The sequence below is a fragment of the Vicia villosa genome, unplaced genomic scaffold (assembly GCF_029867415.1).
Source record: "Vicia villosa cultivar HV-30 ecotype Madison, WI unplaced genomic scaffold, Vvil1.0 ctg.000621F_1_1, whole genome shotgun sequence".
Classification (NCBI taxonomy): Eukaryota; Viridiplantae; Streptophyta; class Magnoliopsida; order Fabales; family Fabaceae; genus Vicia; species Vicia villosa.
Genome location: NW_026705279.1, coordinates 379,188 through 523,366, shown reverse-complemented (window position 1 = coordinate 523,366; position 144,179 = coordinate 379,188). Strand labels below are relative to the sequence as shown.

General features: G+C 34.1%; 6 protein-coding genes and 1 long non-coding RNA gene across 9 annotated transcripts in view; 3 read left to right on the top strand and 4 right to left on the bottom strand.

The window, feature by feature from the left end:
• Nucleotides 1-2,197, top strand: part of LOC131629864 (calcium-transporting ATPase 4, endoplasmic reticulum-type-like) — a 6,721-nt gene extending 4,524 nt beyond the window's left edge. The window contains exons 7-8 of the mRNA XM_058900667.1: nt 1,016-1,244; nt 1,362-2,197. Coding sequence (XP_058756650.1) covers nt 1,016-1,244; nt 1,362-1,931 — 799 coding nt within the window. The 3' untranslated portion in view covers nt 1,932-2,197. The remainder of the gene's footprint in view (nt 1-1,015; nt 1,245-1,361) is intronic.
• Nucleotides 2,198-3,565: 1,368 nt separating this feature from the next.
• LOC131629842 (uncharacterized) lies at nt 3,566-7,696 on the bottom strand. Its single transcript, XM_058900642.1, has one exon. The coding sequence runs from the start codon at nt 7,694-7,696 to the stop codon at nt 3,566-3,568; it is 4,131 nt and encodes a 1,376-aa protein (XP_058756625.1).
• A 29,446-nt stretch (nt 7,697-37,142) lies between these two features.
• LOC131629862 (ABC transporter G family member 20-like) lies at nt 37,143-39,811 on the top strand. The gene has a single exon (XM_058900666.1). It carries the CDS (start codon nt 37,301-37,303, stop codon nt 39,560-39,562), a length of 2,262 nt encoding a protein of 753 aa, XP_058756649.1. The 5' UTR covers nt 37,143-37,300; the 3' UTR covers nt 39,563-39,811.
• A 3,024-nt stretch (nt 39,812-42,835) lies between these two features.
• On the bottom strand, nt 42,836-54,600 carry LOC131629863 (uncharacterized). Its single transcript, XR_009292138.1, has 2 exons — nt 44,823-54,600; nt 42,836-44,300 (listed from the first exon to the last, which is right to left on the bottom strand). It is a non-coding gene; the product is annotated as an uncharacterized LOC131629863 (long non-coding RNA).
• Nucleotides 54,601-64,840: 10,240 nt separating this feature from the next.
• LOC131629861 (serine/arginine-rich splicing factor RS2Z32-like) lies at nt 64,841-68,169 on the top strand. 3 transcript variants are annotated; one of them, XM_058900665.1, is made up of 7 exons: nt 64,841-64,987; nt 65,281-65,421; nt 66,115-66,154; nt 66,321-66,416; nt 67,090-67,295; nt 67,422-67,520; nt 67,623-68,169. In XM_058900665.1, the coding sequence occupies exons 2-7, from the start codon at nt 65,315-65,317 to the stop codon at nt 68,008-68,010; spliced, it is 936 nt and encodes a 311-aa protein (XP_058756648.1). In that variant the 5' UTR covers nt 64,841-64,987; nt 65,281-65,314; the 3' UTR covers nt 68,011-68,169. The 3 variants fall into 3 exon arrangements, with proteins under 3 accessions (XP_058756648.1, XP_058756646.1, XP_058756647.1); XM_058900663.1 differs by having other exon boundaries at nt 67,419-67,520; XM_058900664.1 differs by having other exon boundaries at nt 64,862-64,987; nt 65,299-65,421; nt 67,419-67,520.
• Nucleotides 68,170-79,241: 11,072 nt separating this feature from the next.
• LOC131629895 (uncharacterized) lies at nt 79,242-81,900 on the bottom strand. The gene is made up of 4 exons (XM_058900698.1): nt 81,600-81,900; nt 81,341-81,516; nt 80,312-80,513; nt 79,242-79,652 (listed from the first exon to the last, which is right to left on the bottom strand). The coding sequence occupies exons 1-4, from the start codon at nt 81,679-81,681 to the stop codon at nt 79,429-79,431; spliced, it is 684 nt and encodes a 227-aa protein (XP_058756681.1). The 5' UTR covers nt 81,682-81,900; the 3' UTR covers nt 79,242-79,428.
• Nucleotides 81,901-137,306: 55,406 nt separating this feature from the next.
• Nucleotides 137,307-140,069, bottom strand: LOC131629860 (uncharacterized). Its single transcript, XM_058900662.1, has 2 exons — nt 138,117-140,069; nt 137,307-138,043 (listed from the first exon to the last, which is right to left on the bottom strand). Exon 1 carries the CDS (start codon nt 139,364-139,366, stop codon nt 138,410-138,412), a length of 957 nt encoding a protein of 318 aa, XP_058756645.1. The 5' UTR covers nt 139,367-140,069; the 3' UTR covers nt 137,307-138,043; nt 138,117-138,409.
• Nucleotides 140,070-144,179: the final 4,110 nt, after the last annotated feature.

Sequence of the window (144,179 nt, the reverse complement as noted above, 5' to 3'; positions counted from 1 at the left end):
CTTACTATGTTTATGCTCGCTGTATAATTATTTCTTCAGAAATATTAAGGCAATGACATGTGCTTTCATGATGTTTGTGTTGGTGTAATGTTTTGTGTTTGTGTGCTTAAGAATTTCAAACAAACAACATAAAGGAAAGTGTTAGGAACCCAAAAATTGAATTCTAAAGAAATTACAATTTTTTGAGAAATAGGATAGAATAGAGAGGGAATCTCTCCTCAAGGGTTTCCCCTTCACAATAGAGAGTACTCTATTCACAAATACAATATTCAAAGATGCTCTGTAAACTTGGTGGTCTCCTATTTATAGACATACTTTCTAACTCATCCGATAACTAACTAGTTAACTATAAATAACAACTCTTACTACATTAACCATTCTAATAATTCATTATTCTATATCCTAACAATAGTAATACACCCCTACTCAAAAAACCTTGTCCTCGAGGTTGATAATTCATTATTCTATATCTAACAATAGTAGGTGTAATACTCGATAACAAGCCTCGACTTCCCTTTTCCCCTCATCATATTCTTTAAAGTTGAAGTGTTCGCACTCCCTGCAGCATGCACCCAATTGAGGGCATTATTCTATTTCCTAATAGAAAGGGTGGTGAATAAGATAGTTATGAGTTGTAAATTGTAATTAGTTTGGTTTAATTTGAATTCTGGAGAAGTCTAAATCTCTTGACCCAGTTTCTTCATTATTAACAGAGATTTTATTGTATGGATGGAGCTGGTCCAGATTTGCTACATTTGATGTACAATTTACAAATATTTTTCTGCCAATATCTTCTTTTAACAATTCTAAAGTGCATACTTGAGAATTTTAGTCAACTGTACTGCACTCAATCTGAGGGGCATGGCTTCCCATTTACATGTTAATGTTTGTACTATATATCTAGCTATATTCTTCAATTAATTAATTAATTAAGTATGCTGTTACTTTAAGAATAATATCTAATGAGGAATCTTAAACTTAAGAATATCTTACAACTGTAAACTAATTTTCGCAGGTACATGATCTCTTCCAACATTGGCGAGGTTGCTTCCATATTTCTCACAGCTGCACTGGGTATTCCTGAAGGGCTGATACCCGTCCAGCTTCTGTGGGTCAATCTTGTCACTGATGGACCCCCTGCAACAGCTTTGGGATTTAATCCTCCAGATAAGGATATAATGAAGAAGCCTCCTCGTCGCAGTGATGACTCACTAATTAACCTGTGGATTTTATTCCGCTATCTGGTAATTTGCCTTCTCTTTCTTTCTGGTTATATCTTTATTGGGCTGTATCTGTTTTATGTTTTGAATGCCGAAAATGTGACTTATCTCTAATTTTCTCCCTATTGTGATACTTCACAGGTTATTGGGATTTATGTTGGATTAGCTACTGTTGGCGTCTTCATTATATGGTATACTCACGGTTCCTTTTTGGGAATTGACCTCAGTGGGGATGGACATACTCTTGTGACTTACTCTCAGCTGGCCAACTGGGGTCAATGCTCCTCTTGGAATAACTTCACTGCAGCTCCCTTCACCGCTGGTTCTAGAGTCATCTCTTTTGACGACAACCCATGTGACTACTTCCAGACCGGTAAAGTCAAAGCTATGACATTGTCCCTCTCTGTGTTGGTAGCTATTGAAATGTTCAATTCTCTCAATGCTTTGTCTGAAGATGGAAGCCTTTTAACAATGCCTCCGTGGGTGAACCCTTGGCTTCTTTTGGCAATGTCCATTTCATTTGGGCTGCACTTTTTGATCTTGTATGTGCCATTCTTAGCACAAGTATTTGGCATTGTTCCCCTGAGCTTCAACGAGTGGCTTTTGGTTTTGGCGGTTGCATTGCCAGTTATTCTAATTGACGAGGTTCTGAAATTCGTTGGGAGATGTACTAGCGGGTCTGCAAGAAGATCAAAGCAAAAATCAGAGTAGACAACTTACAGTAGTCTTAGAAATTGATCAGTCCTTAAATAGTTTGAAAGTTGTTATCCTTAAACTGAAGGGTGACCTCAACACCAATTAATTTTATAAGTACTATTTTAGGCCTCTCTGTAGTCATCATCCCATTTTATAATGAGGGATGATTTGCATTGGGTGCACTATATGTTTTTTTTGTTTATTTATTATCTTTTTTGCTTTGTTCTTTGAACCTTTCAGGAATTTCAAAAGGAAGGAAAAAACCTTTTATTAATTTTTCACATTTGTCTTCCTGAAAAAGCAGAAGCAGTTTCTGGTTTTTTTTGTTTGGTTTATTTTCTGATGCGTAGGTAGTCCTCATGAACTCTAGAAATCGTAAGATAAAAGATTTTGTTTGGTTTTATATTATGTTTGAATTTCAGTTTGAAAGTCTTAACATACGTAGAGTGATGGATTGATTGAAACATTTGTTTGAGTCCGTGCAATGTTGGTTGTTCAAAACTTAAATTCAAACAGATTACTAGACCTTCGTTATGCCTCCTATGAATTTAAAGGTTGACAAATACTTTTTAAAATTTGTATACGGTTGAGGTAAGCTATAGGGGTGGCAAATGGAATTTCTGTCTCGTAATAACCAGAAAAAAATGGAGCAAATTAAGGGTGGGGAACTAAAATTTTAGTTTGCTACGTTAGAAAAATGTGGGTGGGACAGACAAACAGGCAATATATTTTTTAAGTATAAAAAGTGTGGATAAAACTGCCGATGGATTAGACCCGTTTTATCAACCCGTTTTATCAACCTAGTAAACGTTGATTTTTTCAATATTTGATTCCAAATTTTTTTACTCCATTGCCCAAATTTATCCTCTTACCTAGGGGTGTTCGCGAACGGTTTTGATGTTAAAAGTCATCCAAACTGCAAGGTAAAATAACACGTAGATTGGTTTGTTACTAAATCAATGCAGTTAAGTTTTGTTCGGTTGGTTTAATTTTTTAGCCATACACACATAGATGACAATTTTTTTATTTATTTAATCATTTATACACTATCAAATAACAAAAACTCATAATATTTAGACAATAACTTTCTATTTAATATGTAAAAAATCATAATAGATAAAAGTGGAATAATAAACCTAAAATAATAATATAAAACAATACCTAAAACATTAAAATGAAAAAAAAGAAAAGTTGGGAGATTAGTGAGTCTGTTTTTGACAGGTACAATAGATGGTCCTGCTAAGTTTTCTTCTCTGTATGAGTCACCATAACAGGGAGAAAATACACCTTCAAGTGTGTCAGGTCACTGAATTTTTTCTTACATTCTTTCATTCTGGATAACATAGCTACTAACACAATCGCTACTCCTTATACCATGTAATTCTTGAAGTGATTTCTTACAGCTATCAATCCATATTACAAACTTATTATTGTGTGGGCTACTAGAATTGGGGACTATGAGATCATCATTCTCAATCTCATCAAATTCATTCCACACGTTATCTTCCAAGGCTCTCGAACCCCTGGAGGAGAGGGAGTCCGAGTTGTATATTTCACGTGTAATTTTTTATTTTTTAAACCAAAAGAAAAATATATTAAAACAAAAAGAGGGGATTACAAGAACACAAGGGGGACCAAACCAAAACCCCTTAGTGAAGAAGTCTAAGTCTAGGGGTACCATCCTTGTCAAGCAAGAAATCCCTACGAATATCCGGAACAATATGAGAGAACCAACAAAAATTCCTAAGTTTGAGACCTAAACTAGCCAGGATATCGACACAAAAATTGGCTTCTCTATAAATATGTGTGATCATGAAATCTATTGAAAGCGTGTAAGACCGACGCTTAAGCCAACGAGACTTGATAATCCAAGGCACTAAGTTAGAGTTAGAAAACGCGTTAACAACAATGATGCAATCCGATTCAAGCCATAGCTTCTGCCAACCACAATCTTGAGCTTTCTCAATGGCCACCATAACAGCACTATATTCCGCCAACTCCGCTATCCCTTCCCCCAAGAAATTGCAAAAGCTCCCAATATGATCACCCATGTGGTCTCTAAATATACCACCACAAGAGCTAATAGAGGGGGAACCAGAAGCCACCCCATCAATGTTTCCTTTTATCCAACCCACCGGCGGAGGAGACCATAACACGTCAATGTGACGGATCGATCTAGTCGGATTTATCCTGATATCAAATCTTTTGAGAAGAGAGAAATTTATCATAGAAGAGTTAGAGGATTTCTTCGTATTATTACCAACCATCTTGGCCATCGCACTGATATTAGTAATACAGGTTTTCCAATGAGTGACCTTATTTTCAAACCTGGCCAAGTTTCTTGCTTTCCAAACTTGCACGAAAACATTAATAAAACAAGCCGTAAGGACCACCCCTGCCTGAGGAGAGCTGCTGGCAGAGATCAAAGCATAGCAATCCTTAATAGAATGGATCTGCAAATGAGTGTCAATAACGCCATAAAGCCAATCCCAGATTTTCCGAACATAAACGCAATCAAAGAATAAATGTTGGGAAGTTTCTTGATTCGAATTACAGAGATTGCAGATAGAGGGAAAAGCAAAACCACGAATCGACATGTTCTCATCCGTCGGTATTTTGTTATTGATAAGGCGCCACACAATCATAGAATGAGAGGGAGGAACATTCGGACTCCAAAGAAAAGTTTTCCACGAAGCTGCCGGCGTTGAGGCATGAAAGAACCTGTAAGCAGATTTAAGATTTAAATGGCCATTATCAAGCTCCTTCCAAATCAAATCGTCCTCTTCCGCAATAAGGGGAAGATGGATAATCTTTTTTATCCTCTCAAGGAGACTGGGAAAAGCTGTGTAAACATTGTCATGAAAGCTCCAATTGTTATTGTCAACATAGTCGCAGATTTTTGAGGTGAGGTGTCGGTGGAAGACCTTCGGAATATGTAAAATGTTCACCAACGAGTCTCCGAGCCAATTATCCAGCCAAAATAACGTGGATTTTCCGTTACCGATAACCCACTGGGAGTTCTCTAACACAGTGTTAACCGAGCCTTTGATGCTACTCCAAATGGAGGAGCTGATGGAATAATTGATGAAATTGTTGTTTCTTCTAACTCTGGCAGCCAACAACATAGCCCAGTCTTGTTTGTTTCTCAAGAAATTCCAGCAGAGCAGTGCATTAGAAGCTGAGTTAAAGTTCCTAAGAGATTTGATACCCAATCCTCCCTCTTTAAGATCTTTGCAGCAAATCTTCCAAGATACCGTGACTAACTTTTTCTTATCCAAATTACCACTCCATATGAAATTGCGCATCCATTTCTCGATATTTTTGATAATGCTAGCCGGCCAATTATAAACAGTCATATAATGAATCATCATACTGTGAATGACGGATTTCACCAATTGGACTCTTCCCGCCATGGATAACAAACTAGCTTTCCAAGCCGCCAACTTTATATGAATTCTGTCCGCCACAAACTGAAAATGGGAAGCTTTCGGACGACCAACGAAGATAGGAGCCCCGAGATATATGAACGGAGGAAAGGCAGTCGAGAATCCCAGAAGATCCGCTAAGCTTTGATGTCTAGCCGTGGACATCCCACCTGCAAAAATAAGGGATTTAGCAAAGTTACAAAACTGGCCAGAATAAGAAGCATATTCATGTAAGAATGCAGCAATGGCGGTAAGAGATTTATGGTCCCCTCGACAAAAAATCATAATGTCGTCCGCATAAAGGGTGTGAGAGGGGACAAAATAATTCCTAGAAGCCTTGATGAGATTAATTTTATTCTCATTAACCAACTTTTTAATCCCCCTACTAAGGACCTCCTCGGCTAAACAAAAAAGGAGAGGAGATAGGGGGTCTCCTTGTCTAACGCCATTAGAGCATTTGAAATAACCGACGAGTTTGCCGTTAAAGCCAATAGACAAATGAGCAGAATTAAGAATGACTTTAATCCAATTACAAAATTTCTCATTGAAACCAAAACACTCAAGGGTTTTAATGATAAACGGCCAACTGAGCGTGTCGAACGCTTTAGAGATGTCGATCTTTAGAGCGACATTGCCACTAAAGCTTCTGTTATTAAGGAGGTTAATGGCCTCCGAGGTGAGGCAAATGCAATCCTTAATATTTCTACCATGGATGAATCCTTTTTGTTCAGGAGAAATTAAGGAAGGAAGGATGGAAGAAAGCCTGTCAGCGAGAATCTTGGAGATGATCTTGTATTTAAAATTCGCCAGCGCAATAGGCCTAAACTGATTCAAAGAATAGGCTGAGTTGGTCTTGGGATTAAGAACAATAGTGTTCGTATTGTAGTTTGAAGGAATCCAGCTCTGCAAAAAGAATGAACAAACAACATTAATGACATCAAGTTTTATAACATCCCAATATTTCTGGAAGAAATAAGCCCCAAAACCATCCGGGCCCGGAGCCGAATCCGCATTGAGCGAGAAGATGGCATTGTGAATCTCTTCGGCAGAAGGAGTCAATGTGAGAAGATCATTGGTTTTGGCATCCACCATAGAAGGAATAATGCCCTGAATCATACCATTATCCTGCAAAACAACCCTACTGTTAAACAAGTTAGCAAAGTGAGATTCAATATGGTTTTCTAAAATATCATTATCAGTGATAAGATCTTCCCTAATTCTAAGAGCAGAAATGACTTTGATCTTCCTGCGAATTTTAGCATACTGGTGAAAAAACCGAGTGTTACGGTCCCCATCCACAAGCCAATTGAGCCTAGTTTTTTCTTTCCAAAACTCTTCCTCAACATTAAGCGCCATCTCAAGGTCATTTTGAGCTTTAATCTCATTAGCATGCCGAAGCTCATCATAACCATGACTGGAGATGTCAGCCTGTATCTCCTTGAGAATAGTTTCAGCTTCCTCAACCTTATTTATAACGTTACCGAAAACATTGTTATTCCAAGTTTTAAGGTTTTTTTTAAGAATCCTTAACTTTCTGTCCAAGATGAACATCGGGCAACCTGTAACATTAACATTCCAGGAACTTTGAATAATATTAATGCAGTCATTATGAGAAGACCACATTCTAAGAAACTTAAATTGGGATTTAAAAGAAATTTTATCAACCTCAAAAGTAAGTAAGATAGGAAAGTGATCCGATTTAAATCTAGGAAGAGTACTACAAACCAAAGTGCAGCAGGCGTCCAGGAAATCAGTATTACAAATGGCTCTATCCAGCCGTTTTTCAGTCAAATTCCTACCTTTGCGACCATTCGACCAAGTCAGAAAATTGCCAACCGTAGGGAGATGAATGTAATGATTATCATTAGACCAATTGAAGAAGTCAGTCATGGGGATTTTGGAGGGAGAATGATTTCCCCGGTATTCATCAGAGCTGATAATTGCATTGAAATCTCCGATAAAACACCAAGGCACATTAGGAAGAACATTGCTCAACTTATGCCACAGACTCCTCCTACAAATATAACTCGTCGAAGCATAAATAGCAGAGAAACAAAGAGTGGTATTGTTAAGTTTAATAGTAAAAGAAACATGTTGGTCGTCAACGGAAATAATATCGGGATTAAGATTTGTTTTGCAAAAACACCACAGGTTTGGCAAAAGGTCACCTCTCTGATTAAGGGCAAACAACTTCAGATCCAAGTTATGCAGCCAAGCCTTAGGGAGCTTATTGTAGTCCATCCAAGGTTCAGCCACAAAAACCAAATCTGGTTTATTAGAACTAATTAATCTCTTTAGAGCAAGCCTAGAGGAGCTATTGGCCAGGCCTCTCACATTCCAAAAGAGGCTCTTCATAAGGTATTAATGGAGACACCAGACTTTCGTCTAGTAATATCATTGGATTTGGATTTTCTATTCCTCTTTTTCTTTGCTGCAACCAATTGAAAATCTTTATCCGGGAAATAATCAATGTCATCCTCATTCTTTTCCAGAGCAGACATATTATCCCAAGAATCAAGAAGGAAATTTGTTACCTATTTTTTGTGATTGTCGTCCAGTTGAGATTCCGGAACAATTTCATCCATATGAGTAGCATCAATATATTCGCTATCCGTAGCTGTGTCTGATTCTCTCAATTGTGTAGCACCTTGAGGATTTACCATGACAAGGCTGATTTCCTTATCTTTGTGAACCAGAACTGATTGATCAGGAATATTAACATCTGGGATTATGCCAATCCGTTCTTCGACATGAGTCGTTGCCTTCACACCTATTTCTTCCAAAATAGGTTGATTGCCCCGATCCTCTAACTGATGGGAGACCTCTCCTATTGTAGATTTAGAACCTGCTTGAACATACTTTGCTTTTTCTAGTTTCTGAACCACAGCCACTTTTTCCTTCCCTTGCTGCAAATTGTTCTTTTTACAATTTGTTAGAGTGTGTCCAATACAAGAGCAAGAGGAACAGAAGTCTGGAATTCTTTCATATTCGATGTCAACGAAAAAGGCAAAACCCACTCGTTCAACCAAAATCTTAAAGCTAAGCTCTTTTGTAAGATCCAGGTCCACCAACACCCTCACAAAATGCCCAAACGGTCTTTCGAAGGATGATTTGTTGGAAGCAGAATCAATACATATAGGAGTTCCCACACTGCTTGCAATAGCAAACAAAATGCGGGGTCTCCAATACTCTTGAGATAAACCATGTATACGAATCCATACCTGTGCCGACGTTTGTTTGAGAGTGGAGGGAACAAAATCTTTAGTCCAGGGAAACAGTTTGAGCACTCCTTAAGGGAGATTCCAAGCACTGACAGATCTAACTTTCTGCACATCTTCTAGAGAGGAAAAGGCAAACTCAAAGAAACCCTTACCCAGAGATGTAATACCCCACAAGCCCAAAGAGGGCCACAAAGTCATAAGCTTAGTTTTGAGATTCACCACCGTAAGCGGTGTGGCTCCTTTGGTCCAGACAACCCTTCCATGGAGATGATGTTTGCATTCCTCCATCCCCAAATTATACTCATCTTCCGGAATGGTGATGGCCAGCCTGTCACCTTTAAGACAGGGAATTGGAAGTTGACTGAGCGGAATATTGCATACATTGTTAGATACCACTACACGTGTAATTTCAATTATGTGCAAGTGTGTTTGTTTGTATTGTCTCTGATTTGGGAACCTTTTCCCAGACAAGTATTCAATAAATCAGATCTTATATAAATATAAAATGATTGAATCAAACATCGCAAACAAGTAAGTCTCAATATCTTGACCAAGTTTAGTCGGAGTCCCTTTACCACTATTGACATCAACAATCAATTAGTATAATATCTTACATTCCACCATTCTCAATTGTGGCTCTAGCTCCACCTGCAGATGGCTATTCACTCTCAGACATAACTAATAACTATTCATGGCTAAGAAGTTAGTTAGTAAGTTAATCTGTTAATGAGTTTTAGAATAAAGCTATAACTAATCCTATGTTTATTCAAATCTACCCAGTTGAAACTATAAAGTTAAAACTATTCTTTGACGAAAATTCAACCAAGTTGGACAATTTGCAATCTACAATCAGCCAAGATGTTAGGAATGCAGGTGCAGGAAGTGTCATATGTGGCTGTTGGTTGGTTTTATTTTTCATTGAAGTCCAATATTGATTTTTCAACAAATAGGAATAATGTTTATATAACTCATTCATAAAAAAATTAATTCATTTTGTTTAATGGACTCTTGTTGTAACAAAATGGGCTGTATGTTTAGAAATAGCTTTTTATAAAATTTTAATTAATTAATTTTTAATAATACTTAATTTAACTTATTGATCATTTATAAAAAATATTACTTAATAAAATATCCTAGTCAAAATTGCCACGTCGTTGAAAATAATTTTTTATCTTAAACGTCCTTTGCCACGTTTGCAAAAATAGAGGGGAACCAACAAAATCCCAAGAGCAGTAGTAAAGTTGAGGAAGAAAAAAACTGAGTTTTAAAATGCGGGGACTAAAAATTAAAAACATTAAAATAGAGGAATCAAAATACATTTAAACTTTTATAATATATACTTTAAATTGTTTTCAGGAGAGAGGCCCGAAGAAAGAACCGAAGGTTGCTAGACACAGGAGCAAGCTTATAGGATGAGTTCCACATTGTCCCGCCCCTGAGATGCATAGGTGGTTGACTGACTCTGGTCTATCTTCATTCCAAAGAACTAATTTGTCGATGATAGACCTAAATTTGGTATCAACATTTACAGAGAGATAACATCCATAGATATCATCATTTCACATGTCATTTGGTGAAATGAGCATTACACCAGACAACATGTTTCTACCTTGCTTCATTGTTATCTCCAACTTCTGAGGAGGAAGACCCAAAGTTTGCTGAGCTATTTGAAGCATTGCACATTTGTCGTAGTAGTTAATTTATGATTTTACCTTCGATATGTATTAATTTGAGACTTATTTGTTAACTTGAGACGTATGTATTAAAACCCAATGACATAATTTAAAATCAATTACAGAGAATTATGCTAAGCTAACAATATATGGTACTACATGCATAAATTGTTGTCAATGTTGTAGCCGTCCTATAAATTCTAACATCCATGATGTTGCTATTGGGGAACGAAACTTCTTCCAATCTAATGTGACTTTTGGCAACATAAACCATTCTTTCATATTTCCCTAATTATAAATTTAATGCAAATATTAATAAATATAAATAAAGTAAGTCATAAATTTATTAAACATGAATAACGTAAGTACCCGAATCCAAAGATTTTGGTTTATAAAACCTGTGTGATAAATGGAGACATTTGGTGATTGTGAATTTGTCATAGGAAAGAAAGTCACACACAGATTTTTTAATCCGACAAGAACGACATTATAGCGATTCACTATAAAATAACTCATATTTGGTAGCGTCATCCATTTCTCTCGTGGTTGAAGACCTAAAGTTGATATCATCAAAGATTCTCTCACTTCCGTTAACCGACCTCCAAATAACTTCTCATATAAACTTGATCTTTCTAAGTCTCGACGAACCATTGACCAACCATCCTCACTATATCCATGCAATGATGCAGTAACTCTAAATCCACAATTTCTATCTTATGCAACATTAGCTACATCTTCGAACAAGAGTTATCGGACCACTTGTTCTAGAGAGAAGGAGGTCTCTCTCTCTCTCTAAGAACTCAAAGTGTCTATTTCCACTCTTTCCCCTAGGGTTTGTGGTGGCTGCTTTCTCCAGATCCTTCTGGCTATCTTCTTCACTTCGTGTGACTACTCACAGTCTTCTATCCTCGGTGTTTGAAGGCTTCGGCGGTGAATCTCGGTTGCTGTTACCATGGCGATTCTCTCCCAGCTCTTTCTTCCTCCAACCTCCACCAAGTTTGTCCTCTTCTACACCATCAACCACCAAACGTTTGCTTTTTCTGAATCAGCCCCGTCACGCCGTGGTCCAAGGTGTTTCGTTCATGGAAAGCGGCCTCCACCAAAGCCTCCACCACCGGTAGTATTGGATCTCCTGATTTCATGTGTGTGTTTTCCTGTTTTGTGTTCTATTATTATGTTTTTGTTTTTGTGGTTGCTGTTGTGCCTTGTTTGGTTTGTACCAGTGTGGTTTTTGTTCTTAGATTTAGGCTGCAGTAGGTTAGTTCTCAAGATGTTTGTGGTTTTGCCTCAAAGAAGCTTGGATGTAGGAGTTTTGCTTTTGGGGAAGATTTTGTTTAGGGATGGTGCAAATCAACCTCATCCTTTCGGTCAACATTTGATTCCACCACAAATCATGAGTTTTTTCAAGATTGGAAGCCCGTATAATCGATTTGCACGTGATAAAGTTAAAAATATGATCCTTAATTGGATAGATTCAAAGATTGTGGCTCCACAACTCATTTGGCGGAAGAACTTTGCTTGGTTGCTTGGATCTGGATTTTGGATTGGTACCTCTCCCTTAATTTCTAATCTCTTAAAGGTGTTTGAAGTCAATAGCTTATTTGGTTTAATTATTAGTATTAGTGTTATCTTGTGTTTGGGGAATGTCCTAACACAATTTCTTTATCTATGGTTGTACTGTCATTTCTTTATCTATTGAATGAAATCTTTCCTATCAAAAAAAAAAAAGCTACATCTTCAACATATGACCGAATATGATTAGAAAATTGATGAATGAACTGGTTCTTTGAAGTTGGTTGCTTCTTTGATTGAGACTAACATATGACCGAATATGATTAGAAACTTGATGAATGAACTAGTTCTTTGAAGTTGGTTGCTTCTATGATTGAGACTAACATATGACCGAATATGAATCAAAAAATGATGAATGAACCGGTTATTTGAAGTTGATTGTTTCTTTGATTGAGACTGCATTTTAGAAGTCTAAAATCATTGAGATAGATATGTGTACATATAAACATCATAATGTGTCTACACTATATCCATCTATAATGTGTCTATTGTCTTTTACATGTCACTTCACCGAATAACTTAACATATATATAGAATTTTTCTTTACCCACCTCCCTATGGGGGTCACCCCCTGCGAAAACCCAATTTTACCCCGCTTCGGAAATGCATTTCCGAAATATTTTTTTTTCAAATTTTTTTTCAGAATTCGGAAGTGCATTTCCGAAAAAATCCCAAAAATTGGAATTTTGACAAATTCGGAGATGCATCTCCGAAACAAAAAAAAATTTAAAAAAATCCCAAAAATTAATTTTATGATATTAATTAATTCATATATCATAAATTTGATATAATTTATGAGTAATGAATAATAATAATTATATATTTTGATATAATTTATGAGTTATGAATAATAATAATTATATATTTCTATTCTGATTCATATTTTAAAATTTAAAATAATTTTAATTAAAATAATTAAAATAATTTCACTTACAAAATGAGTTATAATTTTTTATTTATATATTTATAATAATTATTATATATTTACAAAAAAAATTAAAAAAATGAGTGTTTTAATTTATATATTTATATATTTATAAAAATTATTATATATTTAAATATTTATATAATAATTATTATATATTAATTATAAATATATTTATATATTTATATAATAATTAAAAAAATTAAAAAAATAGTGTTTTAATTTATAATAATTATTATATTATTATATATTTATATAATAATTATTATATATTTTTATATTTCACTTTTAAAATTAATAAATATTATTATATATTTATATATTTCTATTCTGATTCATAATTAAAAATGAGTTATAAATTTTTATTTAGTTTAAAAAAATTAAAAAAAGATTTTGTCTTAATTTTATTTAAAGAATAAATTTTATATTTAATTCTAAATAATCAAAATTTAATTATGAAATTAAAATGTTTTTGATTTATATAAGGTAGTAAAATAATTTTTAACTTTAAAATTGTTTAGGAAATTTTGATTCACCTTGATTTTATACCTATTAATTGTATTGATTCACTTTGATTTTAATTTTTTAATAATTATTGAATTCTTTCGGAATATATCCGAAACATTCCAAGACCAATTTGGTCTTGGAATATTTCGGATATGCATCTCCAAACACACCCCCTTCTCAAAAAGGGGATTTTTCGGAAATGCATCTCCGAAAACTCAAAAAAGGGTGTTTTCGGAAATGCATCTCCGAAAACACCTTTTCTTTTGGTGTTTTCGGAAGTGCATTTCCGAAATCACCCTTTTTTTCAGAAAAAAGTGATTTCGGAGATTCATTTCCGAAATATAAGGGCATTCTGGGTGGACAAGAAGGTTAGGATGTCTGTTAAGAAATTTCCTATATATATACTGGTACACAAATGAAATACACCGGATAATATTTTATTTTGGAACAATTAATTTTTTTTTAACAAATGAATAACTACTCAGTTAATTCTCTAGTAAAAACAAAATACAAATCAATAATATAAAATTATCTGATAAACAGAAAAAATTTATTAGATAACATTTTTAAAAGTTATCCGATAAATATTTGTGGGGTATAAATTTCTTCAACATTTTAAATTTTTGAATAAATAGTAAAAAGTAAAATCATAAATTAGTTAATAAACTAAAATTAAAATATTTTGCAAAATATAGGGATATTGAAGATAAATGTAAGAATATGGGATAAAGTTTTTCTAATTTTAAGTTTGTTTTAATTTTGTTTACTTACATGTAAATTTGTAATGATCTACAAATTACTTGAATTTATTTGAATTTTATTAACTTAATGGTGCAGTTACATAAACGTCAAATACCATAATCAGATTGAACATGGGTCTGATTTCTAAAACAGTTCGAATTTAGAATTATACAAAATTAATTTTGTATAAACTAATATCAATTTTGATTATAAATTGAGTACAAACATTAAATTTTTATTATTTTTTGCAGAATTATTTATGTTGGAATATAAAATCATGTTTAACTAAAAAAGTTATAAATATGAATATAAAATTAGAATAATTTAAAAAACTTAATTATACTCAATAACAAATAATCATATTAAAATTAATTATTTATTTGTTTTAAAATAATTTCCTACTTTATATTTTTTTCCAATTGTACAAAAAAAAAAGTGTGTTAGAATGTTTAGGTGTTGTTATTTTTGTTCCAATTGTATAAAAGAATTGTGTGTTAGAATGTTTAGGTGTTGTTATTTTTGTTCCAAGCAAATGTAAACTATTATTTTTTTTGACAAAATTTAAACTATTAATTAAATTCCGATATTACTATTTTTAGGTTTAGGTCTTCATCTTCTCGTTTTTTAAAGATTTTTTTAATAATAAATCAATAATTATTAATATTATATTTATTTTTTCTCTTTTTCTTGACCCTCCAACTTTTTTAACTTTTAACTCAATTGATTTAAGTTAATTGAAATTCTCACCCTATAATCTATCTTTGATTTTTATGTTTTAACGTATATTTTATAAAAATAATCATTAAATTATTATTTTATTTTGATATTTTGTAAATCATTTTATATTTAAGTTAAAAAATTTATTTAAAGAGATAATATATTATTATATCATTTTGTATAATTAAAAACTAAATTCATATAAAGATAAAGAGTAATATAATTATTTAATTATAAACTAAACTTATTTTTTAAGTTTATCGAATAGTTTGTATATATATATATATATATATATATATATATATATATATATATATATATATATATATATATATATATATATATATATATATATATATATATATATATATATATATATATATATATATATATATATATATATATATATATATATATTAGTTATTAAGTGTTATTAAGTGAATTAAAAAAATATAATTTTATTTTATAATTTATTATAGTGACTAGAGTGGTATTTTATCATGTCACTATTTAACGTTAATCATGCTAGGTTGAATTGAGCCGAAGAGATTCCATTATAGACAAACTCAAAAAGATTAGTATGGAGCAAAAAGTTCATGATGGGTCGAACGAACTAACAATACTACCATGCACCCTATGTGTCTGGCACTTAAACAATTTCAGCTTCCTGTCTCAATATCTTTAGAGGGGAGGGGAATGGATGGGAAGAGAGGGGAGGGAATTTAACTAAATATATGTTTGGTTTAAAGAAGGGGATGAGAGGGGAGGGGAGGGGTTTTTAACAAAATGTATGTTTGGTTCACAAGGGGAGGTGAGGGATTTTAAAATGAAATTACATTTTTATCCTTATAAATATTGTTATTTGTACTCCGTAAAAATAATTTTAAATAACAATTGATTAAATTTTTTCAAATAAAAACTTGTTCGTTCATAAATCATACTATAACAGTAAACAACGGCACGCATTAGTTGAATTATAGATCTTCAACGCAAATCAAACCATTATCTAATCTTGAAGATTCATCTAACCCAATAAAACAATTTCTATAATTAAAAATACATAAAATAATGTTAGAATGTTAAGAAAAATTGGACAAATAATATTAAACTTAAAATCTTTATTTATAACATAAATATAATATATTTGTATATTGTTATTATTATTAATAGTATAATAAAAAATCTTATTACTATTATATATTATAAATAAGAATTAATATAAGGATGTTATTATTATTAAAAAACAACAGAATATCAAAAATGAATATTCAACAAAATAAAAAGGAAAAAAATCTCCAGAGAGCAACAAGGCACAAATACCACCGCACAATAGAAAAAAAATGAAACGTGAAATAACTCAGAAAAATTTAGTCTTTAATAATTCAATAAGGACAATCTTAGAATTAAAAAAAAAAATTGAGGATAAAATAGGGAAAATAAGAAAATTTTGATTAATGAATCTTCCCTCCCCTCCAAATCTCCCAATTTGGAGGGGAGCAAAAAAAGGAGTCTATGAGGGAATTTGCTCTCCTCCCCTCATAAAAAATGAACCAAACACATTTATTTATAAATATCACCTCCCCTCCATCTACTTCCAACCAAACGGACCCTAATAGAAAAGTGATGATCTCAACATGAGATTTTGCAAAAGGCGTACATTATTATTAGTCATTGCTAGATAATCATCATAAACATTTTTTTTTAAATATAAAATATTTGAACTAGTTATTCTCTAGAGATAAACTTTTTAGGCTCTGTTTGGTAAGACATGTTTTCTACCTTATAGCTTATGTCTTATGTCTTATAAGCTTATATGATAATTTAGACCCATTTGATAACGGTCTTTTCATCACGAACTTATAGTTTATTTTATTAGTTTATAGCTTATTTTTCAGACGATGTTTCAAATAGCGTTTTAGCTTATGTCTTATAGCTTATTATATTTTCTTTCTTTTTTTATCCTTATTATTTTAATTAAAATCCATTTTTAACCCTTATAATTTATTTTAATTTAAAATAAAATAATTATGTATTAAATATCTTTTATGTCATTTTACATTTATAAGTTAATTGAACCGTTAATTTTACCAAACACTTGAATGAGCTTATAAGCCAGGGCCGGCCCAATAAATTAATAGGCCCAGTTCTAATAGGCCCAGTTCTAATTTAAAAAAAAAAGCCTAAAACTAAAAAAACAATTTTAAAAATTAAAATTGACGCATTAAAATTAAAATTATATACTAACCAAATAAATCATAAAAAATTTAAAGTATTAAACTAATAATATTATTTATACGACTTAAATTTTTTAATTACTTAAAAAAGTCTTTCTCCAAACACTTATAAAATCAAATTCATTCATCAACTAAATCTTTATATTTTATTGTCTTAAGAATATTATTTTCAATTCCTATAAATATTAATTCATTAAGTATTTTTATCAAAAAATTCAGTCTCATTGTAAAATTGTGTTCTTATATCAAATTATTATATTAATAACCAAAAAAATCAATTTCATTAAAAAGAGAAAATTAAGAATTATAATTTCACGAATAAAACTAAACTGAACAAAAATATAACTCAATAACATTAACTCAAGAGTATAAAAAACAAAACATTAAAATTATTCTAATATAATATCCACACTGTATTTTCAATATATAATATATATTCTGAAATATGTACACAAAAAATTTAGCAATTTTTTTTAAAGGCAAAGATAAATTCTAAAAGCTTCACGGGAACACCGCTTGCCATTTTCTGTGTCTGCGCCTATGGCTATATTAACTAGCTTATATATAATATTATTTTACTTTTAAAAATTGTAGATAAAATTGCAAGAAACTTTCTCATTTTATTTTTCTTTTTGTTTTTTTAATATTTTTTATTTGATAATAATAATAAAATTGGGGCCCCTAGAATTCTGGGGCCCAGTTCCATAGCACACTTTGCACCGGTAAAAGACCGGGCCTGTTATAAGCTATCAGTCTCAACCATCTGCTATGAGCTATAAGTTATTAGTCATCAGCCATCAGTCATAAGCTATAAGCTATCAGTTAGCTTATCAGTCAACCGCTATTTTTACCAAACAGACCCTTAATGTTATGAAAAATCGCGACATAGTGATGACAAATACTATTAGGTTCTAAGATAAGTTTGATAGCAACGTTAAGGAGATAATAACACATCAGATCTTTGATGCCAAGTTCATATGCCATACACAAACTATGATATAATTCCATCAGCTCAATATGAAGAATGTAGGAATAACCAATATTACCTCCAAAATCGTGAACCCAAGCACCACCAGCATTTCGAATCAATCCACCAAAACCCGAGACGTCGGGATTACGGAGGCTACTACCACCAACATTCAAAATCATATCATTATATTTGTGCGAATTCCACATGATCATTTTCATTGGATGAGACAAATTATGCTTGAGAAAATATTTATCTAACAGATTAACATAATTCACTATGATGAGTTTCAAAGTATAAGAAGATACAACTTCATCTATAAGACATAGTTTGTTCCTAACGCACCATAACCACCAATAAACAGTCAAAAAGATAGAGCCACCATCGATGTCATGTTTAATCCAATCATATAAACTATCCTCTTGAAAGAATAATGGGTCCAAGCAGCCAATAATGTTCCAAAAGCGGATAGCAAATTCACAGTATCTGAGGATGTATAGAGTCGTATCAGCTTCCTGATTGCATCTAAGACAAAGATTCGTCTAGAGAATACCACAATGACACAACATCAATCTCGTAGGAAGGGACTTATGTAAAGTCGTCCAAATGAAGAATTCCACCTTCTTAGGAGCAGGAATATGCCACACTAACTTCCAATAGTTATTGTCTATTGTATTCTAAACAAATTCAAGCTTGTTAAGCAAATTATAACCATCTCGAACAGTATATATACCATATAAAATACATTTTCAGGTTAACCGATCAGGCACCAGAGAATTCTAACAAATGGGGAGCACTTTCAGAAAGTCAGAGACAACCAAAAGAGTATTAGTATATAATGATTTGAAGTTCCAATTCTCATTTAAGTAAACATCATTCACTCACATTTCCAGATCATGGATATCCATATAGAGAACCTGCTATACTAATTTCCCTACCCATACCAATTAGAAAACCAGAAAGAGGAGTTATCATCACCCGATCTAAATTCAAACTCATCTTTAGGAGAAGAGAGTGCTTTCATAAATGCATTCCAAGTAACTGATCTCAATTTCTTTTTCATGTTAAGGAATGTTTTCTCACTGATGTATTTATGCTTTAAAACCTGGACCCATAGAGAATCACAATCCTAATGGAGGCCCCAAACCAACTTACCCAACATAGAAGTATTGACCTCTATTGCTTTCCAAATCCTAAGACAACCCATCTTTTTGGACTTAGTGATTTTATTCCAGCCAACAAGATGTACACCGGAGATTGAATTAACTTTTCACAAAAAATCCTAGCCATCCTATCAATAAAATCACAAGTTGGTTGAGGTAGCCAAAACATTTGCATATAATAATTTAGGATGGAGTTCAATGTTGGGCAAGTTACTTCAAGCAGAAGAGGGGGTGAATTGTGGTATTTAAAATTCGTTATTACTTTTTTGATTTTCTCAAAAACACTTAAGATTGTGCTAGTAGTTTATAGCCGCAGAAAATAAAAACAGTAATTAAGTAGCGGAAATTAAAGAGAGAGATTGTATTAAAGATTTACCCATGATCAATCAAACATTAACCTACTCTTGTCCCAAAGATATATTCTTGAGATTTTGAAACTAAACTTTGATCTTTTACAAGTTATATCCATAAAACTTAATACAATCTAATCTTGAGATTTTGCAGGCTTATCCCCAACCAAAGATAGCTTTTACCCCATGTTAAGCTAACAAACTATTTAGTGATTTTTAGGCTTATCTCAATAACCAAATAGAGCTTTTTTTTGAAAAAGCTTAAAAAACCAGGACAGAGATTTTATGACAAGTTTATCTCACGAACCCAAATCTCCCAAGAGTATCACTCTCTCCTGAATTAAATAAACAACACGACCACTTACAAGCTCTTCCTCACAAGTAAAGTTTCACTCGAAAGTACTAAGGCAACTTAAATGACTATGAAATATTTCTAGAGAAATAAAGAGAGAAAATATAGAGATAAATTCCAATGAAAAAAGCAAATCTTTTGAAAGTGGTGTAAGATAAAGGGAGGGTGACCCTTCTTTATATAGGAGAAGGAAAAACTAGAAAAAGAAATGATCCATGGGCAAATTTGATGAGCCAATCGATTGACATTAATCGATTATATGAGTTGTTTTTAATCGATTGCTTGCCCAATATGGAAATATTTGGTAGAGAGCTGTTGCAAATTATTAAGATGTTGTCTTAATCGTCTGGTTAATCGTTTAGAACATCTCCAATTGATTGGCTTAACGTTCCAATCAATTGGCAGGTTCAAAAATGTTTTCCTAATCGTTTGGCTCAATGCTTTAATCTATTTCTTGGTTCAAAAATGTTTTTCCAATTATTTGGCTCAATGCTCTAATCTATTGGTTGGTTCAAAAAAAAGTTTTTTTAATCGTAGTTAAAAACATTTTAATAGATAGTGGACAATTTATTAATCACTTGGTTTAGTCTTGAAAACATTTTAAAGATGTAAACGGGTTAGAAAATGACTTTTTAAGTATGTGTGTGAGTTTCACTAGAACTTAGGAGCTACTTCCTTCGTTTTACAAATCTTTGGCCACTTTGACAGACACAGCCTGGGGAGCTTTCACACTTCCTATCTTTCATATCTCTTTGCCGAATGCAACAATCATATAAACACTTCAATCTTGGGTCTCTTTTCTTGATGAGGCTTGAGATGTCTTTCTAGATAGGTCACCATCACCAGAGAGTAGAAAGTTATTGTCACTGAACTCATCACAGCTATTGACATTATCGTCATCAAAACTTCAGAGAGAATCTTTTATGGGATTATTAACTTTATACCTGCAAGCACATATATCCATATTCCCCCTTTTTTATGATGGCAATACATCTCTCACGGAGGAGGTAAAAGAGAACTAGAAAGATATATAACTAGAGTAATGAAGTTCCCCTATAATTAAGCATAGATTATAATTTATCCCCCTCCCCCTTAGAGTATACTTTTCCACCTTTGGCATAATAAAAAAGGTATAACATATTAAAGCACATGGATCCCAATTAAAAGGAACAAGTTGCTTATAAAGATGGACATGAGTAGTCTGAGAAAGACATTAAAAATAGAATCTAAGATCTTATTTCTTACCACAGAAGGTAACATCCAACTTTGAAATCAACAGGTAGGTAATATTTGGAGAACTTCTTCCACTTTTCTCAAACTAATTCAAAAGTATACTTTTTCTTGCTTTGATTTCTCCAAGAGATGATTATTTCCCCTTTGGATTCTTTTAGACAACTTATTTTTAGTATCCTTGAGTCTTAGACTTGTATTGATCTGTTTTAGGCATATTGCATTTGGCACCCTTTTGCTTCACAAAACTTAAAACCTCAAGGTAATTTGAGAAACTTCCCCTTTTGAGGGAAAGACATACCACCGTTGATTTTCCTTATCTACGAATCATTTGATACGAGAGTTGGTTCAACTATAGGAATGATAATTCCATAACAAATTTATCATCTTAACCTTTTAATAAGTTATGTGATCGCAACCAGAATGATACCATTAACGTCAACACATTGATCATATTTGTTGAAAGATACTATCAACATCAGGATAGACATACACCATTAGGTAATCCCTTCTTCTTGTACACGTAAGTAGTACATGAAGCTTTTCTCTCTATCGATTTTAATGTGCATCATATTAGAAACATCTTTGCCCAAGGATTTGATAGTAGTTTCAAATTGACAGAAACGTTTCAAATTGACAGAAACATCTTTGCCCAAGGATTTGAAAGATTATGCAAAAAATTAATGCATGAGAAAGCTAGAAACATCCTTATGGCTTCTAGTCGAGCTACATGAGCATAAGATTTCCATCGAAATTTATACTTTGCTAATTATTGTAACCTTTCACAACAAGTCTTGTTTGATTTCTCAAAGCATTTCCAAACATATCAATCTTGTTACAAAAGATCCACTAAGGTTCCAATCACTCAATTAGCTTTGGGAACGAGATTCCAACCATTAATCTTAAATTGATTTAACCTTTGTTGCATAGCAAGAGACCAATTTTATTTTATGATAGCTTAATCAATTTCCTCTAGCTCAATTTGTGAAACAAGAGCCACATGGTTACTTACATTCCTAAGGGAGTGTTAAGATGCAATTCCCTTAGAAATATCTCCATTAATATTCTAAATGGGAGGGTATTTAATGGTCATTCATTATTAAGATAGACATTGATTCTCTTAAGTTGAATTCTTTAACTTGAATCTCTCCATTTAGAAATTGGACTTCCTCTTGTCTTCGATATTTTAATTTCCCTTGATTTTCATCTTTCAATGGTGTTCTTTAAGGGATACTTGCAAAATTAACAATATCTACTTTTACCTACAAGGGGTTAGTTCACTAAAGGTAATATATATGAGTTCATCCATGGTCATGGTTTTTTAGAAAACAGGTTTTAAAAGGAATTTAAATTTGTAAGTACATATTACACCTAAGAAGGGGGGTGAATTAGGTACTTTAAAATTTTTCTGGTTTTAGTGATGACGGTAATTATTTTTCTGGTTTATGGTGATGTTATGAAAGTAAACAATGCAGAAAAATAAAGAACGCAAAGATGTATCCTGATTCTCCTCAATATCCGAGAGTACTACAGTTCCCTTTCAACATGAAAACGATTTTACTATTGTTAAAACTTATACAAGACTAACACAATCAACAAGAACAATCCTCTTGATATCAACCAAATTGATATGAGAACAATCCTTTCAAAATCAATTCTCTTACTTCTAACAATCCTGGACAGCAAGGTACAACAACCAAATTTGGAATTAACTTTCAATAAAGAAAGTATATGAATATATATCAATCACTAGGATTGATCTTCTCTTTCAATCCAACAATTTATAATGATATAATAGTGCTCAAATCTCAATGAAAGGGGCATGATCAATGTGTTGAATTTATAATGATATAATAGTGCTTTAATCTGAATTGATATGAAACAATGTGCAGAAAAAATCTCAATGAAAATTCAAGTATCAAACACTTGTATGGAAATTTATGAGAAAATGATGTTTAAATTGCGATGAAAGAGGTGAATTTTGAAATATGAAAATGAGATTATTTATAACATCTTAACACTGCCGCTGCTTGTGTGTAATCGGTTAGAAACAATTGTCACCATACACTTGGTGATCAAAACAGGTTTTGAATGTATGAAATGTTCTTGAATTCATTCCAATATAGAAAATTGATTATCTGTTTCAATGTACGATTCGAATATAATAACTTTAAGTGCTCAGAAAGTTTGGATGAAACTCTTTGAATGATATGAAAGTTATGCACAAAGTTTCATTATTAAAATTGTATGAACAACTGAAAAAAATTTGAATTGTATGAAATTATATGTGAAAGAGGTAATTAGAAAAACTGATGTATTTTGCCCTAAATACATTCTAAGAAACCTGTTGGATTGGATGCAAATAAATGGAGAACATTTCATTTGATACACAATAGTTTAGAATTTTTTTTTTAAAATTAGAGTGTAATCGATAACTACCTCTTAGAACAGTAAAAAATTATGGCAGAACGAACATGTAATCAATTACATATATATTAAAATCGATTACACAAAAGCAAGAAAATTACGACGATTCTGGAAGTGTGATTATGGCGATTTAGGAAGTCATATTTTACAAACAAAAATCATATTTTTGCTTTTTAAAAGACTTGGCATGAAATATCTTGATGCATGAATATTTTATAAATTTTAGAGATGAATGACTGAGAGTTTTTTCTGAGAATCTAAAGCTTATACATCACAAATTGTAATTGAGTACCTTAGCATCAAGATCAATTTCCTTTTCTTCAAAAATATCCATAAGCTTATGCATTCTTGATTCTTGATTCTTGATTCTAAACTTTTTATTCTTTGATATTTCTTCTTTGATAAGATTTTTTCTTCATCAAAACTAAACATGATCATCTTCTTCACAATGAGGGGGTGATCAATAAATGATGCAACACACCGACTTTGAATTTGTTGAAGGGAAGATGATAGCTTATGATGTATAACAAACATTCATAGAAAAGGATAAAATATTCCCCATATTAGCTACAAGTCCTCTTATCCTCATCTGGGGGAAATGCCCTCAATCAATTACAGGACCTACGTTTGTAAAAGTTTGATCATATGCATCTTCAAAAACAAAGACGCAAGCAATCCCTAATATGTTGGGCTCCATCCAATCACCAGAAATATCCTTACCAGCCTTCTTTGTTGAAATTCACATCGTTGCCATGTTTGAAATATGTTGTAAATAGAACTGACGCAGATGCAACAATATAAGTGAACTTGAGCGGTATTTATGCCCTAATGAAAGAGCGTGAGAATAGAGGGTGTCATACCCCAAAATTTGCCCAACATATTTATTCATACTTCAATCCACCTGACTTTCAAATGCTCAAAGATACACAAGAAGGAAGCATGTGGTCTCTCTCTTAAACGACAACCTCTAAATTAGGGTTTCTAATTTAATCAAGGAACTTGAACTTCCGATACCTCAAGTAGGTTCCATGGTCTCTCATACGTCTCATAATACCCTCATGACAAGTTTCAAGCTCTAATTCTTCAGATTGCTCAATCAACAGCTCAAGCGATCAATAATCGACTGATTGACCTAAAAGTCAAACTATGATCAAACCACAGTCAAAACTTCTGATTTTTGGTCAACATCCTCATTATGAAGTATCATTCATCATTTGATCAAATATTGACCATGATTCATCAAGGAAAGCTCCGAAATCATCAAAGTACAAAGTTGCTAAATTAGGGTTTTTAGGTGAAAGTCAACGGAACTTTGACCAGCCATAACTTTCACATGGAACATCATAAATTTCCCATCCAAAGCTCAATTTGAAGGAAATCGAATTCTCTACAACTTTGTCTCTCACATGCCAAGTCTAAAAATACTTCATTTGAAAGATATGGACCAATACATTACAGGTCCTCCAAAAAAGTCAACGAAAACACCTTTTGGGTCAAAGCTCACAACTTGAGAATGGAATATCTAATTGAGATGAAACCAAAAGCATCAGTTAAAGGACACTCTAAGCTTCCTAAAAAGTTCAAGTACACTTCCAGACAATAAAAAATGAAGGAGTTATGACTTGCACAAGTTGGGCGAAATTCAAGAAGAACATGAAACCTTAATTGGATAGTTTTGGAGTTTCTTGATTAATGGGCCTAAGTTCTGAATTTCAAACATGATTTTGACCCAAATAAAGACCTATAAAATCATTCTATTATTTTTGGAATTTTTATTTCATATTTATTTGAAATTTATTCATTTAAATAGCAAATAAATTAAGAAAAATACCAAAAATAATGAATTAAATTATGGGGATTTATTTTGGATCATATAAAAGCCCAAGAAACATCTTGAAGACCATGGAATTTCGTTCATACTTGGGTTGGACTTTTATTTTATTATTTTTTGATTTTTATTCATTTTAAATCAAAGAAAAAATAAAATAAAATAAAATTGATGCATGATTTTATTTTTCAATCAAATAACCAACCTTGAGGTACAAGCAAATCAAGTATAATTGATTGGGAGAAGATTGGAACAAAAATAGCAATATTTCATATGATTTCCAGTCAAATTTCTAAAAAATATTTTCCTCACAAAGACAAGATTTTTTTTAAATTGCTTGACCTAATTCTCTTCAGCATATATACCCCACACATTACACAGCATTAGGGGACGAAAAATTTGGAGAAGGCATTAGGGTTTCAAAGTGCAAAAATATCAAAGAAGGGTGGAATTTTCGTGCTTCACATTCAAGGACTCTTAAGGTCAAATACTCACTACAAACCACTCCTCAGGTAAGATAGGGTGAGATTACATTGTTTTTAAGTTCTGATCATGTACATATTGCTCATCCAAAGCTTACATATTCATGCATATTGGTTGAAATTTCGTATCTCTTCTTCCATGATGATTTAACATGATTTAATGGTACCTTTGAGTTCTGGGTGGATTTTAGAGAAGGATGGAACGATCAAAACGAAGCTCATGCGTCCCAAACGTAGCATGCCATTGTTAGGGCACAAGATCTCTTTGCTTCGTGTTTTAATTTGCAGGGCTTTTCACGCTATATAGATGGCGGATTCATGCTCAGGAGAAGCTTTTAGGTCGGTCTGGGCACTTACTTAGTCTATCCAACGCTGTCATGGTGAGTTTTAAAGTTTGCAAAAAATTAAAGGAATTTCCGCAGGTAGATCCCCAGCTGTACCCGCATAAAAATCCGCAGGTAAGTTGGGGAAGATGATGAACAGTGCAGGCTGACTCTTGACCGCACAAGTGGATGGTTCGCTCTCCCCTATTGGCCGGTCAATGTCTCCGTTCTCTCTCTGCACACGTGGGATGTCATGATTCGCCAGTCAACTTTTCCGCCCTTCTCTCTCTCTTTCCCATTCGTTGCTGCAACACGCGAGGGGCCCACTCTTTGACTCTTACTTTTGAATGAGTTATTTGATTTAATTTTATTATTTAATGATTGATGATGGTTTTTTTATCAAATAACGTGCGCAGTACAACTGGTTGAGAGAAGCAATACTACCCTCACAGACCTGGGTTCGAACCCCAGGTTATGCAATGATATTTTTCAGTTTATTTGTTTCCAGATCCCATGCGCGCTACTGCAGGAGGATTCACGATACACCCTCCATCTATGGCCATTAGATTGCTTGCGTCCTGAATCCAGCGCACCAGATTGAAGGATCATATCATGGACCTCCAGGCTGAACCACACTGGATCGAAGCTAAGTTATTTCTATTTTTTTTTTATGATTTTATTTTTCAATCAAATAACCAACCTTGAGGTACAAGGAAATCAAGTATAATTGATTGGGAGAAGATTGGAACAAAAATAGCAATATTTCATATGATTTCCAGTCAAATTTCTAAAAAATATTTTCCTCACAAAGACAAGATTTTTTTTAAATTGCTTGACCTAATTCTCTTCAGCATATATACCCCACACATTACACAGCATTAGGGGACGAAAAATTTGGAGAAGGCATTAGGGTTTCAAAGTGCAAAAATATCAAAGAAGGGTGGAATTTTCGTGCTTCACATTCAAGGACTCTTAAGGTCAAATACTCACTACAAACCACTCCTCAGGTAAGATAGGGTGAGATTACATTGTTTTTAAGTTCTGATCATGTACATATTGCTCATCCAAAGCTTACATATTCATGCATATTGGTTGAAATTTCGTATCTCTTCTTCCATGATGATTTAACATGATTTAATGGTACCTTTGAGTTCTGGGTGGATTTTAGAGAAGGATGGAACGATCAAAACGAAGCTCATGCGTCCCAAACGTAGCATGCCATTGTTAGGGCACAAGATCTCTTTGCTTCGTGTTTTAATTTGCAGGGCTTTTCACGCTATATAGATGGCGGATTCATGCTCAGGAGAAGCTTTTAGGTCGGTCTGGGCACTTACTTAGTCTATCCAACGCTGTCATGGTGAGTTTTAAAGTTTGCAAAAAATTAAAGGAATTTCCGCAGGTAGATCCCCAGCTGTACCCGCATAAAAATCCGCAGGTAAGTTGGGGAAGATGATGAACAGTGCAGGCTGACTCTTGACCGCACAAGTGGATGGTTCGCTCTCCCCTATTGGCCGGTCAATGTCTCCGTTCTCTCTCTGCACACGTGGGATGTCATGATTCGCCAGTCAACTTTTCCGCCCTTCTCTCTCTCTTTCCCATTCGTTGCTGCAACACGCGAGGGGCCCACTCTTTGACTCTTACTTTTGAATGAGTTATTTGATTTAATTTTATTATTTAATGATTGATGATGGTTTTTTTATCAAATAACGTGCGCAGTACAACTGGTTGAGAGAAGCAATACTACCCTCACAGACCTGGGTTCGAACCCCAGGTTATGCAATGATATTTTTCAGTTTATTTGTTTCCAGATCCCATGCGCGCTACTGCAGGAGGATTCACGATACACCCTCCATCTATGGCCATTAGATTGCTTGCGTCCTGAATCCAGCGCACCAGATTGAAGGATCATATCATGGACCTCCAGGCTGAACCACACTGGATCGAAGCTAAGTTATTTCTATTTTTTTTTTTATGATTTTATTTTTCAATCAAATAACCAACCTTGAGGTACAAGCAAATCAAGTATAATTGATTGGGAGAAGATTGGAACAAAAATAGCAATATTTCATATGATTTCCATTCAAATTTCTAAAAAATATTTTCCTCACAAAGACAAGATTTTTTTTAAATTGCTTGACCTAATTCTCTTCAGCATATATACCCCACACATTACACAGCATTAGGGGACGAAAAATTTGGAGAAGGCATTAGGGTTTCAAAGTGCAAAAATATCAAAGAAGGGTGGAATTTTCGTGCTTCACATTCAAGGACTCTTAAGGTCAAATACTCACTACAAACCACTCCTCAGGTAAGATAGGGTGAGATTACATTGTTTTTAAGTTCTGATCATGTACATATTGCTCATCCAAAGCTTACATATTCATGCATATTGGTTGAAATTTCGTATCTCTTCTTCCATGATGATTTAACATGATTTAATGGTACCTTTGAGTTCTGGGTGGATTTTAGAGAAGGATGGAACGATCAAAACGAAGCTCATGCGTCCCAAACGTAGCATGCCATTGTTAGGGCACAAGATCTCTTTGCTTCGTGTTTTAATTTGCAGGGCTTTTCACGCTATATAGATGGCGGATTCATGCTCAGGAGAAGCTTTTAGGTCGGTCTGGGCACTTACTTAGTCTATCCAACGCTGTCATGGTGAGTTTTAAAGTTTGCAAAAAATTAAAGGAATTTCCGCAGGTAGATCCCCAGCTGTACCCGCATAAAAATCCGCAGGTAAGTTGGGGAAGATGATGAACAGTGCAGGCTGACTCTTGACCGCACAAGTGGATGGTTCGCTCTCCCCTATTGGCCGGTCAATGTCTCCGTTCTCTCTCTGCACACGTGGGATGTCATGATTCGCCAGTCAACTTTTCCGCCCTTCTCTCTCTCTTTCCCATTCGTTGCTGCAACACGCGAGGGGCCCACTCTTTGACTCTTACTTTTGAATGAGTTATTTGATTTAATTTTATTATTTAATGATTGATGATGGTTTTTTTATCAAATAACGTGCGCAGTACAACTGGTTGAGAGAAGCAATACTACCCTCACAGACCTGGGTTCGAACCCCAGGTTATGCAATGATATTTTTCAGTTTATTTGTTTCCAGATCCCATGCGCGCTACTGCAGGAGGATTCACGATACACCCTCCATCTATGGCCATTAGATTGCTTGCGTCCTGAATCCAGCGCACCAGATTGAAGGATCATATCATGGACCTCCAGGCTGAACCACACTGGATCGAAGCTAAGTTATTTCTATTTTTTTTTTTTTATTACATAAACTTTCTTTTATTTATTTTCTTTCCTCTTTTTTCAAAATTTTTTATAATTTTTTTAGTATTTACTAAAATTAGTTCTTATAATGTTATTTGTTATAATTATTTATTTTAATCGAATATTCGATTTTTTTATAATTTTATCAATAGTTATTTTTTTTTTTTTATAATAAAAAACATTATTATTGTTAATTAATTAATTGAAAATTAATAATTAGTTTTTAGGTGTGTAAACCTCGATCCTTTTATAAACCTTAGAATCCTCTGGTAGGTGTTTTCCACTAACGCATTTTTTTGGGTCACAATAAGTTTTCTTAAATAACCCTTTTAGGTTTAGGGTAGGGTTTGATTATAGGTTTAGGGTAGGGTTTGTAATCAATTAAGGTTTAGATCAGTCAATGCACTAACATTTTTCTGTCCTTGTTCAAATTTTTAGGATTAATCAAGATTCTCCGATTACGCGCCATGCCAATCAAAAAGCTAAGTTCCGATTCTTTTCTTAAATTTAATTTTTACTAATTGTTACATTTTCCTTATGGGTTCAACTAGGGTTTACTTTATCTGTTAATGAATTCCTCCTACACTCACCCCTGCTTATCTTCCTTTTAATTTTCAGAGTCTATCGAGGTTCAAGGAAGATCAAGGCACTTAAGGATGTTTATATTAATTATTGATCCGTCTTATTTTCTGCCTTTAAATTTCCCCCATCCCCGCAGGTGTTTATTGTAATAGCGTAGGCTCTAATTCTTGCCTTTAATTTCTGCCATTTTACAAACTGCGTGGTTAGTAATTCTAGGGAGTGCAAGATTATTAATTGAATTTAGATCACTAACTCAGAAGATAAATATTATCTGAATACAATCACGTGATTGGTGCACACACTCACCTTTAGGGTAACCTCTCTTGTTGCCTTTGTTGCCTGTTGCCTTAACGATTCTGTTGCCTCTAAGTGTACTAAATAGTCACGTCTTTTGATTCCGAGGATACCTAAAGCAAATGTTGCCCTCAGTTCATTCATCATAACTTTTGTCCCTCGATGTTGCCTCGGTAAATGATGATTTGTCCCCATTGCTAAGGTATCCTTGCCTGTTGCCTAAAGGTTAAAATGACTATTCTATCCTTCCCTTAGACTACCTACCCTCTTTATGGCAAGGGACAGTCTTATGGCGAACGATTTCTCGATGACCCTTAAACATCCAATTGAAAGACTTCCTGCCCTCTTATGGTATGGATAGACCCTTTCGCCTTGAAAAGCTAAAAGAACAAATTTTTAAACTTAGGGTAAGTAGCTTTTAATTGCTTGCTCAATTCAAATTCAAAATTCAAACTCTTTTTCCACTAATTTTCAAATACTTTTAAAAAAGACTACGCTTATTTACAAGCTAAAGTTCTTATCTGAATTTCTATTCATACACTACTTTTCAAACAATTCAAACATTTCCAAAGTGAGCTAAGCAATTAAGAGCCCATGGATAACCATGGATGCAAAGGGTGCCTTACACCTTCCCTTTGTATAACTTACCCCCCGAACTCAAAATCTTTTCAAAAGGCCTTTTCCTGTTCTTTTAGCCTATCCAATTGGATAAAATAAAAGTCGGTGGCGACTCTTGCTTACCGCAACATTTCGATATAAAAGTCAGTTCACCGTATTACAGAGGGAAATGTAAACTTAGAGCTTAGAAGAAATATCGATCCAACATGAAAAATCAATATCAACGAACAAGATCGTCTGAGTTTGATTAAATGGTAGAACAAAATGCTTTTAAGAAACAATAATAGAAGAATAAAACACTCTTTTCATATTTATATATCTCACAACAAATAGGCAAAAGAATACTTCAAGAAATCCTTTATTCAAGCTCTTAGGGCCTTTGTGGTTAACAACGCACTACCAACAGTGCAGATATTCTCACTAATAGCCTAAAAGCACTCAAGCACTCTGAAAAAAGAGTAACATTGCTTCTAGTTAGTAAAGACGTGTCAATCTCTCTCAGTGTTGTGATACAACTTCCAAAAGGGTCACTTAATGCACCGATACCTTAGAGCAACAACATTCTATCTAGAACGTCCAAGGTCGCGGATCCCATGGTCACGTAACAACAAATGTCACAAACCTTCGTTTACAAAGCAAAGACAAGGGCTTAGGGGGCAACTGTTCTGCCTGGCCACAAGACCCAAGAAGAGAAGGCCTAGCATTAAAGTAAGAAGTTGCCACATGAAGAATAGGCAGACTCTTTTCCCTCTACATCATAGAGTACCCATCACGAGGATACCATGCCAATCTTGCAAACCAATCTAGCGGTTGGCCGCATCCCAATCGCACACAGTTAACTATCTCCCCTATAAAGAGGAAAGCACATCACTCTTCAGGTATTCAAATCATTCCCATTTAAATCTCATATTTTACCTTCTCCGATCACCAACCAGTTCTAGAGCATAACAATTACATTAAGGAGGACGAACAAAATACATTTCTTCAAAATTCTTTTTCACTTATGATTTTCAGAAGAGTATAATAGTTAATCATATATTTATTCAAACAAGATAAGATTTAAACTATAAACTTCTCATAATATATAATTGAATAATTATAATTGATTATTATCGTTTCTCATAAAATTTCTCATCTTATGACCCAAATCCACACACTAATTATAGAAAAACTTTCTAAACCATAATTTTTCTTTTCTTTTCTACTTCATCTCTTTGTATAAAATTTTGAGTTTTATACTCTATTATATTTATTCCTGCAATTTAATTTTGTACTTATTTAAGTTTATTGGAAAGAGTTTTAAGTTTAACATTTACTTATTTGTGTTTAATATTCTCTTGTGGCACATCTTTTCCGTCTCTTGCATCTATTTCTTTTTATACTTCTTTACTATTTTTTGACAGATAACAAAATGGAGAACAAATATTTGAGAGCTATCCTTTTTGCTAGTATTTACAACAATTGATAAAAAAAATTAGCAAGAAGTGAAATTGAATAAGAAAAAATTTAATATTGTCACCAAACAAAATGTTGACTAAATGAACTAAAATTTGAAAAATGAAAGAAGAAAAACTGTTTTCATTACCTTTTAAGTTTCAAACTCTTCTTAAGCAGATGTTAGATACAACGCTCCTAACACCCATACCTAATCAGAAAATTATCTTATAATAGGATCCTTATAAATGACACTCTTTGATATACATACATCTATATATTTGACACCTATATACATACTATAAGTAACATGAGAGAGAATGGCTATTTATTTTATTTTAATTTTAGTTTAGAGGAGAGGAAAAATAGGTGTTGATAATAAAATAAATGGAGTAATAATTAATTGTTTCATATATGCTTTAAAACTTGACTATGAGACTAGAGTTTGCTCTAACCAACGTACCCAACTATTAGCATTTAAGAATATTTATATGTGAATGGTTTAACATTTTTTTTTCTTGATTATGTGTAGAATTGGGTTAACCTTTTGTTTTAAACTTAAGACTTTGATCACTCCACGCTTTTAAAATAAAACTAAAAAACACTTTGAAGTGCAACAACTATGCATCAAGTATCCAATTAACGATTTTGTTAACAAAAAGAAGAAAGAGTAACATTGGATGCATTGTTGACTTGTTTCCCCGAGACATTATAAAAAAACCTTGTCTTTAAATATATGATCCTTTTGAATTTACTTTGTCTCTTTTATAAAATTCATTTTAAAACTTTAACTATATTAATTATTTATGTTTGAACTTGGATTTAATGATCAACCCATCAAAGGCTAATGACCCAATCCACAAAACAACTCAATCAATTAGAAATTCGTCCATGAGCTCAAATTTTAAATATATGATCTTTTGAATTTATTTTGTCTCTTTTTATAAAATTCATTTTAAAACTTTAACTATATTCATTATTTATGTTTTAACTTGGAGTTAATGATCAACCCATCAAAGGCTAGTGGCCCAATCCACAAAACAACTCAATCAATTAGAAATTCGTCCATGAGCTCACATCAAAATGTGTTTCGTGCAAGTGTAAGTGGTTAAGTTTCACATTAAAATGTGTTGGATGCCTTAAAATTTTGGGTGGAGATGTGACGTCTCCCTCTCTTATGATCCTGAAGCATTGGACGCTCGTTATTACTCCGACCTCTCTCGGTCTCCCTAACAATTGGTATCGATAGTCTTGGTTAATTTGGTGGGGTATAAGTTTTTTAATATTTTGTGTGGTTGCAGTTTTATTTGATCTTCTACATTAGAAAAGAAATTTTATACTCTGTGTTAGTTTAGAAAAATGTTTTTGCTGCAGGAAAGGTTTTGACTGCAATGTCAAGTTTTTCAAGTGCAATGAAAATTGACTAAGAGAAATTTGATTGAAGAATCATTTTTTTCTTGTGCATAATTCAAGTCAAATATGTTTTGATAAAATTAGGATTACACAAGGCGTTAAAAAAAACATTTACAACATAGACAACGAGAAATGGGATGAAGTAGATTTGAGAGCTTCAAGTACAATCCTCATTTCCTTGGCTAAGACTACTCTTGCGAATGTTCTTGGTAGGCCGTCAACCAAAGAGATTTAGGAGAAACTTGAACGACTATATTAAGGAAATGACATATCAAACTGATTGTTGTTAAAGGAGCAGTTTCATAGCTTGTGTATGGACGAACATACAAAACTATCTAATTATCTAAGTATTCTCAATGGTATTGTTTCTAAATTAGAAATTATTGGAGTAAATATTGATGATGAAGATAAAGATTTGAGACTCATATGGTCTTTTCCATCTTCCTATGAACATATTGAACCTATTTTGATATACGAGAAGGAAACTTTGAGTTTTGAAGAAGTTATAAGTAAAATTATTTTTGAAGAAAGAATGTTGAAGGGTGATAACTCACTATTTGTGAGACATTCATCTTTTAATACTTGATTTTAGTAGATATGTTGAAGTGGATTATAAGTAATTAGTTTGGTTTTATTGGTTTCAACATAGTTTGTAGTTGAACATACTAGGTGCTCACTTTTGCGTGTTTAATATGTTTTGTGCATGTGTAGAAGTGCTTTGGTGATAAGTTCTAGCGCCTCAAAACTTTTGTAACTCTAATCAGCACACCCTTGAGGAAAAGGATGTTGAAAGAGGTAGTTGACCTCAAAGATAGAACCAACGTGGCAGCCTTGTGAAAATGGAAGCAAAATCTAAGCTGGAAAGTTATAGGGATAAGAATAAGCACTACAAGACAAAAACTATGCAAAAAGCTGCATGGCGCTGCAATAGCGTGTTGCATGTCCTCTCTATACAACATGCCTGCCAAGAGACGAGTTGTCTCCTGGATGCGTTTTGTACTACTCTTAGTACGAGTACAAAATGATAAGAAAAGGGAATATTAGGAATTTAATGGGCCAAATCAAGGGATAATTAAGAGGTCTATGATCCATTGTCTAGGGAAAACCCTAAAAGCAAGGAAACTATAAAAGGACCATCTTGGATAAATGAAAAAAAGCTCAGAAGTTGAGAAACTTGAGAGAAACACTTAGAAAAATACAAAGAAGAAAGTTGAACCAGATGTTGAAGGCAAATACCACCATTACCTTTCTTGAAGAATACAATATATGCAGGCATGACAAAACTCACCTCTTGGTGATTAAAGATTGCGAGAAATAGTGGTGTTACTCTTAGATTTATATTTTATTTTAATTATTATTTAGAAATATTAAGCTTGAAAATTTGTTTTGCTATATTTGCCGTGCTCATCATGAGCTAAACTACTTATGTTGAACAATGTGAAATTTAATGGAAAATAATCTTTTGTGTGACAATAACTATTATTACTTTAATCTTGTATCATATTTCTTAACTCTGAATCTGTGACAACAACTATTATTACATTCTTTTGCTCATGACTATTCACAAATTTTGATCTTGAGGAATCAACTTAAGTTAATCCAATCTTTGTAGGAACAATACTATTATTCTTTTATCACTTTCTAATATTATATTGTGTATACTGACACATGTGTTTAATAGAAAACCAACCAAGAAAGGGTGAGGACAATACTTCATCAAACTCAGTGTTAATTTCTAGAGGAAGGTCTTATGTGAAGAAAAAATGAAACATGTGTGAGATGTTGTAAATTTGGAAAGATTGTGTATATGTAAAGTATAAATATCGTAATGGAGCAACATTAGAGATGGGCTTCGAGTCAAATTTTAGCAATGTCCCCCTCATGGTGAATTGACATATGAATTTTCAACCTAGTTTTCGACATATGGATTTTCTTGAAGTGGTTTAACTTTGAGTGAAGTATACCAAATTAGCTTTAAGTGGCTCCTATGATGGTTATTTGGTTGTTTATGACCACCAAATTATCTTTGGGGTCTCGCTTCCAATTGAACCATGCAGGGGTAATTTAAAGTTCTCTAGAATTTGTGCATCCCAAATTTCAATGTTAGGGTTGAGGGTCGTCCAATTTTTCCGTTGAATCATCTTTTTTAACTTGTTTAATGTCTTGAATATGAATTTTTCAAGTTCTTATTTTGACATCATAATTTATTTATATGAGCCTGGATTTTGACAATAGTCTCATATCTTCAAGTGGAAACTTAGCTCACACCATCTTTCTTAGTTTTTTCATTGTGTGGTTTAGCAATGGATTTAGTGTGTCTCTATGATGAATGTCACATATTATTGATAAATGTTATGAGATAGACCTTGCTAGTAAGATATCATGATCAAGGTCAAAGAGTTTAGTACTAGGGTAAAAAATGATTTAAGTCTATCTTTTTTTTTTTGCAAGCATTCGTATACGTTGTACTGGGATAATTCTATTTTACCTTAGAGAAGGTAAGCAAAAGGAGAGTAAGGCAAGCTAGTTCGGGGCGAACACATGGCTAACACATCTCGCTGCCCAAGACTGAGGTTGTAGCCTCCCGTTGATCATAACACGCACCCATTATTTACAGCATTCACCCTTTGGTCGCACCATTCACGCTATGTTGGGTTTGGTGAAAACCACTTATTACCCACTCATGAAACATGGGGATTGACGTGTCATAGGGCACTAACGGTATAGAAGTTCAGACAAAGAAAGTATCCACGCTCCCCACAAAATAAGGATATTAACGGTCTCACACTCCTAAGAGATGGGAGAATAATTGTTGCCTGGGTCCTAGAACTCATATCAAGAGATGTCAATAAATACCTCAACTAAGGAAGTTGAGAGGATATTCATTCACTTAGAAACCACATAGATACGGAGTTTTTCACCATCTCTGTGTGAGCTTGCTTTAACACCAACAACGACCTTCAAACAACTCTACACAATTAAGGGTTGACACTATTATACTCTTAACAAATACATATGTCATCATGGGATTGTGTGTGTTTTCTTGAGTAACTTTTTACTCTCGCCCTATCATAAGGATCATGCTCTCCATAGCCTTTATCGAGTAAACCTAAACACGTGTCTTTGTCTTAAGATATTTCAAATATGGACAGTTAAGTTTGGTTATTGGGTCCTAGAACTTCTTACTATATGAATTGAGTTAATGGTCTAATTATTAGTGAATATTTTCAACAAGTATATCTTTATTTTTTTTTTTAAATGAATATAAAAAATTAGTAAATTAAAAGGGAGAAATTGCTTGATATTATGTAGAATTGGAATTCAAATCCAAACAGCAGAAATTCTAGGATTATCCCACCCCGTTTCTTTAGAATCGAATTATTAGATAATAAAATTGCAAATCATACTACAAAAATAGTTTAGTTGAGCAGTATTGAAACGTTAATGTCACAACCCCCTTTACCTGACCACCTGCTAATCCCATCCTTGTTAAATTAAGCAAGCAACGTATGGGTTTTTACTTCGTAGTTGAATAATTAAATAATTGAATCACAAAACATCAACTCTTTTTTCCATTATATAACTCCACTAATTCCATTCTCTTGAATCAAGCAGCATCATGTATTTGTCATGATTATTGATTCACCCATGCATGCAGTGTCTTCCTTAAACCCCACGCCTCCTAAACCAGTCTCCCACCACGACATGCTTCCTTTCTTCAACCAATCTATGGAACTCGTTCCCAGTCCCCTCAAAACACGACGAACCCTTCACTCTCCTACACTCGGTGAACTCCTTAAACGCGTTGAAGATGCTCAAAACGACAACAATAATGCTCAACCACACCATGTTCTCGACCTTTCTTCACCCTCTTCTTCCACCACTCTCCCCCCACCTTTTTTTCTTTCTTTCACTGACTTGACTTACAGCGTCAAGCTAGACAGAAAGTTGACATGCTTTTCTTTCAATCAAAATTCTCTTCCAACGGATCATGAAACCGATACCAAACCAAATGGAACCAAGATTCTCCTCAACAACATCTCCGGTGAAGCAAGAGACGGAGAAATCATGGCAGTTCTCGGCGCAAGCGGCTCTGGAAAATCAACTCTCATCGACGCTCTCGCTGACAGAATTTCCAAAGAGTCTCTCAAAGGTACTATAACTCTAAACGGAGACGTTCTGGAGTCAAGTCTCCAGAAAGTAATTTCAGCTTATGTCATGCAAGATGATCTTCTCTTCCCCATGCTCACCGTGGAAGAAACTCTTATGTTCTCTGCGGAGTTTAGACTCCCTCGCTCTCTCTCCAAATCAAAGAAAAAAGCTCGTGTCCAAGCTCTCATCGATCAGCTCGGTCTCCGCAACGCTGCCTCAACAGTCATAGGAGACGAAGGCCACCGCGGTGTCTCAGGTGGAGAACGCCGCCGTGTCTCGATCGGCACAGACATCATCCACGATCCAATCATTTTATTCTTAGACGAACCAACATCCGGACTTGACTCCACCAGCGCATACATGGTGGTTAAGGTCTTACAGCGAATTGCTCAAAGCGGGAGTATCGTCATGATGTCAGTTCATCAACCAAGCTACAGAATCCTCGGATTGTTAGACCGTTTGATCTTCCTCTCTCACGGCCAAACCGTCTACAGCGGTTCTCCGGCGAGCCTCCCTAGTTTTTTCTCCGAGTTCGGTCATCCTATACCGGAGAACGAGAACCGTACCGAATTTGCACTGGACCTAATCCGCGAGCTTGAAGAAACTCCGGGAGGAACCAAAGGTCTTGTGGAGTTCAACAAAACATGGCAGTTGAAAAATCAACCACTCTCGGCAAACGTCGGAGCCAAACTGTTGTTAAAGGACGCCATCAGTGCGAGTATCTCAAGGGGAAAATTAGTCTCAGGAACTAACGGTGGAAACGAAAACGGAAACTCAACCGCTTCAGTTGCCACGTTTGCAAATCCATTTTGGATTGAAATGGCGGTTATTGGAAAACGTTCTCTAACAAACTCCCGTCGGATGCCGGAATTATTCGGAATCCGATTAGGTGCAGTTCTGGTCACCGGAGGAATATTAGCCACTATCTTCTACCATCTTGACAACTCACCAAAAGGTGTTCAAGAGCGTTTAGGTTTCTTTGCCTTCGCCATGTCAACAACCTTCTACACTTGCGCAGAAGCCATTCCCGTTTTCCTCCAAGAGCGTTATATTTTCATGAGAGAAACAGCCTACAACGCTTACCGTCGTTCCTCTTACGTCCTCGCTCACTCCATCATCTCCCTCCCTGCACTCGTCTTCCTCTCCTTCACTTTCGCCATAACTACCTTCTGGTCGGTCGGACTCGCCGGCGGGACATCTGGTTTCTTGTTCTACTTTTTAACCATTTTAGCTTCTTTCTGGGCAGGGAGTTCCTTCGTGACGTTCCTCTCCGGCGTAGTTTCTCATGTGATGCTTGGTTTTACCGTCGTGGTTGCCATAATGGCCTACTTTCTTCTCTTCAGCGGATTCTTCATCAGCAGAGACAGAATTCCACCTTACTGGATATGGTTCCATTACCTGTCACTAGTGAAGTACCCTTATGAAGGAGTGCTTCAGAATGAGTTTGCTATTAACCCACCAAGATGCTTTGTGAGAGGGATTCAGATGTTCGATAACACGCCGCTCGGCGATGTTCCAGGGAGTTTGAAGGTGGAGCTGTTGAAGAGCATGAGCAGGACGCTTGGGATTACCATAACGAGCGACACTTGTGTTGTTACAGGAGAAGATGTACTGAAGCAGCAGGGGATCACGCAGCTAAGTAAATGGAATTGCTTGTACATTACCATTGCTTGGGGTTTCTTCTTTCGCTTCCTCTTTTACTTGGCGTTGCTTTTTGGAAGCAAGAACAAAAGGAAATAAGCTCAAAAGTTTGTATAGTAGTATTTGTTACATTAAAATTTGTGTTCCTTCCTATAACATTATTGTACTAGTAATTATTAATCACGTCCAGAGTGCAGCAGAAAAACAAACCGAATAACTTCATTTATCATCTTGATCAAGGTTAATTAATTGATTACTAAAAGCTTCTTGTGCTTATTTTTTCTTTATGAAAAATTGTGATGATTGTATTGCTAGAATGATTTTACTTTTTGAATGGTTACCTTAAATAATACTTGTGTGGTTTATTTACATGCTCAATCTTTCTGGGTTAATTTTTTTACTCGTAAAATTACACCAATAAAACTTTATTAATGAAGATCAGTAAAGTCTTGGTGACTTGGTTGAATTGTGACAGTTATGCATACCGATTGCCCTCTTTATTCTTCCATGATTGCGAGTTTATATAATACTTATGATATTTTGTGTATTTAATACTCATTGAAAGTCATCAAGGTCATTATTCCTCTCATTGAGCATACCAATACCAATTAATGGTCATTAAGGTCAAAGTTCATGTACTAGTATATTCACAAAGGATATACAAGAGGCAGAGCAATATGCACTAAGGAAGGTAAATAATATTCAATGCCTAGAGCAGGGTTACTAGTCGCTCATTTATCACAACACACGTCTATTGTTTGGTACACTAGCTCACTTATGAAAACGTGGGAAATGACACACCCGAAATGGTATGACAAAAAGTCAAAGAAGGAAGCCATGAGAGTAGAAGGCGGTTACCACCCTCTTAGGTCCCGAGAAATAGGCCCAAGGGATTCACACAAATACCTCAACCATTGAGTTGAGATGGGACATTCAATTGATTTTCACCATCCATGCATGAGTTTACTCTAACACCATAACAACCATAAAACACTTAGACAACCCTACACATCTAGGGATTGTCGTTCATTGTACTTTTAGCAAGTACAATTGGCGCCCACCGTGGGGCTGATAAAACTAACTTGGATCATTCTCATCATCATTCACCACTCATTTTCATCATCTTCCTCGAGAGAATGGAAACACCAAATTCAAATATTTCTCTTAACACCATCGGAGCTTTCGTCGATGGTAAAAATTGAGTTCTTCTCATAAAAAAATGCTAGATAGGTTTTGGCGGAAAAATTCATACCTGCCGTCTGTAAAATAAACTTGGAAAAGGAGTTTAAGTAGAAAATCACTTTCTCCAACGAGGACGCCATTTGCATCACCCCTCATAATATTAATCACATGGTAATTACAGTACAATATGATAATTTAGACGTAAATCGAGTACGGATTGTTCCTGATAGCTCAGCAGACGTCATATTCTGAATTGCCTTTAAGAGGCTCCGACTTCACCTAGAAGATATCCAAACATTCCAAGGCTCCTTAGTTGGTCTTTCAAGCGAACATATGCCGGTGAAAGGCTACATAACACTTGAAATAACTTTCGATTTGGAGGCCACCGTTAAGACCGTCAAGGTGAAGTATCTAGTAGTAGACGCCAAATCCCCCTACAATGTCATCATGGGACGGTCTGTGTAACAACCCGATTTTATTCGCTATTATTTTAGTAATTATATTATTTGATGGTGTTAATAATTATTTATCTATTTAGTTATTATGTGATATAATAATTATTTAAGTATTTAATTATGTGTGTGTTTGTGTTATTTGGCTTAATTAAGTAATTAGAGAGATTTTAATGATTTGTGCCTAAGTGGTAGAATATAACATAATAGATGGATTATGGGTTAAGCCCATTAAGATAAGAGATAGTAAGATTAGATATTAGGGTTGGAGAATCATAACTCATTTTGGGGGAGAAAGAAAAAATAGAAGAGAGAAAAGCTCAAAGGGAAAGCATTTGAGGGAAGAAGAAAAATTATAGAGGAAGCCTCAATTTTCGGAGCAAGTTTTAGCAGAAAACCACCTTGGCAAATCGGGCGTATCTCTCAACCCAACCGTTGGATCGTTCCGATACTTGGTCACGGCATTCCTGACTCATAAAGGTAAGTTCTGACCGGAGTGATTTTCATTTTGAGGGTTTTAAGTTCGTCTGATAAGCCGATTTCCGAACTGGTTTTTAGGCGTGTCTCCAAATGATGTTAGAAAGGATTTCTTTTGGAGAAAATCTTAGAGCTATGGTGAAAGAGTCCATATTTACCAAGGTAAGGGGGAGAATCCTTATTATTAATGGGTTAGTATGATTGGGTCAATGGATAAATTAACAGGATTAGGTTTGTTGTTGGTTGAATCCATAAAAATGTCCTTTGATTGTGTTGTTGTTAAATTGTATACTGAGTTCATAGAATATGTTAATGGAAAAGAGAAATTGATTTAGTAATAGGAAATAAATTACTGTGTAGGAAGTAGAAATTGAATTTGAAACAATAATGGAAATTTTGTGCGTAGTGGAAATGAGGGAAACAGAACAAAATGAGGAAATGGTGGGAGCCTTGCCGTTCGGCAATGGGACCACGACGGTCGGTAGTATAGCCCATGACGTGCGGCATTGTGTAGGAGAAGGGGATGCCGACCGGCACACCCCACTTATGCCATAATACTTTCGTTTTATGCTATTTCATTGTGTTCTATTATTTTGTTTTCTTTTCTGTTTTATACATGTGTCCTGTTCTATTTCATGTTTTCATACTGTTGCTTAAGAAACATATATAATGGTATATTACAATAGAAATGAAACATAATTATGAGATGAAATATAATTGAAAGAGTAGGATAATGAATTGTGAAACAGTAGCACAAGTAGAACAAAATGCCCTGTTACAGTAGGATGCTAGAATTTGGGAATGGAATAGAAACAAAAGTGAATTGAAATTAATATAGTGTGATATTAATTGGTTGGTTAAATTAATAGTTGAATTAATTTCAATAAGTTTATTTGATTGGGAATATACTTGGACTTGAATAGATTATTCGTTTTGTCGGTAAATTGCGGTGTTTTGAGAATTTGACCGTAATTGTGTTTTGGTTGAATATTTATATTGAGAATAATATATTGCTATGCTAATGATGTTGTTTTGATATTGTTCTCTGTGGGTAGTCGTATGGCATGAATCCTAGTGATTAGATGATGTTTGCGAAAGCGTGTATTCATATATATTTTGGCAACCGCGGATTAACATGAGACAGTATGATACTAGTGTTAATTGGAATTTGTGTTCGTATTTTATAATTGGCCTATATATGTGAATAGTATATTTGTTATGAATGTGTATGTAATACGGTGAACTGACTTTTATATCGATCGAAATGTCGCGGTTAAGCATGAGTCGCCACCGACTTTTATTTTATCCAAACTAAATCAGAAAGGCAAAAAGAAACAAAAAAAAACCTTTTAAAGAAATCTGAGTTCGGGGGGTAATTTATGCAAAGGGAAGGTGTAAGGCACCCTTTGCATCCATGGTTTTCCATGGGCTCTTAATTGCTTTGCTTGCTCGTTTGTCTTTAGAAAAAGTAGATGAAAGAAAAAAAGTGGACTTTAGCTCGTAAATGAGCGTAGCCAGTTTTTGAAGAATTGTGAGAAAGAATATGAAAATTGAGCATTGCAAGGCAATTAGGGGCAATTACCTTAAACTCAGATGATAGGTCTCTTTTTAGCCTTTCAGAATGAAAGGGTCAATCCTTGCCATAAGAGGGCAGGAAGCCTTTCGTTTGGAGGTTGAAGGGTCGTCGAGTTATCGTTCGCCCAAAGACTGACCCATGCCATAGAGGGGCAGGTAGTCTAAGGGGAAGGATCAGAATAAGCCTTTTCGTAGGCAGCCAGAAGATACCTCAGCCTTTTTCCGTAGGCAACTTCCGAGGGTCGAGGTCATATTTGTGTATCGAAGGCAGCATCATTTAGGGTCGTATGACCTTTAATTATCGAGGCAGCATGGCTGAGGTATCCTCAAATTCGAGGGACATGGCTTATTCTGCAAAAAACACAAAGGCAACAGGCAACAGGCAACAAGGCAACAGAGAGGTTACCCAAAAGCGTGCGTGTGTGCACCAATCACGTGATTTGATTCAGTTATTTATCTTGTAATTAGTCATTCTAGGTTCAATTCGAGGTTATCACTCCCTAAATTACTAGCCACGCAGATAATGTAAGGCAAAAACAACAGTAATATGGGAGAGGGGACAATGAAACCAGTGGATCCCTTAATCAGGGTTTGACACAAGTAATAATAAAGCAGGGTTTAGGGTTACCGATACTCGAGGCTTTGGCAATTGGCAAACCCTGAAAAGGTGAAAAACAAAAATAGGGTGAGCGCATTATCGGTTCGGAGGCAAACATTACTAACCCTAAAAATAAAAAGATAAAAGGAATTAAAATAAATAAATAAAAGGCACTTAGCTTTGAATTTGATCTGACATGGTTGACAGTCGGAGGAAGTCTCGGGGTTAATCCTGAAAAATGGCAAAGGCAACGGCAGAAAAATGTGAGTGTATTACCAATTCATTGGCGATTGAAGCTAACCCTATTTTAATTAAAAGAGGCAAAATAAAATGATATCAAATAAAATATGAATTCAGGAACTTAGCTTTTCGATTGGCACGGCGCATGGGTGAAGGATTTTGGTTAACCTTGAGATCTTGTGTGGCTCCCTTGTGAAGGTGCATGGTAGAGGTGCAGCTCTTGGACGTTAGATCTGGATTATCGGAGATCTCGTGGTGAGAGTGAGGATGAATTTGCGAATACCCCGAGAATAGATAAGCAGTTCAAACGTACCTCGCAATAAACAAGAAAATGATAGTATGAATATATAAAATTATGAATAATGACAAAAATATGAATAAATATTATCAAGAATAAATCTAACAATTGAATTATATGTGAAGTTAAATTTTTAGTGTTTTTTGAATGGGTTAGATGTTTTTAGTAATAAGGAAAAAAAACTAAACTCTAAGATAACAATTTGTTTATTTAATACATGATGTTTTTTAGTATAATGAAATAGTAAATATTGAATTAAAATTCTAATCTATAAAATGTACCACATTTTGTTAACAAGAAGAACATGTCTTGTTTTAAAATGCTAAAGATCTAACACCTAATGTAAAAACAAACAAATGGGTTTGTTATACACATGTAATCGTAACAGTACGCTAAAATAGGAAAAAAAAATGGCACAATTATTAAATAGAAATAATAAACCAATATAACTCTAATTTCTAATCTCAAGGGTTCATGGAAAAAGTATCACTTATCAAAATTAAATAATTAGAAACCAAAAACGAAAAAAAAATATACCAAATTATGATGGAAATAAAATCTGACGGGACTTCTTTCTCATTCACGCTTGCCTTCCTCTTTTCTCTCACAGAGCCAAAAAAAATCCTCTTCTTTCAATTCCCAAAGCCTCAATCTAAATCAAACAAACAAACAAAATCATAGAGAACAAGAAATCAACAGTGATTAGAAGAGATTAATCGACCGTATGTTCGTGGCACTGCGTCGGTGGAGGGTTGTTGGTGCGATGCTGATGATGAGGCGCCGGAATCTGTAGGTGGTTCCGGTTTGGATGCGGCGGCTGGGCGATGAGCGTATCGGCCGGAGGTTGTCGGTGCTGTCAGATTCACGGTTGTTGCGATTCCGGCTGTTGGTGCGTAGGCGTGAATTCTTGACCTCTCCTTCCTCAATTTCTTTTTCACCAAAATCAATTTCTCTTACTACAAAGGGCAGAACCATAATGATCTTCCCTCCATATCTGTCTATCTATCTTCAACAAGAACCCGAAATAGATATCAGTCAAAAAACAAATCGACATCGAAAGACGACATACCGTGTTTCCATCGTAGATGCGTGGCGGTGGTGTAGTCGTCGGCGTTGACTGGGCCGGAAACGGCGGAGCTGAATGGTGGATCCACGGCGGAGATCTTTTGTCCGTGCTGAGCCTTCGATGTACGAGGGGCGATCGGGACAACTCCACGCGGTGGTGATATGGATTCTCCTTCTTCTTGTTTCCTGTAACTCAGAACAACAACCAAAGAAAGAAAAAAACAAAATTTTGCACAAATTATGTTATATGGTGTTGCAACCTTTGTATTGTGCTGTGATGGTTTATAATAAAGGCTTATTCTGAATGTTGGTGCTAGAATCTTTTCTTGCAGGCTCCATGAAGTTTGGTGTAATTGAAAAAGGTGATTTTTTGTGAGAATGAGAAAAAATAAGGGTTACTTGTTGTGCAGAAAGAGTATCGAGAAAATAAGGGTTAATTGTTAGTTGTTATTGTTACGTGAAAGGGTTTATTTACAGAGTAGAAAGAATGTTCAAAAAAGAAGGGTCACGAAATTGTCGGTAGTGAGAGCCGTCCCCTAAAAGTGTAGAAATTGTGACAATTTATAGTGTAAAATTAGGTTAACAAAATTGGAAAGATAAAATTCAAATGGATCAAAGTAATTAATAAAATATTCGTAAATTTAGATTTTTATTATTCTAACTAATTTAAATTGATTGTTTTCTAAAATATAAATATTATTCTAAAATGCAAAGAAAAGCAAAATCTTTTTTTTTTAAATATTTTTAATTTTTTAATAAAATATGAATAAAGTAAAAAAGGTATTTTTAATAAACAATGAATATGAAAATAATACTTAAATATATAAAAACATTTTTTGTGATTTTTTGAACAAAAGTGAAATAAAGTTAGAATTAAATAAAAGGGAAAAATGTTAGAAGTGAGATTCGAACCAGGGACCTCTCGCTATTGTGCTTTTCACGCTCAAATTCTTACCAACTATGTCAATTCATTTATTCGAAATAAAATGACGTTTGTAAATATATGAGGGCAAATTTTGGGGTATGACAGCTGCCCCTGTTCAATTTTCTTAAACCTGAAGATGTAGAGTGGTTTGTATGTCAGTCGGTATCTGAAGGTGGAAGATTATTGAACACTAGAATACCAAGAAATTTGCCCTAGCTAAGGCAGGGACTTTTGTCGGAGATGGGCTTTGAAGATGCCATCCAATAGCTGTTGGGGTATTGATTATTGCGAGGTTTCTGCTTCTAGCCTTTGAATGTTGATTTTTTGAGGAACCGTCTGAGGTATTGACTCAAGTCTGAATTGGATTATTTAAGGAACCGTCAAAGGTATCGACTTAAATTCGAAGCATATCACTGAGGCACCGTCAAAGGTATCGACTCAGATATGAAGGTAGATTGTATAAGGAACCGTCAAAGGTATCGACTTACATTTGAAGTAGGTTGTTAAGGAACCGTCAAAGGTGTCGACTTAACTCTGCATTGGATTATTAAGGAACCGTCAAAGGTATCGACTTAATTCTGGAAGGTTGTTAAGGAACCGTCAAAGGTGTCGACTTAACTCTGGAGATAGATCATTAAGGAACCGTCAAAGGTATCGACTTAAATTCGAAGCATATCACTGAGGCACCGTCAAAGGTATCGACTCAGATATGAAGGTGGATCATTAAGGAACCGTCAAAGGTATCGACTTAACTTCCAAAGGTAGATCATTAAGGAACCGTCAAAGGTATCGACTTAAATCTGAAATGTTGATCATTAAGGAACCGTCAAAGGTATCGACTTAATTCTAAAAGGTCGTTAAGGAACCGTCAAAGGTGTCGACTTAACTTTGAAATGGATTATTAAGGAACCGTCAAAGGTATCGACTTAATTCTGAAAGGTCGTTAAGGAACCGTCAAAGGTGTCGACTTAACTTTGAAAACAGAGACAGCAATATCCTGAAAAGTAAAGGTTAGTTTTCTTATGTCATGATGCATGTGTTATGTAATGAGTACCTCAAAATAAATGAGAGACTTTGTATGTTTATGAGGTGATGTATGCGATGTATGAATATGTTTGTGCCGTATGGTATGCGAAATATGATTTATGTTGTCTTTTTCGAGAAAATAAATCTCTATGTCTTTGTGATTTTGACGTCTGGTCTTGTCTTGAAGATGTTTAGCTGGGGATTTATGACTTCTGCTTGGGGATGAATAGTAATTTGATGGATCCTGACTGGGGATGAAAGATATTAGTAAGCCATGTTGGAGAAGAACAAAGTGTCGGTGGTGTTGAAGATGTCAACTCTGTTGGGGATGTGATTTTATGAACCTGGCTCTGCGGGGATGTGATTTTATGAACCTGGCTCTGTGGGGATGTGATTTTATGAACCTGGCTCTGTGGGGGGACATGGGTGTCTTGAGAGTTGCCCCCAGTATTATAGCACTTGTCATTCCTGGATCTGTGTTGATTAGAACGTGCCAATGAGTGTTAATCGAAGATGTCAAACTGGACTTGCATAGATTTGCCCCAGTTAGCAGGAACTTTGGTAAGATTCGCCTCGCGAGGACTTTATGAAAGGTACACTATGGGTGATATGCTCCCAGCGCTCATAGGCTCAAGACAATGTCCCATGTTGATTGGGGGTATCTTTAGGTATACTTGGATGCGTGCCCCTGATTGCTCGAGTATCCATAAGAGATTCTCGGAATGTTGACTTGATTGCCCCAGATTGATTGGGCAAAACGGGCCATGCCCCTTGTATACGTAGAGACATCGCTTCTCGGAGTAATTTTGTCTATCGGGATAACTTTCAGTCATTAGTTGTACCCTGTGCAAGTTTTTTCTGATGCTAACTTTTGAAATTATGTAGCAGAATATGTTTAATAATGAATTCGTGAGATGCAATGCATACGTTTGTCTTGAGTTTTTTTGAAACATTTAAAACAGGATGTAATAAAGCATGACATTTGTAAAAGCATGATATTTGTAACAATGTGATGTTTGTAAAAAAGAAATATCAACTCAGCATTTTTGGTAAACCTTAAGGAGTCAGGATACCCTTTTGGTGACAGTACGCTTTCGAACTAACCATGCTTCAATTAGGACTTTCAAGGGTTGTAACGTGGCTTGGTTCACGGTTTTAAGAAACAAAGGATAATGGCTCAAAGTTTATTGTACCCACCCCTCTTCGTGATGATCTTCAGTCCTAAGCTCAGCTAAATCAAACTTATGCATTCAGGTTCCAAGAGACTTTTGGATTTGCACCTTTGATAATGATGATAGTTCACAAGCAAAGATAACTTTTGAGATGGCAGTCACTTCTTCCTTTTGGTAGTTACAACATTGTGTTGTTCAGGAACTTATTGACTTCTCTGTTTTCATCCTTTTGATATCCCTAATTTTTGCCTGAACTGTTTTTTTTTTTTTCTTTTTAGATTACAGTCAGCGGGATGCCTTGATTTTTGCCTAAGTCACCTTTTTGATTTTTGACTTAGCAGGTTTTTCTTTGTATATATGTTTTTTCATTTTTTTTTTGAAAGATATTGACTGCCTTGCTTAATGATTGGTGAACCATCATTGGCTTTTGATTGACATCTCCAACACTTCTTTGATGTGTGCGGATGAACGCTTGTGATTGAAACCTTTGTTGAAAGGTGTACTGAATGATTCTCTTAAAATAGAACGCACAGCAAATTAACTGAGAACTACCCTGCCCCAGGTTATAATCAAGGGTTTTATTTAGTACAAGAAAGAAACTTCTTCTTCTTAGGCTCAAAAGAGGTTGACGAGGGATTAACATCCTTATATCTCCACTGTTTAGGAATTGAAACAATGCCTGTACATCGTCAACATAGTCCGTCCAAAAGCATACTGTATGAGATTGCGGTATCGTTTTCGTCATCCTCCCTCAAAAGGCTTACAGCTTAGCAGGAGTTGAATAAACACAAAACATATGCAAAGTAAATACGCAATTTAAAATGAGTGATAACGAAATAATGTATCCAAGACAAACATATGCAATGCACTGATAATGATTATTAAAACAGATAATGTCTATCATGATTCGAATGTTTAAACAAACAGAATAAAATTTGCGCATGAAAGTAAATCTAATGATTAAAAGTTCATCCACTTAGACATTAATCAGTCTTGTCGTGATTAGGCATAGGAGCGGTGATCACCACAGGAGTTCTCGGATGGTTGAATTCAATTTCTCCAGCATCGATTATGTCTTGAATCTTGTTTTTCAATGACCAGCAGCTATTTGTATCATGACCAGGACTATCAGAGTGATATGCACACCTCACATTAGGATTATAGCTACGAGCAGAAGTACTAGGATTCTTAGGGGGGTCCTTTAAAGTGATCAACTCCGACTTTAGTAGGTGTTGTAATGCTTGAGCCAATGACATATTGATCTTTGTGAATTGACGCTTAGGTACATCTGACTTGCGTCTTTGTTGTGGAACTGGTGTAGAGATCACAATTGTCCCCACAGTTTGGTTATGTTCATTGCGACCTTTCCGATTGTGCACAACATTAGTCAAGTGGAGTTCCTCAGGTGAATTGAAGTCAATGATCTTTTCATCGATTAAGTCTTGAATCTTGTGCTTCAATTGCCAACAATCCTTTGTATCATGACCAGGACTATTTGAATGATAAGCGCATCTCGCATGGTACTTATACCCAGGAGTGGGGTTGGTAGGAAATGAATATGGAGGCAATAGAGTTATCAAGTTCTGATTGAGCAGTTGTTGCGGAACTTGAGACAACGGCATGGATAACAGAGAAAATGATCGCTTAGGCTTGGATCTTTGATTATCTTGACCACCTTGATGCTTATATTGATTTTTCTCTTTCTCGATCAGAAGTGGCTTCAATTCTTCTTGCCCCTTGGCCAAGTGAAAAATTATTTGGTTATTCTGAGCTTGAAGATTTTTGACAGATTGTTCGAGATCCATTATGCTGAAATAAACAGCGAGGAAGGATGAGAGACCTATTGTAAGAAACCTGTTATGTGATGTTATGGATGCAAATGCAATGTTTTGAAGGATCTATAGGAATTTAGTTAGCAACATTAAAAAATGATTTGGTCGCGTCTTTGTCTGAAGAATTCTGAATTTTGTCTTTGAACGTCTTTCTTTGAGAATCAAGCTCACCATATCGAGTGGGTCATCGCCTCTGATTCGGGATACTTCTGAATTTGAAAGCACATGGCTAGAGGAAAATAAATCCTCTTGCCCCTTGATTAGGTACCGTGTCTTTGAATTGGAAGGTATACGGCTAGAGAAAAATAAATCCTCTTGCCCCTTGATTAGGAAATCAACCTTTGATAAGGGCACCTGAAATTGTGCGCCCTAAATTCCTAAGATCCTTAAAAGGGTTAGTTAAATCATGTTATGCTTATGATGTCATGATGTTATGCGAATGCAGTTCATTAGGCATAGTGTGGGGTAGTAAGGACAAACAAGTCCTTTTAACAAAAACCTGCGATGAAACAAAGGTTAGTAGCAAACGCAAACAAGTCACACAAGTCACACAATTTTGCCTTATGGTTAGGCTTGCACGTGGTCTATAGGTATATACCCTCCCCCTGAAGTTTAGTTGGTTCAAACCTGTCCTATATAAAGATCGGGTTCTAGGGAGCTCATATCATTGACCTTTCTCGAAGGCGCTTATCTCAGTTCGGCAATCGAATCGCCAACCGAAAAGGTCCTGAAAGTCCAGTCCATATGAGTGTAGCTTCGAGTATCAACCAACTTCAGTCGGAACCAAAGCCAGCCATCTCGCTACTTTCTAACAGGCTAAAGTCAAGTTCGACTAAGGTTCTAAGGGCGAATTAGTGCTTAATGACACCACGCGGCAGCCAAGCATTTCCTCAGGTCGGATCCCAAGGAACACCAGGACAAACCAATGTGTCACACTAACGATGGCCATCAGATCAACCACATCAGTATACGCTGTGCAGTCTCCTTGATCTCATGCCATATACCTAAGGTACTCAGATCCGGGTTAGGATCTTTCACACAGCAAAATACCCAAAACAGCCCTGCAAAATTAAAGCAAACAAAGCAAACAATAGAAAACATTTAAGGTGAATCCTAAACTTTTAAGGTAACCCCTCTTTTATCGAAATTTATCCCCAGCAGAGTCGCCAGTTCTGTAATACGGTGAACTGACTTTTATATCGATCGAAATGCCGCGGTTAAGCATGAGTCGCCACCGACTTTTATTTTATCCAAACTAAATCAGAAAGGCAAAAAGAAACAAAAAAAACCTTTTAAAGAAATCTGAGTTCGGGGGGTAATTTATGCAAAGGGAAGGTGTAAGGCACCCTTTGCATCCATGGTTTTCCATGGGCTCTTAATTGCTTTGCTTGCTCGTTTGTCTTTAGAAAAAGTAGATGAAAGAAAAAAAGTGGACTTTAGCTCGTAAATGAGCGTAGCCAGTTTTTGAAGAATTGTGAGAAAGAATATGAAAATTGAGCATTGCAAGGCAATTAGGGGCAATTACCTTAAACTCAGATGATAGGTCTCTTTTTAGCCTTTCAGAATGAAAGGGTCAATCCTTGCCATAAGAGGGCAGGAAGCCTTTCGTTTGGAGGTTGAAGGGTCGTCGAGTTATCGTTCGCCCAAAGACTGACCCATGCCATAGAGGGGCAGGTAGTCTAAGGGGAAGGATCAGAATAAGCCTTTTCGTAGGCAGCCAGAAGATACCTCAGCCTTTTTCCGTAGGCAACTTCCGAGGGTCGAGGTCATATTTGTGTATCGAAGGCAGCATCATTTAGGGTCGTATGACCTTTAATTATCGAGGCAGCATGGCTGAGGTATCCTCAAATTCGAGGGACATGGCTTATTCTGCAAAAAACACAAAGGCAACAGGCAACAGGCAACAAGGCAACAGAGAGGTTACCCAAAAGCGTGCGTGTGTGCACCAATCACGTGATTTGATTCAGTTATTTATCTTGTAATTAGTCATTCTAGGTTCAATTCGAGGTTATCACTCCCTAAATTACTAGCCACGCAGATAATGTAAGGCAAAAACAACGGTAATATGGGAGAGGGGACAATGAAACCAGTGGATCCCTTAATCAGGGTTTGACACAAGTAATAATAAAGCAGGGTTTAGGGTTACCGATACTCGAGGCTTTGGCAATTGGCAAACCCTGAAAAGGTGAAAAACAAAAATAGGGTGAGCGCATTATCGGTTCGGAGGCAAACATTACTAACCCTAAAAATAAAAAGATAAAAGGAATTAAAATAAATAAATAAAAGGCACTTAGCTTTGAATTTGATCTGACATGGTTGACAGTCGGAGGAAGTCTCGGGGTTAATCCTGAAAAATGGCAAAGGCAACGGCAGAAAAATGTGAGTGTATTACCAATTCATTGGCGATTGAAGCTAACCCTATTTTAATTAAAAGAGGCAAAATAAAATGATATCAAATAAAATATGAATTCAGGAACTTAGCTTTTCGATTGGCACGGCGCATGGGTGAAGGATTTTGGTTAACCTTGAGATCTTGTGTGGCTCCCTTGTGAAGGTGCATGGTAGAGGTGCAGCTCTTGGACGTTAGATCTGGATTATCGGAGATCTCGTGGTGAGAGTGAGGATGAATTTGCGAATACCCCGAGAATAGATAAGCAGTTCAAACGTACCTCGCAATAAACAAGAAAATGATAGTATGAATATATAAAATTATGAATAATGACAAAAATATGAATAAATATTATCAAGAATAAATCTAACAATTGAATTATATGTGAAGTTAAATTTTTAGTGTTTTTTGAATGGGTTAGATGTTTTTAGTAATAAGGAAAAAAAACTAAACTCTAAGATAACAATTTGTTTATTTAATACATGATGTTTTTTAGTATAATGAAATAGTAAATATTGAATTAAAATTCTAATCTATAAAATGTACCACATTTTGTTAACAAGAAGAACATGTCTTGTTTTAAAATGCTAAAGATCTAACACCTAATGTAAAAACAAACAAATGGGTTTGTTATACACATGTAATCGTAACAGTACGCTAAAATAGGAAAAAAAAATGGCACAATTATTAAATAGAAATAATAAACCAATATAACTCTAATTTCTAATCTCAAGGGTTCATGGAAAAAGTATCACTTATCAAAATTAAATAATTAGAAACCAAAAACGAAAAAAAAATATACCAAATTATGATGGAAATAAAATCTGACGGGACTTCTTTCTCATTCACGCTTGCCTTCCTCTTTTCTCTCACAGAGCCAAAAAAAATCCTCTTCTTTCAATTCCCAAAGCCTCAATCTAAATCAAACAAACAAACAAAATCATAGAGAACAAGAAATCAACAGTGATTAGAAGAGATTAATCGACCGTATGTTCGTGGCACTGCGTCGGTGGAGGGTTGTTGGTGCGATGCTGATGATGAGGCGCCGGAATCTGTAGGTGGTTCCGGTTTGGATGCGGCGGCTGGGCGATGAGCGTATCGGCCGGAGGTTGTCGGTGCTGTCAGATTCACGGTTGTTGCGATTCCGGCTGTTGGTGCGTAGGCGTGAATTCTTGACCTCTCCTTCCTCAATTTCTTTTTCACCAAAATCAATTTCTCTTACTACAAAGGGCAGAACCATAATGATCTTCCCTCCATATCTGTCTATCTATCTTCAACAAGAACCCGAAATAGATATCAGTCAAAAAACAAATCGACATCGAAAGACGACATACCGTGTTTCCATCGTAGATGCGTGGCGGTGGTGTAGTCGTCGGCGTTGACTGGGCCGGAAACGGCGGAGCTGAATGGTGGATCCACGGCGGAGATCTTTTGTCCGTGCTGAGCCTTCGATGTACGAGGGGCGATCGGGACAACTCCACGCGGTGGTGATATGGATTCTCCTTCTTCTTGTTTCCTGTAACTCAGAACAACAACCAAAGAAAGAAAAAAACAAAATTTTGCACAAATTATGTTATATGGTGTTGCAACCTTTGTATTGTGCTGTGATGGTTTATAATAAAGGCTTATTCTGAATGTTGGTGCTAGAATCTTTTCTTGCAGGCTCCATGAAGTTTGGTGTAATTGAAAAAAGTGATTTTTTGTGAGAATGAGAAAAAATAAGGGTTACTTGTTGTGCAGAAAGAGTATCGAGAAAATAAGGGTTAATTGTTAGTTGTTATTGTTACGTGAAAGGGTTTATTTACAGAGTAGAAAGAATGTTCAAAAAAGAAGGGTCACGAAATTGTCGGTAGTGAGAGCCGTCCCCTAAAAGTGTAGAAATTGTGACAATTTATAGTGTAAAATTAGGTTAATAAAATTGGAAAGATAAAATTCAAATGGATCAAAGTAATTAATAAAATATTCGTAAATTTAGATTTTTATTATTCTAACTAATTTAAATTGATTATTTTCTAAAATATAAATATTATTCTAAAATGCAAAGAAAAGCAAAATCTTTTTTTTTTTTTTAAATATTTTTAATTTTTGAATAAAATATGAATAAAGTAAAAAAGGTATTTTTAATAAACAATGAATATGAAAATAATACTTAAATATATAAAAACATTTTTTGTGATTTTTTGAACAAAAGTGAAATAAAGTTAGAATTAAATAAAAGGGAAAAATGTTAGAAGTGAGATTCGAACCAGGGACCTCTCGCTATTGTGCTTTTCACGCTCAAATTCTTACCAACTATGCCAATTCATTTATTCGAAATAAAATGCCAATTCATTTATTTGAACATGTGAAATATATTAGATAATACTATTTACATGAATATGCGAGGTGTGATGAATTCCTATGATTGTTAATTAAATCATTGTACTTTATTATACTTTCTTCATAATAATTTGAATTCTCACCCTTCTGATTGAATGTTTCCATTTGTTGGTAACGTGCAGGTTCCGAAACTTAGTAGCTCGTGCGAGGTTAGCCGGAAAGCATCCGAGTTTGTTGAGTGATTAGGTAGTGAGTCAATGCTCTGGTCATGTAACACTGAGTTGGGAATTAGTAGTATTGAACTCATGTTTTGTTTTGGATTTGCATTATGATACTATCTTTTGAACATGTATGTTTGTGATTTGTTGTTGAGAGGCCATAGTGTCGAATATCTTGGATATGACGTTATATTATGTTGTGGATTATTATTGAGATATGATTATGGTATGGAACATGATCATTTATGAAATTCATGAGTATTTATTATTTTCCGCCGTGAATGCATATTCTTGATGAATTATGACAAGTGAAATGTGTTACCTTGATGACCAAGAGTAATTGTATATTTGATGATGAATGATGTTGGTTTTTGGAAAGCTTTTAGTTTTTGGAAACGTCGATGTGACGCCCTTTGTTTATATGCATACTTATTTACTCTGATTATATGTTTAAATATTTGGGGTATTAGAAAGGGGTGTTACAGTATGCCCTTAACCTATTAGGGGCAGTCTTGTCCATCCTTCGTTTAAGCATGAAGTATATGCTACCTAACGAACGAGTTAGGATGGTGTATGGGGATCAAGAGGTTATCCATAAATGTTATCAAAATAAACTAGAAATGAGAAGGGAACAAATCGTCGTTGTCTCCACCCGACTTCCATGAAAGAAGGAAATAGAGGTCAAAAAGTTGGATCTTAGATTGGAAGTAGAGAACAAAAGGCTCACCCCAGTGAGGCCCTTTGACTTGGTTGAGCTAAATACTGGAATGGCATTATATCGACTCACCTTTGATTATACAGTGAAGTCAATCTCTCAAAGAAGGCGTAAAATGGGCGAAGAGAAGAGAGAAACCATTGATGAATAGGTCTAGAAGCTGAGAAGTGTCAATTTTATAACAGAGGTGAAGTACCCATCTTGGCTAGATAACGTCGTTTTGGTGCGAAAATCCTCAAATAAATGGTGCATGTGCCTTGACTTCACTGAGTTTAATGCCATTTTCCTTATAGATTCATATCCACTACCCAACATTAATCGTCTAATTGATGGATCCGCAGACTACAAAACCCTGAGTTTTGCGAACGCCTATTTTGGCTATAATCAAGTAAAAATAACACATTAATAATACTTTATTCATGAATGAATATAAAATGATGGTTTTAAATTGATGAAAGTTCATTGTAAAATTTAAACAAACACATGGTGTGCATATATGTGACTATGATAGAGTAACAATAAATTAAAAGAGATTAGATAGGAGGGGGTTTACATGGTGAATATATACACAACCAAATCGCAAACCCTTCCATCTGTACTTATGAGAAGAAGAAAAAGTAACCAACAAATAAATAAACTAGATGATTCACCTCTTACATGAGCAATGAGCACTCGGACATAAGCTGGGTAAAGATGTTGCGACCCAGATAGAACAACGACGACAAATATGGAAAAGGTAGACAGTGAGATCCATTTCAAACACCATGGCCGCCAACAGGGGCGGATCCATACATTACATATTGGTGGGGCTAAACAAGAAAGAAACTACAAACTAAATCAAATTAAAAATAAAAAATAATATTGTTTAATGCAATACATTACAATGAAAATAGTCTACCATCCATTTCTTGAAAATGAGCTAAAATAACATCATTGTTAATTGTTCAAAGAACATCTCTTTCTATAAAAGTTACAAGACGATCATTTAACCACTGATCACTCATTTTATTACATAACTGACTCTTCACAAACTTCATAGCTGAGAAAACATGATCCACGCTTGTAGTTGCTATCGACAAGACTAAAGCCAACTTTAGAAGCTAAGAAACCATATTAAATGTGTTGCACTTATTTGTTTCCATAAATTTTGCACAAAGATATGAAAGTCCTTTTAAATTTGCAAATTTTGGGTCACTTTGAATATTTCTAACATAATTTTGAAGTTGATGTCGCACCCCAACGAGTGTCACCTTAGCGAACTGAGTTACTTGTTTGTCCCAAAGCAGTTCTTGTCTCTTGTTAGAAGATCGTATGAAATTAACAAGCATGTTGACCTTACCAAAATAACCACTAACATCTTTGTGATCCTTAGCACATGCAACAAGTGCCAATTAAAGTTGATGGGCGAAACCAGAGGCGAAGCTAGGGCCCAGCTAGGGTGGGCCATTGCCCAGGCTGTGGCCCAAATATTTAACTCATGTGCTAGCTGTTGTGTTGTACAATTTAACTTTTTTTATTTTTGCTTTCTTATGCCACATATCGAATTGTAATAGGCCAGATGTTTTAGTAAAAAAAATGATAATAACAAGAAACTAGTGTGGACCAATATTGGGCCTTGGCCTTTATTTTTTCCTTTTCTATACTTTCACTAACCTACACCATGATTATGAATTAGAACTCCTTATATTTTAATTTTATTTAGTTTCATCATTTATTTAATTTAGTTTATAATTTTAGCTAATTAATTAATTACTAAGGTTAGATTAGTTTTTAATTAGATTAATTTTCAAGTTTGATGTTGATAAGCTTGTCCATTTTATTGATATTTATCATGAAGACTTTTGTGATGATGATCGTTGAACAATAAGGGATTAACTTGAAAGTTATGTGCTTCAAGTGAAAATAAATGCTTCATTTTCCACTTGTGAAGATGTTCAAAATTTGGCTATGAAGATGGTTCAAACTAAGAAACATTTGGTATTTTCATTGGCTTATAAATTTATTGAGTTAGCTTTGATATTACCGGTGTCGACAGCATCCGTTGAAAGAGCTTTTTCAGCAATGAAGATTATCAAGTCTAAATTGCACAATAAGATCAACGATGTGTGGTTCAATGACTTTATGATATGTTACATTGAGCGGAAGATATTCAAGTCCATAATGATATTGATATTATTCAAACATTCACCGCAAAGAAGTCTCGGAAAGGACATTTGCCGTGATTTTATTTAACACCCTATTGTAAGGTTATCTTTCAACTCTTTTATTCTGTTTGATTACTATTTATATATTATATACAATAAGTTTGCGGTATTTAAATTTTTGCTCAGGCTTTATAATTTTTTTGGCTTTGCCACTTGGCGAAACAATGCACATAATAAGCAAATGGATTCTCATTTTGGATTAAAGTTCTCAAATCACCAAACTTATCTCTCATTTTATCTTAGATTTTCAATCAGCCATACATAGATGTATCCAAGCCAAATAAAAAATTGGAGAAAAAAATGAGGGATTAACAATGAGAGGAAGAGTAAAATCTTAGTGAGATTTGAGAGGAAAAAAATTACAATAACAATGTTATGTGAGAGAAAGAATCAATAATTTTATTTTTTTTCTTTTACTATATAATGTTAAAAAAATAAAATTTTGATATAATATAAAATTTACTGTCCGCCGTTATGTAGTGTAACCTACCATGCTATGGTGTTACTTACGACTGATGTGAGAGGAGAAAGAGTAGTTTGAATTTTTTTCTTTTGCAAATTACTCCCAAGTCCCAACTTAATATCTCTATATATAATATAAAAAAAATTAAAAATTCTAGTGGGGCTTTAGCCACACCCAGCCTATACATGTGTCCGCCCCTGGCCGCCAACGAGTTCACCTTTCAGAACTCTTATGTCTTCTATTGTTGCGATTGCGTCTCATTCCTCTTTTGTGAAATCCACCGGGAAGCAACATCGTGATAGAACCAGGAGGATTAAGAGTGTTTGTGCCTCTGGATGATGATGTTGTTAAATTTCTCACGTAGAGGAAGTTGTTCATTCTTCACCGCGTGGGATGGCTTCTTTAAGTGTGAAATGAAGACAATGATGGTTTTTAGGATTCAACATAATCCTTTAAAATAATATGTCTTTTGTATTTCCATCTTCCCTCATGTCTTTCCATCTTCCGATGCCTTGATGAGCAGAGTGAGAAATTTATTATTGCATTTTAATTAAGGTAATTGTGTTTAATCCAAAATAACCCTATTAAATTATCAACAAAAAAACCCTATTAATTTAAAAATTCAAACTAACTTAAAAAAAGGGTGATTAAGGTATTTTGGTAGCAGATCATTTTTATAAATAAATATTAGATTAAAAAAATGTTGTTGATATACAGATAAAGTGTATATCCGAATGCATGTATATAGAATGCCTATGTAATATAAGAGAATTTTTTTTTTTTCATAAGGGTGCATGAGCACCAATAAAGTACAATAAGTAATCCCCACTAAATTTTATAGACTCAATCCAAGTAAATACAACCCATCTGATGTTTGGGCCACACAAAAACAATGTTGTTGAAGGCTAATTCAACATCTAAGAAGGGATGATAACTCAAACCTATTAAAAGTTTATGATTCAAATTCTAAAATATTGGATTCGTCTCATTGAACTTCAGAGTTCTGGCTCCTTGTCGTAGTTGCATAGGGTGATTTTAACAAGAAGTTATTACTTGGCAAATAAATTAACATTGAGATTTTCGTAGGGATGCAGATTGATAAATTATATTCTATTATACCGCATAAGGTTTTATGCCAGGAGCACTGGAGGTGAGAATATGTACTATAAAGTTGAGACTCCAAAAGGAGAAAAAAATCACCTCCTTTGTAGATAGATTAACGTTGATATGTAGAGTCAAGCACTACTAATATGAAATTAGTATTTGGGAGGAACTTCAGTTCTTAATAAATGATAAATATTATTCTTTTGCCTTCCAAATGCGTACTTCTACACAAAAATACAATTTGTGTTCCATCTAGAAATACATTTCGTGGTTTTTTTAGCAACACGGAGTTAGAAAAAGTTGTTAAGGGGAAAATAAACTCATTATCCTTTAAGCAAACCTAAGTTTGATAACATGCTTATGTCACCCGACAATGTTCAATTTCTCTTTCAAAAATTGTCATTTTTCTTTGGAGAGCGGGTGAGAGTTAAAATAAAGTATGAAAATTACTTTACATGTTTTTTACTGAGTCCAAATTTCTGTTGATTTTGTAGTCATCATATCATGTGTAAGAAATATGAGTATAATCACAATATTAAGAATATTAATAAGCATCAAGCATCTGACCTCTAAATTATCACTTATCTATATAACTAATAGATATGTGTTAGCAAGATTCCAGTTTCTAACCATGAATCTATGTTAGCATGATTGCATGCAAATTGCAATGCAATTAATTTCTTCATTAGAAACCATGACTTTGATAATAAGATTACATGCAATTATATTATCCTCAATTTATATTCATGTATCTAGTTTCAATCTATGAAAACAAATTAACAAGATTTCATGTAATGCAACCAACTACTACAAACCGTATTATATTTCAATATAAAACCTCTATCCATAAAATTATGTTAATGAATTTATGTTGGTTTTACAAATATGTCAATACAAAGCATGTATCTTAAAATGATAAATAACCACTACAAACACATTCACAAATTCATGAACTGGAGGAGGGGAAATATAGAAAGATGATATTTACCATTTGTGGTGTAACAAAACCATCATTATGATAATAACCTATTCTCGCTGGAAGCTTTGATTGGAAAAAAAGAGCACCTCGATTAAGGAAACCTACAATATATGAATAAAAGGAAGTTAAACAGGAAGCAAAATTAGCACTCATGTTTAAAACAAACAATTATAGTTAGAAAAAACCTGAATAATTTGTTGGCAACATAGAAAGAATCGTCATTTGAGATTCAAATATTTCATAGTTGATCATAAGTCATAACCAATTCAAACTTGCAAACTTTTATACATACATCAATAATGTTTTTTCAAAATGAATAACTTTTTCTCTTTATGCTTTTTCTTATGATACTCAATTGACATGTATGGTTTTAAGTTATGGTTGTGGTTCTGGCAACACTGCAAAATAATATATTTTAGTCAAATTAAATCAAATATTGTCATTTTGGAGACCTCTTAAACCGTTATATTATGGCTGCAACTACGATTGTAGCCTCAATTTAGAACTACATTTTGATAGAGAAAAAGCAATATGATGCAAAATATAAACATTTCAAAAAAGAAGGAAATAAAACAAACTTGAATCTATCGAGAGCTCACGAAAGTGATTCTCATCATTCAAAGTGTTTTAAACATATATCTTAAAAACTTAAGACAATATTGGTTTGAATAAACAACTTAATTAAACGTTTTTTAATGCCTAATTATCATAAAAATGACAAATAAGCACTTATCAAATAAGTGTTTATGTACAAGCTATTTCTATAACAAATGATAAATAAAGTCTCATGGATTTCATACAAACTACAAGTTACTGTTAAGAGCCCCACATAGGCTCATGCACCATGTTGCGAAATAGTGGTGAGCCCCACATAGGCTCATCCAACAAATATTGCTGAACATATGTTTATAAGTAGGGACAATCATCATTTGAAAGTTTTACCCCAAATCCATGCACTTGTCCCCATACCCTTACATTTTATGATATATTCCAACTATGACCTTGTATGATTTTAATTAACTTACCATTTTACTTTTTACTATTCATTCAAGTTTTTTGAAAATTTGAAAGAGTTTATACCTCCACAAATGTGTACCGGATAACTGTTAGAAATGTCATATGATATGTATTTTTTGTTTATCGGATAACTTGTAGTTATGTTATCCGATTTGTGTTTTATATTTAGTGGAGAAGTAATTGAAAAGTTATCCAGTTTGTAAAAAAAAATCAAACTGTACCGGATAAATTTGTACACTGTTACCTGTTGTAGATGAATTTATGTACCAGAAAACTTATTTTTAAGTTATCTGGTGATCTATGTTTTATTAATTGGAAAACTTAATGGTAAGTTATTCGATAGTCATTTTTAATGATGCAACTATGGAAACTCCTTTACAAATATGCATGAAAAACCAAATATGCGTAGATATCTCTGATGTATTCTCAACTACACAAAGATTCTATACATGAGAAGAGGTGTTAATATGGATTAAAGAGGTTTGAATTAGAAGTAAAATAATTGTTATCATCACTCGTTTAGATACCGAAACAAACAAGAGAGGGAGAAACAACAAAGTAATATTTGGCTGATAAATGTGGAAAATACAAGGATACAGATAGTGGAACACAAAGTGCCACTAAAAAGTGTGGATTTCCATTCAAAATCAGGTCGACAACGGCGAAATATGGGTATGAATGAAAGGTTGATGTAAAATGTGGACTTTGTAACCATGGTTTATTTGATATATTAGAAGGTCATTCCTTTGTTGGTAGGCTGAGTACAGATGATAAACAACATATTGTTGATTTGATAAAGAGACATGTTCCACCTAGACACACATTGCTTTCCTTGCAAAAGAGAGATCCAAACAATCTCACTTATATCACACAAATATATTAGCATACGAGTAAGCTACAAAAAGAGATAAGAGGTCCTAGTAGCGAGATACAACATTGGTTTAAGCTGATAGAGGATGCATGTTATGTTTGTTGGAGTAGAAAAAGAGATGACTTAAAAGTTGTGACAAATAAAGCAAATTATATGGAGTGGTAACCACCTTTGTCAGAGAGATCATGTTAAGGACGCTGGTATGGTAACCAATCCACTCAATGTTAGCATCATGCGTTGAATAATCGGGAGGTGGGGGTGGAACATACTGCCTGAATCCAAATAAACATATCCATCTGTCAGGCATGTATGGAAAACTGTGTCCCCCCACTTCAGACACTCCTTATATAGACATATATCGTCAAACGAATGACATACTCTATGATCCTTGAATGGGAACCATATGACGTTAGTAGGTGTCAGCTAATCCAAAATAGGTTTCAACTCATCCACCTTCAGTGATCCTTTCTTATACAATCATCTTATAGCTCGAGGAAGTCCACAACCATCATTTGGTTTCTAATTCTCTCATCCTCTTCCAATAGTTGGAAAGTACTCATGAATCCAACACAATTACAAAATTAACACTATTAATTAAGAAAAATAATAAATAAAAATAAATAAACAAAATAAAAATAAATACATATAGCAGAGTAACATATGCGTCGAACTGCTTGCAAATGAACATGGAAGTATCTCTGAGAAATCTATAGTGGGTGACCAATATAGTTGCTCCCCAACTATACACACCCTTACAAGAACGAGCATGTGGTGTTGCCTCACTAAATGGAACTCACAATTAATCAACATCAAGAGCAAAACATCTTTTTTTTTGTGACGTCTCGAGGGGTTCAAAATAAGCCTCTAATAGGAAATTAAAGCAGACAAGAAACATCATCTAGTGTAATGCTCGTCTCACCAAATGACATGTGAAATGACGATTTTTCTGGACTCCATCTCTTTGCAAATGCTTATACCAAGTTTTGGTTTATCCTCGTCAAATTACTTCTCTGGAGTAAAGATAGACCAGAGCTATCCATCCACCTTTGCATCTCAGATGGGAGACAATGAGGAACCCTTAATGTAAGCTTTCTTTTGTGTCCAATAACTTTTAGTTCTTTCTTTGGATCTCTCTGCCAGTGAAAGTAGTCTTCTATATGAAATGAAATGGATCCTAAACCCAATTCAAACAATGATATTCTTTTATTAATGTAAATTCTTTAATTTTTTTGTTAAGTAATCCAAGGACTGAAGTTCATGTTATTAAAGATGAACAAATGATATATTGCAGGTTCGAATCTGCGCCTTATACCCGATGTTCCTACACAATTACCAACTGTGAAGGCATGACTAAATTCTGTAATTTTAACTTTTACTATTATTTAAAATTGGCAATTTCTCACTGCACCCTTGTTATTTCTCCTATACCCTGTCGAAATTTCCATAATGCCCACTGTTTTCAGAGATACATCTCAAAATAAACCCAAAGTTAATTCAGAGATATATTTCTAAAAATACCATTTATTTTGGAACAAATGGTATTTTTGGTAACTGCCTTTTAAGTTAGGTAATAAAATCTCAAATTGAATGGATAAAATTGCAGACACATTCATAAATAAGCTATTCACTAGTGGTCATAAATCAGAGATATACCATCATTATACTATCTTTCTTTCAAATTAATTATTATATTGTGGTGTTTGATATTTTACCAATAACATTTTAAAACAATAAAATAATAAAAATTAAAAATAAAGTTGTAATTGTAATAATATATTTGAAACTTAAATAAATTATAATATTTATATGAAAAAATATAAAATAAGACATTAATTTATCGTGATAGTAATCTTCTAAAATAAGAAATTTATACATTAACAACATATATTAATTTTAAATATTACAAAAAAGATATATAAAAATTTGTAAATGTAATAATATATTTGAAACTTAAATAAATCATAATATTTATATGTAAAAATTATAAAATAAGACATTCATTTACCGTGATAGTAATCTTTTAAAATAAAAAATTTATGCATTAATAACATATATTAATTTTAAATCTTCCTAAACAAATGATATTTTTGGAAATATATCTCCGAACTAAATTTTTAAAAAAAAAATAAAATTTGCTGCATCCAGATATATATCTCCGAATAAATTCAAGGACATTATTTTTAGATACTGAGAGATGCGCCCGAATGCATAGGTTGTAGAGAGAAATTGCCTTAAAATTTCATGCACTGGGCCGTATCCATCTGAAGCCCATAGGCCCAATTCACTTTCTCAAAGGAAAATAAATCGATACATGCGGCAGAGATTTTAATATAAATACTGAAACCACAATCAGAAACAGATCCACTTTCAGAGGGTTAGGTTTTCGGCAATCGACTCTACAAGGTACAATCCTCTTTCTCTTCTCTCGTTCCCTTTCATTCCAATTCGATTATCCCTTTTCCATTGTATTTCGTGATTTCCATCGGATTTTGTAATTGTAATTCAAAGTTTGGTTTTTGTATATCTTCGATTTTCGATTTACAATTGGTTGCTTGATTTCAATTAGATTGATTTCAATTAGATCTAAACGTTATCGATGCATGCAGTAGTTGTATTAATTTTGTATCTGTAATTCTTTGTTGTTAATTGTTGTGTTATTAATCATAAAATTTTATTTTTAATTATGCAAATTTCAGTTTTTTGATTTCACACAGCTTGAAGCTATCGACAATGCCTCGCTATGATGATAAGTACGGCAATACTCGCCTCTATGTGGGTCGTCTGTCTTCCCGAACTCGCTCTCGTGATCTTGAGAGAGTCTTCAGCCGATATGGAAGGTAAATTTCGTTTTTTTTACTCTGTAGTCTGTTTAATTTCATTTAAAAGTGTTGAAATTGGTAATCGATGTATCCAATTTAGTGTTTTTTCATGATGTTTTGGCGGAAACATTGGTTTTTTTATAATATGTTTCTTCTAACATGCACCGTCTCTGTCCGTGTATCTGTGTATCTGTTTGTATGGTATCTCATTCTTAGATTATTAGATTATATGAGATCCTGCAAAAAAATTCTTGTTGTATTGGGTCGGTGCCAACTTTCCTTTGTTGATTTGCAAAGGAACTAGGTTTGTGATAAGTTGGCTTGGGGGTGTCATCCTTGTCTTATACCGGAAGTTAGGGGATAATATACAGGTTCTTTCCAAGCTTTGTTTTGCGCTTGGGTTTATGTTGGTTATTCCTCATATATGCGTGGGAACCGTATCCCATAGGTGTCATTTTTAACTTAAATGATCTTGTTGAAGGTTTTTTGGGTTTTCGCTAAACCCGGAGGTCTAAGGTGGGAGGGTGGCCTTGGTGGTAATTCCTACCTGAGTGTTGACTTTGGCGATTCTTTCTGTAATGTTATTGCGTGTTTTTATGGAATTGGCAACAATCTCAAACTGGTGTTTAGTTCGTCTTTGAGGGGCGAAGTATCATACAGTTCCAGTAGTTAAGTAATGATGGCCTTACTGTTTGGAAACCATTTCCGCAGAGTTCGAGATGTGGATATGAAGCATGATTACGCCTTTGTTGTAAGTTTTCACTCCCCCTGTATCTTTTTACTTTTTCTTTTCACTTTGATTTCTGCTCACTGCTCTTCTCAAAGGTGGCTTCTAGTATCTACTCGAAGGAGTTCAATTATAGATTGTGGTAAGATTGTGTTTTTTCTTTGCTTGTTCCTTACATGTTTTTGAGCAGGAATTTAGTGATCCTCGAGATGCGGATGATGCAAGGTACAACTTGGATGGGCGTGATGTTGATGGAAGTCGTCTTATTGTGGAATTTGCTAAAGGGGTGGGAGTTACTTCCCTTCACTGCTTTTTAGAATGCTTTTTATTTTATTATTTTAAACTGATCTGTTTTATTATTATCTTTTGACGGGCTGTTTCCCTTGGTATGGATGTTCCTGTGTAATCTGATGCTTTAGATGTTTCATTTGAAAGTGCTTGTTTCATGTATGTATTTGCTGTTATTTCTGTTCCATTTGGCTGCATATTGGCTAGTTGAAAGGGAGGCTTCTGTGTGTTTGATACTCCCATTATATATGCATACTTTCACCTTAGTGACCTAGAGTTCACTATTCTCGTTTTTTGGCATGTTTTAACTTCTATTCTCTTTTTCAAAATTTCAATATATCGATTTTGATTTGGTGGTTATCTTCTAAACTCCTAATTGGAAGTATCCTTTGAAATCGTATAGTCATTTACATTTATAGTTCTGTAACTTTCAACCAGTTTACTTGCTGTATCATTGGTTTTATATTGATAATCCTTCCTCTATATTCCAGTGTAATAGGAAGTAACATATATTAATGTACAACAGTGTCGGTCTGTTGTGTTTATTTTTCTGTTACGTGCACTTATGCTTTATGTTTACTGTTTGGTCAAATGATTCTTGAAAAACCATTGCACTTGTTCTTGCATTTCTGATGTTACTGCTATTTGTCTTTGGGCTTCAAATTATTCAGGTTCCTCGGGGTTCTCGTGATTCTCGGGATTCTCGAGAATATCTTGGTAGAGGTCCTCCTCCTGGCTCTGGACGCTGCTTTAACTGTGGCATTGATGGCCACTGGGCTCGAGATTGCAAAGCTGGGGATTGGAAGAACAAGTGTTATCGCTGTGGGGAGAGAGGTCACATAGAGAAGAACTGCAAGAACAGTCCCAAAAAGTTGAGGTATGATATGGTGTTGAGTTTCCAAACTGTCAGCTGCATTGTTATAAATGATTCTTATTGTAAAGTTTCTTCTCAAAGGTGTTTTGAACTTTCAACTGATGATTTCAATCTGACTTGTTCTAGCAGTAGACATGCACGGAGTGTTTCACGCTCTCCAGGAAGGTCACGCTCTCCTAGGCGTGGCAGAAGCCGGGATAGAAGCTACAGCCCAGCCCGCAGCTATAGGTCAGTACTCAAAAGCTATTAAATGGTTTAAATTCTCTGCTGTTATATTAGTAGACACTTTTGTTCATTCCTTTATAGCTGAACTGCTCTTGTTCTTTCCAGCCGATCAAGATCTCCTGTCAGATCTCGATCGCCTGTCAGATCAAGATCTCCTGTCAGAAGAGATCGAAGCCCAGTTCCGGATGACAGATCTAGGAGCCCCCCACCTTCCAAGTCAAGGAAGTATAGTAGATCTCCTGAAGGTAGTCCTCAAAGGAGTGCATCTCCTAGTAATGATAAGGTGGTCACTGCCCAAGATGGGTCTGATTATAGTGATGGTCCTAGAGTGAAAAGCAGAAGCCCTTCAAGGGACAATGATGACAGCCCTAAGGCTAATGGAAGAAGTCGCAGCAGAAGCCGCAGCAGGAGTCCTAGCCGCAGTCCCAGGGATGAGGATAGGAGCCCCGTGGAGGATGATGATGACACCACTCGTCGCTCTCCATCACCTTAAGAAGTATTTTCCTTGTAAGCTCAGGATGTGTCCTGGATATTTATATGCTTTGTTTATGAAATGCACTATATTCCAACTTTATTTTTTAAAACTGAAGACTTCAGTGATTTTGGACATGTATGCTATTTTTAATGTTTAAACATTATGTTGGTTGAGACATTTGTGACTTCTGCTATAATATATAAGTGGTTTGTGTCGGCATAATCCTAGAGCTCTAGGCCCCATTTCTTATTATATACTGAAGTTAAAAATTACATTTCCTGGAATATCGGATTGTGAACATTCATATGTTTTAAGTTTTGAAAATCTGTCCCCAGGTTGAAACGTTATTTACTTTTATACTCATTCGGAGAGGGTGGAATCTAGTTGAATAAAATGATTCTTAAAACGTAGTTTAATTTATACTCATGAGGCTGGAATCTAGTGGAATAAAGTGTTTCTTAGAACGTAGTTTAATTTATAATCCAAGTATTATTACACTTTGAATATCTAGACACACGGGTAATATTTAAGTTGATGGAATAATTGCATGTTTTTGCACCCTAGTTTGTTGAAACCTGCGGAGTATGTGGTGTACATCTTTTGTAGTCAACACATATTTTGATGTAATATTTTGTGTACATATTTTTAGTCAACACATGATATTTTGATGTAATATTTGTTGGTGAACACAATACAATCAATTAATTTGAATAGTTATAAAAAAAAATTTCAATGAATTTTGAAGTGTTTTCTGGTGCCTAAATAAATGCATGTTTTGTTTTCCAAAAAAAAATAAATGCATGTTTTAATGATTATGGAAAATTTCATAAAATGAACATTGACGACGCAGCAACCAATTTCTTTACAAAGATGAGCTTTCTTTCTTCCTAGTAGAAGTAGTTTTTTAGATTTGGATTTTTTATGTGGTGGTTGTTTAGATCTAATGTTTTTAAGAAAGTGGTTTGATGAAAATGAATGATTCTTTTGAAGAACACATGAAGAGGCATCGTTTGTTTTGTTAAGAGCAAGTTTGATTAATGTTGTTGCGGTGGTTTTTCGGATCTTGTTTTTTATTGTTGTTGTTGTTATGATGGCTTTTTAGATGTTATTTTTTTGGTCGTGTTGTTATGGTTTTCTAATTTTTTTTGGTGTAAGTTATGGTTTTCAAATTGAATACATGAATGAAGTTGTTGGTTATTAGTATCATTGAAAGAAGAGAGTGAGAGAGAGAAAGGAAAGTGAAAGAGGTATACGATTTAAGAGAAGAGAATTGTTTGAGGCATCTTATGAACAGCTATCACACTCTCATAAAAAAATCAAAATTATTCTAAACTTTGGAGGTAAACACTTCTAGATTTTGGAGGTGAATTTTTGGATGCATTCAAAATCACACCAAGAGTGAGACATCTCTAAAATAATATGTTTAGAGATTCTGTGTTCGTTCTGCATTAAAAAAAACCTAGAACTCAAATACGCACCTAAGAAAAAGCATAGTCCTTCATAGGATTTGTATTTCTTAAATACGCACCTAAGAAAAAGCATAGTCCTACAAACTACAATAACACAACACAGAAAATAAATTAATTGAAAAAGGAAAGTCTTATATAATTAAAAAGTGAACCGACCTAATAGAAAAAGTCATACGAAACCCTAATGCAGTACTTGTACAATTACTTGAAGATTTTCCTTAAGGTTGACAAGTAAAAGATGTTCCAGTTCTCGGGAAAGGACTTTAAAGAACTTCATAAGAGCTTGAAAGTCATTTAACATGATACTTTATAAAGATACATTTTCAGATTATTATAGGTAAAATAAAGGTGTTTCACTTGACATTTTTATTGGTGTAGCTTTAAAGACGTCCGATGATATATCTTTTTGAGAGATATTTTTTTAAAGATTTTCGTAGTGTTTTTTCACTTTATAGGGTGAGATTAACAATTAATGTTGTTCTGGACTGACCAAATGGCTAGGCATGGCCCAATCCACTTCTAAGTCCAAAGCAGTCCAATAACGATGGGCCAACCAGCTAGAACCAGTAGAAGGCAATTTTCCCCTCTGCCCCTCCGTCGGGCACACGGCTGCCTAGGCCTCTGCCCCTCCGCCGAGCACACGGCTGCCCAAGGTCACGCCTCTACCCCTCCGTCAGCCACAGTAGGGGATCCGAGCAGCTATAATCGTGCGAGGGCATCTCCTCCTCCTGTCTGACCAGGACCTCCCCTTCTGGTGATGCTAGGAGTCCCTAGCATCAATGGCCGAGCAACTATGACCGTGCGAGGGCATCTCCTCCTCTTGTCTAACGAGGACCTCCCCTTCTGGTGATGCTAGGAGTCCCTAGCATCAATGGCCGAGCAACTATGACCGTGCGATGGCATCTCCTCCTCATGTCCGAGGAGGACCTCCCCTTATGGTGCTGCTAGGAGTCCCTATAATAAGGGGCCAAACAGCTATAACCGTGCGAAGGCGTCTCCTCCTTTTGTTTGACGAGGACCTCCCTTTTTGGTGCTGCTAGGAGTCTCTATAGTAAGGGGCCGAGCATATATAACCGTGCGAAGGTATCTCCTCCTCATGTCCGAGGAGGACGTCCCCTTCTCGTAGGGTTTGATGCCGACGCCTCTCCAAATATCACATAATCTTCCTGCTTCCGAAAAGACCGTGTCCTCCAGGTATTTCGGGGCAGTTGACCCAGGATAGAGATCACGTGCTGGTCTCCACTACACACCTAGGTCCTGGCAGTCTCCATTATAGGCCTGCACATCCGGCCCAATGTGGGGATCTTGGCCCAGCGCCGGGGGCTATTAATACCCTCTTTCACTAGAGGGTCAGGTATCCAATAATTCAAACTCTGACCTTCTTGCTCTTTTGTATCTCTGCACCCTTTCTCACTTTAGCATTGGAGTTCCTTGCAGGTACAAACCCCCTTTTCCTCCTCCACCAAACGCGTGAAGATCTCATCGCCGCAGCTGGCCCACTTCAGGTTCTGGTCACCGGTAAGATCAAATGTGATATGACATAAAAGAGGTGTATGTGAATGGAGTATTTGGATGACTTTTGTAAAAATAAAAACTATATTAATATTATATATAAGGTTAATAGCTATTTACCCCCTGCCATATGGGGCCTTTACGAAAAATTCTGTAAAAAAAGTCACATGGATGACCCGAAAATTTGGAAAAAGTCACTCTTAAAACCTTTTCCAGGCTAAGTAACCAAAAATGCTGATGTGTCAATGTTTTTCAGATATTTCCATTTTTTTAAATGTCACATGTGTTTAGTCAGTTTTGCTGATGTGTCACATGTGTTAATAGCTAAACCCTAAATCTACCTAACCTAGTTTCTTGATAATGCTTAATTTAGATTTAAAAGATTAACTTAATCAAAATGGAAAAAGGATTAGAGATTTGGGATGACAAGTATCATGTTCTTCCTCTTCTCCCTCTTCGGAACGAATGGCGCCGAATTCATCTTCATCAACTCACGACGGAGCGACGGTCTTCCCCTCCTCGGCGCGACGACAAAAACTTTTACTCATCACCAATTCTGATTTGAAACGCGGCCACCGTAACCGTGACGGTCTCATCCTTCCTCTTCCAAGCCTACTCGTTCATCTCTTAAGTCCTCTCATCTCAGTTCAGATTTGAACCACACACGAAAAAAAAACCTCAGGTATTTTCACCTTTTCTTCCTCTTGTGACTTGTTCTCCGTTTTCGTTGTGTTCAGCGTAATCTGGTTGAGCTGAGAAAGCTTGAGGATGAGAACAGAGCGAGCAAAGATGTGAATCTCTGATCTTCAATTTTTTTTCTAATTTTGTCAGTTATAGCTTGCAGAGAAGGTGTTTGATGTTTGGTCTTTGGAGTGTGCTTCGAAATAAAACGAGTGCTGAGAGTGTGCAGAGGGGAAGATGGTGATTTTCATGGAATGTGTAATGAAGAAGATGGTATTATGTTTTTTTGCGTGGTTGTTAATTGATCGTACCTGATCAGACGGATCGTCAAGGCCTGCTCGGATGTTGAATCTTTGTGAAGTGAAGGGGGGGTGTACCTGCAAGGTACTCCGATGCCAAAGTAAGAAGACGAGCAAAGGAGTGCAAGTACAAGCTAAAGGTTAGAAAGAATTGAATACCTGACCCTCAAGTGAAAGAGGATATTTATAGCCCCCAGCGCTGGGCCATGATCTCGCTATTGGGCTGGATTTCTAGGCCCAACTAGGAGACTGCCAGGTTTCCTGGGCGGAAATACCGGAGCTGCGTGAGTGCCCTTTGTCCTGGTTAACCGCTCCGAAGTTCAAGGGAGATGCGGTCTTTTAGGAACCATGTGGACTCCGTATTATTCGGGGGGTTGGAAATGAAGGAACCCTATGAGGAGAAGGGGTCCTCGATGGAGAAGGCGCTCGCGGGGAGCGCATATGCCGAGCACTAGACAATTCACGGGAAGCGCTTGTGCCGGGAACAGTGAAGACGAGCACTTGATTGCTCTTTATGGGACATGAGGTGGTTTGGGCCTCCAAGGCTAAGTGGGCCGAAAGTAGATTGGGCCGAATCTTGGCCCAGTCCAGAACATTAATTTTGCAGTAAGGGTGGTTTGCTGTGGTGGTGGCTCATGATTGAGAGAGAATCAAACTGTTATGGTTTATGTTTGGAGGTGGAGAAAGTGGTATTTGAGTTTGTGAGATGATGATGATTATTTTAAGGTGAAGAAATGGTGGTTTCACCTTTCTGTTGTAGTGAGGGTAAAAATGTCCAAGCAAAACTGACTAAACACATGTGGCATTTAAAAAAATGGAAAAATCAGAAAAATATTGACACATCAGCATTTTGGGTGACTTGGCCTGGGAAAGGTTTTAAGAGTGAATTTTTCCAAATTTTAGGGTCATCCACGTGACTTTTTTTTATAGGGGATTTTTCGTATAGGCTCCATATAACAGGGGGATAAATAGCTATTAACCCTATTATATATACTACTCGTGGGGTTCACATTTAGTTTTGAACAACAATTCAACAAGTCACTTAGTCATTGTAAAAAAAAAAAACTCCCAGCTGCCCCTGCTTTGAATCTAACAGAGAAAAAATGATTTAACTGGAGCGGGAGCAGATGAGAGGAAAACTCAGTTTTATTCACGGAGGCGGAAGATGCTAGTATTGCCCCACACCCACCTCCACTCTGGTTTATTAGTTTATTTTATTATTTTTATTTTTAACTATTTTATTATCTTTTTATTTTTCTTGATCTTAAGATAGCAAATATTTTAAAATTATTACTTATTTTTTTTAAATATAGATAAAATAAAAATGATTAAATATTATCATTATTATTAAAAGGGTCATGCTAACATGTGCCACACATGTTAAGGATACTATAATTATAAAAAATTAAATATAATTAAATATAATAAAGTGATATTTAAAGTTTTAACAAATTGAAGTATGATGCATTTAATCAAGGATTCCTTAAGAACTTGGACACTTCTCCTTCATCTGTCTTAAAGGTACTAGGGACGGTCGGAATATGAGGCTGCAATATCAAACCTCCGCCTACCTATACCTCGTTGAGGGCTTGGAGCACAAATATTCTGAGTCGACCACATCAACCTCGACCAACCAACAGGATGGGATCCCACCCGTCCTTGAATCTTCTCAAGACATGAAGATTATCATCTTATATTATTACGCTACAACCTATATTAGACACCATTTAATCATTACGCTACCACCTATATTATTTTTTGTGTCTTAGTTACTGTTTGTTTTAGTGTCACTCAAACACTATATATACATATTGTCACTTTAAGTAACATAAGTCTATATCTCTCTCTTAGTTAAAAAAAAATTTAAAGATCAAAATAAGTCGGTTGATGATTATATTGATTTGTGTTAGACTAAATTTAATGCTTTTTTTTTTGTTTTTTTTTGTTTTACAGCGTAAAATTGCATAGAAGTTGATGGAGGCATTCACAAAAAAAAGGGACACATTTGGACCATAATGATAAACTTTAGTCTTAGTGATTTTAGTTTTGTGAGATCAAATATACATTTGATACATTCTTTTTTTATTTTGGGTAACTTCAAAGCTTGATATCAATAATGGTTTACTGCTACAATGTAAGTATGCCATATATTTTTTAGTTAATGTTAAGAAATTAGTGTTAATTAGAATTTCATTCAGCTACAGTCCTTTGTTTTATATATATATATATATATATATATATATATATATATATATATATATATATATATATATATATATATATATATATATATATATATATATATATATATATATATATAATCTTTGGAGGCTTTTGGTAACTTAGAATTTCAACAGCAAACTTCAAATTATGTTGATGCTTGTTGATCATATCTTGATGAAGCAGCTAGGAGTTATAGAGAGGTTGATAATGATGTGAAGAATGAGGGATAAAAACGATTTATCTACAACTGTTTGATTAATTATTTGTGAAAATTTAATGTTTTTTTCCAGTTATTTAGAGGGGGTTTCAAACCCCCGCATTTTCTCTCTTTTTATGTAGTGTTGACTTTATATGACGTGGCGTGACACATGGCCAGGGCTGGCCTTGTGGAGGTGCAAAGAGTGCTACCGCACAGGGCCTCCGATTTTTTAGGGCCTCAAATTTGAAAAACGGGCTTAAAATAAATTTAACATATATATTATATACCTTTAATTCCGTTTTTTATCAATATATTATTGTCTAGCATAGCGGTAATTAAATTCTTTTTGGAGTTGCAAGACCCGTTTTCGATTCTTGAGTCTTTCATTTTATGTATATTTTCTATTTATTTACAAAAACATTCACAGCATAGTTTTTAAAACGTACAGTTTTAATGTTGCAATTAACTTTTACTTTTATTAATATATTGAAGTAAATCTTTATCTCACAGTATAAATAAAATGAATTTTATTTATTTAAAATTTAATGGTGCAATTAACTTTATCAATTTTTTTATTATTATATTTTATAGATGTATGAAAATTTTTAAAATGTGAATTGGAAATATTTATATTTTCTATTATTAGGAATTAATATATTAATAAATTTGAAATAGTAGTTTTGAGACTTAAAAATTTGTAATTTTATATTGTTGGTTGTTTATTAAATAAAACACTTCGTTATTAATATTGTCGAAATTGTTCAAAGAATTATTTCCTTTCATTAAATAGTATGAACTTTTCTATAAATCGAAGATGGTAAGATTAGAAAAATGTGAAAAATCTATACTTCGACGAGTCAAATTTCTATAAAATATTTCTATATCATCTATTAAAGGCTTAATTTTAAAATAGAACAGGGCCTCTAAATTGTTTGGGCCGGCCCTGCACATGGCCACGTCAGCTTCCGTTAGACCAAATAGACGGTAGGGACCAAAAGTATAGACTAAAAATTTTAAGAGGATCATTCTTTGAAGTAAATTTTTTGAGGGACTAAAAACGAATTTCGCAATATTTATGAGGATCAAAAACATATTTAACCCTTAATTAATTAATCTATTTATTAATCATATAATTTTTTTTTAAATTAATGAAAGATATTATGTAATGTATTAGTCACTAATATAAAACATTATTTTTCTTACAACATTAAATATTTATATATTATTTTTTATTCATAATATTTTTTATTATATTTTTTTAATTACAGCATTTTAGGATACGAAAGTATTTTATTATGCTTTTTAATGGTGAAATTTAATAACATGATGGATAAGGATGCATTGTTTCTAATGTAGTAAAAAATAAAAATAATAATTATATATAGACAAAAATACATTATTGTTTCAAATATTTTTTATATATGACAACAACTTTATTATTGAATCAAATATTTTTATAAATAATGTCAAAACAAAAATAATATTTTTAAACGAGATAAACATATTGTTTATTAAAATATTTTCATATAAAAAAATATTATTGTTATAAGCGGTAACAATTTTACTATTGATTCAAATATTGGATAATTTTTCACACTTAAAAACATTTATCTTTGCATATTAACGGGAACCTGAAGTTACTGATCACGATATTGCATATTAACGAGAACCTGAAGTTATTGATTATTTGTATTGAATATTAACGGAAACATGAAGTTACTGATCACAATATTGAATATTAGAGGGAACCTGAAGTTACTGATTAAAATATTGAATATTAACGGGCACATAAAGTTACTGATTAAAATAGTGAATATTAACGAAAACATGAAGTTACTAATCACAATATTGCATATTAACAGGAACCTGAAGTTATTGATCACAATATTGCATATTAACGGGAACCTAGAGTTACTAATTATTTGTATTGAATATTAACGGGAACATGAAGTTACTGATCACAATATTGAATATTAACGGGAACCTAAAGTTATTGATTAAAAATATTGAATATTAAAGGAAACATGAAGTTACTGATCAGTGAATATTAACAGGAATATGAAGTTACTCATCAAAATATTGAATATTAACGGGAACCCGAAGTTACTGATTAAAATATTGAATATTAACGGGAACATGAAGTTACTGATCACACAATATTGAATATTAACGGGAACCTGAAGTTAATGATTCAAATATTGAATATTAACGGGAACATGAAGTTACTGATCACAATATTGAATATTAACGGAAACCTGAATTTACTGATTAAAATATTGAATATTAACGGGAACATGAAGATACTTATCAAAATATTGAATATTAATGGGAACATGAATTTACTGATCAAAATGCTAATTACTTTTAATATACATTTTTTATATTAAAAAAAGACATCTGAAACAAATGTGCGTCCCTGCCAGAACCCGAGCGTTTCGCACGAGTTTGTTACTAGTTTTTCTTAAAAAAAGATAATATTTTAGCATGGCAAAATGCTTCACCAAACACAAACACGTGTAATTACCCACACATAACACTTAAGAGTTTTGGTTTCCAAGAGCTGTAATAATGATATTTCTGAAAAGACGTTTGAAGTATGATGCATTAAATCAAGGATTCCTTAAGAACTTGGACACTTCTCCTTCATCTGTCTTAAAGGTACTAGGGGCGGTCGGAATATGAGGCTGCAATATCAAACCTCCGCCTACCTATACCTCGTTGAGGGCTTGGAGCACAAATGTTCTGAGTCGACCACATCAACCTCGGCCAACCACCAGGATGGGATCCCACCCGTCTCTGAATCTTCTCAAGACATGAAGATTATAATCCTAATAATCACAAAAGATCTCAACTATAAGAGCATACAACGACTCTCTGTAAATCACGACTAACAATTAACTTGTTTGTTATTTCCCTCTATCTATCTATAGAGAAGACGCCAAATTAAAATAACAAGTTTCAAAATTAATTTCACATTATTTTTCTTCCCCACATACTAACTTGAGCGTTGAAGTGATAACCTTGTAAGTCCCACCACTCCACCGCATCGAAAGCATTAGGGGTGATCAAAACCAAACCAACCCAATAGAAAACCGGAAACCAAACCAAACCAAACCAAACCGAAACCGCAAAAAACCGAATTTGGTTCGGATTAGTTTGGGTCATCTTTTAACAAAACCGCATGGTTCGGTTTGGTTTGCGGTTTGTATTTTATAAACCGAACCAAACCGAATCAAACCGCATTATGTTACAACCTAACTTTTACTTAACTCACATCCAACCCAAACTTAAATCTATAATACCTTAACCTTATGATTACGAACAATTTTCTCATCCTTACACATGATTTTAGTCCCGATCTTCTCAAATCTCTAATAGCATTATTGCTTCTTCTTTGCCACATACATCTTCCCTCTTTTTCTATGATCTTTACTCTCTTATATTCTTTCTTTTTCACCTTCTCATTTTTATGCAAATGTTCCCTATTTCAGTTTCGTTTTTATCGCACATCTTCTTCTCTAATCTCTCAACTCTTTTGTTTTTTCTTTTTCACATTCACTAATCTCTCGTATCTTCTATTTTTTTGTTTCATTCTAATAATTTTTATATTATTTTATACTATTATTTTATGTTTATTATTTCACTTTTGTCTAATTTAATTTTTACATATTAAATATAAAGTTATTGTCAAAATATGACGGGTTTTGTTGTTATTTGATAGTGTATGAATGTCTAAATACAAAGTTATGTTATCATCTATATGTATATGAATGGTTCAATAAAATATTTCTAAAAAACCGAACCAACCGCACCGAACCAAACCGCATTAGGTTGGTTTGGTTTGGTTCGGATTTTTTTTAAAAGCCAACCGAACCAAACCAAACCGCACGATTTTTTCTCTTGCGGTTCGGATGATTTTTTTCGTCAAAACCGCCCAAACCGCACCACGATCACCCCTAGAAAGCATAATCCGACATCATCGTTTCTAATCTCATTTCTGATTCTAGAACGGAATATTTTCCATGATTTCTCAATCTATATCCTCTATCTATATCTTAATATAGATGATTCTTCACCTTCTTATCTTTCTATTGTTGTTCTCCCATGAGCCTTCTTACTGAAAAACGTTTTTTTAAAAAAAATAAAAATATAGATAGTTTTTTAATTTTTTAAATAAAAATTTATTTAAAACGATAAAAGAGTGTTTATGATTTACATATTTTTAATTTTTAGAATAATATAACATAAATTATATTTAAACAATTTGTTTAAATCTTTCGGGCCCCTCAAATACATTTTTTTAGTTGAAATGAGAAGAATTTTGTGTAATGAATAAAAACAGAACCTCATGAACTCTCCCAATCAAAATTCTTCTATTCTTTTTACTCTATCCTACTTCTTTTTTTTCAAAACTCTCATCCCCTTTCCCTCCAATCTCCCAAACAAAAACCTTAGAACTTATTGAAAATCTTGAAAACTTATTCAAACAGCCTAGGAACTTATTAACAATCTAGAAGACTTCTTCAAACATGACCCATCAGTGTGGCCTAATAGTACATGGCATACACACTCTTTCATCTAAAGATAAAGAAGTGTTTCGTCATCCTCTGGTGTCTTAAATTTATAACATAAAAAATTTATGTTCATTTGCATATTCATAAAACTGGCCTTTTCCAGAACTTTTCTAAATAAAATAATATTTAAATAAATATTCCCAATTCTTCGTATCTTCTATTTTGGAGAGCAGTTAAAATTGCAACCAAACAATTAAAATTCAAAGGCCTATAAGTGCGTAGATCTGCTGTAATTCTTAAACCGTGAAAACAAAAACATTCTTCAACAAAAACTGCAGTTTAAGTCAATAAATAAATAAAATTCTTCATTGTTTGAGCAATTCTGTCAGATAAAGTATCGAACAGTCATATAAAATATGTGTAGAGTCTGTACAGATGGATATAAATAGTAACTATGAACTATCTCTTCCGGTGAAACATGAAAGCCAAATCAAAATTGTGAGGAAAACCTACTGTACAGAAGGAAATTCGTTAACCTATCATAGCATTGGGCCAAGGCCGAGCTCATCCTCAATGTCATCTCCTTCATCAAACAACTTCAAAAATCGGGCCTGATCCTGTTCTCTCTTCCTCTTTTGCCAGTATTTATATGCACCCATGGCTACCACAACCAGCACGGCTGAGACCAAAATGACAATCAAAATGATAACTCCTACATGTTTTCCTTTTTCTTTATGATCCCCCTCAGGTGCGGCCATAGTAACTGCACATATGAACACATTTTAACTTTTAGCAAAACATAAAGTTTTTGAAAATGATCTAGAGGTTTGTTCAGATGTAAAAGTGGAACAAACTTGGGCATGACCAGTAATGTTCAGATTCACAAGGCAAAATAAATCAATATTGAAAAGAAAATACTTTCAGACGTAAGGTAGTACAATTGACAATAATCAAGCCTTTTCCAAACAGATAGAAATGATACCAGAAGTTACAGTATGAAAGGTAATTAGCACACAAGTTTGAAGGATAGGATAATGAGCTTATGTACCTTCCCTTCAACCTCTACAGTATAAACAATCCTCCTTCTAGCAGGTTACAGAGGAAAGTCACAGGATATAACTTTTCCCCTTAGAATCTTAGCTAAAGTATTTGCTATACTTAATCAAAACTCCTATACAATAGATTATTAAGGTTATCTGCAGTTTTTGAAATAAATGCACCAAAGTTTAAGATTCTTAGCATTACTAGAAATAAATGTACCGATATGAGCAGAATCACTCAACAAATTTTAAATTAACTTCTTTTTGATAAACTTAATAAATGTTGTAGTGGCATCAACAGAGTAGTCGGCAAGAACAAATATAACTATATCAGTAAAACTGTAAAAGCAATTTTCAAGGAAAACAGTTGCAAGACACTCACCATTATTAGAAAAAAGTAGGCATGCAGGGCACAGAAAAGTAGCATTAAATTCTTTTTCCTTGAAGTGAACATAACTGCCAATAGGTGCGGTAAAATCAGAAGGACACAGCTCCCACTCATCAAATTCATCATCATTAAGAATGCTGTCTTTCTCATAGAATCCGCATCGCTTGCATTTTCTACCTATAAATTCAGTCATAGGCTGGAAGCAGAAAGCAAAATCTCAGTTGTTGGTAATTGAAACTACAAATGCAAACACACTTGAATTTTGTACATAGTCAATAAGCAAGAGTGGAAAACTGAAACAACAAATGTTTCTTGTAAATAACATACATATAGACACCCTGTTTGGATAAACTTTTTGATTAAGCGCTTACAGAATAAAAGCTAAAATAAAGTCAAACTATTTTCATATAAACTATAAAGCTCTTTTCATAAATTATCCTACAATGCTCATAGAAATAAGCTGAAAACAGTTTATTACTTTATTGACATTTCAAATGTTTGCTATTGTAAGCTCTACCGAACAAGTGCTTATGTTCTAATAAGGGCATGTTTGGATGAGCTTATTCGAGCTTTTCTACTACCATAAGATTTGTGACACTGTTTGGGAGACTTAATCAAAACAGTTTATGACATTTTTTACAAATTGTTTTGATTTGAACTTATTTTTATAAATTCTTCAAGATAGCTAATGAAAACAACTTATAACGTATATAAAAACAATTTAAATTTATTTCATATGTTGTTGTAAAAATAGCTTATGCAAGCTTACTCATAGGCGCTTAAGTTGCAAATCCGCTGTGTATCCAAACAGACCCTAAGTAAATCCAAACATGCCCACAATATAATCAAAGAAGCTAGCTGCCTAAATTAGAAAACAATAATTGTTTCACCAAAGAGGCAAGGAAAATCAAACACCAATTCATCACATGCCTTATAGTATATAGATTCAATTATCAATACTTAAATCATTAATAAATAAGCAATTTCTCAAACGCCTTATATGCAAAACAATAAGGTATCAACCTGCCAAGACTCTTCTCCTTTAAAAGCATAAAGAACATGCTTTTTCTTGACATCAGGTAAAAACGTCTTGTTATCCCCGGTGCATCGAAAATAGACAGTTGGAGTGGCTCTCAGCCACTCATGGGTTGTGAAGATCTCAATGGAACTTAGCGTCACCACCGCAGATAACACCAAACCTGAAAAAAACCAAAACTAAACAATCAATTCAAATTTCATGAAAACTCGTTCAAATACATCAAATGATACGTTTCTAGCGTACCTGGGAGATAGGTTAAGAAAATTATGAAGGAGATTAGGAAGAGGCGAGAAACCCTAGAATTTGGCAGATGTTGAACGGACATGGCAAGAAAACGTGTATGTACACAGCGATTGATTACGGATTAACATGCGAGATCATAATTGATTGAATAATGGAGGAATTTGATTCGGAGGATGATGGATCGGATTCGAAGGTGTTGTTACGCGTTATTTGATGGTGTTAAACGACGACGTTGAAGGTGAAACGGCAATGTGGAAGAAGATGAAGGAGGCTGGCTGGGTCGCAAAGTGTGCTTAAATTAATGGAACAAGCTACCTTTGGAATCTGATGTGGCGTGTGTGATGTGATGCATTACTTCAATAAAAAAAAAAAATAAGATTTTGTATTTAATTTTTATTATGTTTACTTTTATTTACCGCAATCAAAATGGGCTAACTTATATGGACCGGCCCACTATGCCCAAAAAATTTACTATCTAGCTATTATTAGAAGATGTCACCACTCTATCAAAAATGTCTTTTGCTCTTTCAAAATTTACAAAGCAAAAAGAATATATTAGTACTTACATAAAGATCAATATAATCACACTCTTTAATCAATAAAGTGTTGACACTTGACAATACAAAATCACTTTCTCATTTCAAATTATATTTTCACTCCTTTTACAAATTAAATTATTTCTATCTTTCACTCTATTTATTAAACACTTCACAATTTTCATTTTAATTTTTTCTCCCTCAAATTTCTTTTTCTCTTTTTATTTTTTAAAATATAAATAAATTAATAAATTGAATCTCTTTTAATAGAACGAAGAGAAATACGTAAAAATTTACTCAATCGAAAACATAATTATTTTATGATTATAAAAAAATTATTCATAATTATTAAAAAAATTATTTTCAAATGTCAAAATTTCAACTTTACTTACGGGACACTATCATCAAAATACCTTTTTTATTTTAATTAACAATTGTCTTTATTTGAAACACAAAATTCTTATTTTCAAATGTCAAATATTTTATTTTTTTCACGGGGCATTATCGGCAAAATACATATTTTATTTTAATTAATCATTGTCTTTATTTGAGACACAATTTTCAAATGTCAAAATTTCTATTTTTATTACGAGACACTATCAACACGACACCTATTTTATTTTAAGTAACAGATCTATATAACTACACAAATGAATGACAATTCAATATATATTCATTTATGCATAAAGTTATTATTTAGCTTTGTTATGATTTTTACAATATCTATCTCAAAATCATATTACATCTTGCTCATTATAACTTTGCACTTGCATTTAATGTTATGGGACACAACAAGTTAGATCCAAACAACAAAACATGTATAAATGTTAATTTGCATTTGATAAAGTGACACTAGGCACAATTAGTTAGATATAAACAAAAAGACATACATAAATTGGCCCTTTTAATGATGAATTATTTTAAATATTCATATGTTTTTTAATATTTTCATTGTAATATGATTGATGAATCAATTCATTCTTAATCTCAAGATAATTTGTTATTTAGTAGGTGTTAAGTTTTCACTCATTTGCACCTGTCTTTAATGTTGAAAATGTGAATGAAATACTTTATGAAATATCATGGGACACAACCAATTAAATTTTAATCAGCTAAACATACATAAACATAACTCTCAATTTGTAGTATAATTTTACGCGACAAAATAATTTTTACCCGTGCGGACGCACGGGTATATTACTAGTTATAGGATATGAGTCTTAAAATTAAAAGGCAATTTCTTTATAGATATCTATGGGGTGAAAATCCGTGTTGAAAATCCTAAAATATCTTTCCGAGATGCATATCCGAAAACACCAAAAAGGAAAATAGGAATTTTGGTTAATTCGGAGATGCATTTCCGAAAACACTAAAAAAAAATTGGGATTTTGGTTAATTCGGATATGCATATCCGAAAAAACCTAAAAAAATTGTCAAAAGTTTTTTCGAATATGCATATCCGAAAAAATTCCAAAAAATTGAAAAATTTAAGATATTGATTAATTCATATATCTTAAAATTGATATAATTTATAAGTTATGAATAATAATAATGATAATTATACTGTTCATATTTCTATTCTAATTCTAATTATTAATTAAAAAATAAAACTCATAAAAAATTTCATTATTTTTTTTAAAATTCCATATTAATAATTACTAAAATTGTAACTAATACACGACAATTATGATTATATAAAAAATAAATACATCAATAATTATTCAACAAAAATTTAAAATAAAAGAGATGAAGATTAAAATTATTTACTACTTTATTCATATTTTAATATAAATTTGGAATTAAATATTTTTTTAAAATAATAAATAAAAATCACAAATATAAAAATTATTTTAATAACTAATTATAATAAAATATCATTTTTCACTTAATTTAAAAAAATTACAAGAAGATTTTATCTTAATTTTATTTAGTGAATAAATTATATATTTACTTTTATAAAATTCAAAATTTACTTATGAAATATAATAAGAATATTTTTCATTTATATAAGTTAGTAAAATAATTTTTAACCTTAAAATTGTTTTGAAAATTTTGTTTATAAAATAAATTTTTTATAAAATTGTTTTTGAAAATTAGTTTATGAAATGATTTTTTTTATGTATCATAAAAAATAATAAATAAATAATAAATAAATATCTTTATCATTATTATTATTATTATTATTATTATTATTATTATTATTAATTTTATATATAAAAATAAGGTGTTGATTTAAATATTTATTAGACTAATATTATTATTATATCTTGATTATAACGATATATATTTAATAATATATTTTAATCAATACAATTAATTATATTATTAATTACATTGATTCACCTTGATTTTAATTTTTTTTAGTAAGTATTGAGTTCTTTTGGATATGCATATCCAAAAAATCCCAAAACCAAATATTGGAATACTTCGGATATGCATATCCGAAGTCACATTTTTTTTATAAAAAAATGTCTTCGGATATGCACATTCGAAATAACCTTTTTTTTTCTAAAAAAAGTGTCTTCGGATATGCACTTCCGAAATATAAGGATATTTTGAAGTTTTACCTAAATAACTTCAGCAGGGTTCTTCTTAAAATGGATTTTGAACCTCAAGAACCACTTTTTTATATTTATTCAAAAAATGCTTTGGCTCTGATGCACTCACTTCAATATCATATGAAGTTCTACTGTAATTCAATGAATCATTTTTCATCCTTTGAATGAATTTCTCCTTGATTTGTAATTCAAGAGCCACTTTTGATTTGTGTTGAGGTACTTATATCATGTGATTGTATTAGATTAATGTTATCTTTATTTTCCTTTGCAATAAAGAGAATACGCTGGTTTAATTTTAAGAACAAAAGAAAATACATTTAATTGGTTTCTTAAACAAAACAATGATTAAACTTTTAAGCTTTAACATGATGTCTTTGGTTGCTATCAGCTTTCTCAATACAAACAAGGAAAAGTTGCCACATGTGTTAAGATGGATAGACTACATCCAGGTATGGCTAGTTTGCTTCCGTTTAAGTGTACTTCAGGGTTGTAAAGTTAGTGGCTTTAGTAGTGGTGCTATATCACTATAATGTATTGACAACATTTTTATCTCTTCTTTCTTTTCGCCATCTTCCTACTGTTGTAGGTCCTAAAATAGGAGTTGAATGGCCAATTCCACTGCTCTTGGCTCTTTTACCATTAAATAAAGGGTGTATGGAATTGTTAGCACAGAAAAATTGCAATGCATTTTTATGTAGCTTACCATTAGTCTCACTCTCAGGTTCAATGTCAATATCTTTTTCTCACAATTTCAGTACTCATTTTTATCAAGTTTTTTTAATAAAAAAAAAGATTCAATTAAAGACCAAAATGTGAAGATTGTTATGTTTGTGTGAATGTGAAGATATGAGGTACATTGGACAAAGCAGGAGCTATCAAATGAAACATGAGCTATCAGTTCAAAGCAGACTTTAGTGGCTTTATTAAATTCTAGTAACATATTATGTATCACCACAAGATTCCTGTAATATTTAAATCTGTCGGATCATTAAATTCTAGTAACATATTATGTATCACCACAAGATTCCTGTAATATTCAAATCTGTCCGATCATTAAATTTTATTAACATATTATGTATACTGAAATGTTAAAATCTCTCAGATCATATCTCAACTGGACCATGCTTTAATCTGTCAAAACATATAATAGATTTGTTAGTATAATTAACAGAATTGAAATAATGCACCTCAATAAAGCATTACCTCCGAGCTAAGCTCTCCTCTCTCAGGGCACTTCACCATCTATGATAGTTCCATTTAGCTACTTTAGTATGATACAGTAAAAATTAAGAGAAATTAGGGGGTCACACTCAATTCATAAAATAACAATTATACCTGGCAGAGAAACCCCAAATTCGGCTTCTTGAACAGCACGTGCACAGTCCTCCTTCAAAAATAATAAAAATTGTGATATTTAAAAGAAAATATGAAAAATGCTCTAGGGAAGGATCTTAGTATGCTCATCTGAGTTGTGAAAATCTGAAAATTGTCAAAATTTGTTTTGCTGATGACATTCTCTGATGTTCCTTAGGGGAGACTTGGAATCAATGAGGATTATTATGGGAAAAGTAAAGGAGTTCTCTAAGGCGAATGACATTCTCTGATGTTCCTTAGGGGAGACTTGGAATCAATGAGGATTATTATGGGAAAAGTAAAGGAGTTCTCTAAGGCGACTGGGCTGCAGATGAGCATGCCTAAAAGTAAGGTTTACTTTGGAGGGGTGGATCACACAACTCAGATGAGGATCTAAAGTAAGTGGGCTTTTTTTGACCCAATCCACAGAATCGCACAAAATCGTTGGATTACACGATTTCACGATTAAAAGGTAGGATTATACACGATTTTGCAAATCTGCGATTTTGGGCATGAGTGTAATCGTTGCAGCTGTTTTGAATCGTAAAAGCGTAGGATTATACGATTAAAATCGGGATTTTGACTACCATGGTTCCAATGATTCTGAGGTAATGGATCAGTTAATGAATTACAATAAATTCTGTTACACTCTCCTCTCTCTCTTCCTCTTCTCTCTCTCTCTCTCCTACACTTATAACAAAAAGTATCTTAAAAAAACTTAAAATAAAAAAATTTATTTTACAAAAAGTCGTACCTGTCTAGCAAATCGGAAATAGCAGCTTTCAAAAGACTGAACCAGAGCCATAGCTTCAACATATAAATGTTCCACTTCATTATCGTGGAATGCCCCAAAATAGTTTTCCAATCCATTCACGTCTACGAAGTCCTCGTAGGATATATAACCTTCAAACTAAAGAACATTTAGGAAAGTAAGGATGTGAAAACTGTTGTGTTAAAGCATATATGAAATAAAAAAATTTAACTAATCAACCTTCTTTAGAATCAGAAGAGAGCTTCCCTCCACTATGACCTTTCTATAATTCATCTCTTGTGCTCTACTCAAGGCCAATATCAAACCGCGAAACTCAGCTACAAAAGTACTGTGAAGACTAGGGGTGACAAAATGGATGGATTAGATGGATATGGATTGGATCCTTAATGGATGGATCAAACCAATCCATTAATCCATTAAACTCTCTAAATAAAAATCCAATCTAATCCATCCATTAAGGAATAAAATCCATCCAATCCATCCATAACAAATTTCTAATGGATGGATATCCATCCATCCAAAAGACAATTAAAAATATTTTATTTTTAAAAAAAAATCATTTTCGTTTTCCCTAAAAAAAATTGATTTTTTTCGTTTTTTCCGAAAAAAACTCGATTTTTTCGTTTTTTCGAAAAAAAACTCGACTTTTTTCGTTTTTCCGACAAAAAAACTCGATTTTTTTCGTTTTTTCCGGAAAATAACTCGACTTTTTTTTGAAAAAAACTCGATTTTTCGTTTTTCGAAAAAAAAACTCGAATTTTTTCGTTTTTCCGAAAAAAACTCGATGTTTCGTTTTTCCGGAAAATAACTCGACTTTTTTCAAAAAATACTCGATTTTTCATTTTTCGAAAAAAAAACTCGACTTTTTTCGTTTTTCCGGAAAAAAACTCGATTTTTTCGTTTTTCCGAAAAAAACTCGATTTTTTCGTTTTTCGAAAAAAAACTCGACTTTTTTCGTTTTTCGAAAAAAAATACTCGACTTTTTTCGTTTTCCCCAAAAAATCTCGCTTTTTTTCATTTTTTAGAAAAAAACTCGATTTTTTCGTTTTTCCGAAAAAACTCGATTTTTTCGTTTCCCCCCCAAAAACTCGATTTTTTGTTTTTCTGAACAAAAAAACTCGACTTTATTGTTTTTCCAGAAAAACCTGATTTTTTTTTCGTTTTTCGGAAAAACACGATTTTTTTCGTTTTTCGGAAAAAACTCGATTTTTAATGGATCAGTATATGAATTACAATAAATTCTATTACACTCTCCTCTTCTCTCTCTCTCTCTCTCTCTCCTACACTTATAACAAAAAGTATCTTAAAAAACTGAAAATAAAAAATTTTATTTTGCAAAAAGTCGTACCTGTCTAGCAAATCGGAAATAGCAGCTTTAAAAAGACTGAACCAGAGCCATAGCTTCAACATATAAATGTTCCACTTCATTATCGTGGAATGCCCCAAAATAGTTTTCCAATCCATTCACGTCTACGAAGTCCTCGTAGGATATATAAGCTTCAAACTAAAGAACATTTAGGAAAGTAAGGATGTGAAAACTGTTGTGTTAAAGTATATATGAAATAAAAAAATTTAACTAATCAACCATCTTTAGAATCAGAAGAGAGCTTCCCTCCACTATGACCTTTCTATAATTCATCTCTTGTGCTCTACTCAAGGCCAATATCAAACCGCGAAACTCAACTACAAAAGTACTGTGAAGACTAGGGGTGGCAAAATGGATGGATTGGATGGATATGGATTGGATCCTTAATGGATGGATCAAACCAATCCATTAATCCATTAAACTCTCTTAATAAAAATTCAATCCAATCCATCCAATAAGGAATAAAATCCATCCAATCCATCCATAACAAATTTCTAATGGATGGATATCCATCCATCCAAAATACAATTAAAAATATTTTATTTTTAAAAAAAATTCATTTTCGTTTTCCCTAAAAAAAATTTATTTTTTTCGTTTTTCCGAAAAAAACTCGATTTTTTCGTTTTTTTCGAAAAAAAACTCGACTTTTTTCGTTTTTCCGACAAAAAAACTCGATTTTTTTTCGTTTTTTCCGGAAAAAAACTCGATTTTTCGTTTTTCGAAAAAAATCTCGAATTTTTTCGTTTTTCCCAAAAAAACTCGATGTTTCGTTTTTCCGGAAAATAACTCGACTTTTTTCGTTTTTCGAAAAAAAATACTCGACTTTTTTCGTTTTCCCCAAAAAATCTCGCTTTTTTTCATTTTTTAGAAAAAAACTCGATTTTTTCGTTTATCCGAAAAAACTCGATTTTTTCGTTTCACCCCAAAAAACTCGATTTTTTGTTTTTCTGAACAAAAAAACTCGACTTTATTGTTTTTCCGGAAAAACCTGATTTTTTTTTGTTTTTCGGAAAAACACAATTTTTTTCGTTTTTCGGAAAAAAACTCGATTTTTAATGGATCAGTTAATGAATTACAATAAATTCTGTTACACTCTCCTCTCTCTCTCTCTCCTACACTTATAACAAAAAGTATCTTAAAGAAACTTAAAATAAAAAATTTTATTTTGCAAAAAGTCGTACCTGTCTAGCAAATCGGAAATAGCAGCTTTCAAAAGATTGAACCAGAGCCATAGCTTCAACATATAAATGTTCCACTTCATTATCGTGGAATGCCCCAAAATAGTTTTCCAATCCATTCACGTCTACGAAGTCCTCGTAGGATATATAAGCTTCAAACTAAAGAACATTTAGGAAAGTAAGGATGTGAAAACTGTTGTGTTGAAGCATATATGAAATAAAAAAATTTAACTAATCAACCTTCTTTAGAATTAGAAGAGAGCTTGCCTCCACTATGACCTTTCTATAATTCATCTCTTGTGCTCTACTCAAGGCCAATATCAAACCGCGAAACTCAGCTACAAAAGTACTGTGAAGACTAGGGGTGGAAAAATGGATGGATTGGATGGATATGGATTGGATCCTTAATGGATGGATCAAACCAATCCATTAATCCATTAAACTCTCTAAATAAAAATCCAATCCAATCCATCCATTAAGGAATAAAATCCATCCAATCCATCCATAACAAATTTCTAATGGATGGATATCCATCCATCCAAAATACAATTAAAAATATTTTATCTTTAAAAAAAATTCATTTTCGTTTTCCCTAAAAAAAATTGATTTTTTTCGTTTATCCGAAAAAAAACTCGATTTTTTCGTTTTTTCGAAAAAAAACTCGGCTTTTTTCGTTTTTTCCGACCAAAAAACTCGATTTTATTCGTTTTTTCGGAAAATAACTCGACTTTTTTTTGAAAAAAACTCGATTTTTCGTTTTTCGGAAAAAAACTCGAATTTTTTCGTTTTTCCGGAAAATAACTCGACTTTTTTCAAAAAATACTCGATTTTTCATTTTTCGAAAAAAAAAACTCGACTTTTTTCGTTTTTTCCGGAAAAAAACTCGATTTTTTTCGTTTTTTCGAAAAAAAATACTCGACTTTTTTCGTTTTCCCCAAAAAATCTCGCTTTTTTTCATTTTTTAGAAAAAAACTCGATTTTTTCGTTTTTCCGAAAAAACTCGATTTTTTCGTTTCCCCCCAAAAAACTCGATTTTTTGTTTTTCTTAACAAAAAAACTCGACTTTATTGTTTTTCCGGAAAAACCTGATTTTTTTTTGTTTTTCGGAAAAACATAATTTTTTCGTTTTTCCGAAAAAACTACTCGACTTTTTTCGTTTTCCCCAAAAAATCTCGCTTTTTTTCATTTTTTAGAAAAAAACTCGATTTTTTCGTTTTTCCAAAAAAACTCGATTTTTTCGTTTCCCCCCAAAAAACTCGATTTTTTGTTTTTCTGAACAAAAAAACTCGACTTTATTGTTTTTCCGGAAAAACCTGATTTTTTTTCGTTTTTCAGAAAAAACTCGATTTTTAATGGATCAGTTAATGAATTACAATAAATTCTGTTACACTCTCCTCTCTCTCTTCCTCTTCTCTCTCTCTTCCTCTTCTCTCTCTCCTACACTTATAACAAAAAGTATCTTAAAAAAACTTAAAATAAAAAATTTTATTTTGCAAAAAGTCGTACCTGTCTAGCAAATCGGAAATAGCAGCTTTCAAAAGACTGAACCAGAGCCATAGCTTCAACATATAAATGTTCCACTTCATTATCGTGAAATGCCCCAAAATAGTTTTCCAATCCATTCACGTCTACGAAGTCCTCGTAGGATATATAAGCTTCAAACTAAAGAACATTTAGGAAAGTAAGGATGTGAAAACTGTTGTGTTGAAGCATATATGAAATAAAAAAATTTAACTAATCAACCTTCTTTAGAATCAGAAGAGAGCTTCCCTCCACTATGACCTTTCTATAATTCATCTCTTGTGCTCTACTCAAGGCCAATATCAAACCGCGAAACTCAGCTACAAAAGTACTGTGAAGACTAGGGGTGGCAAAATGGATGGATTGGATGGATATGGATTGGATCCTTAATGGATGGATCAAACCAATCCATTAATCCATTAAACTCTCTAAATAAAAATCCAATCCAATCCATCCATTAAGGAATAAAATCCATCCAATCCATCCATAACAAATTTCTAATGGATGGATATCCATCCATCCAAAATACAATTAAAAATATTTTATTTTTAAAAAAAATTCATTTTTCGTTTTCCCTAAAAAAATTGATTTTTTTCGTTTTTCCGAAAAAAACTCGATTTTTTCGTTTTTTCGAAAAAAAACTCGACTTTTTTCGTTTTTCCGACAAAAAAACTCGATTTTTTTCGTTTTTTTCCGGAAAAAAACTCGAATTTTTTCGTTTTTCCGAAAAAAACTCGATGTTTCGTATTTCCGGAAAATAACTCGACTTTTTTCAAAAAATACTCGATTTTTCATTTTTCGAAAAAAAAAACTCGACTTTTTTCGTTTTTCAGGAAAAAAACTCGATTTTTTCGTTTTTCGAAAAAAAATACTCGACTTTTTTCGTTTTCCCCAAAAAATCTCGATTTTTTCGTTTTTCCGAAAAAACTCGATCTTTTCGTTTTTCCGAAAAAACTCGATTTTTTCGTTTCCCCCCAAAAAACTCGATTTTTTGTTTTTCTGAACAAAAAAACTCGACTTTATTGTTTTTCCGGAAAAACCTGATTTTTTTTTCGTTTTTCGGAAAAACACGATTTTTTTCGTTTTTCGGAAAAAAACTCGATTTTTTCCGAAAAAACACGATTTTTTCGTTTATTCGAAAAAAAACTAGATTTTTTGTTTTCCCGAAAAAACTGGATTTTTTTTTGTTTTTCATAAAAACACGATTTTTTTTGTTTTTTAGAAAAAACTCGATTTTTCAATTTTCTGAAGAAACTCGATTTTTGTATTTTCATATATTATTAATTTTTTAAAAAAATAATTTAAATCATTTAAAGTATAAAATAAAAATAATCCATTGGATTATCCAAATGTGTTGGATGGATTGGATCCATCCATGTATATAAATGGATGGATTGGATCCATCCATGTATATAAATGGATGGATTTAATCCATCCATTAACTTATTTATTTATTTGGTGGATGAATTGGATGGATTTTTTGGTGGATGGATTGGATGGATTTTAGCTTAATGGATCTAATTGTCACCCCTTGTCCAAGATACTTCAAGATCCTGAGACTTTGAGCTAGTGCTAGCTTCTGCTCTAATTCTTGAAACTTTTTCAAGAGCCTGATTATTAAACCTTCTGATACATTCATCTAAGGATGTTGGAGGAGGTTCTGCGAAAAGAACTAGGGCCCTTTCTGGGTTTGGTTCAATAGTGGCGGTAGGTTCATAAGTAATTTCCTCTTCATGAATATGTTGTTGTTGTTCAAATAGATCAAATATTTTGGATAAAGAGTATGGTTCTGTTGTAGAAATCTCAAGGTTTTCAGTGATAGCCTTTTCAGACACATTTTGAGCAGACGAAGGAGAATTTGGATTGGATGCATCATGGGTTGGTGAGTTATCTGATTGTTGTTGAATGAATGCAGAATGCATAAGGCTTACTGAAGCAGGAGATTGTGTAGTGGGTATAGCAATAGAGGAAATTATTGATGAGGTAAAAGTTTGTATGGGTGCTGATGAGATTGGGGTTGTGAGTTGTGGTATAGAAGGGGTATTTTGAGATGAAGACATGATAGAAGATTTTGGTGGGATAGAGGTGTGAGTGACAATGAGAATGGAGAATGGGAGTGATTGAGGTAGCATTAATAACATTAGATGTTAAAGCTGAAATAGATATAGAAGCAGGAGTAGTCTTACTTGGTTCAGTTACAAGATTTTCAATGATAGACATCTTGTTTTGCTTCCTTTGCTTTTTCTTCGCTTCAGAGGCCTCTGAATTTTCCTTTATCTTTCTTTTGGAGGGATCTACAGAGACCAGAGGTTTTGCTAGATTGCTATCCTTGAAGTTAGACATATCATGCCCTTCTCATATCATCATCTGAACATAGGTGATGATGCCTTCTTTATTATCTTTGGTTGTGAACAAAGGATAATTGTTCACTGGAAGTCTCCTAGCTGCAATACTTTCAGAGGGAACAACTGAATGTACAACTCTGAATCTTTTGATCAGGCCCATATACCTTAAGCTATTTACATTGAAGGCTGCCCCAATGCTTGGATTCAGATATTTAGTAAATCTGGATTCATTAGTTAGATATTCTACAAGACCGTTTTCTAGAAAAATATCAGACAGAAGACGACCAAAAGGAATATACAATATAATCTTTTTATCTGGCATATCAGTGGTTCTTGTCTTTCTGATAGAGTCTCTAAGGTAGTAGAACAAGATTGATGGAAGACACATCTTTTTCTTGGTTTGTATATAGTATAACATATACTTCTGACTTGCATTGAAATAATCAGCAGAACCTTCTCTGGGATTGATACATCCTAGAATGATCTTGTGCCATAGTCTAAGATGTTCATGAAGATCATGAGCCTTAAGATCCTTCTTCTTCTGAGCATAGTTTGGGAAAAGAGAGGGATTTATGGATTCTTTCACAAAACTGGATTTAGCGTCCTTTCCATAGACATGTTTCCCTTCCAAATGCTTCATTCCTAGAAGCTCGGCGATTGACTTCTCAATTATAACAATTTTCTTTTCCATCACATGCGAAACAATATGATAATCATCAGTGTCTGCTTGTCTCCAGAAGTTCTTAATTAGATCATCATACAGTGGACCATGAAGCCTTGAGAGGAAATTCTCCCAACCTTGAGCTTGTAGTTCTTCTCTTATGTCATACCCATTTTCTGCAAGATTGTCAAAGTCGACCATGAATTCACGTAGTACCTTTAGCGCTTCTGGTTTAGCAATACAATGAACTGCAGATTCTCTTTGTGTAATGTGAGTTTTATCAATTACTGGAAAAGAGGATGAAGATGAAGATGGTTGATGAAAATTTGACAAAAATGAAGGAACAATTCCAGATGTCGACCCAGATGGATTAGATCTTTCCTCCATTTCTTTAGCAAACTTGACAGCTTCTTGTTGATCGGTAGTCATCATTTTGTGGAAGATTTTGATGAATTGTGTTGACGGGGATGGAGAACGAGCTGAACAGTTTAGAGAAATGGTTTAGGGTTTCTAATTGAAAGTGTAGGAAAGGGAGTGAAATAGTGAGGGTTAGTGTATAAGATGGTTTTCGTGGAGAGAGAAAAAAAAATATTGATAGAAAATAAAATCTTGTGAAATAACATGGTAAGGGGAGGTAATTAATGAATGTAATCATGATAAATCAATCTTAAGAGTTTAGGTTACTTCTCATCATAGTCCCTAGGTAGAGTATAATGATCAAGGATAACCAAAAGGTTACACGTTTAATCACAACTCAATCTGAGTGCCACGTTTTAATATCCTCAAAGGTTAGAAACCCAAAAGGTTTCCTTCTGATCAGAGACATTTCTATCCGAAACATATTCTGATACCTGAGGTTCTGAAAAATGAAATACTTTTTGTTTACGTCAGAATCTTATTTCTTCAGACTATGACTAAACATCTTCTGATTCTGATGACATCTTACTCTGGACAAAAATCCATTTCAGATTCTTCAGAATGAATTGAAATCTATCTTCAGCTAAGGGTTTTGTGAATATATCAGCCCATTAATGGTCTGTATCTATAAAAGTTAGATTTAAAATCCCTTTCTGAACATAGTCTCTGATAAAATGATGTTTTATCTCTATGTGTTTAGCCCTAGAATGTAAAATAGGATTTTTGCTTAAACAAATAGCAGCAGTATTATCACAGAAGATAGGAATGTTACTCTCATAAATCTGATAATCTTCTAGTTGACTCTTTAACCAGAGCATCTGAGTGCTGCACACAGAAGCGGAGATGTATCTGATTCTACTGTTGGAAATGCAATTGTAGATTGTCTCTTGCTTGCCCATGAGATCAGATTCTTTCCAAGAAACTGACAGTTTCCAGAAGTACTCTTTCTCTCTATGCAATCTCCAGCGTAATCTGCATCACAGAATCTAGAAAGAGTATACTCTGATGTTTTCTCATACATCAAGCCAAGGTTAGTTGTAACCTTGAGATACCTTAGAATTCTCTTAACAGCAGTTAAATGAGATTCTCTAGGATCACATTGGAATCTAGCACACAGATGCACACTAAATAGAATATTGGGTCTAGAAGCAGTTAGATAGAGAAGAGAGCCTATCATACCATGATATAGCTTGTGGAAAACCTTACAGCTAACTTCTTCTTTCTCCAGAATGCATGTTGGATGCATCGGAGTCTTTGATGGCTTACTATCCATCATGTTGAAATTTTTTAGAAGTTCTCTAGTATACTTACTTTGATGAATGTAAGTAGCTTCTGGTCGTTGATCGATCTGAATTCCTAAAAAGAACTTGAGTTCTCCCATCAGACTCATCTCAAACTCAGCGTGCATCATCTTAGCAAAATCCTCGCAAAAAGAGGGGTTAGCAGAACCAAAAATAATATCGTCGACATAAATTTGAACGATCAGAATATCATTTTTGAATGTCTTACAGAAGAGTGTTGTGTCAACCTTCCCTCTGGTGAAATCATTTTCTAAGAGAAATCTACTCAATCTGTCATACGAAGCTCTGGGAGTTTGCTTTAGACCATAGAGAGATTTCTTAAGTTGAAAAACTTGATCTGATTTCTCAAGATGTTCAAAACCAGGAGGTTTTTTGACATACACTTCCTCAGAAATATAGCCATTCAAAAATGGACTTTTAACATCCATCTGATAAAGAATTATGTTATGATTAACAGAGAAAGAGATTAGGATACGAATGGCTTCAAGTCTTGCAACTAGAGAAAAGGTTTCTGTATAATCTATTTCTTCTTGTTGACTATAGCCTTGAGCAACCAGACGTGCTTTGTTTCTGATAACTTCTCCTTTCTCATTGAGCTTGTTTCTGAACACCCATTTGGTTCTAATGACATGGACACCTTTAGGTTTCTGAACAAGATCCTATACATCGTTCTTAGAGAATTGGTTTAGTTCTTCTTCCATTGCCAGAATCCAGTATTTGTCCAGAAGAGCTTCTTTAATAGATGTTGGTTCAATCAGAGACACCAATCCCATAAGCATTTCTTCAGAAGGCTCGAAAGTTGATCTGGTTCTAACAGGAGGTTCTTTGTCTCCTAGAATTAATCCTTCCGGATAAAAAGTTATGATTCTTCTTTTCTTATGCTATGGAGGATCAGAAGGAGTATCAACTGTATCTGAAGTAGGAACTTCTGATGCTATAACTTCTGATGCTTTCTCATCGGATTCTGAAAATGTTTTCTTCAAATCTGCAAGCTTTTCAACTAGCTTTGACTTTTTAGAGTCAAGCTTATCATCGAATCTGACGTGAATTGATTCTTCCACAATTTGTGATTCTGTGTTATAGATTCTGTAGCCTTTTGAGTGCTCACTATATCCTAACATCAGACACTTGTGTGCTTTGGAATCGAATTTACTCAGACTTTCCTTAGTGTTTAACATAAAACAGACACATCCAAAAGGATGAAAATAAGAAATGTTGGGTTTTCTGTTCTTCCACAATTCATAAGGAGTCTTTCTCAAAATAGGCCTTATAAAGACTCTATTCTGAACATAACAAGCTGTGTTTATAGCTTCTGCCCAAAAGTGCTTAGCCATTCCAGTCTCTTGAATCATGGTGCGAGCCATCTCTTGTAAGGTCCTGTTCTTTCTTTCAACTACTACGTTTTGTTGTTGAGTTCATTACCAACGGTTCCAGAGCCAATAATCTTTCCTTTCTGATTACCTCCGAAACCGACAACTCCACCAGGCTTAAGTTCCAAATCTTGGAACATATGCCTTTCTCCCGTCATGTGTAGCGAGCATCCACTGTCCAGGTACCATGATTGGTGTTTTAGTGGTGACATCAAGGATATATGCACATAAATCACTTTATCCTTAGGTACCCATTTTTGGGTCCTTTCTTGTTAGCATTTCCAGAGGTTCTGGTACCTTTGGAAGTTTGTGCAACAAGATAATCAAATGGTATTTGTGCATGATATTTAGGTTTAGAAGTTTCCTTCTTTGTTTGTGATTATGATTCATTAAAATCAGAACTATCTTGTTTGGAACATTCCAGTTCAGTACGAGAAGGCACAAAATGTTCAGAAAGAGGTTTTGGTTTGACAAACAGAGTTTCATCAATTGGTTTTGATGATCCTGAATATCCCAAGCCTTTCCTTCCGTTTCTGCTAACTCCATAGATCATTGAAGCCATCCTGCTTCTATCTATGCTTTTAGCTAAGAAGTACTAAAAAGTTCTATCGTATCTGATTACTTCATCAGTAACAGATGTGCCAGAGATAATATCTTCTTCTAGCTTTGAAATTTTACTAACAAGAGCATGATTTGATTTTTCTAAAGTAAGTAATTTTTCATTCAAATCATAAATAAGTTTCTCCTTCTTAGTAAAAGCTTCAGAAGTGATTTCAAATTTTCTTTTCAGAATTTTGTGATCACTTTTAAGAAGTTGATATCTTTTCATTGCTTCTGAAAAACAAAATTCAAGTTTAGATCGAGAGAGGGAAGCCATTACCTCTGCTTCGTCATCAGAATCGGACTCATCATCAGTTATCTGTCCATTTTATGAAACGTAACCACTTGCACCAGCCATGAGTGCCATGTTAGCATGTTCCTCATCAGAAGCTTCATCTTCTGATTCTGAGTCATCCCATGTTTCCATGAGACCCTTCCTTCCTTTGAAGTCCTTCTTGGGTTTCTTATCTTTCTTGAGCTTTGGACAATCATTTATGTAGTGTCCAGGCTCTTTACATTCAAAACATGTAACTTCATTTCCAGTAGCTTTCCTTAGACTAGATAATTCAGTTATATCTCTTGTTCTTCTTGGTCTTCTGAATTTGTTTCTCTTATTTTTCCATAACTGGCCAAGTCTTCTGGAAATTAGAGAAAACTCATCTCCATCTGAATCTTCTTCGGATTCTTATAATTCTTATTCTTCTGCTTGAGAAGCTTTTGTCTTTTCAGATTTTGACCTTAGAGCCACAGATTTTGCTTTCCTCTGAGGTTCATCTTCCAGAAGCTGAATCTCGTGACTTCTTAAAGAACTAATTAATTCTTCAAGACTCGTGCTGTTCAAATCCTTGGACACTATCAAGGCAGTTACCATTGGTCTCCATTTCTTTGGCAGACTTCTGATAATCTTTTTAACGTGATCAGTAGTAGAATATCCCTTGTCCAGAACTCTGAGTCCAGCAGCAAGCGTCTGAAATCTTGAGAACATTTCTTCAATGGTGTCATCATCTTCCATTTTGAAAGCTTCATATTTCTGGATAAGAGCTAGAGCCTTTGTTTCTCTAACTTGAGCATTGCCTTCATGATTCATCTGAAGAGAATCAAAAATAGACTTTGCAGTCTCTTTGTCTGTGATCTTCTCATACTTATTATAAGATATAGCAGATAGCATAATTGATCTTGCTTTGAAGTGATTCTTGTATGCCTTTTTCTGATCATTTGTTATGTCGCTTCTAGCCATCTTCACGACTCTCTCATCTACTGGGTGACTGTAGCCATCAACTACGGTATCCCATAGATCAAAGTCATAAGCCATAAAATAGTTTTCAATCTTGTTTTTCCAGTATTTAAACTTTTCTCTACTGAATACAGGAGGTTTTGCATTGTACTTATCTCTATCGTTATCATTAGCAACAATAACAACGTTATTCTTGTTAGCCATAGTTTTTCACACAATCTGGAATGATACTTAACACTGTTAAGTGTGTGATAAAGATTCAAACTCTTTATCAATCAGAATCGAAGCTCTGATGCCAATTCAAGGTGTGAAAAACACAAGAAGGGGGGTTTGAATTGGGTTTTAAACCAAATAAAATTTCTTTTGAAAATAATCCCCTTTTTAAAACTTAGATTCTTTTAAAGAGAGCTTATGATAATAATAATGATAAGTATGCAAGAAGGAAAGACAGGGAATTTATCCCAGTTCACTTGATAGAAATCAAGCTACTCTAGTCCACCCGCCAAGGTGATTTTGGCTTATACTCAAGGACTTAATCCACTAATCTTCAACAATATTACAATTGCACAAGTTTCCCGCAAGTGACTAACAACCTCTAAGACACACACGTCTTAGCCCTCTCAAGGATACTGACCCAACTGGTCCCTCAAGGCAAATCAAACAACAGTTTGAAAGATTTGTTTACAAGATGATATGCTTCTACACAAGCTGATTTGTAAACTTTACAATTCGAATCAGATGACTTAAGAAAGAAGAATATACAATATGAATAGTATTGTTAGAATATGCGTGAATGCGTCAACTTCTTCCTTAGTCTTCAAGCTCTTTATATAGCCAATAAAATAATATATCCGTTGGAGGGTATTTATGTAATCTTCAAAAAGTTGGCAGCTTGAAATAACGCAGGGGACAAAATCGTACAATGCGTCTGTCCTTCATGGTAGTGGAATGGAATGTTTTGATTCGTACCATGTACTGTTGTACCACGTTAACGTTATCTTCAATTCTTCATACTTCAGAGGCTTGCAGCATGAGTAGAAGGTAGAAAATAATCTTGGGTTCTTCAGAACTTCAAGTCTTCAGATTCTCTCATAATCTTCAGCACTTGGTCTTCAGTACCCTTTGTCTTAGAAACTTGAATCTTCAGAGCTTCAAATCTTCAGAGTCTTCAGAACCGCGTCTTCAGAGTCTTCAGCCTTTGGTCTTTAGATTAGTTTCTTCGACTATGTATCAGAGTCACTGTAACACCCCTCTATTTTTTATTAATTTTGTAAGACTTTATACTTAACTAATTTAGTGATTTTTTAGTGTGATCTATATTAGTGAATATATCAAATAAATAAATTAGCCTAAAGGAACAATAAAATCAATTTTAATTAATATGGAAAAATAAAATCATTTTTAATCAATTGTAATTATTTAATGTAGGGAAAAGAAAGATTTGTACTCGCGTTGGAGGTCATTGAGGGAGAATGTAAGATCATACGATAATACATTTGGATTTTGGGAGAATGTAAGATCATACGATAATACATTTGGATTTTGGGAGGATGGGGCTTATAGCTCAAGGAGCGGCCCATATGGTCTAAGAGCAGTTTCACCGGGAATAATGCTCCTCTTAGTACCATTGCACGAGTGGAATCGATTTAGAATTATGTTATTGATTTTTGATGAAAAGTTTTGATGGTTAGTAGAAATGAAAAGTTGAAAATCGGTTAAATTGAAAACTAGGTTTAAACAAAACAACCTAAGTCTAAACTGATTTTAATCAATTAAAACCTAATGTCTAAAATTAATCCTAATTACTAGGTTAATTACAAAAGTAGGTCACAAGTGAAAATAACCTAAGTCTAATTGATTTTAAACCCTAAGTTAATTAATCAATTTTTTTTTGTATTTTTGACGATTTTATTAATAAATTAAAGTCTAATTAATTTAATTACAAAATAAAAAAGATGAAAATAACATCTAACCTAATTGATTAAGTCAAGATACCTAGAAAATTAATCAATTGATTTTAACCTAAAAAACTAATTTTTGGTGTTTTTACATGATTAAAAGATAAATCTAAGTTAATTATTAATTAATTATGAAAATAACTAAATCTAATTAAAATAAAATATTTTTTTGTGTCAAAAATTAAATTGACATTTTATCAACTTAAATCTAAAAAGAAAATAACTTTAGTAGTCTTCTATTGGTTGCTATTAATTATGGAAAGCAAATAAAAATAAAAATAGAAAAAAGAAAATCAAAGGAAAAGGTTAGAAAAAAAAACAGAGTTGCATGGGGTGGGTGTTGAACCCACGCCCTACCCTTTTCTAGTTTCCAACCTGGCCAACTATGCTGCAATTGTTATCTGCTATTTAAATACAACAAAAATATAATATAAAAAAAAAGAAATTCGAAATTAAAAAAAACGCGCGCAGGTGGGTTGACTGTTCATCATCGTTTTCCAGGTTTTAGGCAACATTTTTTAAACGTTGCTGAAAAGACTTTTAGCTACGGACCGTTCGTAGCTATAACCTGTAAAAATCAAAAACCATGAAACACACAATATAAATTCCAAGTGAGTACATGGTTCAACTGGAAATCTCCATTTGAGTCTAATGGTGCCCTTAGTATTGTCCAATTATGGCTGTATCAAGAAACCCCAAATTTGAAGCTTATTAACCTAACAATGGAAAGTCACGATTCTTGCACTAAAGCTCAGATTAAATGGTTCAAACACATCGAAAACAACATCACGAACATGTTTATGCAATCAAATATGGTTTATGATGAGTGTATGAGTGAAATCGAAAAATTGAAATATGTGTGTAAACCGTGAATTTTAGGTGATGATTCTGATAGCTTTGCTCGATTGTGAGGGTTGGTTTATGTTCAGGGAGCTTCAAGGATCGTGTTTTGATGCTTGGTTTGTCTTGAAAACAAGTGAAAATCAGTTTTGCTATGTCACTTTTTTTGTTTTTTTCAAGTTTGTATATGGGGTTTTTTGCTCAGAATTTCGTGTGTTTGCAAGCTGGACATGCTATGTTGATATAGTAGAATTGATTTGAGTGGATTAAGCATCAAGAAAATAAACAATTCAAGCTTTTCCAAGTTTTGGTATGTACCTTCAGTAAAAGCTGGTATTTAGAAAAGTTTTTGTTCCTCTACCTTCACTAAAAGTTGGTATTGAGAAGCTTTGGTATGTACCTTCAGTAAAAGCTGTTATTCAGAAAAGTTTTTGTTCCTCTACCTTCACTAAAAGCTGGTATTGATAAGCTCTGGTATGTACCTTCAGTAAAAGCTGTTATTCAGAAAAGTTTTTGTTCCTCTACCTTCATTAAAAGCTGGTATTGAGAAGCTTTGGTTTGTACCTTCAGTAAAAGCTGGTATTCAGAAAAGTTTTTGTTCCTCTACCTTCAGTAAAAGATGGTATTAAGAAGCTTTGGTCTGTACCTTCAGTAAAAGCTGGTATTCGGAAAAGTTTTTGTTCCTCTACCTTCAGTAAAAGCTGGTATTGAGAAGCTTTAGTCGGTACCTTTAGTAAAAGTTGGTATTCAGAAAAGATTTTTGTTCTTGTACCTTTAGTAAAAGCTGGTATTCATAAAATCTTAATCCCTTCCTTCAGTAAAAGTTGATAGTTCACCTTCAGTAAAAGTCACTGTATCTTTTGTTCTGGTACCTTCAATAAAAGCTGGTATTCATAAAATCTTAATCCCTACCTTCAGTAAAAGTTGGTAGTTCACCTTCAGTAAAAGTCAGTGTATTTATTGTTCCTCTTCCTTTAGTAAAAGATGGTATTGGGAAGTTTCGTTTTGTACCTTCAGTAAAAGTTGGTACAGTTGTATTTTTGTTTCTCTCTACCTTCAGTAAAAGCTGGTAGTTCACCGTCATTTCTAAGTCGGTGTTGTCTATCCTTTGCTCTCAGTTTTGAGATGTTATTAAGTTTCATTCCATCTCCAATGGAGTTAAGTTTCCTTTCCCCAGTCGAGTCGATTACTCTTTCTTAGATATTACTTCCTTGTTGGTTAATTACTCGCATTGTTAAGTATTTCCCCATTGGAGTCATACTTTGCTTGAAATCTTTTGAGCTTTGCACTTTTTTTTTGTGATTTTGGGTTTTCCCCATAACACAGTTCTTTCCCCGTAGTTGGAATGTTTTTCTATTTTTTTATTATTATTTCTTCTTTCACATGCATGATCCTAAGCATCACATGGCATCTTAGGGTCAGAAATTGGGTTTGTTTATATTTAAGTATCTTCGATCACGTCGAGATGAAGATTTCTAAACTTCATATCTCCTGATAGAAGACACTTAAATATGGGCAGTTGTTGTACCCTAATTTTTAACCCTAAGATACCCATTCATTTGCATTTAAATCAATTACATCAAGATCATAGGTTTGGTTCATCTCCTATCTTGAGTGCTCTCTTACTTGCCATGCAGGGATCGCCAAATTTTTCTTTTTTACTTTTACTTATATTATACTCTTTATATTTTTACTAACATCTAACCAAAATCCAAAAATATACATGTTTTCTCTTTAATAACTTTTTCACTAAGAGGTCTGGATCGAGAACATCAAACACTAGTTTCTCAGCTTGAATGTAATTAATTTGAACAAAGTCAAAGATTGGTCAACATTGATTTTCAAGTAGAATCCAATACTAGTTGATCAAGAGTTTCCAAGATTTTAGTTACTGATTTCTCAAGAGACACCAAGGTTCATGTGTTTATTTCCATGCCTTCTTTGACAAGTCAAAAATCGAGCCAGAGCCATAACAGCTCAACCAACAAAGTTTTTGCCACTTTTTTCACTAGGCAAATCGATTTCCCTACTGGGTAAATCGATTTACCAAGGGCGAATTTGACAAAAAGAAGGAAATTTTGAGCATTTGAAACCAATTTCCTTTTTTGAGAATATTCTTGATCTCCCAAAGATAATTTCCCTTACCTCATTATAATTAAATTTCACCATACACCCTCATTTGATCACATGTGCACCACTTGATTTGTAGTTTGCCTCCAAAAACCAATTACCAATCCTAATTTTGTTTCCAAACCGAACTCCAAACCACCACTAATTCTGAGCCTAAACTCTATAAATAAAGCCCTTATTTCATTTATTTCACAACCTTTTGATAGCCAAACTCACCTTGCAAAAATATCTTTCAATTCCCTTCAACTACCAAATTCACCCAAAGCTCAATTTCCATAAAAAAATTAATAAGCTTTTCATTGAAGCATACTAATCTTTGAGCTAAACCTCCGTCCAAACACTTTTTTCTTCATCAATTTTGTAGATCAAGGCTTTGGAGAAGTGATTCTTGAAGTTCATTTGAAGTAAGTTTGAATTTAATTGGTAAATCTCTAGATCCACAATTGTTAAGCTTGATTTTAAACTTTCACAATGTGATCCTTTGTTGATCTTGGTTGCTTGATTCTTTGAGCCATATTTTATGATTCCATTTGAGCTAATTTCTCCTAATTTGATGGAATTTTTATGCTCAATTGCATCCAAGATCACAAGGTGTTTGATAAAAAGTTTGATCAAATATTTTCTCTTTGAAATACTGATTTTCTGATTTTTCACTGCAGGAAATCGATTTCCCTCTATTCTGTTACGCCATATTTTGAAAATTATGCTGAGTAAATCGATTTACCTACTGGGTAAATCGATTTACCACTGGCGGAATGTGTTTTTTTGTTTTGTTTTGGGGTTGTTTTGGTTCTTTTCTTCTTCCTACTCTTTTCTTTTGATCTTGGCTTTGTATTACAAATTTTAATATCCAATTTCTCTTCAATTTCAATGGACTTAGGATGTAGATGAATTTAGATAAACATTCATTAATTCAAATCTATCTTAAAGTGAAATATTCAATTCATTTTTAGCGCTTTGAATTAGTGATATGTTTTGTGCTTTAATCCATCAATTATAAGGGGTTAAACTTGAAGATGGAAAAATTTTGAGGATGTGATCCAATTTTGATTTCTCATTCCCTCTTCTTTTTTCTCCTTTATTTATTTTGGCTTATGAAAAATCTTCAACATCATTGGAACTTTTGCTAAGTTCTTGATGAAGATGATATCATTCCTTTTTTTTTCTTTTTTGTGTGGGATTGTTTTTGGAGAATGATCTACCTGTCATTTTTCTAGCATGTGTTAACACAAAGATTATTGGTCGGTCTCATAGGTGCAATCTTTTTGTAAGTCCACCTACGATTGCTTAACATAGACCAAAATATGTTCAAAAAATGATTGATCATTTTGTCCATAGTTCATAACCTTTGAAACTTGTTGTTAGGAGGCTTTGACTATATCAATCCTTTAATAAGCTTCATTAACTTTGATCTTAGAACATCATACAATCATTATTGTTCAATTGACTACTAACTATTAATTATTGACTCCTAACTTCTAACATTTAACTCCTAACTTTATTTTTAGGGAAAAGCTAACATGTGCCCCAAGGGCACAAGTTAATGAGATATTTATAGAAATATTTTCTTGGAATGCGTGCATTCAATGTATCGAAACTTTAAATATGACTTTATTGCATTTAATTATATTTAACTTTTTCTAATTATAGTATTCTTAACATGTGCCCTTAGGGCACATGTTAGCATGACCCTTACTTTTATGCTTATTTACTTTTACGTTCTTTATTTATATTGCTTTTTTTAGCATTCATTCTCATGTTTATGTTTATGTTTATGCAATTTTATCTTTGTCCACTTGGACATTTATTTTCTTTGTTATTTTTCTTTTATCCATCTGGAGTTTTTTTTACCTTTTGTTCCGAAAACATTAATAATGAACTTGAACATTAAAAGATTTAAGGTTTTCTTTGTACTATGGTTACTATCCCTTGCATCTTGGAGTATTTAGATCTCTTGGACCTAGGATTAGAATCCTTGTTACTTGACTTTGAGATCTTTGGAGCGTGTGCTATCTTGTGGATACTTTGTCTGTGTATTGGAAATTCCTCTGGATACAAATGTTACTCTGCCCGAATTTTGTCTGGAAGTCCTTGAAGTTTACTTCAAGGCACTAGTTTAAATTATTTGTATGCAGGTTGTGTTTTGAACTCAAGAAAGTTCATCAGATACATACCAAGTTATCTTTGCCTTATTGGATTCATCTGATGCAAGCTTGCACCTGAGGCTTTATTATTCATTTGATGCTAATTATTTCTTGTCTATGGCTAAAATCCAAAGGATGGGAATTATATGTTTACTTTATTATGTCAAACATTGGCTTCTTGTTTGATTAGATCTTTCCTATCTTAGCTTTTATTTTATTCTCTAGGATAGTCCCTTCATCTCTTGCCCATCTTCTTAAATTTTCAAATCTTCTCCCTCCTTTTCAAAACCTTCTTGTCTTGACTTGGTCTTTAACCTTTGTTTTCTAACTTGAATGTTTTCTTAAACAAAACTTGGACTTCGGTCCATGCATTTTCAAACTTCTTTTTATCAAATGTTAAACCATCTAACTATACTTTAACTCTTTCAAAAAGACTAAAAAAACACAAACAAATTCAAACTCTTTTGCCTCCTTGGGCTCTTTTCTTTTAAAAAAAACCTTTTTTCAAAAAGAGATTAGATATGAGTAATCATAAGGAAGATATCAATCATCTATCTCCTTGATGCCAATTAAAGTGGTGGTGTTACTTGTACATTTAAGAGTGGTATGTGGCATACTTGATGGTTAATTCCAAGTTGGAGCCCTACTCGTATTATGACACAAGACCCCTCTTTTGTATTTAATTGGTGACTTAGAGATTGATACTTCCTTAAGATGACAAAATGTCTCTTCTTTCTTAAAATCCACCATAACAAATAACTTCTTGCTTTTTTTTAGCAGAACTACATGATTTTGATCATGCAATTCATTTTGCTGCTACGTAGGCACGAGACTCAAAAGGTCTTGGCAAATTTAAATAAACACTTCTTTTTTCATCCCCCCACTCTTTTTAAAAATAAACAAACAACAACAATTTTAAACATTTTTTTACACAAATTTGCAAGAGGTTCCTGTGGAGTACCACAAATGCTTTGGGTGCTAACACATTCCCTCTGCATAACCAACCTCAGTACCTAAATCTTTGTTTTTATTAGTTTTTTATTCGGTCTTTTCCCATTCCTTTTGAAACAATAAAGTGTGGTGGCAACTTTCACTTTACGAGTTAAGTTAATCAATAGCTTAAACTCAATTTTTCACCGCTACAAGTAGGTACTTGGTGTGTGGTGACCATATTTGGCGGAGTATAATTGCCAATGATGAAAGGCAATGTACTTGTTGTTTTTGCATGTTTAATATGTATCATACATCATTGGTGTTTGGACGGTGGCTCGTATTGATGAGCCTCAATCCCATTATGTGGATTCAGTGTGTTTGGGTGTGCTCCATGCCTACGGTTAGGATCAGAGCGGTGAACCTGAGTGTTCACAGAGAGTTGGTACCACATGCATTTAGTCTCGATGCATTTGTATAATTGTTGCCCATGAATGTTGTTATTACAAAATTGTTGTGTAAATTGGTGTTTTGGTTTGTGTGGAAGTATGAATAGTGAATTGGGTGAATATGCATGAAATATTATGTTATCTACTTATTATTATGCATTCCTTTATATTATTGTGATATCTCATCTTTTTTGTTTGAATGTAGCCTCCACGTGGGTAACGAACAGGTGATCCGCAGTGAAGGTATGGATGAGTTAGAAGAGAGTGTTCTTCTTTATTGTTTTCATTGGTGTCTGAGTCTGCTCTGATATGTAACACTGGGGGTCGAACGCTTGATTTGTTATGCTATGTTATTATAGATTTTGTGATATCTCTCATGTTGATGTTTTATAATTACTTTATGACATGAATTGTTTTTGAATAAGTATTTCAATATTTTGTTGATGTTTTTCGCTGCAATTAAATGATGTTAAACTGAAGATGGTTATTACTTGTTGGTATTATTAATTTTTAAAGTTGCATGTGTTACATATTATTATAAATGATCAGGTTGTTGTTAAATGAATGTGTCATCCTCATTGGGTAAAATTTTAATTTACTCTGATTTTTTATTATAATTATTCGGGGGAAAATTGGGGTGTTACAGTGCACGCCAAAGAACACCTATATATCAACTCAACTCTAAATCTAATACATGTTACACATCTTACAAGTAGAAGACAATAATAACTTAAAAAGTAAAAATAGTCATTGATTACTTATGTGATTATTGTATCAATGTTCAACCACAAACATATATATGTCTAAGGCATCACATACATCTTCAATCAAATTTATTATATCAATTTAATTTAAAAACATTAATCTCTATCTTCAAATTATTTCAAGAAAACTAAAACATAAAAAGAAAATTATTAAATAAAATTACATAAATCATCAAATTACAATAGTTTCAGACAAAATTTGAGTTTCTATATATATATATATATATATATATATATATATATATATATATATATATATATAAGGTCATCACAAAGGGGAAGCATCCATATTGAGTCAAAGATTCACATAAATACTTGCACTTAAGATTTAACTTCTGTGAAAGATGATCTTAACAGTTTTGTTTATTTTCTTTGACTTCCTCAAATGTCAAAATCAGATTTGGATTAACCAAGCAGTGGTTAATACTCAGGGAAGGTGGCTATTGCCTTATCTCTCATACCTTTCTTAGAACTTTAACTAAGATGATTGGTATTTTAGCACTAACTATTCCAGACACTTGACTGCAATAAAAGTGTTTTTGGTTGTGTGTTTAGTCACATTCTATCAACTGGTTACTTGGGTTGTTGATGCTAAAAGATAAGATTAAGGGCATTGGGTAACTGAAGAATACACGATGGTTTCTCTTAAATTTTTGGTAATATTCTTCTTACTAATGGACTAGTGAGTATTGTTATTCAGGTGTGTAATCAAAGTCTAAAGGTATGTGTCATCAAGGAAGAGTACTCTGTCTCTAATAAGATACTTGAATTTCTGATGAGGATTTAAAATCAATTGCTATTCGTGGAATCCATGAGTATTTAATTGCTTATCCTCTTACTTAATGGTCAAGGAATATAAGGTCAAGATGTCACACCAGAAGGTACAACATCAGACTGTTGCAAAAGCTCAAGAACCTGTTCTATGGATTTCTTTAGTCCAATGCAAGGTTAGTGTCCTGGAGGATAGAGACATATATATGTTTTTTTCTTTTGTGCAAGAGAAAAATTATTATTTGTGAAGTCTTCAAAAAGGGTTTTATTTAGTACTTGAATGAGATCAATGTATAATTCTGAGTTACTGGGAGAAGTACTTTTAGTAATGGTTTCAGAACCAGATTCAATGATTTGTTCATTAGAAAAGGAACTAATGTTCAACCAGATGTTGGAACATCACATCAGCAGTTGATACTCCAGAGATTGTGGAAGGTTCTAAAAGACTAGCTGGCACCGAATAAGGAATTTCTCAAGAAAACAAATTGTTTAAAAGGGTGTTCATTATTTGGAGGCTATTTTAGTCTGTGATCATTAGGTGTTTCAGAGATGAAATATATAATGATGGTGAGTCTTGGAGTAAAAAGCTTTTGGCCAAGTCTAAAGAAGATTGTATCATTGGAGGATATTCTGGTCTCTTAGATTAGAATTAATTGAATTCTGGTATATTCTGAAGAGTATGTGCATTGCTGAAGGAGAATGTATTCTAAATAGGGTTGATTACTAGAAGGGTACAATGTCAAACTAAATGTCATGACATTGTAGTGTGACATGCTACCACAAGCAAGGTACGAGGATTTTATTCTGCTTGAAGAACACAGTCATTGGTTATGTCATCATTATGTCAGGGGTCTTACTACAGGCAAGTATTGTCACTCCTAAAGTTGGAATAGCTAAGAAGATCTGAGAAGCTTTTTCATCATAGCTTGAGGTGCAAGTTACATGGAAGATATGAGGGATAATTTTGGAATTGCACTACAGAAGAATTATAGTGGAAATTGTTTGGACGGTTCTGTCAACTATATTCCTTCCCCTGTTAAGTGTGCAATCTTAGAAGAATCATTTTCAATGGCATGGAGAGCATCATTTCAAATATTGCAACATTTTTCAAACATTCAAAGCGTGGAAAATAGAGAAAGCTGAAATCTTATCTTCTTCCAAAAATGCTTTCATTGACTGAATTATCGTTACAAGCAATGTGTAGTTACAATCTAGGTAACTCTCCTTGTATTTAAAGACCTTACTGAAGGTAGAGAAAATAAAAGAAATGGGGGTTTGAATTAGGTTTCCATAAAACATTCTCCTTTAGAAATTCTGATCAATCAAATGAAGAAAGCTATAGAATGCAATAAAGATTAGAAGTACACATTCGGTTTATCCAGGTTCACCTTCAACGAGGCTACTCATGTCCACCCCTCAATGTGATTTGCCATTAACAAGGACTTAATCCACTATAACCAAATTGATTACAAATGCACGGGCTTCCCGTTGGTGACTAACAACCTTGCAATGAATCGTTCAGTGATCTCTACGAGATATAACGTTCATTGACCCCTTAAGATTTATGACCAATTCATAACAGGATTTCACAATGACCCGCAGCCACTGTCATCTTGAGCCTCTGACTATCCTGGTCGCTCAAGGAACAATCCATTAACACATTCAGTGATCTTCCATGAGATATAACGTTCATTGATCTCAACAGATATATCGTTCAGTGATCTCTTAGATATAACGTTCAATGACCCCTTAAGAAATTTGACTACATGGTCTTAGTTAATAGGATTTCACATTGTTGTGTTTACATGATTTCTTCTTCTAAGCAGATTACGCAAATGATGAAGTACATATTGTTTAACACAATTCAGAGCAACAACTCTTGTGTTTAAATAATTTACATGAAGAAATAAAACTATAACACAATATGAGCAATAACTCTTGTGTATATTACATTGATCTACAAAGATGTATGTGATTGGAATTTGGGTAGCATCTTGTTGTGTTCTTCTTCTTCATCTTCTTCGTTGAGCAAGTTATGAGCAACAACTCCTTGCTTCTTCATATTTCTATCAAGATGTATATGATGGTAATTTGTGTAGCATCTTGTAGATTTTTTCTTTCTCTTCTTTCTCTCTTTTCTTTCCGGTGGGCTTTAGCATGTTCAGCGTAACAGCTTCAACAACATCTGCATCCACGGCTTTTTAGCACTTGACTTCAGTTCGTTGATCTTCTTTTATAGCATTGAAGAGAGACGTTATGAGGATAAAAAATTCATTTCCGTCTTCAACGGTTAGTTCCCAATGGATAGAATAAGGTGTAGGTATTTGGACAGTACGAAATGTCACTTTCTATAGCCTGCAGCCTTTCAATGTTAACCTAAAAACATGGGAAATCGTTACATAAATAGTACCAACAGTTTTACAATAATGGAGATTATAGTGCTATGTTGTACTGTATTCTTTTAGAGAAAGTTTCTTGATCTTTTCTTCTAATGATGTACTTCTGATCTGACGTAGTAAGCTTGGAAGAGATCAACTTCTTGACTTTGTTCTTCTGATGGGTTACTGATGAGTAGTTCAGAAACTACTTTGGTATGATGGCATAAGAACATCAGAGAGTCAGACTCAAAGCCTTGTCTTTCAGAATTAGTAGAAATCGACTTTTCTAAAATACGAAGCTTGGCTTCTGATATGGAACTTGAACTTCATCTGGATACGATATTTGATCTAAGAGAATTATTCCAGACTACGTTTCTTTGCATAGTATCAGAATCATTCAGAAATATAACATTGTCTTCCGATGTAGAAAGTAACAACTTATCTGAAGAGAAAGTCTTGTCTTTAGATGAAAGCTTTTCTAACCCATAAGTATTGGTATCTGATCTTGATTGATTTGTGTATTTCTTGAAATTCATCAGCTATATCTTGATTTCCTTTCTTGCATTGAAAGCTTTTCTTGATGTATTCTGAATCTTGACTTTGTCTTTAGAATTCAGAACAACAGCTCTTCTGACGAACAAATATTGACTTCTGATCTTGGAACTTGAAAGCTTGTTTCAGGTGCATTTGGGTTTTCTGCTCTTGGAGCAGCAGCTCTACAGAATTCTTTCTTCTAGAATCTTGTGACTTCTGAAGCAGCAGCAGCTTATTAAGAAGTATGCATAAAGATCTTGTTTCTGATGTGCTTATCAAATGTAATTATTCTTCATATATCAGTCCTGAATCAATTAGAATTTCTAACCCGCACACTCAAGAAACCATTAGAAAGAATATTGTATACATATAAAATATATGTATTGTTATCATCCAAATCCAGAGATTAAACACATATCCAAATCTTGTTGTAACACTTAAAACCTCAAATCCTCATAAGTTGAGTTTCAACATGAGCAAATCTTCTAATATTGCTGATGCAAAGAAGGATTTTCTGCTCGAAACCAAGAAGGAAGTGGGTTATGGTTCTAAGAAAGTAGTGTCCAACACCGTCGTAAATGTTGGAACATCTACTGGAACATCCAGAACAGGGAAAACTTATTTTACAAAGATGAAGTCCCTCAATAAAAAACATGATCAAATATTTGATTCAGAGACAGATGTTGATGAATATATGGTCAATTTCATTTACTCGTGAGGTTTTGTTGGATAGCTGTTATATGTTATCTGTTATCCAAAAACATATTTTAAAAAAGAATCTTTTGTTTTGTTTTGAGTCAGTTTTTGGTTTGTTTCTTTGGAGAGACTTAGACCTTAGGTCAGGTCAGCTTCTTTTCTGTTTCTATTTTTTCTTTTCTTTTTGTTTTTAAGTTTTTTTTTGTTGAGTAAGTCCTGTTTAAGGGAGTTCTTTTTCCTTGAGTCAGTTTGATGCTTTTCTTCTGCATCAAGTTTTTTTTTCTTGAATCAATTCTTGCTTGTTTTGATTCTGTTTTGTGTTAGTATCTCACTCCAATTTTATCAAATTTTGGCTATAAAGGGGGAGAAACGTATTAGTGTTTTAGTGTGTCTAGGACTAGTATAGTGTTGTTTGCTTTATGCAATACTTTAGGAGGAGCATTATTGTCCATCATCATGTGTCTTGAGTCTGTCTGTGTCTTGTGTCTTCCGTTGCTTCCTCCTCGGTGGGGGTTGTGTTTGCAGGATGTCATGTTGGATGTTATAACATCCTGGTTATGTCTTGTGTTCTGAGTTATGAGCATGGTTGTGTCATGTGCTCTGAGTTATTCAAGTTTGTGTTTGTGTGCCTCTTGAGAGGTAGATTTATTCCTCAGTGACAAGAGTTGGTTCAGTGTTGAGGGGGAGTATTTTGGATGGTTTTGAAGATGCAGGCCATCCTCTTCCACATGTACAAAGTTTACATGTTTAGCATGTAGCTTGTGTTTGTATAATTGTTGTATCGTTGATACATTATTTGTACAGTTTGGATTTTGGTCTTATTCCTCTGTGTCTCTATGGTTTTATTCCTCTCTCCATGTTGTTTTTTAGTTTTGATTGTTTAAGCCAAAATTTTCCAAAGGGGGGATTGTTAGTACCATGGTTTTGGGATTGGCAACTTTTGATACAACATGGTCCTAGTAAAGTTGAGTAAGATGTTGCAACATCTTTATCAACTGTCATAACAATTTTGCTGTTGTGAGTTTTAAGCCAGATGTCGAAGGAAGATGTCATGACATCTTCGTCTGGTACAGCAGGTGCTGCTGTTTTAAATTTTCAGATATTTGATTTGATTCTATGATATTTCCTTTGGATATATCTCAGAGATTTTTGCAGGTCAAGAAGGTTTGTTTTGGAACATGTTTTGTATCTCCAGCTGTACATGAGTTACTAAATTGGCCCTTGAGACAATTTAGGAAACTTTGTATCGTTTGTTCCGAGATTTAAGGAGATTGGATGCACAATTGGTGCATCACTCAGCTTGTGGATCAAGAAACTTTTGGACGCAGATTTCAAAGCCCATGGACTGCAGAGATGTGTTTAAAGGGGAATCCTAACCTAATGTAATTTAACTCTTTCACAAATTGTAAAAACTTGGGGAAGTTTTAAAGGATTAGATTTTGAGAGTCTCTTATGTAGTTTGTAAGTCACCCATGTATCTTTTGATACTATATGGTAGACTGATTTTTACTTGACTATTTTTTAAGTTATTGTTCTCACTCGAAGCTTTTAAGCAAGGGTTGAGTTTTGTATTGGAAGTGTAATCTTCTTGTTGAGTTGCTTTTGATACAGACACTAGGATTGGGACTGTTAGATATCAGTGAGGTGATTTAGGAAGTGGGATGGTGATTTCTCATATCTAGATGATGATTTCTAGGTAGAAGTTGCACTGGATAAGGATTAAGTGAGGGGTTGTAAACTGGGACTGTTTAGCTCTGAATTGATAATACTAATAGTTGATTTCCTTCCTGACTTGGTAGCCCCCAGATGTAAGTGATGTTGCACCGAACTGGGTTAACAACTCTATGTGTTATTTATCATTTTCCAATTTTATTTTCTGTATCTCTTGCATCTTGATAAATCTGCTCAGTATGTCACAATAGATGTTGCAACATCTATCACGACATTATTCTGATGTTGGGATATCAGTATGAACATGTGATGCATGTACTAGAATTTCATGAAGCATCCTTATTGAGTCAAAGATTCATATAAAGATGGAAGACTCACCCAAATAATTGAGAGATAGCACATATTTACTTTAAACCATAAGGAAATGAATGTATGATTTCTCTCACTTATAAAATGTCTAACCTCCATTTTTTCAAGCAATGTGAGATTTACACAATTCACACTCTTTCTGAACGTTATGACATGCTAGATTTGAATTTGAACAATCAATATTTTAACTCAAAGTAACAATCACTAAACCATCAAATTTTTCTCATACTATTGTTATACAATCAGTAAATAAAATTTGATAATTGACTTATCAATTAATTTGTTGAAATTAAACAAAGGAGAAGCACAAAACACAAGCATAAATGCATAACATTAAGAAAAATAAAATAAAAACAGTCATATAAAAATTAAGAATGTTATATTCCTATTCAATGATTTTGATTAATTTCAAACAAAATAAAATAAAAAGTTTAGTTAAAAAATATATACCTTATGAACTATCACAGCTACAACTCAATATCTCATACTCTCTTTTATGTAAATATGAAATGCAAAAATGATATGAGAGAAAATTTTAATTTATAGAAAAAAAATTGAGGGTCTCTACCTAGAGAATTAGATATTATTTTAATTAATGTCTATATATATATATATATATATATATATATATATATATATATATATATATATATATATATATATATATATATATATATATATATATATATATATATATATATATATATATATATTCAATGCTTGAACAATATTTTGTCAAAATGGATCCCCCAATTACTAATATTTTTTTTATGGATAAAAAGTTTTTTGTTTTTTATTTCTAATATAATGGATACCTTTTTATACTAGAGAAATATAATCATTACTATGTAATTACTTAAATAAATTTTATATGGAAACAATTTTTAATGTTTAAAAAATTGACACAATATTTTAAAAGCATATACATGCATCAAAACTGTTGAATTACATTTTAGAGGCTCTTAAATTATAGAGTAAATAAATGTGTAATTATTTTCTATGTCTGCAAAAGAGATAAGATTAAAATTGTCATATGAACTTAACTTATTTACAATTACTATATAATGTAACATTATTTTTATGACGATATTATCATATTTAAAATAATTTAAGCATTTTAATTACATTATAATTAATATAAACTTAGAATCAGTGGGATATGACCTTATAATAAGAAAATATAATGTTTAAAAAAAATAAAAATAAAAACATATTTAAAGTATCAATGAATGATTATGATGTATTGATGATGTAAAAAATTTTAATATGCATACTAATTAATCTCATAAACAAATGAGTTTAATGGATATGTACCGTCAGTGTGAGTGTTTTAAAAATTCGATTGGATTGGTCCGTCGAATCGGATGGGTCGTCAGTCTGATTGTTAGATCGAGTATGCTATTGAACTAGTGAAAACCAATTAGAGTTGATCAAAATTTGTAAAAACTGACGAATGAGTGGTCTTGAAAAATCGGTGGATTAAATGCTTACTTTTTTTTCTTAGACAAAATGACACCTGTTTTTGATTAAAAAAATTAAAAATAAAATTAAAATATAAGTAGATTTTGTTCAAAATTTATTTGGAACAACTTTTTCTCTTTAGAATTAAATTTATCGGTTATTTTGTTATGTTGCAGTTAAATTTTGTTCAAACTTTATTTTGATTTGTATTATTACTATTTGTTGTGTGTGATGAATATGTTTAGAATTTGAATTTAGAGAATGAACTTGAGAAATTATGATATTTTGAAATTTTGTAGATGTCATGATTTTTTTGTAAAGACCGAATCATTTGGTTCGACCGATTTAATAACTATCATTTTGTTAGAGACTGAGTTATCTGGTTTGATCTAGTTTAGTTATGTGGTTCGACCAAAGACTCAGCGATTCAACAAATGAACTAGTGACCAGTACCTTCACCGATTTGATGATCAATTTAGTTTTTAAAACATTGATCTGTGTAAAAATATTTTACACGCCAAATCATTTAAGTCGTTTTAAAATATAAAAATATAATTTGGTGGGATGCACGTCGTTCATTGGTTGACGGAGAGAATCTTCAAATATAATTGGTTGACGGGAGTTTCTCCACTGGTGGGTTTGAGGGATGGTGGTTTTACTGTGGGACAAACAGCTCTCAAAGTTGTTTCCAGTAAAGTGGTCAACATGAGAAAGCGTGTTATGAAAATCAACATATTTTTATACCATTTGTCTTTGACACATTTGGTTTCCTAGCACCAGAAGCAATTGATCTTTTACAGAGAGTTCAAAGGCTTATGAATAGCAATATTGCAAGTACACCTTCGATCTCACCATTTTCAGACTTTGAAGCTTAGTTGAGAAAGGTAGATAGTAGTTTCCTTTTCACTAAAACTCTATACGGTTCTCTTCATCTTGATCCACTTATTTTTTCCCTAACCTAACTGAAATTTATTGTTGTTGTTTGTCATTTAATTTAATCAGATTAATGTGTCGGCAGGTTTAATATAGTTCTGATTAGGTTGTTTCCATCTATCTTCATTCTCTCTGTGTTTCGCTTTGGACCTATTATAGTCCGTGAGGTTAAGGGTGTGCGTGGTTCTTGAACCAAACCAAATTGAACCAAATATATGGTTCAGTTTGGTTCTTAAAACCATTTTAGAAAAACCAGTTTATTTTTTTAAAACCAATTTATATTTAGATTGGTTCGGTTCAAAACCGGTTTATACTAAAAACCCGTTTTTCATTTGGATCAATTTTAAAACCAAATTTTTCTCAAACTTGTTTCTATTAATTATGTTTTCAATTCAAACAACTTCTTCCTAACTCCATCCAATTATTTTAAATTTGTTTTTGAAATCAACAACCTCTCATCGGCGGCAGATCTTTAAATTATGACATTTTCAAAATCCAATCAATATTTTTTTTGATTTTTGAAAGAATATAAAGTCAATAGAAATAATAAAAAAATGAGTAGAAACATAACAACAAAATAATGATGCCCTGTAATTTTGATAATCAAAATGTTTTTGCTGAAGGAATTTTTTGAGATTAAAGGCATAGTATGAGATAGTAATTGTGAGATATTGGATCGAACTCTATTGGGTCAAAGAGTAGCTTCTGATTCGACAGGAGTTATGCATGCCTTCGAAGTATATTCTCATGCTGGTGTCGAAGACCTACATACTGTAACACCCCCTTCTAATACCCCAAATACATAACACATAATCAGAGTTAAATAGCATGAATATACACAAAGGAGCACCACATGTCGTTTTCAGAAACTAGAAGCTTCCAAAAACCAACACAAATAACATGTCAAATAACAATACACCAGGTCATATGAATAACACTTAATCAAATAACATAATTCATTTAGTATATGCATTACACAACGGAATTATCAAGTAACTCATGTATATATCCATTGATTATATCCCATACTATAATCATGGCTCCATAATCAACACCAATATAGCATAACATGAATATATCCAAGTATCTGGCATTAAGGCCAATCAACATCAAATACCAATGAAATATATATCCAACATGAGAGTATCAAAATACATCTCCAAAACAAACATGAGTACAATACAAATAACCCTCTCAAGTGTTACATGACCAGAGCATTGACTCATTACCTAACAATAGAGAAAGACAACTAGGCTTCTCCGCTATCCTCGTGCGAAGCACCACTACCGCTATCCTCGGTACCTGAGCGATGTCGCATAGAACATCATTCCAACAGAAGGGTGAGAATTCACATCATTATGAAAAAGTATAATAAGGCACAATGAAAAAACAACAATCAAAGGAATTCATCACACCTTGCATAATCATGTAAATAGTATTAACAAACCTATTTCATATCAGATAATATGCAACAAAGCTCAATGGATCACTTATCAAATGAATCCAACACCAATATTCCAAGTATGTACATATATCAACATAAGCACATGATTACATATTATCACCAAAATACACATATATGCATAATCACATTTTATCACCAATATTCACATATATGCATAATCACATTTTATCACCAATATTCACATATATGCAAATTCACCAATCCATGTATCAAATACATCACCAATTCCAATTATCATACATCACACACATCAATTATCACATATTGCATATACACCAAACATCACATAACACCAATGTGACTCGAATGCAAATCATGTGACTCAATGCATGTGGTACCAATGTGAACCCAAAGTTTCACCGCTTTTCGATTCATTATCTAGAATCCAAACCCTGCCTCCGATTCGAAAAAGATCAAGGCCACCAATAAGAACATATAGTTCCGCTTGTATTTCCATTCAAGGATCAAAGCCAACAATCGCTTTACCACCCAACCGGGCTACGATCAACAATCGCTTTACCACCCAAATGGGTTACGATCAACAATCGCTTTACCACCCAAACTGGCTACGATCATGTGAACCCAAAGTTTCACCACCTCTATTTCAAGGTCAACCATGAATGCATGTACAATTACCACTATATATGCAATTAAGAATATCTCATCAATCTTAACATACCGCATACCCCAATAATTCAACACCTTGAGTTATCCACCAACAATTGTACAACATGCATTCATCATATAAGCAACATCAACAATGCAACCAATAGCATTCCACACCACACATAACAAATAACATATAGCAATTCATAGCTCAACAATGTTATTCTCAATAATCACCAAAACACAACATACATATACTAAAGTCAAGTATCATGTACATATATCCACATATGAATTACATTCATCACATAAACAACATACACAATGCATTCATCACGTAACAACAATCAATAAAATGCATTTAAATAGCCTCAAACATCCAATCACTAGGATTCACGCCTTTCGGCTACCCACAGACAGAATTCATTAATCACATCATCCATAATGAATATCGATCAATTATTATCACAACACAATCCAATTAACATAAGCCAAACCATGCTATTTCATGTTAATCCAAACAATTTCCAAAATACATGTAAATATCCAATTATCATGCATTTACATCAATCGATCCAAAAACAACTCAATCATCATTGATTCGATTCATAACATGTATAGGAGTTCATTAGAAAGCATACGGATAAGCAATTAACCATTAAAAGATCAAAAAAATGAAGTCAAAACTTCCAGGGCCCGCTAAGCGCCCTCACTTTTCCAGGTCCCCCGAATTTCCAGAGGCAGACGCGCTAAGTGGCCTCAGGTGCGCTAAGCGGCCTCTGCGAAATTCTGAAAATTTCATATTTCGGACAGAACTTGTTAACCAAGAAAATTCACATACCCAAGCATCCAAAACAGTCATAAATCATATTTCAAGTGTACCTAATCATGTTTCTATCAATGGTTCATCAAACAACACAAGAAATCATGATTTTACACACAAATAGGGATTTTCATACAAACCCTAAATTGCAAATCTCTAGATTCAACACAAACAAATCATATCATGTTAATCTACCCATTGACCCAATCATACAATCCCATAATAATAAGGATTCTCCCCTTTACCTCTTGATGAAATCACTTCTTCTTCAAGCTTGAACCCTAGCTCTTCACTTTCTCCCTTTTCTCTTCTCTTTCTCTTCTCTTGCTCTTGTTTTTCTCAAATGAATGGAATAACTCTCTTTTCTTTACTTTCCACCCTTTACTAACTCTATCTTAGTGGGCTTAACCAATTAACACCCCCACATTACTTCTATTCTATCATTCTAGGCCCAATTGATTATTTCTCTCAAATAACCCAATTAACCCAAAATAACACAAATACACACATAATTAAACTATTAAATAATTATCATGCCACATAATAATTAAATAACTAATCAATTAATAAAACACCAAATAATCAATAAAATACCAAATAAAATAATAAAATAAAATGGCTAATAAAATCGGACTGTTACAACTTTCCCCCACTTAAAAGATTTTCGTCCTCGAAAATTACCTCAAACAAACAGCTCAGGATAGGAATCTCTCATCTGACTCTCAAGCTCCCTAGTCACATTACCATCTGCTGGTCCACCCCAAACAACTTTGACCAAAGCGATCTCTTTACCACGAAGTTGCTTGACTTCACTATCCTCAATCCTCATAGGTGATGTTTCAACCGTCAAATTATCCCTTACTTGAACATCATCTACTTGGACAACATGCGATGGATCCGCAATGTACCTCCTCAACTGAGACACATGGAACACATCATGAAAATTAGGAAGTAACGGTGGCAAAGCAATCCGATATGCCACTTCACCTACTCTCTGCAAAACTTCATAAGGACCAATAAAACGAGGCGTCAACTTACGCAACTTCAAAGCCCTACCAATGCCAGTTACAGGAGTAACCCTTAGAAACACATAATCACCAACCTCAAAATCAAGTGCTTTCCTCCTCTTATCATGATAACTCTTCTGACGACTCTGAGAAGCTTTCATCTTCTCCCGAATCATCTTAACCTTATCCGTAGTCTGTTCAACAATCTCAGGTCCAACAACAGCACTCTCACCATATTCATACCAACACAAAGGCGTCCTACACCTTCGTCCATACAAAGCCTCAAACGGAGCCATTCCAATACTCGAATGGAAAATGTTGTTATAAGTAAACTCAACCAAAGGCAAAAACACATCCCAAGCACCTCCATGCTCTAAAACACATGCTTTCAAAAGATCCTCAAGAGACTGAATCGTCCTCTCCGTCTGACCATCAGTCTGCGGATGATACGCCGAACTCAAACGCAACTTAGTACCCAAAGCACTTTGCAAACCTTCCCAAAATCTCGAAGTAAACCTCGAATCTCTATCCGAAACAATACTCGACGGAATACCATGCAAACTCACAACTTTCTCAATATACACCTTAGCAAACCTCTCCATCTTAAAATCCATCCTAATCGGAATAAAGTGAGCAGGTTTAGTCAATCTATCCACAATAACCCAAATAGAGTCACAATTACTCGGAGTCCTCGGAAAACCCGAAACAAAATCCATAGAAATGTTATCCCACTTCCACTCAGAAATGGATAATGGCTGCAACAAACCATACGGTTTCTGATGTTCAATCTTCGACTTCTGACATATCAAACAAGAATACACAAACTCCGCAATATCCTTCTTCATACCAGACCACCAAAACAATTTCCTCAAATCTTGATACATCTTAGTAGCTCCAGGATGAATGCTCAAACCACTACGATGTCCTTCATCAAGAATCCTTCTCTTCAAATCCATAACATCAGGAACACAAACTCTATCACGACATCTCATGATACCATTCTCATCAATCCGAAAATCACCACCTTTACCTTGATTAATCAATATCAATTGATCAACCAAACCCAAATCCAATTTCTGACCTTCTCGAATCTCATCCAAAATACCACTAGTAAGCTTCAACATACCAAGCTTAACACCAGACGAAGTCTCTTCACAAACCAAACTCAAATCTCTAAATTGTTCCAACAATTCCAACTCTCTCATCGTCAACATGGACATATGTAAAGACTTCCTCCTCAAAGCATCAGCTACAACATTCGCTTTTCCCGGATGATAATTCAAACCAAAATCATAATCCTTCAAGAATTCCAACCATCTTCTTTGCCTCATATTCAACTCTTTCTGATCAAACAAATACTTCAAACTCTTATGATCAGTGAACACATCACCTAAACCCAACAATGAAGCATCACAATACACCATAAATGGTTCTACCGGATTAGGCAAAATCAAAATACGTGTGGTTGTCAATCTTCTCTTAAGCTCTTAAAAATTAGCTTCACACTGCGACGTCCAAATAAAAGCTTGACCCTTCCTAGTCAACTGCGTCAACGGCAAATCCAACTTAGAAAAACCTTCATGAACTTACGATAATAACCAGTCAACCCAAGAAAACTTCTAATCTTAAAAACAGATTTTGGAGCCTCCCATTGAGATATTGCCTCAATCTTAACAGAATCAACCGAAAAACCACCACTCGAAATCACATGCCCAAGGAAACTCACTTCTTTCAACCAAAACTCACACTTAGAAAGCTTAGCAAACAACTGCTTCTCTTTCAACACAGATAACACAATCCTCAAATGCCCAGCATGTTCTTCTTCACTCTTGGAATAAACCAAAATATCATCGATGAACACAACAACAAACTTATCCAAATACTCATGAAAAATCCTGTTCATATATTCCATAAATACACCAGGTGCATTAGTCACACCAAACGGCAATACATAATACTCATAATGACCATACCTTGTCCTGAAAGCAGTCTTCTGAATATCCTCAGCTTTCACACGAATCTGATGATACCCAGACCTCAAATCAATCTTACTGAAAACACAAGCTCCAACCAACTGATCCATCAAATCATCAATCCTTGGAAATGGATACTTGTTCTTAATAGTCACCTTGTTCAACTGTCTATAATCAACACACAACCTCATAAAACCTTCTTTCTTCTTAACCAATAAAACAGGTGCACCCCACGGCGACACACTCGGACGAATAAACTTCTTCTCAAGCAAATCCTCAAGTTGACTCTTCAACTCTTTCAACTCTGAAGTAGACATCCGATATGGAGACATCGAAACAGGACTAGTTCTCGGAATCAAATCAATCGAAAACTCCACCTCACGCTCTGGCGGTAAATCTCTTACATCATCAGGAAACACTTCAGGAAAATCACAAACAATAGGAAACTTACCCATAGCTTGTTTCTCACTAAGATCCAACTTTGCCAACAAAGCAAACAACACAGCACCATCTTGCACAGACTCATCCACTTTCTTAGCAGACAAAAACAAATCTCTCTCGATACCAGAATCAAGAAAATAACCGTCTTATTCACTTTACATATTATCAAGCTGGCACGATAAGTCTATCTCATCCAACACGATCTCGTCTACTATCAACAATAGATTAAGGGTGACCAGTTCCTCAATTTGTCAATAGATAGCCGACAACCATGATGGTAGCATAAACCATCGTTACCAAACTACAATAGCGTCCTCAATCTTATGCTCAAAGTTACATAAGCATAACGTCGCATGTAGCAACAGCTTCTCAACAACACTTGCACTCTCTCAATCAGCGGCACACTCAACCAACTGTTCCCACCAAAAACATCTCTGAGAAGCAACAACTTCTCCCCCACTTGTTTCAAACCCACCTCTACAGACAAACGGTTAGAAAACAAGCAAGTACGGACAGTGTTTCACACACATGTCACATACCAAAGGGAATAAACACATTAATAACCTGGCCGACTGACCAACCTGCTCTGATACAACTAATGTAACACCCCTTTCTAATACCCCAAATACATAACACATAATCAGAGTTAAATAGCATGCATATACACAAAGGAGCGTCACATGTCGTTTTCAGAAACTAGAAGCTTCCAAAAACCAACACAAATAACATGTCAAATAACAATACACCTGGTCATATGAATAACACTTAATCAAATAACATAATTCATTTAGAATATGCATTACACAACGGAATTATCAAGTAACTCATGTATATATCCATTGATTATATCCCATACTATAATCATGGCTCCATAATCAACACCAATATAGCATAACATGAATATATCCAAGTATCTGACATTAAGGCCAATCAACATCAAATACCAATGAAATATATATCCAACATGAGAGTATCAAAATACATCTCCAAAACAAACATGAGTACAATACAAATAACCCTCCCAAGTGTTACATGACCAGAGCATTGACTCACTACCTAACAATAGAGAAAGACAACTAGGCTTCTCCGCTATCCTCGTATGAAGCACCACTACCGATATCCTCGGTACCTGAGCGATGTCGCATAGAACATCATTCCACCAGAAGGGTGAGAATTCACATCATTATGAAAAAGTATAATAAGGCACAATGAATAAACAACAATCAAAGGAATTCATCACACCTTGCATAATCATGTAAATAGTATTAACAAACCTATTTCACATCAGATAATATGCAACAAAGCTCAATGGATCACTTATCAAATGAATCCAACACCAATATTCCAAGTATGTACATATATCAACATAAGCACATGATTACATATTGTCACCAAAATACACATATATGCATAATCACATTTTATCACCAATATTCACATATATGCATAATCACCTTTTATCACCAATATTCACATATATGCATATTCACCAATCCATGTATCAAATACATCACCAATTCCAATTATCATACATCACACACATCAATTATCACATATTGCATATACACCAAACATCACATAACATCAATGTGACTCGAATGCAAATCATGTGACTCAATGCATGTGGTACCAATGTGAACCCAAAGTTTCACCGCTTTCCGATTCATTATCTAGAATCCAAGCCACACCTCCGATCCAGGCAAGATCAAGGCCACCAATATGAACATATAGTTCGCTTCTATTTCCATTCAAGGATCAAAGCCAACAATCGCCTTACCACCTAACCGGGCTACGATCAACAATCGCTTTACCACCCAAATGGGCTACGATCAACAATCGCTTTACCACCCAAACGGGCTACGATCATGTGAATGCAAAGTTTCACCACCTCTATTTCAAGGTCAACCATGAATGCATGTACAATTACCACAATATATGCAATTAAATTATCTCATCAATCTTAACATACCGCATACCACAATAATTCAACACCTTGAATTATCCGCCAACAATTGTACAACATGCATTCATCATATAAGCAACATCAACAATGCAACCAATAGCATTCCACACCACACATAACAAATAACATATAGCAATTCATAGCTCAACAATGTTATTCTCAATAATCACCAAAACACAACATACATATACTAAAGTCAAGTATCATGTACATATATCCACATATGAATTACATTCATCACATAAACAACATACACAATGCATTCATCACGTAACAACAATCAATAAAATGCATTTAAATAGCCTCAAACATCCAATCACTAGGATTCACGCCTTTCGGCTACCCACAGACAGAATTCATTAATCACATCATCCATAATGAATATCGATCAATTATTATCACAACGCAATCCAATTAACATAAGCCAAACCATGCTATTTCATGTTAATCCAAACAATTTCCAAAATACATGTAAATATCCAATTATCATGCATTTACATCAATCGATCCAAAAATAACTCAATCATCATTGATTCGATTCATAACATGTATAGGAGTTCATTAGAAAGCTTACGGATAAGCAATTAACCATTAAAAGATCAAAAAAATGAAGTCAAAACTTCCAGGGCCCGCTAAGCCGGCTAAAGCCCGCTAAGCGCCCTCACTTTTCCAGGTCCCCCGAATTTCCAGAGGCAGACGCGCTAAGTGGCCTCAGGTGCGCTAAGCGGCCTCTGCGAAATTCTGAAAATTTCATATTTCGGACAGAACTTGTTAACCACGAAAATTCACATACCCAAGCATCCAAAACAGTCATAAATCATATTTCAAGTGTACCTAATCATGTTTCTATCAATGGTTCATCAAACAACACAACAAATCATGATTTTACACACAAATTGGGGATTTTCATACAAACCCTAAATTGCAAATCTCTAGATTCAACACAAACAAATCATATCATGTTAATCTACCCATTGACCCAATCATAGAATCCCATAATAACAAGGATTCTCCCCTTTACCTCTTGATGAAATCACTTCTTCTTCAAGCTTGAACCCTAGCTCTTCACTTTCCCTTTTCTCTTCTCTTTCTCTTCTCTTGCTCTTGTTTTTCTCAAATGAATGGAATAACTCTCTTTTCTTTCCTTTCCACCCTTTACTAACTCTATCTTAGTGGGCTTAACCAATTAACACCCCCACATTACTTCTATTCTATCATTCTAGGCCCAATTGATTATTTCTCTCAAATAACCCAATTAACTCAAAATAACACAAATACACACATAATTAAACAATTAAATAATTATCATGCCTCATAATAATTAAATAACTAATCAATTAATAAAACACCAAATAATAAATAAAATACCAAATAAAATAATAAAATAAAATGGCTAATAAAATCGGGTTGTTGCACATACTGTAGTCGAAGTGTGTTCTAGTATGTGGGTGTCGAAATGTTAGGGTTGTTAGTATTTCAAATTGGGCCTGTTTGTTATGTCCAATTATTTAAGTTAGCTTGTACCCTAAGTTAGCTTGTAATGGATATTTGTGAAAAAGCTCATTAGTTTAGTATGTTAGGTTTATTATAAATAGAGTACTAGTTTCTCATCATGGCATACTGCAAATCCTAATTTAGAGTGAGAGGGTTATTTGTTATTCTTGTAACACTTGTAATCTTGATTAAAGAGAAATTAAAGAATAGCAATTATAAAAAATCCTTGCTGTTCTTCTTGTTCCCTATTTTTCTTAACCCTAATAGGTTTCCCTCTAACAAAGAAACCTAGTATACTTTGTTCAAAAGGTATCGTTTTCACAACAAATTGGTGCGGTGAGCGTGGAGGAGATGCCTTCAACAAAGTATGAGATTAAAAAGTTCACCAGAGTGAACGATTTCGGTCTGTGGCGCTTGAAGATGAAAGCCCTACTGGCTCAGCAGGGTTGTTTGGAAGCGTTGAAGGGAGCGGCGGCTATGGATGTTGCGTTAACGAAAAAAGAAAAGATGATCATGATAGAGAAAGATCACAGTGCAATCTTGTTGATCCTTGGTGATAAGGTTCTTCGAATGGTATCAAAGGAGACGACGACATCAGGGTTATGGGTGAAACTTGAAAGTTTGTACATGACCAAATCGCTGGTAAATCGACTCTACCTGAAGCAAGCTATGTATTCATTCAAGATGATTGTAGACAAAGTGTTGGCTGAGAAGTTGGATATGTTCAGCAAGCTGATTCTTGATCTTGAAAATATTGATGTGAAGATCGATGATGAAGATCAAGCATTGTTGTTGTTGTGCGTTTTGCCTAGAACACATGCTCACTTTAAAGAAACTATCTTGTATGGAAGGGAGTCCCTGACCTTTGAAGAAGTTCAATAAATCCTGTCGAACCAGATTGAACACTTTATAAGTGAGAGAACCCACACACCTATTCACCTTAAGGTTTTAGGTGAGTATGTGGTGTGTCTCTCACAAAAAGGTGTGTCCCAAGTAAACATGCTCTCTCGTTGACCCCTTTATTGTTTCCCCTAATAGTGGTATCACGAGCCTTTGGTTTAATCTCTACCTTGGAACAGACTCTAATATCAAAGAACAAACTAGCTTTCTTCATGCAGCTTTATCAACTGCATACAGTGGAAAAACTTGCAACTGGCGAATGTCTTGGAGATCCTATCAGCAGCATTATGATCTTTCGAAACCTTCAGTACTTGGACTTCTCCACGCTCGATTACCCCTCTGGCGAAATGCAGCCTCACATCAATGTGCTTGGTTCGCTCATGATAGGATGAGTTCTTCGACTGGTGTATTGCACTTTGACTATCACATTTAACAGTGATAACTCGACCTTAAAGTTTCATCTCCTTCGCAAAACCTTCTAGCCACAATGCTTCTTTCACATCTTCAGTTAGAGAAATATATTCTGCCTCAGTGGTTGATAAAGCAACAACCTTTTGATGTGTAGCTTTCCAACTAATTGTTGTCCCAAACATTGTGAAAACATATCTAGAAATAGATTTTTCTAGAATCCATACAACCTGCATAATCAGAGTCGACATAACCTTCGATTACTGCTTTACTATCTTCACCCAAGGCTCCACCATAAATTAGGACTCTACTCAGAGGCCCATTTATGTACCTTAGAATCCACTTCAATGCTTGCCAGTAAGCCTTTCCAGGATTCGTCATGTACGTGCTTACAAGACTTACTGCATATGCTATGTCGGGTCTAGTGCAGATCATAGCATACATCAAAGAACCTACTATATTAGCAAGTAAAATGCTATTCATATAAGCTCTTTCGACATCAGTATTGGGACGCTGATCTATACTCAGCTTGAATTGAGGGTTTGTTGGAGTCACGACAGGCTTCGAATTCGACATACCAAATTTGTCGAGAATCTTCTGTATGTATGCCTCTTGAGATAAGCTTAATTTTGACAGCTTTCTATCTCTTTGAATGTCAATTCCAAGAATCCTGGATACTGTAACACCCATTTCTAATACCCCAAATAATCAGCACATAATCAGAGTAAAATAACATGCATATAAACAAAGGGTGTCACATCGACGTTTTCAAAAACTAAAAGCTTTAAAAAACCAACACAAACAATATCTCAATTAACAAATACACCTGGTTATAATGATAACACAACTCAAATATCATAATTTATTAAGAAGTATGCATATCACAGCGGATAATAAGTACTCATGTATTTATCCAATGATTATATCACATACTATAATCATGGCTCAACAACTATCACTAATTCAACATAAGATGAACATATCCAAATATTGGGCACCAAGGCCACTCAACAACCAATACCAAAATGAAATACATATCCAACAATGAGATTATCACAATATATCTCTAAACAAAACATGAGTTCAATACAACAAAACCCTCCAAGTGTTACATGACCAGAGCATTGACTCAATACCTAAGCAAATGGAAAAGACCAACTAGGCTTCTCCGCTATCCTCGTGCAAAGCACCACTACCGCTATCTTCGGTACCTGAGCGATGTCGCATAGAACATCATTCCAACAGAAGGGTGAGAATTCACATCATCATAGAAATATGTAATAATAAGCAATGCATAGAATATACAGAAGAATTCATCACACCTTGCATAATCATGTAAATAGCATTTTTCAAATCTATTTCACATATTCAATTATACAACAAAGCTCAATGGGTTAATCATCAAAAGAATCCAACACAATTATCACAAATATGCACATATATTATCAATAAGTACATATACACACATCATCACCAAATCCACATATATGCATATCCACCAACACATATCCACACAATCATATCACCTAAATCACACAACATCAACAATTCACACTGACACGTGCAACTCAAGTTGGAAATTATTTAAGGATTTAATTAAATTATTTAAGGATTTAATTGTTGGAATTAGTCTAAGTTGGAAATTATCGTCGTAATTGGATTTGAGCGGTTAAGTTTATAGTCGAATAATTAGTCGGTGTGATCAGAGAAATAATATTAGAAATAATATTATTATATTGGAATATTATTTAAGTAAATTGGGTTTAGTTGTGCGTGATAAATAGAAAACATGGAGGTGTTGTTAGTTGGCCCAATAAGACAATATGGAGAAATAACATTATTATTATTTGTTATTATTATTATTATTGGTTTTAATAATAAAACAAGGAAAGAATTAGGTTTGGCAGAAAGAAGGAATAATAAAAAGGAGGTTTTGGTTTTGTTGCTGTAAGAGAAAGAGGAGCACGTAGGGCATGGTAGAGAGGGAAGAAACTATGGAAAATTGATCGTTGCAGAGCAAGGATTGGAAGTTGCAACAAAGCTTGAAATTGCAACCGGAGAATTTGACCGACCGTAAAACCAAGGTAAGGGTGGGGTTTGAATTTTATAATCGAGAATATGATAATTGATATGTAGGACGGGGATTATAGTTTTTCTCTGCTGTGTTGAATTTGTTGTGTTTGATTTTGATAAATGATAGTGGCCAGTGGTGTAATTGCGTTGCATAGAAATTGTGTATCCGTGGTATTACTGTTGGGGTTGATTGCATCAAATGAAATTATTGTTGAACCACTGGTACATTTCGGTATTGGAGAGTAGTCTGTATAATGTTATAAGTGTGTGGCATGGGTTTGAATGAGACTGGAAACGGTGTTGTAAAACTGGGCAGGGAAAACAAAATAATTGCAGAAGAAACAGAGGCTGGCGGACGGCATGAAGACCCTGCCGATCGACAGGGATGGTGAGGAAGGGGGTGCCGATCGGCACACCCCAGGGTGACGGACGTCACACCTTTTGGAAAGAGGCACATCACATTGTTTTGTCCATTTCTCTTTTTGTCTTATCTCATGAAGTATTCCACTGTATTATTAGGAGGCTTTAGTGAATTAAGGCACATGCAGGCATATCATAGAGAAATCTATAGCCAGAGTGTAGTATTAAAAATTAATAATGTTTAATATGAATTAAGTAGTTCACTTTATAAGTAACAGTATACTGTAGAGACAAAATATATATATGCCAGGAGGTGACTTCAAGTAGTGGAATTTTTGCTAGCAGTAAGGTTGAATCCTAGTGAAACTGGTAGCAGGTAATTGAAGCAATAATAATAGCAGAATAATAGCAGCAGAATTATATTTTGGCAGAAACATCAGAAGTTGTTATAATAATAAAAGTAAGGATTTATTGGAGTAGCATAAGAGTGATATTACATGTAGAAGGAATTTTAGTAGTAGAAAAACAACATGATTTGGCAGAATAGTTATACATATAGCAGAGAGTAACTTTTAGCAGATTTGAAGTAGTTTAGTAGAAAATTTGAATTGGTAATAGATGATGGATTTGATGGCAGTTGCCTTTGGGTTATAGTAGGAATAACTATATCAGTGAAATAAAAATTTATAGAGATAATATAATTAAGTAGTAGTAATAGCAGTATATAACATAATATCGATTAGCCGATTTAAGCGGTAAAACTAGTTAACTGGAATTTAGCTGAAAATTGTCGGAGTAGTTCGTAGGTAATTATAGGTATTTTTGGTTGGGTTTCTTTGTTGGAATATTGTTGAATGCGTTGATTTGCAGGTGAAACTGAATAAGTTGAATTGTCCCGGTTTATGGGCACTGTTGATTTGTAGGTCTTATGACCAATGTTTTATGTTGATGTTGAATACGTTGTTGATGTTTCGATGTTGTTAATATGTTGATGTTGAATAATTTCGTTGTTGATACGTTGATGAAGTTGTAGGCCTATGGCCAGTGTTGAAGTGACGATGAATATCTTTGTTTATTGGTATAGCGACGATATAGGCTTATGCCTTTGTGACGATGATTTTTGTTATTGTATGTGAATTGTTGCATTCATTGTGTCACATACAGTTGCATCTTTGCGATGGCCTGGATTGGCAAAATTTAGTGATGAAGGCTTATGCCTTGGCCTTGATGGCAACACGATGATGATGAAGGCTTATGCCTTGGCCTTGATGGCAACACGATGATGCTGAAGGCTTATGCCTTGGCCTTTATGGCAAACACGACGGGAGTTTTGCTCCAATGGTACCACATGCATGTGCATTTGTTGGAGTCTCATCCTGTATTGCATGTGTGATTTAATTGCGAAGTGGTGTGACTTAAACTGTGAGTTGAGTTGTTGTTGAATATGGTGACGGGAAGTGAACTATGATAATTTGAAGTTGTGATTATAAGTTGTTATGTGATGTGTTGATTGGTTAAATTTGTTGTTATTATTGTGTTGTGTTGGTTTAAGTTATTGTTATTAGCTGTTGTATAATTGTTGTTATGAAGTAGTGATTGTATGATTCTTATCTAATATATTGAGCACCATACTTTTGTTTATATTATTCGATATCTCACCCCTTCTGCTGATGTTTCCCCTACCATGGGAAATAGGCAGGTACTCAAGAATAGTTGTGGAAGTTTGAAGTAACTTTATGGAGTCTTTAGTTGCTGTTAGTTCGAGTTGGTGTCTTGCTCTGATACGTAGCACTCGGGGGAATGTTTTGTCTTTGTGGTTTTTAGTTGTTGTTATAGCTGTTGCATTTTAAGTTGGATAAAATGATAATTACTAAGATGTTTCGAGTTGTTTTTAATTGATTAAAGTTGTATATGATTTATAAGTTGTGAATGAATTTTAAATTGAAAGTTGTGATTCCGAATGCTATGTATCAATGTTAAATGAAATACATGTTGTTTGTTTAAGTTGAAATGTGACATCCTGTTTTATGTTTGAAATTTTGGCACTTTGATTTTAATATAAATGTTGGGTAGAAAATGGGGTGTGACAGTTATCATTTTCGGCAAGCCGATTGTCCATCTCCAAGACTAGATAACCACCTCTAAAGCTCCATTCGGCATTAAGCTTTCAAACTCCATATCGGCATTAGGTTTGGGACAAGCAAATAATCTCCACGAGATTACCCAACATTGACTCTTTCAAAGACTCATGCTAGTGTAGTGTGCAACAACAACAAGGCTCATGCAATTAAGACGATCGCAACCCCTTAATCATACAAGAGCACATCACCACAACAATTGCACAACTAACACATAACATGATTTCAATCCCAAACAATGCACCACATAGCATTTAAACATTTACACACTATGATTCACGCCACGAAGGCTACCCACAGATACATTCATAATCACATACATTGATATTCAAATAAACAACGTATAATCACCATAAGACTACAACCAACCACAATCAAAATAAACCATCATGTTCCAACCACTCTATTCCTATCATCAAGACAATTTCACTAGCTTCCTACTGCTTCGAACGGCACATAAAAAGGAGTTACGGATCAAAATATATGGCCTTTAAATTTTCAAAAATCTGCCTTCATTCGCCCGACGACTGGTTCCAGTATCTTGGTCACAAAATCCCATTCTCGCCCGCTGGTTTCCCCCGGCGAATTCCCTGAGCGAATGCTCGCCCGACGACTAAACTCATTCGCCCAGCGAATGGCTTCGAAAAACAAAAACCTGCTACGAATTCAGCAGTTTTACAAGCCAAACCCAACACGAATTTCACACATTATAGATCCAAATACACCAATTTCACATCATATTTTATCATACAAGATCATTCTAATGTATTCCTCTTTATGGGTACTAACCTACAACATCTAATCATCCTATCTCCTCATCAATTCCAAGTTTCACACAAAACCTAACTATTCAAAATTTGGGGAAAATAGAACACCCATTCCTATTCATACATACTACCCTTTGCATAAAACCACATACAACCATAATCATGTGAAGTCAAACCCTTACCTCTTGATGAATCTCCTTCTCTTTTCTCATTTTTTCCTCTTTCTCCTCTTTTCTCTTCTCTTGAGTTCTTTCTCTCCTCTTCTCTTGTTTCTTCCAAAATGAAATGATATCTTTTTCTTTTCTCTCAACCCTTACTATCTTAATTTTCTTATTGGGCTTTTCTAACTTAACACCTTCCCTTATTTCTCATACCACCACTATATAGGCCCAATTGATTATTTCTCTCAAATAACCCAAAATAGCACAAATACACACATAATTAAATAATTATCATACCACATAATAATTAAATAAATAAATAATTAATAAAATACCAAATAAAAAAATTAATAAAATAAATATAAATCGAGATGTTACAGATACAGCTCACAGATCCTTCATATCGAACTCCTTATTGAGTTCAACCTTCACCCTCATTACATCTTCGACATTGTTGTTTGCCATGAGAATATCATCCACATAAAGCAACAAAATAACAAATGAATTACCAGGTCGAAATCGGAAGTAAACATAGTGATCGAACTGACTTCTAACAAAACTTATGTGTGCCATAAACTTGTCGAATCTCCTATTCCATTGTCGAGGAGATTGTTTTAGTCCATATAAAGATCTATTCAGCTTGCACACATAATCTTCCTTCCCTTTTTCGACATATCCTTCAGGTTGCCTCATCAGGATTGTTTCATCTAGATCACCATACAAGAACGCAGTCTTCACATCTATTTGTTCCAGTTCAAGATCGAACTGTGCCACCATAGCAAACAACATTCTATTTGATCTATACTTCACAACAGTAATAAAGTTACATAGATCATCAGAATGTTAAGAAATTGTTATAAAAATTGTCTTAGTTTTCAATTGTCGAAAACAAATATGAATCATTGCATGATAAATAATCATATAATATTACTCCTCCTCGCCTCTTTATTATTTGTGTCTATTGTTTTTCTTTTCTCTGATGCTTATTATTTTGTTTATTTTTTTAATTTTAACATGGCAGAAATTGAGAGCCACGATAAAAGAATCATATTATCTAATGTAAATTTCAATTTGAGAGGATTAACGAAGACACAGGAAAAAATGGTGGCAATGCCATATTGCCTTGATATTTGTATTGATAATCTTTGACAATGAAAGAGACAATGTGAATAGCACATTGGTTAACCATTGATTTTAAAAAGTGGGTACCCATTTTTGGTAGTTTTAATGAAATGGATCTGGATCAACTTTAAGCAAAACAATATGGATTTTTTAAATTGGTGCACCATATTTTTCAAAATGGTTCTTGTAAGCCAGTTTTTTTACACACCTCTACGTGAGGTTGTTCTTTTTTGGATTATTATTGTTGTGCTAATTGGAATCTCCCTTTACCTTTTATTAGCATTTGTTAGGACTATGTTGTCTTCTTCCTTCAGCTGGTCATTGTTCAAAGTTGAAATAATGTTTTCAACTCTATCTTTGGTGCTAATGAATAAGATGAGTTCTTCTCTGATTATTAGTCACATAATATGGGAAGTTATCTTCGTTGCTTTTCTCTTGCTAAAATACCGGATCTGTGTATATAAATCAAACCAATAATTTTTTTACAATAGTTTTTCAATATATTTTATGCTATTATTTTTTTAAATAATACATTTCATATATTATATTTTATTTTACTTTTTAAATAACTTAAAAGTTGGTTCTTAATTCATACAAAGCACTGATATGATTTCTATTACATCATAAAATAAGTTCATTATTTTGCATCAAAATGTTGGAAAAGAATTTGAAAGGTTAACAAATAAAACACAACAATAACAACAAAAGGTTTCAATACACATAAATTAACATGTTTCACTCCTCAAACACACATTAAAACTATTTTGTAGCAAGACCGTAAGGAATTTTGTTTAAGAAGAAACAATAAAGTAAAAAATAGATGAATACTAACGAAGAGAACTTAAACACAAAGAAGACGACCAAAATATATCACGGTGGCGATAGCAACAATGGTGGCAGCTGGCGATAGCAACATTTCGGTGAGAGCAAGTTTTTGTAACTTATAGTTTTTACTTTCTATGATTGGAGTTTGGCTCTAACTACGTGTTTTTTTGAAAGAAAATAAGTATAAAAAAGATGATGAGGGGTTTGATTGATACAAAATTTGAGCTTAATAATGGACTGAATAAAATATTAAATGGGTAAATATAGTCATCGGTATGGTTCCACCGGTATTGCGATTAAAAAAGGCTAAAACTGAGAACTAAACCAATCCACCTCGACCACCACAATTTTCATCAGATCGGTTTGGTTTTGGAATCGAATTTAAACAATCCATTTTTTTTATTTGGATTTGAATGGTTGATTTAATCCATTTTTGATGACGGCTTGCACCCTACTTATTGGTAGTAAACAATGCATGGCAAAGAAAGAGGAATGAAGAAAGAAAGTGTGGTGTGTTTATAAACATAAGAGAGAGAAAGATAGAAAGTGGTATGTTGATTAATATAGAGAATTTTTTAACTTACCCCATGCTCTAAAAAAAGACTTTATGCAATTTTTAAATTACCCCTCTAAAATTGGAAATATATTTTCGGTGCACACATTTTTTATGTTGCACTGACATGAAATCGAAAATGTACTGCCGATACAAATCAGAAATGCACTTCCAGTTAACACTGTCATGTTGCATATTTCAATAAAAGACTTAAATTTTTTTTTATAAGCTAAAAGACTTAAAGTTGCTTTAGACACAAGTATTAATGAATCACATTCTCTCCCTGATTTACCTGATTAATAATTTGAACTAAATATTGATGAAGCAAGTAATTAAATTATTTATTATTATTATTAAGGAAACTGAGGATGATAAGGTGTCAGAGGCGCTTATTGTGGCCGAAGCTCTTTAACGGTTGTGGACGGAGAGGATGAGGAAGGCTGAGAACAAAGAGGATTTTTTGAGGGAAGTGGCGCCTTTCAGATAGAGATGAAGAGCCAATGTGTTAACCCTAGAAATAAAACACAACGTTTCAGCCTCAGTTATTTCATTTATGTTTTTTAATTCTTTTAATTTGAAACATTAAGTCTGAAATGATGATAAACATTGAATGATATAATAAAAGGGGATAAACATTAAGTCATATATTATTCAAATCATCTATATGGATATATTAGCAGGAACGGAAGTGTATTTCTGGTTTTTATCGAAAGTGTATTTTTTATTTTAATTTTACTATAAAATAGGACGAATTAAAAAACGAATGAATTATATGTGTGTGTGGTACGTACCGAAAATATATTTCCAATTTTCAAAAATATTTTTAAAATTTTGAGTGGTGCATAAAAAAACATAAGATGGATTAAAAAATTCTCTTAATATAAAGAGAGGAAGGTAGAAACTAGAAAGTAATGTGTCAGAAGTAATAAAGAGAGAGAAATTTAGAAAATATTTATTTGTGGTGCAACATCCCCCGGTAATACATGGCTCCACCTTTGAATTTATTTAAATACCAATGTTTAATAAAAGCTAATGCAAAAAAGGGTTCTCAAAGTGATTATTTTAGGGGTTCTCAACAAAAAAAGTGATAAAATAGTCAATTCTCCCAAGTGTATAACGTTTGGGTACTAGTATAGTCTTGTATCGTTCTATAGTATCATAACAAAGACCTAAAAAGATTATAAGAAAAATTATCAAGAAGGATCTCGAAATTAATGATTTAGATAGATGCATGGTGTTTGATAAAATATTATGGCGTAAGTTGATCCATGTAGCCGATTCCACCTAGTGGGATAAGGCGTAGTTGTTGTTTGATAGGAAGCAATTTCTATCAAGGTTCTAAACAAGAGTTTATGCTAGGAAAGGAGAAGAATGTTAAATTAACTAAATGAAATAAAGGAAGATAAAAGACTTTTTCATTTGATTTTGAAACTCATCAATGTCTCAAGGGACTACATATATAGTACTCATAGTGGATACTAAACTAGAAAACCCAAACACTAATAAAAGCCCAACTACATAACAATACAAATAAAGTACTACTAATATAAATTAGGCATTAATTTAAATAACTAAATTATTTATCTAAATAATTTCTCTTCTCTTTCATTGCCAACCCCTTCAAAAACAATCTTGTCCTCAAGGTTGTAAAATCAATATGAGAATAAAGACATTGTTCCTGGATCCCATTGCTTCCCATTGCTTGAATAACAAATTGTCACTGATTATTTGCAACACAAACTTCGAAATTGGAATGAAAGACTTCAATACACACCTCTTGTGTTTTGTTGAGAGACACGAGTAGTTCTCCAAGAAAACAGAATAGCATTGCTTCAATATTGGGTCTAATATCCTCCCAAGAGGAGTTGATCTTGTTCTGTTTTGATTGCTCTTCTTTTCTTTGCTTGAATTATCCCAATGAATAGAAGATTCAGGAGTCACTGGACCAGACTTTGAACAAACATACTTAGAACCAAAATGTGAAACCACCGAGCCTTCCTTGAAACTGAAACTTCTGCAAATTCGACTTAAGTTGAAACTAAACCGACGGTTGTGGGACGATGAATTCATACCCTTCTGAGAAGTCAGCTCATCAGTTTCTTGGTCCAATGCTTCGTTCAGATTACTGAAAGAAAACTGAATGCTCAGCCTATTTTCCAACACATCATTTTCAAAGCAAGCAGCTTCATATTGCATACCAGGCATCTCATTTATTTTGGAAGCAGACTTTTCCGAGACTGCAGAAGAATGCTGGTTTGACACTAGGGGTTGACGCAGAACCAAGAGACTTTCAAAGTGCTTCAGGATGCTGGTTTGATCTGTTAGCAACAACAAAGGAAAACATTCTTTCAAGGTATCCAGAATATACAAAACCTGTTGAGCTCCCATATTTGCATTTGTGTTTTCAGCATTTGCATTTGCATTTGCTTTTGCTCCACCATCAAGCAGTAGAAACTTGTTGAGTATGTTATGGACAGAGCCATTAGTCCCTTCAGTCATTCCCTGTATAACAGCAATAAAACCATCCAAAGCAAGAATATGCATGGCAGACAATGGACAATTCTGGACAACAAATTAGCGAGGTCTTCAAAAACATTACTGCGATGCGAGTTATGTCGCTATCAAAGTTAGCATACATATCAATCATAAATGTGTTTTGCCTGCAGAAGTCGACAAGGGCTTCCATGGAGACTCCTTTAGCTTCCTCGAAACTCATCTTTTTAAAGCAATCCAAGGCCTCCATAACATATATAGAAAACAATGCAGCTAAGTCAGGAACCAGTTGATCATTGCCATCATCGGTCACTAACCTAAACACACCACTTATTTGAAGGCTTTGCAACAACGGTAGTTTCGATTGGGGCTCCATTCTCTTAGAAACTTGGAGATGATCAGATGGGGCACCAACCAAAATCAAATCAAATAACAAAGGGACAAAAACATCATTATAGATTAACCTAATGTCAATCCAAGAAATATACCTTCTCATGGAATCTAAAACAACCGTGCATAGCTTTTGATCAGAATTACGATACATAGAAATAATGTCATACCAAGCTCTGACTAAATCTGATACCCACTGCTGTCTGATGGCGTCTTTAACGCTGGTCAAGTCGGAAACGGAGATCCAAACAGCTTCAGTGTTCTGACCAATTTTGTCGATTCTATGAGCCTCAAACAAGGTGTAGTCGGCGGCAGTTTCATGGAGGAGGAGGAAGAGAGCCCTGTTGATGGCCGCAACAAAAACCCTAGAAATAGTGTCCTTCAATTTTTCTCTGACATATGAGGAGAAATCGAAAATACCATTAACTTCAAATGCTGACGCTGATTTCACAGCAATAACGTTATCGACTGGGAGCTCCAAATAGATGTTGGATGGGGTTAAGATCGGAACGACTGTTTGAGTAGCAGTTAGAGAACTCGAACAAACATCAACATCGAGGACCATGGAAGAAAACTTGATCTCCTTGTGGGGATGATAACGTCATCGGGATCCGTCGAAACAGATTGTAACGATGACTCCTCGTCCTCGGGATCTGAGACGCCTTCTTCAATTTCGTGGTCTTTTTCTGATTCTTGTTCTTGATTTGTGTCAAGGATAACTGTTTGAAACTGTTCCTTTTGTGAATCAGAAGGTTGTTGAAAAACTTTTCTGGTTGTTAGATTGTGATTTGTGTGTGTTACGGATTTTTGAAAGGGGCAGGTGCAAAGTATCACAAAGCTTGAATAGGATGCTTATGAATGAGGCAGATTTTTGTGATTTTTTGTGAGTTTTTCTTAAAAGAGGGATGACTGACTTGGAGATACTTCTCAAAATCTCTTCTATTTTTAGAGTGGGTTTGATATTGAGGATAAATTGTGGAAGAGGTTTTTGTTGGTTTGAGTTGTTGATGATAAGTATTGTAGTAATAGGAATAATGAGGTGATGAATATGATGAGTATGGGTTAGGTGTATGTGGTGAATACCCATGATTTGGATACAAACTTGGTGATGATGATCCAACATGAGAGTAACAAGGTGTAAAAAGTTCTCATGAAAAAGGTGAAAATGAAAATGTGGTAGAAGATGTAAAAGAGGGGTTTGTGGGATAGGTAGGGGCTGAGTGCATTAATGTGTGTAGTGGAAGATATTTGAATTTGTGGTTTGGGGTTACATATAAAATTCTGAACTACACCTATGAGGGAGAAAAATGGGTCCCCCGTATACTACTCTCCCACAATAAAATGTTCTGTCATAATCACTACAAAACTTTCCTCAACTTTGGATCCCATTCTCACATATGAAAATTCTTCTACCAAATATCGTATTTTATTCAAAAAGTCAAATTCGGAATTTTTCCCAAATATTTTTTTAATTTACAATCTTGAGGTCAAGGTTGATTTTGAAGGGTTAGGTAATGATAGGGAGATTAATAGAATAAATTAGTATTGGTTAAATAGGTTTTATTAGTAATTGGATTTATTAGGAGTTATTTTATATTATTATGTTTTCTAGAATATTCTTATAATATTTTTGGACTCTTAATAGTTATTGGGCCTTTAGTTAATTATCCATTAGAAGTGCTATAATGTAGTGTCTTGGACACATTTGAGATATGAAATGAATGAAAAAGTCTTTTATTTCCTTTAATTCTATTTTGTTATTTAGTGTTCTTCCCCTTTCCTAGTATAAACCCTAGTTTGTAGCTTTGATAGGAATTACACCCTATCAATTTCTATTAATCTCCCTAGGGCTGGACAAAAACCGCAAATCCGACCCAACCCGCTAGAAACCGAAAGAAAAAAGGGAAATGGGCGGGTTTAATGGGTCAAACGGGCCCAGCGGTTGAGTAAGGCAGTTTTAAGGGGGTTTAATTGGGTGGGCTGGGTACCAAATACTGAACCACGGGTACCCTGACCCGCCCGAATGGAAAAGTGGCAATACTCTCAGCCAACACTCATTTCCCCCCTCACTTTCATTTCCCAGTTTCTCTCTCGCTTAACATGAAAATAGAAAACCCTAGCAGAGCATCCCCTCCACCGTCCCTCACCTCTTCTCGTGAATCACCGCCATCCCTCGTCTTCTTCTCATCAATCACTGCATCCACTCACATCTCCTTTTGTCACTCACCTTCACGAAGAACAACACTATCACCATCTTCTTGAAGTTGTGATTTTCGTTTTTCTATTGTTTGAAAGGTTGGTTGAATTTGTTCAGTATTAGAGTTTGATACTTTTAGATTTTTCTATTTAGGGTTTGAAATAATCTTTGTTCTGATATTTTGTCTCGTGTCTTGTGTTATTGTTTCATTTCATGCCAACGAATTGGACATCTACGACCTAACATTTACATGAACATGGACATAGTTATTGTTCCCTAACAACTTTTCTTCTTGTTTGCAAGGTAAATGTAATGTTGGTGGATTTTATTCGGTTTTAGAGTTTGATACATTTCAGGTTTTTCTATTTAGGGTTTGAAATAATCTTTGTTCTGATATTTTTTCTTGTGTATTCTGTTATTGTTTCTTTTCTCAATCAGTAAGCTTGGTATTCAAAGGCAGGGGTCAAAAGTTTTGGCTCAGATGGAGAAACTAGATATCATCCAAGAGGTGAGTTTTATGTGTACTGAACAAATATGTTCACCTTCTAGATTATGAAATTAAGTAAGCTAATATCCATTACAAGAGTGCATTTCACCTGTTTTTAGAAATTAACATGCTGCATCATTCACAAGGAGGATTGTGATTTACAAAACATAGAGAACAAAATAACTTTCCTTTTAGTGGTTCTTTGGGGTTCCTAAGAAGATATGGGGATTATAAAGAAATTGTCAATTAAATTTGATATTTTTCAGGGCTTTTCAACCCAGTCATAAAAGGCCCACTACCCATTAGGACTAGCTCATATGGGTCGTGGGTAGCCCAATAGACAAACATAATTATAAAATTTAAAAAATATATATTAATATTTATATTATCTTACTCTAAAATAGTATCTCGATTTTTCTCACCTCACTAAATTTTATCTCTATTATATTCAATATTTCTCTCTTAAATATTATACATTAATATTATCAATATTCTTTCATCGTATTTGTGAGAATTGGATCGAACTCTAGTGTGTCGAAGGGTAACTTCTTGGTTCGACAGTTCGACAGGGTGAAACATGAAGTCGAAGGAGGTTCACATGCTGGTGTTGAAGTGTGCATGTTGTAGTCGAAGATGGGTCTAGCATGCAGGTGTCGAAGATGCTAGGGTTGTTAGCATGTTAAATTAGGTTAGTGTTTAAACCCTAATTTGTTAAGTTGGCTTGTGTAATGGGCCTTGTGGAAAGAGTCCATTAGTTAGTATGTTAGGTTTTATTATAAATAGCATACTAGTCTCTCATCATTGCACACTGCAAGTCCTAATTTACGGTGAGAGAGGTTATTTGTTATTCTTGTAAACTTGTAATCTTGGTTTCTTAAGAGAAAGGAAAGAATAACAGTTATAACCGATTCTTGTGTTCTTCTTCTTCCTTGTTCCTTATTCTTCCCCTTGTTTTATACTTTGTTATTGGCATTGAATTCACAACAAATTGGTGCGGTGAGCGTGGAAAAGATGCCTTCTACAAAGTATGAGATTGAAAAGTTCACCGGAGTGAATGATTTCGGTCTGTGGCACATGACTCCAAACACATACTTGTTCAAGGAATTATGTGATCAAGATGGTGGATCAGTACTGCTGGGAAACAACAAAGCTTGCAAGATTGTAGGTGTTGGATCTGTGAGATTCAAGCTCCATGATGAGTCAATAAGGTTATTGACTGAAGTCAGGTATGTTCCTGATTTGAAGAGAAATCTGCTTTCTCTTGGTGAATTCGACAAGAAAGGATATGTTTTTCAAGGAGAGAAAAGTATCCTAAGAGTCATGAAGGGTTCGAAGGAAGTCTTGAGAGGCGTGAAGAAACAAGGCTTGTATACCCTTGAGGCTGAATTTGTAAATGGTCCGACAAATGTTGCATCCACGAAACCTATGTCGAAGACAGAAATCTGGCACATGAGATTGGGCCATGTCAGTGAAAGGGGTCTGGTCGAATTAGGGAAACAAAATCTGCTTGGTGGAGACAAAGTCGAAAAGGTGAAGTTTTGTGAACCCTGTGTACTTGGAAAGTCTTGCAGAGTGAAGTTCAACAAAGGCAAACAAAGAACACATGGATCCCTTGATTACATCCATGCTGATCTTTGGGGGCCTGCAAGGTGTCCATCACATTCTAGAGCGAGGTATTTCCTATCCATAGTTGATGATTATTCCAGGAAGTTATGGGTATTCATCCAAAAGACTAAGGATGAAACTTTTGAGAATTTCAAAAGTTGGAAGACTCTGGTCGAAAATCAGACTGGCAGAAAGGTCAAGAGGTTGAGAACCGATAATGGCCTTGAGTTTTGCAATGAGGCATTTGACAGTTTTTGTGATGCCTCTGGTATTGCAAGGCATAGAACTACTGCATGTACTCCTCAACAAAATGGTTTAGCTGAAAGGTTTAATCGAACTATTTTGGAGAGAGTTAGATGCATGTTGACTAGTGCTGGATTAAAGAAGGTGTTCTGGGCTGAGGCTGTTTCGACAACAACATATTTGATAAACAGATGTCCTTCGACAGCGTTAGATCTGAAGACACCTGAAGAAGTTTGGTCGGGACATCCACCAGATCTCGACAAACTGAGAGTATTTGGCTGCGTAGCCTATGCTCACATTAGGCAAGACAAGGTCGAACCTAGAGCTCTGAAATGCATGTTCATGGGATACCCTGAAGGAGTCAAAGCTTATAGGCTATGGTACCTAGAGCCAGGTCACAGGAGGTGTATCACCAGTCGAGATGTAGTTTTCAATGAAACTGAGATGGCTTTCAAGAAAACTAATGATGATGATGATGGTCGAAGTGCAAAAGAGCTGGAACAGGTAGAGATTCCTGTTGAGGTGGAGCAAGTTGATGCTGAATTGCATATTCCAGATGAAGTCGAAGAAGAAGCAGAAGATGCTGAGGAAGTTGAGGAAACTGTCGATGACTATCTACTGTCGAGAGATAGGTCGAGAAGAGTCATCAAGCCACCTCAAAGACTCAGGTATGCAGATCTTATAGCTTATGCCTTAATCTCTGCAAGTGAGGTTCTAGACGAAGAACCTAGAGATTATAAGGAAGTTATGAGGAGTCGAAATAAGACTGAATGGCTGAAGGCCATGAATGATGAGATGAAATCTCTTCATGATAACCACACTTGGGAACTGATCAAGAAACCTGCT

Excerpts from the sequence above, each read along its gene's own strand:
- LOC131629842 (XM_058900642.1), bottom strand. The coding sequence starts at position 7,696 with ATGAAGAGCCTCTTTTGGAATGTGAGAGGCCTGGCCAATAGCTCCTCT.
- LOC131629862 (XM_058900666.1), top strand. The coding sequence starts at position 37,301 with ATGATTATTGATTCACCCATGCATGCAGTGTCTTCCTTAAACCCCACG.
- LOC131629861 (XM_058900663.1), top strand. The coding sequence starts at position 65,315 with ATGCCTCGCTATGATGATAAGTACGGCAATACTCGCCTCTATGTGGGT. Across the intron at positions 66,155-66,320 it reads AGCATGATTACGCCTTTGTT|GAATTTAGTGATCCTCGAGA; the intron begins GTAAGTTTTCAC and ends GTTTTTGAGCAG. Across the intron at positions 66,417-67,089 it reads TTGTGGAATTTGCTAAAGGG|GTTCCTCGGGGTTCTCGTGA; the intron begins GTGGGAGTTACT and ends CAAATTATTCAG.
- LOC131629895 (XM_058900698.1), bottom strand. The coding sequence starts at position 81,681 with ATGTCCGTTCAACATCTGCCAAATTCTAGGGTTTCTCGCCTCTTCCTA. Across the intron at positions 81,517-81,599 it reads TTTCTTAACCTATCTCCCAG|GTTTGGTGTTATCTGCGGTG; the intron begins GTACGCTAGAAA and ends GGTTTTTTTCAG. Across the intron at positions 79,653-80,311 it reads CCTACTTTTTTCTAATAATG|TTACTATGGCCGCACCTGAG; the intron begins GTGAGTGTCTTG and ends TCATATGTGCAG.
- LOC131629860 (XM_058900662.1), bottom strand. The coding sequence starts at position 139,366 with ATGGTCCTCGATGTTGATGTTTGTTCGAGTTCTCTAACTGCTACTCAA.